General features: G+C 50.8%; 2 protein-coding genes and 1 non-coding gene across 6 annotated transcripts; 1 reads left to right on the plus strand and 2 right to left on the minus strand.

Annotated features, from left to right (window-relative positions):
• The first annotated feature begins 969 nt into the window (after positions 1 to 969).
• Positions 970 to 70,524, plus strand: SPTB (spectrin beta, erythrocytic). Its single transcript, XM_061158357.1, has 35 exons — positions 970 to 1,123; positions 19,641 to 19,792; positions 21,254 to 21,427; positions 22,326 to 22,417; positions 22,784 to 22,864; positions 23,185 to 23,300; positions 23,681 to 23,793; positions 24,784 to 24,971; positions 28,846 to 28,963; positions 30,042 to 30,200; positions 31,229 to 31,531; positions 32,584 to 32,734; positions 33,373 to 34,243; positions 35,238 to 35,375; positions 40,446 to 41,202; positions 41,819 to 42,021; positions 42,119 to 42,209; positions 43,437 to 43,583; positions 44,384 to 44,647; positions 45,005 to 45,211; positions 45,634 to 45,723; positions 48,637 to 48,915; positions 49,479 to 49,609; positions 50,546 to 50,750; positions 51,023 to 51,397; positions 52,950 to 53,194; positions 54,349 to 54,487; positions 54,948 to 55,032; positions 55,592 to 55,788; positions 56,097 to 56,146; positions 56,633 to 56,711; positions 66,848 to 67,110; positions 69,711 to 69,884; positions 70,139 to 70,181; positions 70,325 to 70,524. Exons 1-35 carry the CDS (start codon positions 976 to 978, stop codon positions 70,490 to 70,492), a joined length of 6,996 nt encoding a protein of 2,331 aa, XP_061014340.1. The 5' UTR covers positions 970 to 975; the 3' UTR covers positions 70,493 to 70,524.
• A 4,480-nt stretch (positions 70,525 to 75,004) lies between these two features.
• PLEKHG3 (pleckstrin homology and RhoGEF domain containing G3) lies at positions 75,005 to 118,387 on the minus strand. Of its 4 annotated transcripts, none has more exons than XM_061156878.1 (18): positions 118,197 to 118,387; positions 89,685 to 90,065; positions 88,450 to 88,547; positions 87,240 to 87,309; positions 86,922 to 86,968; positions 86,664 to 86,814; positions 86,450 to 86,581; positions 86,033 to 86,215; positions 85,720 to 85,812; positions 85,358 to 85,444; positions 85,116 to 85,149; positions 84,683 to 84,775; positions 81,826 to 81,864; positions 81,430 to 81,449; positions 80,897 to 80,998; positions 80,083 to 80,196; positions 76,777 to 78,160; positions 75,005 to 76,363 (listed from the first exon to the last, which is right to left on the minus strand). In XM_061156878.1, the coding sequence occupies exons 2-18, from the start codon at positions 90,024 to 90,026 to the stop codon at positions 75,633 to 75,635; spliced, it is 3,720 nt and encodes a 1,239-aa protein (XP_061012861.1). In that variant the 5' UTR covers positions 90,027 to 90,065; positions 118,197 to 118,387; the 3' UTR covers positions 75,005 to 75,632. The 4 variants fall into 4 exon arrangements, with proteins under 4 accessions (XP_061012861.1, XP_061012862.1, XP_061012863.1 ...); XM_061156879.1 differs by lacking the exon at positions 118,197 to 118,387 and adding an exon at positions 94,579 to 94,791; XM_061156880.1 differs by lacking the exon at positions 80,897 to 80,998.
• Positions 118,388 to 119,506: 1,119 nt separating this feature from the next.
• TRNAS-GCU (transfer RNA serine (anticodon GCU)) lies at positions 119,507 to 119,588 on the minus strand. Its single transcript has one exon. It is a non-coding gene; the product is annotated as a tRNA-Ser (tRNA).
• Positions 119,589 to 141,919: the final 22,331 nt, after the last annotated feature.

Consider the following 141,919-nt stretch of genomic DNA (forward strand, 5'->3'; position numbering starts at 1 on the left):
CTATGCCTGGCATATCACCCCCCACCTCGTAGGGACTTGGCGCATATGTGAATTAATCATGAATGAAAGCATAAACGTGATACATGACAGGTGAGTGAGGACCCAGGGCTCCTGCCGCCCATGTGCATAGCATGGATGAACACACACAGCTCTGTTGTCTGTGGGATCCCCTCGCCACCCCACCCCACCATCATGCTGACAGCCTTGAAGGGACAACAGGCTGGTCTGGCTCCATGGTCTGTCCCGAGATGCAACCAGAGAGCTTGTCCAAGCACCTGGGCACACTTCAGAGAAGGCAAAAGCAAGAGCCAGCTTTCTGACTATTGGTTGCAGGCCAAGAACTCGGAGGGCTCTTGGGAGCCTCTGGGAGGAGTTGACGTTCCCCAGTGCAGCTTCCAGGCTGGTGGCACCGGTGGCATCTCAAAGCTCATGCTTGCCTCTCTCCCTCCTGATTCACGTTTGAGTCAGACTCCACCAGCTCCCAGCTTCTCCCTCTCCTGCCCTGTCCCCACCTCCCCTCCAGGTTGGGTCCCCAGGTCACAGGGTAGCGCTGCTCTGCCCAGTTCGTCCCGGCCAGCCGCTGGCTCCCAGGAGAGCCCCCGCCTCTCTGGCTGTAGCAGCAGGTTTGGAGGAAGCAGGCTTGCTGTGTCCGACATCTCCACCTGCTGGCCGTCCTGACCCTTGCTGCCTGCAACCCTCTGTCCCTGCTGGCACCGTCCCGGTTACTGTTGCTGCTGCTGCAATATTTTCTGCCTGGTGACCTGGTGACCCCGGGTAGGAAGCATGGCCAGGCACAGGGCACCCTGTGCTGCTCCCACAAAGATCGGCTCCTATCGGCCGCTCCAAATAAGTTTCCCCTGAGACAAAGTCTAAGGGGCTGGGTGCTAACCCTCTGACTGTGTTACTGTCCCCCCCCACCCCCAGGGACCCTTCCATGAAGACTGAGGCAGGCGTAGCTGCGGACAGCCTGCTGACATGACATCAGCCACGGAGCTTGAAAACGTGGGCAACCAGCCACCATACAGCCGGATCAATGCCCGCTGGGACGGCCCAGATGATGAGCTGGATAATGACAACAGCTCAGCCAGGCTCTTTGAGAGGTCCCGGATCAAGGCCTTGGCAGGTACTCTTTGGGGCCATGGGGGTTAGGACAGCCGCTTTCCTAATCCCGAGGTTCACCGCCCTCCCGCCTGTGATGAATCCCCTGGGTGTGTTGGCGTGAGCCCTGGCAGGGAGGCGATGGAGACGTGGCCACGTGGTTCAGAGGCCAGGGCCCCTTGGGAGTGAGCACAGGGCAGGCGGCCCCTCCCCCCACGTGTCCTCCACTTTCTTCCAGGCAGGAAGTGGTGCCAGGTGGGCCCTGTCCTCTGCCCTGAATGACCTATGGCCGCAGTCAGAAGTAAAGAGGAGGTCTGGGCGAAAGAGCCTGTGAGGGGTGGGTCAGCTGGGCAGAGGGGCGTGGGCCTCATTCTGTATCTTGATCCCCTGCCTCGCCTTGGATAGGGGAATTCTCATCATCCCCTCTGTGGCCCCAAAAGGAAAAAGGGTGATTCGATAGGAAATGGAGAACAGATAAGATCTTCCCCACACTGCCTCAGAGAGGAGGATTTTCTGGACTAAACCTCTTATACTTAAACTGGAATTAGATTTTTACTTAGGTTCATAATAGATGTATGTCTGTGTGTAGGGGGCGGGGGGAGGAGGGAGGGAGAGGGAGAGGCAGAGAGAGATCTTCACATCTCTAGTAGAAATGGCTTCTCTTTCCCCTGCTGGCTGAGATCTGATTCTGAGATTTTTTTTTCCCCCACCGATCACTATGACTGTTTGCCTCCGTGGAGCCTGTCCCAGGGTAGCTGTGTTCTGACCCTAAGTCCTCAACCAATAAAGAAAGCTTCGGTCCTGTGGTGGTTGGTGGGGTGGGGGTGGGGGGGCGGTATGTGTGGCTTTATCCCAGGAAAGGGGTGGATTCCTTCACCTGCTCCATCAGTGACTGGCCCAGATCAGACTTGTTTCCCGGACATTGGTTGTTCGATCTTCCGCCTGGTACTAAGCGCACAGCCTTTCCTATAAGCACTCTCTGGGGGTGATTCTCCCTCTGCCAGTGCTCATGGCCCTCTCTGAGGTTCCTGGTGGTTCTCTTCCACCTTCCCTCCCCGCATTCTGCTCCCAGGTGTCCAGGTCTACAGCATATTGAGGCATGAGCAGGGCCCCTCTGAGACCATGATGACAGCTCACCTCAGCAGTGTCCAGGCTTCCCATCCCTGTGAAAGGGATGGTGTGTCTCACTCCTTGTGATGGTGGGGAATCTTTTCAGGTCTCAGCCATCACCCATTTGGTCCTTGCTCTTTGCAGGAAACTCCCTTTCTTCCCTCCTTTCCTCCTCACCACCCCTGACCCCACAAAATCCTTCCTTGGTTTTCCTTGGCAATGTGTAACAGCACCAGTCCCTTGCTTTTGCTTATGTAATTTTAACCTCTTTAAACAACCAAACTTAAAGCCCTTGCCTTTGCCCATCTGGTTTGACTTTCTTTGTGTCTTGTGCTGGCTAGGACTGGCTGCAGTGACCCTGAGATACAATTAGGGGGAGAGGGTACCATACTCCGTAAAGTTTGTCAAAGGGCAGTTTGAGGGGTGGGGCTGTCTTTTGTGTTTCACAGGTAGCCTGTTTTTGAAGAAACCGGGGTAAATTCCATTTTAACCATTATCAATCATATTCCTACTATGTGAAAAGCCAAACCCCTACCCAGACATGAACGTGGATGGGGGAGCATAGAATTGGATTCAACATAGTATCTGTCTCTGAGGAGTTTATGATCTATTAGGGAAATAAATGATGTTCATAATTAATTAGCAAGACTAGAATTAGAGAAGAACTATGGGAAAGACACATAATTAAATAGCCATGAGGGAACAAAGCGGGAGACACAGGGAGAATCAGGGACTTGTTTGTGGAAGAGCTGGTCCTTGGGCTGAGGACTTGAAGGGTGTGTGTGGCTCTCAGGACAATGGGCTTAGATCTGGTCCAGATGGCTGATAGGTATGGCAGCCTGGTCTGATTGATGCGCAGCCTGGGAAACTGGTGGAAGTAAGTTGAGCTGGTTGATTGGGAAAGAGCGTCCTTCAGCCTGTGTATTCCTCACTGAAAGTGTGCATCTCCTCTTCTCAGAGCATCTGAAAGCCCCCGAGGAGGAGCAGAACCACAGAGTATAGAGTTACAAGCCTGGATCTTAGCCATTTAGAACATCTGGCTAGCAAGTAAACACACAAGTTTAGGGTCTATGCAGGGTTTTTTTTAAAACAAATAAAACCCTAACAAGTTAACTGACTTTCCTTTCCTGAGAGTCTACTCTGAGTGATCTGTGGGAGAAACTAAAGCTTTGAGAAGGTCCGAGGTAGAGTGGCCGAAATGACCATTCTGGTGGGTGGGCGGAGCAGAAGCAGGGAGCAATAGCCTCCCACACCCAGATCCCCACCGGTTTTAACTTCTTGATGTTTTTCTCTTCAGCGCTGTCTTTGGCAGCACTGGCAGTCTAGGCAGCAGTTGGCCTCTCCAAAGAGGCTGAGGGAGCTGAATCTGCCTTTGGTCACCACCATTTCTGCATTCTCCATGGCCACTCCCCCACTCCTAGGTGTATTACTGCAAGGAAGGCATGCAGCCCTGTTTTTCTTTTAAGATGGTGGTGATCTGCTTCGTGGGTATACTTGATGGGGCTGGAGAGGTTGGCCTGGCCTTTTCCATCTGAAATTGAAGGTCTTGGAGTGAGGAGGAAAATGTCACAAGACCCAGATTCAGGTCCTGGTTCCACCGTTGAGGCTACCGCCATGGAGGACAGTTCACTCAGTCTCCTGTTTTACAAAATGAAGACCGTAGTATTTTCCCAAGGTTGTTGTGAAGATCAAGCAAGATAAGGTTTATGAAAGTTTTTTATTAATTAAATTCCTGGATGAATATTAGTATTTATAGGAAATCTACTTGGGAATGGTATTTTTTTTCCTAGCCCAGTGGCTTGTGGGGTCTTAGTTCCCTGACTAAGGATTGAACCCAGGCCCTCAGCAGTGAAGTGCAGAGTCCTAACCACTCGGCTGTCAGGGGACTCCCAGGAATATTAATAGTATCTTTCTGTCCCTTGTCTTCTCCCAACTTCAAATATTTGAGACCATCAGTCCAGACAATGTCCCAGTTACCTTGGCCTGTTCCAGGGCCATTTTCTTCCCTCTTAACCCCCACCCCACTTTGTCTTAGAAGGGTTGGGTCTGAAAAGGAGCCAGGAGCCAGTGAAATTAGGCTAATGCTTGTGCCTGGAGCTCTTGGCTTGGCCCCCAGGGACCCAGTGGCTATGGGGACGACGCCCCCTGCTGCGCAGCACTTTCTTCTCAGCACACCTGTATCCCAGGTGCGTCTCTGCCATTAGCTGGGTGATGGGAGGACCCAAGAAACCAAGGACCATGGGGCCTTGTTAGATGCCCTCTCTTAGTGTGGCGGCACCTCCTGGTCCCTCCCGACTTAGAGACCCGTGGTTAGAAGACTTGCATTTGGTTAAGTGGACTCTGTCTATTCTGCCTCCTAAGTCACCTTCCTCAAAGCGCCAGAGGAGACAGTCTCTCTCCTGCCTTTCAAATCATTCCCAGCTCTTCCTCCTGGAGTCAAAATAAACAAGCCATCTGGTTATTCTGCCTGGAAACCTCCACGTTGGTATACAGATACCTGACTTCTCTCCAGAATGAATTACTCTGCATTTGAAACTGGATCAGCCTGACTAAAGCAAAGGGGGAGGTGGGTAAGAAGAAGCTGCAGGAGGCTCCTGGATAGGGATAGATTTGACCTTGGCTATGCAAGGGGAGGTTTGGAAGCCCGGGAGGTCCCCAGGCAAATGCTGCTCTCAGTGTTGGCCTCTAAAGCTGGCAGCGCTTCTTGAGGTTCGGTGGTGGGTGAGTCCTGAGGCTTCTTCCCGAATAGGAGGCCGTCCTCTGCTTTGATGCCTGCGTCTGGCACCTGCCTACTTGTGGGACTTGCCTTGAAAGACTGGAGGCAGGGAGGCAGCCGGAGAGCCCGAGTTCGCATCCCTCCAAGAGGTTCCAGCCTTCGTGTCTCCCCGAGCCACCTCACTGTCACTCACTCCATTTCCTGTCCTTCACCCTGGGCGCCATTGGGTAAACACTTGCGGTCTGGAGGAGGGACTGCAGGCTGTGGGGAATTTCTGGCCCGAACGCCCGCCGTCTGTGCCCTCCCTCCTCATGCCAGAGGAGGCCTCTGCGCTGCACACACCCTTACACTTGATTGTGTAACCCTGAGATTTGGGTGAAGGCACTGCCTCGGGGCAGATGTGACCCAGCTAGGGGGCTGGGAGTGGAGGAAAGCAACAGAAAGGTGCCCTGAGAAGAGAAACCTGTGCCTTAACCTCCTCCCCACGTCCCCTGCCTGTCTTACACGCACACAGCTCAGCTTCCCCGCCTCTCAAGCGCCGCCTGCGGTGTAACTTCCAGCTCCTCGGTGCAGAGACATCTGGACGGCGGTGATGCAGAGAGCAGACTGGGGCCTCCTGGGAGGCTCTGGGGAGGGGAGGACCGACATGTCCTTCCTCCGCTTCTTTGGCTCATTGAACACTTACGACGGGGCAGACTACACAGAGCCTCCCTTTTAAGACCAAGTGCGTGAAACTGTGTAACCCACTCTGCTTTTGCCTCTAAATCGGAATGCAAGTGATGTTTCGAACTAGAGACGTGCCTCCTTCCCGCGTTCTCTCTTTGTCGCCTTCTTACTGGAAGTGAGGTGAGGCCGATGGTGAGGTTGGTCAAGGATGATTCAGAGAACACAACAGGGCAGCAGGTGCCCTGCAGGCTGTGTCCCCGTGCTCTGAAGCATACGGTTGCTCCACTTGGAAGCTGGAACATCTTTCAGACCCACTGAACCAGGCCCCAAGGTTAAGATCTGTGGCCAGCTCCATCAGAGCCTCAGGAGAGTGGGCCTCGGACACAGCGGTCGGTGCTGCTCCCCGCCCACTGGCCTTGACACCCCAGACACTCCCCGGGGAGGGTGCTGTGGATTCCTGCCTGATCTTGGTGGCAAAAAGTGATGCCTGGCCTCCTCCCACCTCCCCCTTTCCCCACCTGCCCCAGGATGATGCTGAGCCCAGGTGCCCTGGTTGCTTGAGAAGGGCTTTGTATCCAGAGGGTGAATGATTTCTTTCAGAAAGCAGGGTTTCACTACGGTTGTGCCAGGAGGGCTCAGCAACTTCTTGGCAGCCTGGTAAGATGACAATTTCAAAAGCAGCTGCTGGAGACCAAAAGGCATCCATCAGGTGTACACAGCCCAAATGTCTCTCTTAAGCTACCTGTGAGAACAAAGATGGTGTCATTAGTGAGAGCTTTTTAAGATGTTTTCTTCTCCGATTTCAAAACGTGGAATGGAGTTCTATTTAGAGACCACATATTGGGAAGATGTACTATTCACGGAAATATCTTTAATAATCAGCCATCATTTTAATGTACTGTCAGAAGGAAGAAAAAATGGTTCAGCAGCTTTCTCTTGGAGGTCAGCCGTTGTGAGTCCTCCTCCTTCCCCTGAGACAAGCCACTGTGCAGAGAAGCCTGCCGGTTACCTGTGCAGCCCAACCTACGAAAGAGGCCATCGTGCCGACTGCGCTGTGTGGTCGGGGCAGTTTTCTCCTGCCCAGGACATAACCCTTTCTCCCGTCATCTCCTCTCAATAAAAGCTGTTCTTCCTCTCTGAGAATGCTTTGCAGAACTGCAGCTCTTCCCCTTCTCTGGGTGACTGCTATCTATCATCATGAAGATGCTTTATCAAATATTAATACACTGAGGTTAATAATAAGACACTGTTCCCTCCCCGTGGCGTGCAGTCTGAGTGAGCCATGTTAATAGCTTCCTCCATCTTTAGGCCATTCCTGTGAGCTGTCAGCTTCGCTCGCAAAGGCAGGTCCTGACACCAGGCCTTGCCTGTGCTTCTGGCTCCTGGGAGCAGCTGACAATCCCGCCCCTCTACCCCCACGGGGCAGCCCCTGCCTGCTGCTTGGCTGAAGAGGTGCCAAGAGTGTCATTTTCAGAGCAACTGTAGCAATTGTTCATTGTCCCTTTATATCTTGTCACAGAGAAAGAATGACAGGGAGGCCGGTAGCTGAGTCTCTGGCAGCATTTTGTTTCCAAACCCTTTGGCCTTCAGACTCTGAAAACTGGATCAACCAGGGAGTCTCATTCTACAGTCTAGTGAGAAAGAAACTGATCAAATAGTCACACATGAGAGAGTAGCCTTGAAACATACACATTACCGTATGTAAAATAGATAGCTCAGTGGGAATTTTCTGTACGTCACAGGGAGCTCAACCCAGTGCTCTGTGACAGCCTGGAGGGGTGGAATGGGAGTGGGAGCTGGGAGGGAGGTTCAGGAGGGAGGGGACACATGTATTCCTATGGCTGATTCATGTTGGTGTATGGCAGAGACCAACACAACATTGTAAAGCAATTATCTCCCAATTAAAAATTTTAAATAACCACACATGTGTTTTTGTACACATAGACAGGTATGTCATGACAAATTAGGATAAATGCTATGAAGACTTACTAGAAATTGTGCATTTATAACATAACCCATAGCTTATAATTCGTCCAAGGAGGAGTGGGGGCTTGTTTGAATAAGAGTGTGGGATGAGTGAGTGGAGATAGGAGGGGCAGGTAAGAACCAAGTCACCAGGGACCTTTAAGGCCCTGGGTGTCTTCAGGGTCCTGGCAGGAAGCAGCAGGTAACTCATAGTGGTGATGTTTATGAGGGGATTGCTTGCAAAGGACTGGCAGAGTTGAAGGGTCAAAGGGTGGGAACTTTCAGCAGGAAGAGCTGTAGGCTTTCAGGACAAAGGCTGTGGCCTTCAGGAAAGGGCCTGACAGACAGATGGTGCTGCTCCCAACCCGTCAGCATGTATCCCAGCCCACCACAAAGAAGTGATGTGGTTACATTTAGCTTTGAAAGATCACTCTAGCCTCAAGGGGGAGAACAGGTTATGAAATGTCCAAGAAAGAGAAGGTGGCGGGGAGAGTCAGCTTGGTGGCCCCTGGAGGCAGGAAAGTGGTTCGTCCCCACCACATAATTCTTCTGTCCTGTTGCCCTCACAGACTTTCCCCAGTGTGGTGACCTCAGCCAATTTACTTTCGTGCTCCTCCAGGCTTCAGTTTCCTCACCTGTAATGTAAGGGGCTTGAACCAGACATCGCAGAAGGACTTTCCAGCTCGGAACCTGGGGAGAAGCTCCCTGAGGCAGGGCTGACCATGTGTCTTTACCTCGGAGCTTTGGCTCCTGGCTTGGGGGAGGGGAATCGACCCTTTTCAGTAAATCAGTGGGTTCTCCAGAAATTCTCTGTGTTCATTAACAGCTAGGCTGAGGCCGAATCCTGGACCGTCTCTGACTTCTGTGGCCTCATGTTCTCAGCAAGTATCCTCTCTCCACGCGGCCACCACCTGCGTGCATGACAGCAGGGCTTGATGTTTGTTCAGCTGCTTCGTGTTCTAGGTACTTTTTATCCAGATCTCACTGGCCCTTCAACCACTCTGAAGTTGGCAAGGTGTAACTATTACCCTCCCCTTTCTAGATTAGGGAAGTCCCACAGCAGGAAGGGCCAAGACAAGCCTAGAATCCCAGGCTATTACGATCAGCCCTCTGCTGTTGAGGCGACAGCACTTGAATGTCCTTCAGGTCTGCATTATCTCCTCCTCGGCACTCCATCTGAGACATCTCTTCCCATGTTTCCTTTCACCACCAGCCTCTTGAGCCTCTTTAATCAAAACCCTGAACTCATTTTTACTTCTGTCTTACAGCCTCCAAACGCTGTCACCTGCCAGGGCCAGCTGCCTCTTGTCCTGTGATGTTGTCCAGATCATCTCCTGTCATTTCATTCCCATAGTTCACATGTCAGTGAGGCCTCGGCACATCAGACAGACTTTTGCTGCTGCCTCTGAGCGAGTTTCCTGGGCTCCAGCCTCTCCCTTGTCCAATCCCATTTATGCAGGGTGGTTAGAATCTTTCTCCTGCAGCAAATTTTTAGTGAGGTATCACTTTATCTGGCTCTTCCTTTCCTGGAGGATAAGGTTCAGTTTCCATAGACTGTCCTTTGACTTCTTTGCTCTGGTAAACTCTTCTCACCCTCACCCCAAAAGCATGCACGCATATATCTTCATGTACATATGCACATACACATTTGGGTTTGCAAGGTTCCATCAGAGACTCCTCCTTCCTTCCCTGCCATTCTAGAAGTATTATCATCTTCAAGCCCTGGATCAAAACTAGCCTTCTTCACATGCTGTGCTGTGCTTAGTCACTCAGTCATGTCCAATTCTTTGCCACCCCATGGGCTGTAGCCTGCCAGGCTCCTCTGTCCCTGGGGATTCTCCAGGCAAGACTACTGGAGTGGGTTGCCATGCCCTCCTCCAGGGGATCTTCCCAACCCAGGGATCGAACCCAGGTCTCCCACATTGCAGGCAGATTCTTTACCACCGAAGCCACCAGGGAAGACTGGTGGCTTCATTTCTTCATTTGTTCACATGAAATATTTTAAATTTAAACTTTTCCTATAATATATAAAAACCTTTATTAAAAAATACATAAAAATCCTCTTTTAAAATTAGAGTGATTTATATCTTTAAACATTTCTATTACATAAGAATATATATTTAGAAAAGATTAGAAAAACTGATTAAAAAGAAAGTATAGACATTTGTGAATACCCCAAATAGATATTGTAATGTCTATGGATACATTTTTGTATTTATACATATACATAGACTGTGTATGTATATGTATAAATATAAACATCATCTATAATCTTAGACTGTTTTTCACTGAGAAATATATTATGAATATCTTTTCATGCCTGTAAATATGCAGATTATCATTTTCATGGCTTTATAGTCTTCCTTTGTGTTAATGTACCCAGATCTAGTTAACCAGCATCTTAGTGTTTAACTCTGCTCGCTTTTAGAGTCAGTCTTGTGTGCTTTATTCTTGCATTTAAAGGAATCTGTATATATTCAAATATGCATTGGCATGTGTAGTAAGCATCTTTAAGTTTTCTCTTAGGATCAGCCCTAGTTGGCTTTGAAATCCTTATGGGCGGAAGAACTGTACCCAAGCTGTTCACAATACCAGTATGATGAAAGTTGGTTGGCGGAAAGAACAATTCCTCCCCAAACTAAACAGGAAGAGTAGAATTTGTGCAAGCAGGATGGTTTATGACATATCCCTGAGAGTCTGCCCCATGCTAGGCTTTATAATAGATTGGTATCTATACCATTGGGGTTTGTCACAAGTTCAGATATCCCTGTCTCAGATTCTATAAGTTCTTGACTTCCTGGCATGAAATGGAGGGAAATCCCTTTGTAAACCTGCAAAAAAAGTAAATGCCTATTTCCAGGCCCAGGCTATTGATCCATGGCCTCCCTTGGTACCTTTTCTCCCACTTGCCTTTCTGACCACCTAGCTTTACCCATAGCTTAAAGCCATGCACTGGTGAAAATTCAGACTTCCTTAAGACGGATCCATTTTGACTTTTAATCAGTCATTTGTTCTTTGGGATTTGAGTTCTATGTCCCATTTTTCTTTATGACATCTGTTGTTTCTTATTATAAAAGTTATGTATGTACATTGCAGACATTTTAGTAAACATAGATAAGCAAAACAAAGTGTCACCCACAGTCTTAACACCCAGCTATAATATAGTATATCATTAGCTTTTTTCTATGAATCTATGTATATAGGTCTAAAATATTATATTGTAGTTTTATATTATGCAGGTAGTTTTATAAACTGAATTTTCCCTTAAAATATATTATAATATCTTTTCTTGCTATTGGAAGTTCTTCCACGTTATACATATATATAAATGTGCCAAAATTATTAAATAATCCCCCATTGGATATTTAGGCTACTATTCTCTACTTTTTAAATTTTTTTTATTTTCTACTTTTGGGAGCAGGTTTCTAACAGAGATTCGAGAGAGAGACATGAAACAGTCAAGGAATTTTATAGGAAGCCATAGCAGGAATAAATAGATGGACCACCTTACCCGCCTCCTAAGAAATCTGTATGCAGGTCAGAAAGCAACAGTTAGAACTGGACATGGAACAAAGACTGGTTCCAAATCGGGAAAGGAGTATGTCAAGACTGTATATTTTTACCCTGCTTATTTAACTTCTATGCAGAGTACATCATGTGAAATGCCAAGCTGGAAGAAGCACAAGCTGGAATCAAGATTGCCGGGAAAAATATCAATAATCTCAGATACGCAGATGACACCACCCTTATGGCAGAAAACAAAGAAGAACTAAAGAGCCTCTTGATCCAAGTGAAAGAGGAGAGTGAAAAAGTTGGCTTAAAACTCAACAGTCAGAAAACTAAGATCATGGTATCTGGTCCCATCACTTCATGGGAAATAAATGGGGAAACAATGGAAGCAGTGACACACATTTTTTGGGGGGGCAGATGGTGACTGCAGCCATGAAATTAAAAGACGCTTACTCCTTGGAAGAAAAGCTATGACCAACCTAGACAGCATATTAAAAAGCAGAGACATTACTTTGTCAACAAAGGTCAGTCTAGTCAAAGCTATGGTTTTTCCAGTAGTCATGTATGGATGTGAGAGTTGTACTATAAAGAAAGTGAAAGAAACTGAAAGTGAGGTCGCTCAGTCGTGTCCGACTCGTTGCGACCCCATGGACTGTAGCCCCCAGGCTCCTCTGTCCATGGGATTTTCCAGGCATGAATACTGGAGTGGGTTGCTATTTCCTTCTCCAGGGGAATCTTCCCGACTCAGGGATCGAACCCAGGTCTCCTGCAATGTAGGTAGACACTTTACTGTCTGAGCTACCAGGGAAGCGCATGAAGAAAGCTGAGTGCCAAAGAATTGATGCTTTTGAACTGTGGTGTTGGAGAAAACCCTTGAGAGTCCCTTGGACTGCAAGGGGATCCAACCAGTCCATCCTAAAGGAAATCAGTCCTGAATATTCATTGGAAGGACTGATGCTGAAGCTGAAACTCCAATCCTTTGGATGCAAAGAGCAGACTCATTTGAAAAGACCCTGATGCTGGGAAAGATTGAAGGCAGGAGGAGAAGGCAACAGAAGATGAGATGATTGGATGGCATCGTTCACACACTGGATGTGAATTTGAGCAAACTCTGGGAGACAGTGAAGGACAGGGAAGCCTGGTGTGCTGCAGTCCATGGGGTCACAAAAGGTCAGACACAACTGAACAACAACAATTCCCATCTCAGTTCTTCAGACTCAGTTATTTTCCCATAACCAGTGTTACCAGCTTTTCATGTATCTTTCCAGGAATGTTTTTTGCACATATTAGCAAATAGTCTATATTGTTTTTCTCAGATTTTCCCCACCCTATTTTGTACCTTATTGTCCTTTTCAATTACAATTGTACCTTTTCAAGATACACCCCACCCGGTGTATCTTGAAGATCATTTTATATTAGTACACAAATGGGCTTCTCATTCTTTTTGCAGATATTCCATGGTCTAGACATAATTTTAATTTAACCAGTCCTCTACTGGTAGACATGTAGGGTGTTTCCAATCTTCTGCTATTTCCAAAAGTGCAGTGAATAAACTGATATGTGTCATTTTGCAAATGTATGTCTTTCTGAAGGATAAATCCCTAGAAATGGAATTACTGGGTCCCAAAGTAAGTACAATTATAATTCTGATCCATCTTGCCAAATTGCCTTTTACACCCTCTCCAAAAACATATGACTGTTTTCTCCCCCACTTCCTTGCCAACATGGTATTTTATCACACTTTTGGATCTTTGTGAATCTGATAAGTAAAACATAGTGTCTTGATGTACTTTGATTTTACTTTTGTACTTTTAGTATGAACATTTTCAAACATGCAAAAAAGTAGAGATAAAAGTAAAATGAATTATCACCTAGATTTAAGAACTGTTAATACTTGGCCATATTTGCTTGTTCATGTTGGGGCTGAAATATTTTTAAAGTAAAGTGAAGATTATCATGACATTCTACTCTTATTTTATGATAATAGGTTAGCATGAATATCTGAATAACAAGAGCATTTCCCACTTAACTATAATACTGTCACTACACCTAATAAAATGAATAATTCCCTTATATAATCTAATACCCAATTAATATTCAAATTTTCCTCTTGTCTCAAAGATGTCTTTTATCATTAGTTTGTTTAAACTAATTAAGGACTGTGTATCAGGTTTATGTGTGTATGTGTGTTTTTAATTTGTATTTCTATTATGAGTAGCTTGGATAATTTTTTATACATCTGAGAGACTTTTATAATTTTTTTCTGTTAACTCTTTGTTCACATTCTTATTTCGTTATGCTATTGGATTATTGGTCTTTTTTCTCATTAGTTTATAGATGTTCTTTATCTACAAGGTAAGTTAGCCCTTTGTGATGTGAGTTACAAATACTTTGCCGCATTTGTTTGACTTTGCTTATGGTGTTTATCCCACACAAACATTTTTTAATGCACTTGAACTTTTAGTCTTTCATTTTATGGCTTTGGATTTTGTGTTGGAATTAGAAAACCCTTCCCTACACTAACATAAAAAACATTCTACTATAATTGATTTTGGTATTTTTATGGTTTTGTTTTTTACATTTCAATTTTTGACCCAAATGAAATTTGTCTTAGAGTATGAGATGTGAATTTAACTTAATTTTTCCTGGATGGTCACCTAGACTTATCAGTTCAGTTCAGTTCAGTCACTCAGTCGTGTCTGACTCTTTGCAACCCCATGGACCACAGCACACCAGGCCTCCCTGTCCATCACCAACTCCTGGAGTTTACCCAAACCCATGTTCATTGAGTCAGTGATGCCATCCAACCATCTCATCCTCTGTCATCCCCTTCTCCTCCTGCCTTCAATCTTTCCCAGCATCAGGGTCTTTTCAAATGAATTAGTTCTTTGCATCAGGTGGCCAAAGTATTGGAGTTTCAGCTTCAACATCAGTCCTTCCAATGAACACTCAGGACTGATCTCACTGGTTGGATCTCCTTGCAGCCCAAGGAACTCTCAAGAGCCTTCTCCAACACCACAGTTCAAAAGCATCAATTCTTCAGCGCTCAGCTTTCTTTATAGTCCAACTCTCAAATCCATACATGACTACCCATAGCCTTGACTAGATGGACCTTTGTTGACAAAGTAATGTCTCTGCTTTGCTCTGCTTTGCTTCCAAGGAGTCAGCATCTTTTAATTTTATGGCTGCAGTCACCATCTGCAGTGATTTTGGAGCTCCAAAAAATAAAGTCTGACACTGTTTCCACTGTTTCCCCATCTATCTGCCATGAAGTGATGGGACCAGATGCCATGATCTTGGTTTTCTGAATGTTGAGTTTTAAGCCAACTTTTTCACTCTCCTCTTTCACTTGGATCAAGAGGCTCTTTAGTTCTTTGTTTTCTGCCATAAGGGTATTATCTGCATATCTGAGGTTATTGATATGTTTCCCGACAGTCTTGATTCCAGCTTGTGCTTCATCCAGTCCAGTGTTTCTCATGATGTACTCTGCATAGAAGTTAAATATGCAGGGTGACAATATACAGCCTTGACATACTCCTTTTCCTATTTGGAACCAGTCTGTTGTTCCATGTCCAGTTCTAACTGTTGCTTCCTGACCTGCATATAGATTTCTCAAGAGGCAGGTCAGGTGGTCTGGTATTCCCATCTCTTTCAGAATTTTCCACAGTTTATTGTGATCCACACAGTCAAAGGCTTTGGCATAGTCGATGAAGCGGAAATACATGTTTTTCTGGAACTCTCTTGCTTTTTCGATGATCCAGCAGATGTTGGCAATTTGCTCTCTGGTTCCTCTGCCTTTTCTAAAACCAGCTTGAACATCTGGAAGTTCACGGTTCAGGTATTGCTGAAGCCTGGGTTGGAGAATTTTAAGCATTACTTTACTAGTGTGTGAGATGAGTGCAATTGTGCAGTAGTTTGAGCATTCTTTGGGATTGCCTTTCTTTGGGATTGGAATGAAAACTGACCTTTTCCAGTCCTGTGGCCGCTGTTGAGTTTTCCAAATTTGCTGGCATATTGAGTGCAGCATTTTCACAGCATCCTCTTTTAGGATTTGAAATAGCTCAACTGGAATTCCATCACCTCCACTAGCTTGTTAGTAGTGAAGATTCCCAAGACCCACTTGACTTCACATTCTAGGATGTCTGGTTCTAGCTGAGTGATCACACCATCATGATTATGTGGGTCATGAAGATCTTTTTTGTATAGTTCTTCTGTGTATTCTTGCCACCTCTTCTTAATATCTTCTGCTTCTGTTAGGTCCATACCATTTCTGTCTTTTATTGAGCCCATCTTTGCATGAAATGTTCCCTTGGTATCTCTAAGTTTCTTGAAGAGATCTTATCATCAGCACCCTATACCCAATAATCCATCTTTCCTCTTCATACTTGAAGTGCCACCTTTATCAGATGTTAAATGCCTATATATCCTTGGGACTATTTCTGTTCAATTAATTTGTTTATCCATATGATAGTATCACACAGTTTCATTATTATAACTTTATACTATAATATTTGTTAGAAAAAACACCTGGGAAGGTTGGTTACCTTTATTACTCTTCTGAAATTTTCTTAGCTATTTTTATCATGAGTTTTCTAGTTGTTTTTCTAGTTTCCCCTGAAACTTAAATTATATATATATTTTTAAATAATATTAAATATATAAATTTAGGATAAATTGACATCTTTATGATATTGAGTTTTCCTATTCAAGAATTTTGTGTGATTTTTCCATTTGTTCAAGTCTTTGGTGAGCCTTTGGAGACTTCTAGATTTATATAGAATTTGCCCAATTATTTTTAAATTTAAGCTGAAATGTTTTGTCATTTTATTATCATTGGGAGTTTTCCAAATTCCTTTTTCAGGAAATGATCTTGCCATCACTTCAGTGGGTCCTTTATCCTCTAGAATTAAATCTGAACTTCTTAGCTTTTCCTCCAAGGCTTTCCACATCCGATTTAAAACCTGTTTTCCACCTATTTTCTTGTTACCTGTAGCTAGTCAGCAACTCTTGAACAAGCACCACCCTTTTATGTATCCCATGTCACAGGTCCCCTCCTTCCTCCTCTGCCTGTGCAAAATGGTTTTCTTCATGAGCCCCTTCTTAAATGATCCAATTAGAAATGACCTCTCTCCTCTTTGATCCTTGACCATTTATTCTATGTGCCTTTTATCTGATAATAATCCAATATTACCTTGTGACAGCTTTTGTATTATTAAAATGAACTGCCCTTTATCTCTTAGGTGGCTATAAAACTATTAGTGGGTCTTTGTCTTGTTTCCTCAACTAGATTGCGAGGCCTTTGGGGAGACTGAGCCTGTCTCATGCTTCTTGCAGCTTCTGGGCCCTGCAGGCAGTGATGATAGTAGCATCAGTGATAACAATGATAGTTCACATTTACCGCAAACTTTCTGTGTGCCAGGTAGATTTTAAGCACTTTCCATGTATGAACTCATTAGCAGGTAAATACTTGAGTTGTGTTGGGTTCATTTGACCTCAAATTAAACCTTTGAAGGGGAATGTAAAAGAAAGATCAGCTGGTCACAATACCCAGACAGTGATTCTAGCTCGCTGGGCAGAGAGGAAGGGGAATTTTCTAGAGAAGAAGGACGATGGCCAGAGTCAAGGAAGGGAGGGGAGAGGAACAGGCAAGAATGCAGAGGCCATGAGCTTGATGGTTGTGGAGATGAGTATTTTCTGAGGTTCTGGTGGTTTCAAGTCAGGCCATGTGGTGGACCTGCCCCTTGCCTTATACTGGCAGAGTTAGGGCCCTGGAAATAAGGCCTGGCCCATGGCAGGGCCTTGCTGAGGCCTCTTTTCCACAGTGGTTCCCTGCAGGATGGCCCGGGTCCCCTGGGGACAGCAGTCCCAATGCTTGACTGTCTTCCTCGTCTGTCCACACCCCAGGGTTCCCAGCCCAGCTTGCTCTGCTCCTCTGTGCCCCTCTCCTGCACTCAGACAGCTTTGCTGAGCACCTGATGGGAGTGAGCTTGGAGCGTGTTGATGAGAAGCGGCCAGGGCTACAAGCTGACGGAAATCCTCCCCACCTCGGGGCCTGCCTCTCCTCAACAGTCATGAGCCTCTTGGAATATTTCCCCCGTCTCAACACTACAGACGGTTTCAGGGTGCCCGGTGTCCTAGGCAATTGCACCCCAGCCTTCAAGTAAAAGGCAGCCAGGAGGCTGCCTGCCTGAGCTCTAAACCTGCAGCTCCAGCATTTAGGGACCCCATACGCATTATTTGTTGAGAACTGGAGAGCTCTAAGGGTGGTTTACATCTGCCCTGACCCACATGCCAGGTAGGCAGCCTAGAATCAAATTCCATGTCCCAGCTAGAAGCTCTTCCTTACACTTTGCTGAGCACAAGTAAACAGGTCTCAGCACCCACATAATGAACTCTTTTGATTCTTAAAGACAAGAAAAGGTGAAGGAAAGAAAGGACTTTGACTTTTTGAGACAGTTACCTCTTAAGGGACAAAAAATTCCAGCCCCTTGGACAAACCCTCCACAATGACTGGAAGGGTTAGCCTCTTACGGAGCTGGTCTGATCTCTAGGGAATGCATCATGGCATGGGGCTGAGGCTGGCTCTGTTGAATCTAAACATGTCCCAACTTAAATTCAATTGCTTTCCTTCCAATATATCATCAAAAGTTTAGTTACATTTTGCTGAAGCAGACCTTGAAATCAGGGAAGGGTCCAGTAGAATAAGGGGATTTTCCCCCCTGGAACTTTGCCCAGAGGCCCAGAACGAATAAGCCACATTTGAACTTTATATTTATTATGGTGGATTTGTATAATCAGTTGTAGTGTTTTTCCTCTTCTTAGAAGTCTTATTTAGATGGCTTCCATAGAATTCTTTACACATGACTCCAGAGCTTATCATATTTATAATCAAGTTTGTCTGCGTCAAGGAGGGGACTCTTTCCTGTCCTTGAATGCCCCACCTCCACTCGGAGCCTGGCACCTAATGACTGTACAATGAGCAATTGCTGAATGAATGAATAAGCGAATAAAGGGTCTGAGTTGCTAACACCAAAATAGCCACGAAGTGGAAAGGAATTGGATGCTGTGAGCCTCAGGAACTGCCAGGGTTATCCCCTCGAGGCCATGCTGGCTGGGCTCCTCTTGTTGTTGTTAAGTCAGATATTTAATCATTGAAGAAGCCAGCCCTTCCACGGTTTGGGCTCAACTGAGCCGACATTTAGCCTGCTTTCACGGTGCTGACATTCCCTCCTGGCTGGACTGCTCGGAGTCTGCCCTGTCTGTGATCAACCTAAGCACACTCTCTCCGGGGACCCTCCATGACCCAGCCATACTGCCAGGTCAGCTCCCACCTGGAACCCTCAGCCACCATGCCCAGAAGCAGTTTGCCAAAGGCTGTTCACTAAACTGCTCTCCTTGTTTCTATCTTTTCTGCTCCTCTTCTCTCTCTCTTTTACCCTGTCCCCCATTCTTTTTGAAGTTCCAGTCCCTGTCTTCTCTCCAGCATCTCAATCAAGCTTCCCAGCCCTAACCAGACAGATCCCAACATTTATTTTATAGTAACTGTTTTAACGGAAGTACTAAGAGGTACCCACCTGAACTGGCAAAGCCTGGGCCAGCAGCCTGGTTTGGACTGAGGCTCATTCAGGCCGAGGGTGTCAGCTTCCCAGGTCTGAAGATGGAAAATCATGCCTGCTATTCTGGAGGCAAGAAAGAGAACTTAGTGCACAGCCTCCAGCGCAAGCCCCACATGGATCGCATTTTCCACCTGGTCTCATCGTCTCCATGTTCTTCCTTCTCCTCTGCATACCAGCAGCTCCTTGAGGGCAGGCAGTGTGTTTTGCTTTTATGTATCAGGAGCCCTGGCATAGGAGCTGGCTAAACCTCCACACAGCCAGCTACAGTACGGCTCTGGAGACCTACTGTGCCAGGCTCCCGGCTTTGGGGACATAGAGATGAGCAAGACAGACAAAGTTGCTGGACTCAAGGAGCCTGCAACCTTGCAGGAAAGACAGACTTTCAACTAATCCAAGTACGAGGAGAGAGAAATGAGCAATGCAGATGTAGGGTTCAGGGCACACCAGGTGAGACCCAACCTAGGGGTCACAAAAGCTTTCCGGAGAAGCACTGTTTCCGCTAACTCTTAAAGGATGACTAGGAGTTAGGTGCAATGGATGGGATGAGGTAGAGGGGCAGAGAGAAAGCCTTCTAGACAGAAGGAGTATTTGTTGGATGAGTGGACAGGTGAACCTGAGGTTGAAATCTGAGCTCGCTGACCCAGGGGTACAGAGCATTCTGATGGGCACAAGCAAGCAGGTGACTAGGTTCAGGGCACCTTGATACCATGGTGCTGGAAGTTACCTTCTCATTACCCTAGACATGGCACATGGACCTGTGTCACCAAAAGGCTGAGCTCTGGTCACCAGTGCTTCCCAGAGGGGGATAGAACAGATGGGATAGAATAAATATACCCACCTCCTCTGCCAGGGATGGGGCAATTCTGGGTTAAGGTGAAAAACCCTCTGGCCCCGTATCACATGGCAAATGGACTCTGCCAATCTCAGGCACCTCACCCAAGGCTCTTCTCCCAATCCAGATGAGCGGGAAGTTGTTCAGAAGAAGACCTTCACGAAATGGGTGAACTCACACCTGGCGCGCGTGTCCTGCCGCATCACCGACCTCTACAAGGACCTGCGGGACGGGCGGATGCTCATCAAGCTGCTGGAGGTGCTCTCCGGAGAGATGCTGGTAAAGCCCCTCCCCTGGGCCCTGTGGCTGGTCCTGGGTCCCCTCTGCAGCAAAGACACGGTCTGGGGCCTCTCCACTTCTCACAACCTGCAATAGTAATGATGCAATGTATCCATGTAACTGATTGGTTCTCTGAACTTATTCATCTAAAAATATGCTGTGCTTAGTCACTTAGTCATGTCCACCTCTTTGCAGCCCTAAAGACTGTAGCCCGCCAGGCTCCTCTGTCCGTGGAATTTCCCAGGCAAGAATACTGGAGTGGGTTGCCATTTCCTTCTCCAGGGAATCTTCCCAACCCAGGGATCAAACCCACATCTCTTGTGTCCCTTGGATTGGCAGGCAAATTCTTTACCACTAGCCTCACCTATATGTCCCAACATAAATGCAATGACTTTCCATCCAATATATCAATCAAAACTTTAGTTAATTTTGCTGAAGTGTCTCAGAATTTCTTGCTTTTTTCTGGCCACTCCCACCTCCTTCATATTCCTTCAGAAAAAGAGCCCTTGACTTTCTTCTCTTGGGATCTGGTTATCTTTGTCTGGCCTGCAGTGAGCTTACCTTCAGCCTCCTAGCAAAGGCTAAGACAGATGCCATTACCCAGCTGAAGAATTTGCATCCTTTGTGGAACCAGGAGGAAAGAATGGAAGAGATTTTCCTTTGTGTCCATCACTCTTACAAGTGGAGATTTATTTCGGGCCCTCTCAGTTGTAACTCACCCAGCAGCAATGTTGCCCCTGCAGGAGAACCAGGTCAGGGCTCATGTTTTGTTTAGTCACTTCCACTGTGACCTTGGACCTACCAGGCAGGACCTTCTTTGTCTCATTTCTCCCCTGTTTAAAATGATACCTGTGCCTGATGATGTAGGCTAAGATCCTTGGGGTTTGAGTGAAAGATTCCACGTTCTTCTGTTGCCTTTTCTACTCCAGGCTGAAGTTAAAGAATGCCTCTTACCCTTCATTGAAGGCCCACTAGAGAGAGTTACCACTAAGAACCCTTCAGATGATGCAATTACTCAGCAATGGTGGTCCCTTGAGCTTCAGTTGGGGCCATTCAAGGGTGAGGAGGGAGGAGGTCGGATGGCAGGATGAACCCATTATCAGTCACCAAACTGAAAGCCACTGTTATCACCAATCAGCAGTAAATAGTTCCTAGAAGTGTGCCTGGCACATAGTAAGTGCTCAGTTAACTCCCTGTTGTGTTATTCATCTGAATGTCATCTATTACCACTCACAAAGCTCTGTTTAGACTGAGGAACAGCACTGGTACAGCCCACTTGCAGAGCTCTGGGTGCTCAAAGAGGGAACCCCTGAACTTTGCTGAAAGGAGGAGGTTGAAACATTGTCAAGGGGTGAGCTAGGAGGTGGAGTTTGGCGTGGAGGGTGGATGCTGATGACAGGAGCTGGTCCAGGCGTGACCGTGAGGTTCTTCCCTGCCCGTGGGGGCAATGCTGTCCCTCAGCCAAAGCCCACGAAGGGGAAGATGCGCATCCACTGCCTGGAGAATGTGGACAAGGCCCTGCAGTTCCTGAGGGAGCAGCGCGTGCACCTGGAGAACATGGGCTCCCACGACATCGTGGACGGCAACCACCGCCTGGTCCTCGGCCTCATCTGGACCATCATCCTGCGCTTCCAGGTGGGCCCCCGGGACCTAAGAAGATGGTGAATGAGTGTGAGTGTTCATGCGTGTGTCCCCCGGGACAGTGCTTGTAGGACGGAGAGACCATCCTGAGCATCACCAGCTTGCTAAAACTGAGCGCGAGCAGCCCAGCCAGTGTCGTGGTCTTTTGAGAGAGACGCTAGAAACTGGGAGCTGGACTCAGATCTGGTTGCTTTCGCCAGATCTGCTTTTGCCCCCTTCCCCCTACAAGGGTAACTCTTTGGTTTTCTAAATAGTTTGATTCAAAAATTGCAAAGACAGTGCAGAAGATCTGCTACTGTGTTTTCCAGTCAGAAGCTTTTCTCTTCCCACCTTGAAAGTCCAGGTCTGTTATGTAAGGAAATTTAGGAAGTCCAAGGGAGGGAAAGCAGCGTCTTCTACCTGCTGGTTTGGGGCAGAAAGAACCTAGTTGGAGGAGGGAAGGCCCGGGAGGAGAAAAATAACACTCAACTCCCATCCTGAGGATCTCCTGCAAGTGGTCTCGGGTGTCCAGTCTCGCTAACTGCAGATGTGTATGATGAAATGGTAATAACAACAGAACCAGGGAGGATGAAAAGGCAAAAGGAGCCGCTAATCCAGATGCAACACCTTCCAACAGTCATGCCGTCCACGGCCCTCACAGCGTCGTGCCTCCTGGGGAGGAATGAGGCCATCGTGCATTTATTCTCAGCCTCCCCTTTGAGTTTCTGATTGGAGCCATCTCCTCTGACCTGGAGAGTACAGCAGGGTAGCAGGCCTCTGGGACCATAGGCCTCAGCCTGTGGTGTGGCTGCAGGGCTGGTAACCAGAGGAGGAAAGAGGGAGGGGGGTCTTCCAGAGAGCCCTGGGCCAGATGCAAATCTCAGTCTCCCTTCTCTTGTTCCCGTGCCCCCAGATTCAGGACATCGTTGTCCAAACTCAGGAAGGTCGTGAGACGCGCTCGGCCAAGGATGCGTTGCTCTTGTGGTGTCAGATGAAGACGGCAGGGTATGCCCTGGGGAACAGCTGCCACCATGTTCCCACCACCCTCTTCACCCCACACCCAAGTATTACCCAAAACTATAGCAGCTTGGACACATTCAATGCAAAGTCTATCCCGACCTGATTCTTAAAGGCCCGGAATATAGGATTCTATCCCAAAGTTGCCTGGGTCAGACCATGGGGTCTGGGGGTGGGGGGTGGTGGTGAGTGTCTCTTGGGCCCATCGGATGGGGGAGCCTCTCTGTGGGACTTAACAGCTGCTGCCTTGTTGAAGCCGTTCGAGAAGGGTCAGGTCCACCCCTCTCCTTCACACACTTGTAGGGACATCTAAAGAATCTGTTTCTTAGGTCTTAATGTTTCTCTTGGATGCAGCTACCCCCACGTCAATGTCACCAACTTCACCTCCAGCTGGAAGGATGGCCTGGCCTTTAACGCCCTGATCCACAAGCACCGGTAAGAAGGGGGAGTGGGCTGTGGGAGCCGGGGAACCCTTGGAAGGAGGGGGGTTTGGATGCTTTGCACTTAGCATGTAGGTTACTGTCCCAGCTCCACAGGAACGTTAAACCCGCTGTGCCTGCTCCTCTCACCCTCAGCATCCTGCCTCCCTTAAATCCTCCTTCCCCACATGGTGGTGCTCACAGATCCCTCCTCCAGCCCATGTCCTCTTCTCAGTCCTCTGGCTCAGCCACTTCCTTGCATCTGCCCAGGGTCTTTGCCCTGTTGGTGGGGGACACCATGCCCCCTGCCCTCTAACAGTCTGGCTTCATCCCCAGGCCCGACCTGATCGACTTCGATAAGCTGAAGGACTCCAATGCTCGGCACAACCTGGAACACGCCTTCGAAGTGGCTGAGCGTCAGCTGGGCATCATCCCGCTCCTCGACCCTGAAGGTGAGCTGGCACCCACCAGACGGGCAGGGCACCTGGAGGCGTGTGGTGGTGTTGGGCAAGCCGTGGGCACAAAGTGGGCCTGGGGGCCGGACCAGGGCTCTGTTCTGTCTGCTCTTCAGCTCCAGGCTGGCTCCGATGCCTCCCCTGCCTGCTGGGGAGCCATTGTAGTCTTGCCCACCTTGTCCCTTCTTCCTTGTTTTGTGGTCATAATGTGGATTTCATCCTGTGGCTTAAACCGCAGCCCCATTCCTCTTCCACTCTCACCTGTCACTCGGTACGTGTAGTTGAACTTCGTGCTGGAGACACAGGGAGATGAACCCCTTGAGCCTGACATTTCCAGCTTCTAACTGGTCCTGAGAGCCCACGCTTTCCCCTTGCAGATGTCTTCACAGAAAACCCTGATGAGAAATCCATCATTACCTACGTGGTGGCGTTTTACCACTACTTTTCCAAGATGAAGGTGCTGGCGGTGGAGGGCAAACGAGTCGGTAAGGTACGGAGCTTCTGTGAAACCAGGGCCCCCGGATTCATGCTCACCGTGCAAAGGCCTTGACAGACGCTCCCTTTCTCTCCTAAGAGTTTTATGTCTGGACCCCAGCCATAGGAAAGGGCTCACATTACTCCCACCAACCTTCTCTGAAGCCAAGCATTGCCACATTAATGGCTCCCAAGCTGAATTCCAGCGCAGGTTGATGATCTGTCCTCAATGAGGTCATAGCTCCGGATCTACCTTCCTCCTGCAGACCTATATCTCATGAACTTTCCCTCAGGAACAAAACAGGCTTTTACTTGTTAGTCTATTGTGGTGTCAGATCTCTCAGGCTCCCATAGCCTACCCGGGAGCCACCCCATTCTACAGACCCTCATGCTGGGTCCTCAGCTCCTCCAGGGTAGGGACCGTTTCTCATTCATCTTTGTGCACTGGTGTTGAGCAAAGGCAGTGCCTGGAAGCCTTCCACCCTTGTTGTTCAGTTACTCAGTCACACCCAACTCTGCGACCCCATGGACTGCAGCATGCCAGGCCTCCCCTGTCCCTCACCATCTCCCGGAGCTTGCTCAAACTCCTGTCCGTAGAGTCAGTGATGCCATCCAACCATCTCATCCTCTGTTGCCCCCTTCCCCTCATGCCCTCAATCTTTCCCAGCATCAGGGTCTTTTCCGATGACCCTGATCCTTAATACCCATTTTTAAACAAACAGGACTTTGGCTCCTCTGGTGACTGATGTCCTGGGACAGTGAGCTTTCCAGTCTTTTACAGGATGCGGGAGGGGGGAGCTGCTCCTGATCCCAAACACGGCCAGGTCCCTCCTGCACCTCCTGTCCATCCCTCTACTCAGCAGTGGTCTTGGGCTCTGGGGACAAAGCCGACATAAACACTCTAGGGATTGCGAGGAGGAGGACCACCTCGACTGTGGTCCCCGTTGGCATCCTCACTGACGTCCTCACCCTTCTCATGAGGATGACTCACAAGGTGATTCCCTAGGTAATTGACCATGCCATTGAGACCGAGAAGATGATTGAGAAGTACAGTGGGCTGGCCTCGGACCTGCTCACCTGGATTGAGCAGACCATCACTGTCCTGAATAGCCGCAAGTTCGCCAACTCCCTGGCCGGTGTCCAGCAGCAGCTGCAGGCCTTCAGCACCTACCGCACCATCGAGAAGCCACCCAAGTAAGGGCCCGGGCACCCGGGAGGGTGGGCATCAACTGCTGAGAAACGACCTCCCAAAGGTGGGAGGGCCTGGGGAAGGGATCCGGGAGGCATATCCTGGAGGTTAGAGAGCTGCCTGCCTGTCACCTGCTTCATCCCGTCTTGTCTCCCTGCTCCCAAGCTGTCAGCCTGCAGGAAATGGGCATTGAGTAACCCCTGACTCATAGCCAAGGGAAGTACTTTCTCTGATCCAGATCCCTGAATGGGGAGCAGGAGTGAAATCTCAGGCTTCAGAGTCTCTTCAAAGAGCCTGTGCTGGAGACTTCCCCTTCCCTGCGCAGCGAGCTGCGGGTTTGTTCTCTGGTAATGACCTCTGCATCTGCAGCCCCAGAGCTCGCCACGTGCAGCCTCCTTGATCATCAAACACATCCTTCTTCTTCTCTCCTGTCTGTCACTGCTCATCCATCAGCAGAGCACTTAGCCTGCCTCTCGGGACTTCTGCTCCACTGTGGTGTGTGCAGGGCCTGTGTGCACATATGCACATGCAAATACAGCCATGTGTGTGCACAAACATGCACACATACACACACGGCATTCTAGCTCGCCTGCCCTCAGCTTGTCCAGCTCCCCTGAAACGGATTTCTAGCTCATCGGTGGTACCGGTGCTTTGCTTCTCCCCTGCTCATTCATTCATGACTCGCTAACTGGGAAAGGCCAGACGCGGAGTCTAGAATGTACTATAAATAAATGTCTGATTTCTGGCCTGACACTAACCATGTTTAAAGTCCTAAATCCATCACCCTCAATGGTGAAAAATTGAAAGCATTTCCCCTGAAATCAGGAACAAGACAAGGATGCCCACTCTCACCACTACTATTCAACATAGTGTTGGAAGTTTTGGCCACAGCAATCAGAGCAGAAAAAGAAGTAAAAGGAATCCAGATAGGAAAAGAAGAAGTGAAACTCTCACTGTTTGCAGATGACATGATCCTCTACATAGAAAACCCTAAAGACTCTACCAGAAAATTACTAGAGCTAATCAATGAATATAGTAAAGTTGCAGGATATAAAATTAACACACAGAAATCCCTTGCATTCCTATATACTAACAATGAAAAAACAGAAAGAGAAATTAAGGAAACAATACCATTCACCATTGCAACAAAAAGAATAAAATACTTAGGACTATATCTACCTAAAGAAACAAAAGACCTACACATAGAAAACTATAAAACACTGATGAAAGAAATCAAAGAGGACACAAACAGATGGAGAAACATACCATGTTCATGGATTGGAAGAATCAATATTGTCAAAATGGCTATTCTACCCAAAGCAGTCTATAGATTCAATGCAATCCCTATCAAGCTACCAATGGTATTTTTCACAGAACTAGACCAAAGAATTTCACAATTTGTATGGAAATACAAAAAACCTCGAATAGCCAAAGTAATCTTGAGAAAGAAGAATGGAACTGGAGGAATCAACCTGCCTGACTTCAGACTCTACTACAAAGCCACAGTCATCAAGACAGTATGGTACTGGCACAAAGACAGAAATATAGATCAATGGAACAGAATAGAAAGCCCAGAGATAAATCCACGAACCTATGGACACCTTATCTTCGACAAAGGAGGCAAGGATATACAATGGAAAAAAGACAACCTCTTTAACAAGTGGTGCTGGGAAAACTGGTCAACCACTTGTAAAAGAATGAAACTAGAACACTTTCTAACACCATACACAAAAATAAACTCAAAATGGATTAAAGATCTAAATGTAAGACCAGAAACTATAAAACTCCTAGAGGAGAACACAGGCAAAACACTCTCCGACATAAATCACAGCAAGATCCTCTATGACCCACCTCCCAGAATATTGGAAATAAAAGCAAAACTAAACAAATAGGACCTAATGAAACTTAAAAGCTTTTGCACTACAAAGGAAACTATAAGTAAGGTGAAAAGACAGCCCTCAGATTGGGAGAAAATAATAGCAAATGAAGAAACAGACAAAGGATTAATCTCAAAAATATACAAGCAGCTCCTGCAGCTCAATTCCAGAAAAATAAATGACCCAATCAAAAAATGGGCCAAAGAACTAAACAGACATTTCTCCAAAGAAGACATACAGATGGCTAACAAACACATGAAAAGATGCTCAACATCACTCATTATCAGAGAAATGCAAATCAAAACCACAATGAGGTACCATTACACGCCAGTCAGGATGGCTGCTATCCAAAAGTCTACATGCAATAAATGCTGGAGAGGGTGTGGAGAAAAGGGAACCCTCTTACACTGTTGGTGGGAATGCAAACTAGTACAGCCGCTATGGAAAACAGTGTGGAGATTTCTTAAAAAACTGGAAATAGAACTGCCATATGACCCAGCAATCCCACTTCTGGGCATACACAGTGAGGAAAGCAGATCTGAAAGAGACACGTGCACCCGAATGTTCATCGCAGCACTGTTTATAATAGCCAGGACATGGAAGCACCCTAGATGCCCATCAGCAGATGAATGGATATGGAAGCTGTGGTACATATACACCATGGAATATTACTCAGCCATTAAAAAGAATTCATTTGAACCAGTCCTAATGAGATGGATGAAGCTGGAGCCCCTTATACAGAGTGAAGTAAGCCAGAAAGACAAAGAACATTACAGCATACTAACACATATATATGGAATTTAGAAAGATGGTAACAATAACCCTATATGCAAAACAGAAAAAGAGACACAGAAATACAGAACAGACTTTTGAACTCTGTGGGTGAAGGCGAGGGTGGGATGTTTCGAGAGGAATCGGGTGGAGAGGGAGGTGGGAGCGGGGATTGGGATGGGGAAGACGTTTAAATCCATGGCTGATTCATATCAATGTATGACAAAACCCACTGAAATGTTGTGAAGTAATTAGCCTCCAACTAATAAAAAAATTAAAATAAATAAATAAGTAAATAAAGTCCTAAATCCAATCCAAGTAATATCTCCCGTGAGTCTACCAGGCACTGCACACAGGGGTGGTATCTCTTGGCTGCGTAAGACAGTGCTCGAGGTCACAGACTCCTTGACGTGCCTATGAGCAGCAGGTATATGGGCTGGCCTCGGGCTGGCCTGGGGACCTTGCTTACCATCTGATCTGCAGCTGCCACAAGGAGGAGGGAAAAGTGGGTAGATACTTGGCCACTTGCAGAAATGGGAAAATACTCAGTTACCTGGAGCTCGTCTGGACACTGGGTTCCAGACATCCATCCTGCTGCCATCCTCCCCTCCCCCTGAGATCCTCCCAGAGCCCAGCCTTTCCTCCCCCGTCAGAAGCATCTGGACTTTTGGACAGTTGTCAGGACAGCCGACTCATTAGTACTCAGGTGAAAGTTGCTTTCTGTGCAATATGTTCTTACGTGGATAATGCAGCTTCAAAGGCTTATTGACTCACACCATAAAAAACTGAGTAAAGAGCTAGTCAGGAGCCTTTAGCATTTGTAGAACAGGGAAGAATTTCTTTGTATTGATTGGTAAAACTTGATGCCTACAGGAATTTCCAGAACACTTAGCCATTCCCCCATGGAAACAAATGATAAGCAAACACTGCAGTAGTTGTGTTTTCTTTGATTTATGTTGCAAAGACTCAGCCCCTATTAGGTCTCAGTTGGTGAGTATGATAGACTACTGTTGTAACAGGTAAAACATATAGATCCTCTATCTTTTTTTACTTTTTAAAAATTTTACTGAAGTATAGTTAATTTACAATGTTGTGTTTCCTTTTACTTTTTAAAGAGAAATATGCTTTGCTATCCAAGCTCCAAGATGCCAGGGTTCCATGTTTACTTAAAAAAGAAAAATTGGCTGTGGGAATCTCCACACTCATCACCCAACCTCTGTTTTTTCAACAGGTTTCAGGAGAAGGGGAATCTGGAAGTCCTACTTTTTACCATCCAGTCCCGGATGAGAGCCAACAATCAGAAAGTGTATACGCCCCATGATGGGAAGCTGGTGTCCGACATCAACCGGGTACAGCGGCGTTTTTCATTTTACGTTGCCAGGGGGTTGATTCAGCTCCTGAGAGCAGCACAGGGGATGGTCCCTGGAAAGGGTTCGGTCAAGCCACTCTCTGTGCTGTTGTCAGGGACACAGCTAGCTGTTGAGGGCGCTGTCTGAGCCTAGCCCTGAGGGGTCAGACTCTACCCACCATCCTTCCATTCAGGGGTGGGGAGAGGGGCAAGATAGGAGACAGGGATGGAGAGGTACAAACTACTACCTATCAAATAAGTAAGATACAAGGATTTAAGGTACAATATAAGGAATGTAGCCCCTATTTTATGATAACTTTATATGAACTGTAATCTATACAAATATTGAATCACTATGTGATACACCTGAAACTAATACAATACCGTGAGTCAACTATACTTCAAATTAAAAAAAGGAAAAAAGGAAAAGAGGCAGTTGCTACACAGTTCCAGCTCAAATGCCGTGAGAATGGGGATTCAGCAGGCTTGCCAGTGGGTTAACTGAGCTTCTCCTAATGAGGGCATAAGGAATGGTTCCTGGGCAGGGGTAAGCCAAGCCACTCTCTGTGCTGTTAGTAATGCCCAGCTGGCTGTTGAGGGTACTATCCAAGCCTGGCACTGAGAGGTCAGGCTCTATCCACTGTCCACCTGTGCAGTCCCCTCCTCAGATGCCCAGAGTCCAGTTTATGGCCTATTCTCTATAGAACCTGGAGGGATTTTAGGGAATATCGACTACTTTTAATGAAGGCGAATGCCTTGTGACACTTTGGAGATTTGGAGGCCTACCACCACCTGGAAATTCCAGTGGAATGGTGGTGGCCATTTACTCAACAGGAATTTACTGAGCACCCACAGAGGCAATAACACTATATGAGACCAAGATGGATTTACGGGAAGGCCAGTTTAGGGGAAGAGGAGACTGGGAGGTCATGATCAGTGCTCCCTGAATCTTCAGTTGGCTTAAACAGGAAAACCGGAAGGCTAGGTTCTGTCTAGATTCCTCAAATCATTCAGTCCTGGTGAAAGAGTTGGGATGGTACCCCCAAATCCCAAGAGCTCTCCTCTGCTACCCCGCGCAGGCCTGGGAAAGCCTGGAGGAAGCTGAGTACCAGCGGGAGCTGGCCCTGAGGGGTGAGCTCATCCGGCAGGAGAAGCTGGAGCAGCTGGCCCGGCGCTTTGACAGAAAAGCTGCCATGAGAGAGACGTGGCTCAACGAAAACCAGCGCCTCGTGGCCCAGGTAGTGGGGTGCGCTTGGGACTGCGACGGTGGGGTGGGCGGAGCGGGATAAGCCTCTCCACAGGCCTTGCATCCCTGCTCCCTGTGATTGGGTGGGTCAGGATTGACATCTGAAAAGGACCTCTTCCAGATCGATTAAGTCTCACTTTTTAATTATTTATTTTTGGCTGCGCTGGGTCTTCATTGCAGAGCACGGGCTTAGTTGCAGCATGTGGGATATTAGTTCCCCTCCAGGGATCGAACCTGGGCCCCCTGCATTAGAAGCATGGAGTCTTATCCACTGGACCTCCAGGGAATTCCCTATTAAGTCTCATTTTAGGAAAGAGCCACACAATCCAAAAATGGCCCCAAAGGTTATCCACCATGAACCAGGAGCATCACCCAGAGCCAGAGTTGAAGTCGACATTTCAGGGGTCCTCTGGGGATGTGATAGAAGCCATGCACCTTGTAGGTGTCAGACATGCCCCTTGGACTCTGGCCTTCAAGACTGTGTCACATTTCACTAGCTAAAACCTGACCCGAGGACCAATTCTCCATGAGAGCGTCTGTCCCTTCCCACTTGGATCTTGGCATCAAATCAGTTCCATCTGGAAGGGCGAAAGCAAGCATTCTGAAAGAACTGGAGAGTGTGCAGTTACCCCAGAGAGCATGGGGCAAGCCCTCTGGGTGCAGCTGCAGGGTTTCCAGTAGGAAGCCCCTTCCTGCCCAGAACGGGGCAGGTCCCTCCAGGCAGGGTGGCGAGTGCCAGCAGGTGGGAAAGAGCTCTGTCAGTGATAGTCACCCAGTGTTACACCCACACGGATGGGGCTGTGAGTAAAATCACGAGCTTCTTGCAAAGGTTCTTATGAGACATTTAGTCTTTGGAACTCATCGCTGATAAGATAGGCTGAAAAAGCTGGCAGAAGTAACCTTTTGGGGAAGGACTTTCTCCTACAGAAGTTGCTCCTAAAAGACCTGCCATTTCTCTGAGCTTGGGGACCAACCAAGAGGACCCTAACCGAGCTGCCTGTTTTCCTTCCTGGGGGACAGGATAACTTTGGGTACGACCTGGCAGCAGTGGAGGCCGCCAAGAAGAAGCACGAGGCCATCGAGACGGACACGGCTGCCTACGAGGAGCGGGTGCGGGCCCTGGAGGACTTGGCCCAGGAGCTGGAGCTGGAGAACTACCATGACCAGAAGCGCATCACGGCCCGCAAGGACAACATCCTGCGCCTGTGGGACTACCTACAGGAGCTGCTGGGGGCCCGGCGCCAGAGGCTGGAGAAGACGCTGGACCTGCAGAAGCTCTTCCAGGACATGCTGCATAGCATTGATTGGATGGACGGGATCAAGGTGGGCCCGGGCACCCCCGCCCCACCCCCACCCCGCCCCGTCCCCCTGGGGCTTCAGCAAGCTCTGCTTCCATAGGCACCTCCCAGCCCCATGGCCAAGTCAGAGCAGAGCATCTAAGGCAGCAGAGTGTCTGATGGCATCTGCCTCTCCACGGCTTGGCTCGCTCTGCTCCAGTCTGCTGTATCCCCAGTGATCAAGAAATCTGGGGTTCATAGTTACACAGGTGCCTGCCTGCAGGGCCTGGACGAGACAGACCTCCCTCAGGAGCCTGGAGAATCAAGCTCTGAGTAATCACGATCTGACTCTAGTTGGCTTCCAGACCTTGGCATCCAGGGCCCCTGAGAAGTCTGAGTCTCCTCTCTCGCTATCACAGTGGCTCTCAACTGAGGACACACATCAGACTGACCGGGGCTTGCTTTTTTTTTTTTTTTTTAAGATTTTCTGATATAGGCCATTGTTTAATATCTTTTTTTTTCTTTTTTATTTATTTTCATTGGAGGCTAATTACTTTACAGTATTGTGGTGGTTTTTGTCATACATTCACATGAATCAGCCATGGGTGTACATGTGTTCCCCATCCTGAAGATATAGGCCATTTTTAAAGTCTTTGTTGAATTTGTTGCAGTGTTGCTTATGTTTTATGTTCCGTTTTTTTGGCCCTGAGGCATGTAGGATCTTAGCTCCCCGAGCAGGGATCAAACCCATATCCCCTGTACTGGAAGGTGAAGTCTTAATCTCTGGACCATGAGGGAAGTCCCCCATGGAACTTTCTGAAAATATGTACACCCAGGTCCCACCCCTGGGGCACACACGGGCAGACTGAGTGTAGGACTTGAACACTTGAAAGGTGCTCCCTGGATGGTTCTGATGGGCACCCCCAGTGGGAGATCCTGCTCTGTAGCCTCTTTCCCATTGAGCAGCTGCATTTTCCAGCTGCATCTGACACCCTGGTCCCCAGTGCCCTGGACCCTCACTTAGGAAGGTTATTCTCCTAGCACGTGGGTCTCTCCACCTCTCCTGACTCCCTCTGCCCTGTCTGTCCTCTTCGCCAGGCTCACCTCTTGTCTGCTGAGTTTGGGAAGCACTTGTTGGAGGTCGAGGACTTGCTACAGAAACACAAGTTGATGGAGGCTGACATTGCCATCCAAGGGGACAAAGTGAAGGCCATCACCACAGCCACCCTGCAGTTCACTGAGGGGTCAGGTGAGGCTGTGGGTTGAGGTTTTTCTGTTGAGGCCTCTGGCCCAGCACTCCAGCACCCCAGGGTGGATAAATCTAGCTGTAGAATTCTGCCTCTTTCATCAACACGTGGTACAAGAAAGAAGTTTGAGGGAGAGCAAAATTGTTCAGAAAGCAGGCAACTGCTTCGGTCATCTATTATCAGAAAGGTGCGTAAGCACCAAGAAGGCATCCTTCGTCTTTCATTCTCTTGGCTAGTTCAAGTCATGGCGGAGACAAGCTAGGTTTATAGCTTCTGGTCTTAGATAGGTGACCCCTGCTGCCTCTCAGAAGAATCATCTAGAAATTAATGCCTGGGTCTTTTAAAAAATAATTTCACATTGTGCATTTCTACTGAGAGTTGATCCAACTTTTAACCTCTCTTATTCCTGGAGTTTTAGTGGGAACTAATCCCACTAATTCCTGAAGATTTAGTGGAAACTCATTATAAAGAACTAATTAAAAGCCTGTCCTCTGAGCAACTGAGACCTCCTGCATCCCAATCCCATCCCAATCCCCAGTGAGATGGCAGGTTCTAGCTGTGGTTCTAGTCTGATCTGAAGCTTGCCCAGGGATAATGAAGTCCTTACCCTCTTTGTCCTTCCTCTTCCCATGTCACCCAGGGTACCAGCCTTGTGACCCCCAGGTCATCCGGGATCGAGTCAGCCACCTGGAAAAGTGCTTCGAGGAGCTGAGCAACACGGCAGCTGGGCGCAAGGCCCAGCTGGAGCAGTCCAAGCAGCTCTGTAAGTTCTTCTGGGAGATGGATGAGGCCGAGAGCTGGATCAAGGAGAAGGAGCAGATTTACTCCTCCCTGGACTATGGCAAGGACCTGACCAGCGTGCTCATCCTGCAGCGTAAACACAAGGCCTTTGAGGATGAGCTGCGCGGGCTGGATGCCCACCTAGACCAGATCTTCCGGGAGGCTGAGGACATGGTGGCACGCAAGCAGTTTGGGCACGAGCGGATTGAGGTCCGGATCAAGAAGGTGTCTGACCAGTGGAATGAGCTGAAGGACCTGGCTGCCTTTTGCAAGAAAAACCTCCAGGACACTGAGAACTTCTTCCAGTTCCAGGGCGACGCGGATGATCTGAAGGCCTGGCTACAGGACGCCCACCGGCTGCTCTCGGGGGAAGACGTGGGGCAGGATGAAGGGGCCACACGGGCCCTGGGGAAAAAGCACAAGGACTTCCTGGAGGAGCTGGAGGAGAGCCGCGGAGTGATGCAGCACCTGGAACAGCAGGCTCGGGACTTTCCCCCAGGGTTCCAGGATTCCCCAGATGTGACCAACCGGCTGCAGGCCCTCCGGGATCTCTACCAGCAGGTGGTGGCCCAGGCGGACATGCGGCGGCAGAGGCTGCAGGATGCCCTGGACCTGTACACGGTGTTTGGGGAGACAGATGCCTGTTTGCTGTGGATGGGCGAGAAGGAGAAGTGGCTGGCCCAGATGGAGATCCCGGACACACTGGAGGATCTGGAGGTCGTGCAGCACAGGTCAGAGCTGGCCCTCCCCTCTCACCGCCCCCTACAGTCTGCGCTCCTAGTCCCCAGATCAGCAAGCCTCTCTCTGAGAGGCTGTAGGACGCCCTTTGTCGGAGAGGCCAGGCACCGAGAGTCACGAGTTCTCATCTGGCTTTGGGTACTTCACCCCCAGGGCCTCTCCCAAAGGGGCTCTTTCTAGTCCACGTGTTCAATGATTTTTCAGTGACAGCAGCCTTTGTTCAAATGAATTGTATATGGGACCCCTGATATGTAACACAGAGGAAAGCGGAGGGGACATGACTAAGGGGGAGGTGAGAGGCAAGACTCCATAAGCTCTTTCGGTGGCAGTCCCTAAACCACATGAACCCTCAGGGGCCTCGGAGACCAGTTTGTAAACTGTCAGTCCAAGGCCACTCTCATTTCCAGTATTTGAGTTCCATCAGCACTCCAGCATGGCAAGGCTTGCCCCCAGCATTCTGAGTACAGAATCCAAGGAGCTAAGAGCAAGAGGCTACTCCTTGAGCCTTCCCTGGTGGTCCCATGCTGATGCTGGAGGGACCTGGGCTCTTATCTCAGAGGGGTCAGCTTTCATAACCGGATGCCCACAGCCTCAGTAGTTCACCCTTCTCTTCCCCAGGACGGAGCACCTGACTGGGGAGGTATCCTTCAGGTGGAGGCAGTGGAATTAGGGTTCAGGAGCAGCAGCTGAGCCAGTGGAGGTGTGGCAGATGGTTTCTGTGGCCATCAACACCGCCCACACCTCATTTTTCCTCCATCTCTGTTGAGACATTGACCTGTATAAGTAACCAGGTCTCTCCTAGCCTCATCTAGGAAATGCTAAACCATGAAACTGGACCCATGAACCAGAAAAGAGGGCGTGTCAGCACACCTTTCTCCTTTCTCCCCTCTTACCTGGTGGAAGGAGGTGGAAGAAGAAAGCAAGAGCGGGGCAGAAAGCAAAAACCGCTGCTGCCTTAGCAATCCTCATTTTCTCTGTCCACATCAGGTTCGACATCCTGGACCAGGAGATGAAGACGTTGATGACTCAGATTGATGGCGTGAACCTTGCTGCCAACAGCCTGGTAGAGAGTAATCACCCACGCAGTGCGGAAGTGAAGAAGTGCCAGGATAACCTGAACACCAGGTGGGGTGTGGGGAGGGCTTGGAGATGGGGGCTTCTTTTCTGGCACATCTGTGGGGTGTGCCGCAGAAGTCAGGAGGCCTGCTGTGTGTGCTAAGTTTGTACCCTCAGAGTTCCTGCCTCCATCTGCCATGATCTCCTTCTGACCCTGGAGCTCTAGCCCCAGGGAGGAGGGACCTGGGTGGTGACCAGCCCAGGGAGAGAGATGTGTTCCCAGAGCTGCAGTGCTGTGCCTGGAATGGGTGTGTGCTGAGCAATGGAGGAAATGCCCTGAGTGCATCCACAGTTAGAATCAGGCCATGTGGTTCTCAGGCCACATTTCCCTGGACGTTCTTGGGCAGGGAAGATTGCTTTCTGAGAGCTCTTAAGTATTGTCCATAAAAGAAAGCTCCTGCTTGTGCCAAAATGCAGCATTGATAATGAGACTGGCTTGAATGAAGAGGAGAATTAGCAAGAAGCCTTGAGCACACGCCATGGCCAGAAGGAAAAACAGGCCCTAAGGAGCCGCTGGAGAGGGACTGCTTTCAGTACAGGATGTGATTGCCACGGGCTCCTTGGGAGTCTCTGAGGACGGTGCATGCACCTGTGTTCCGTTCGCTATCCTGGGCTCTACATGGGCAGCACCACGTTCACTGCCTCGCCACCGCCCCAGTCCATTACCCCACACCTGCCTGAGCCCTGCTCTGCCTGAGGCAACCTGGGAGGTGGGGTTAGGGAGGACTTGGAGCAGCACAGGGGGCTTAAGAGGAGGCAAGGGGTAACCCCCTGGTACTTGGGAGCCACCAGATTGTCTCAGCATCCGAAGACGGGGGCTGTAGTTCAGGAGGGTCCTCTGCCAGCTGAGGTTTGTGCCAAGGAGGAGGATGCCTCCAGTTCTTCTTTAGGCTTGGAGGTAACAGTGATACGTGTGTTTGTGCCCGTGCGTGTGTTTGTGAGACAGACAGGAAGAACTTGTCAGCCAGTAATCTGCTGCTTTGAGGAGCTGTAGTCAGAGAATGCTGTTATAGACCCCTAAGCCAAGCACTGTCCTAAATGGAATACACCAAGGTGCTTGCCATCCTTAGAGGAAACCCGAGGCCTGAAAAGGTAAGATGGCCTTCCATTACATCTGAGCCATGTATCCCAGACAGCCTGCATCCTGCACAGATGCTTCCTCCACGTGTAGCCCGCCCCACTTGGGGTCAGTCTCTTTTGTTAGAAAGTTGGATCTCATCGTGAGTGGAAATCTGCCTCCTTGAAATTTATATACATTGGTTCTGGACTCCGCCTGTTAGAGATACTGAAACTTACTCCAATTCTTCTTCCACGTGATAGCTCTTTGACTCTTTTTAAAGACAGTTGTCCCCCTTCACCTGCACCCACGGTCCTGCCTCCATGTGGGTGCCGTTCTCTCTACAGGGTCCATCCTCCTCCAACAATATGGTCTAAATTGTGCTTGTTTTTAGGCCAGTACAGATTTCTCTCCCTCCCAGTTGCCAGGATGAAAAAGTATCTTTCCTTGACTGATTTAGAGCTTCATACTCTACCTTTTATTATAATTACTTTAATCTTTTAAGAAATTTTCTACTAGACTGTAAGTGAATGAAGAGCAGAATCTTATAGTGTCCACAACATTTTATACACTGCCCACAGTATTTTCTCCAGTGTCCACAGTATCTCATAGTGTCCACAGTATCTCATAGTGTCCACAGTATTTTCTCCAGTGTCCACAGTATCTCATAGTGTCCACAGTATCTCACAGTGTCCACAGTATCTCATAGTGTCCACAGTATCTCACAGTGTCCACAGTATCTCACAGTGTCCACAGTATCTCATAGTGTCCACAGTATCTCATAGCGTCCACAGTATCTTATTTTATACAGTGTCCATGGCATATTCTATAGCGTCCACAGCTCTGAGCGCCAAGATTTTATTGTCTGAGGCTCCCTCTGTTGGGAATATTCTTTTCACAGGTATCCTCACTCCCACACATTACTCAGATCTCAGGTCATGTCCTCTTCTTGGTGCAGTTTACACTGACCAAGCCATTCACAGTATCACCTCCTCCTTCCCATCCAGCTCCTCTGCCTTAATACCTTTTTCTTGCTTCCTTTTAATTTTAAAGATTTTTAAAAAGTGTTTATTTATTTTTGGCTGCGCTGGGTCTTCATTGCTGCATTCAGGCTTTCTGTAGTTGCAAAAAGCGGAGTCTACTCTCTAGTTGCAGCGAGCAGGGGTTACTCTCTCGTTGCAGTGTGCGGGCTTCTCATTGCAGTGGCTTCTCTTGTTGTGGAGCCCAGGCTTTAGGCGTGTGGGCTTCAATAGTTGCCATCCACAGGCCTTAGAAGTTACAGAAAAAGGGCTTAGATGCCCCGCAGCATGTGGGATCTTCCTGGACCAGAAAGTGAACCCATGTCCCTTGCATTGGCAGGCAGATTCTCAATCACTAGACCACCAGAGAAGTCCCCCTTTTCTTCCCCTTTAAATTGGAATTTTTAAAACGGTTTATTTGGGGGTTTTTGGTCACACCACATAGCATCTGAGGTATTAGTCTCCCAACCTGGTATTGAAGCAGCGTCCCCTGCATTACAAGTGCAGAGTCTTAACCACTGGACCACCAGGGACTGGTGCTTAACTTTTCTCCTTTGTACTTGTCACCACTTGATGGAGTAAACACTTACTTGCCTCTGCCCATTTGAATGGGAGCACTTTACTTCATTTGTGGTTCTATCCCCGGAGCCTAGAACAGTGACTGGCACGAGACATGTACGTGATGGTTGTGTGATGTGAGTGACCGAGGACAGACCTGAAATGTGCCAGGCTCCGCACACCTGAGTCACTCAAGTACTTACCGAATGTGTGATTACCTCCCACCATACACATTCTGGTTGGCCAATATTATCTTATAATATCTTGGGCCCAGGACCACACCTGGACTCCTGACATGGTCTGGCCAGTACTGCCTAGAGCAGCTCTAACAACGTCCCCCCTTTTGGAGACGGTGCAGGGGAGGGGAAGGTGGGTTTGGGAGGCAGACTAGACCCAAATGTCACCCTGTCCCCTATGTGGCACTTGCCTGGTGTCTGCAGTGAGGCCATACCAAAAAAAGCCTGGAAAGTCACCATGGAACCTCCTTCCTCGGGGCACTGCCAGATGGTCTCCTGTGGCTTCTTGATGGAGCTGGGAGGCCTCCCAGCCCTGGGGCACCTCGCTTTCCTTTCACAATAGTTTCAGATCACCTTGGGGGGAACCTCCAGCCCTTTTCCCATAACATCCAGCCTCAGCAGCGTCCGTGTAACAGGCACAAAACTCCCCAGAGGTCGGGGGCCTTACCTCTGGACTCTTCTCCCCTCTTTCCTGGAATTTCCCATCTTTTCTCTGGGGTCGTCCTCCTCTCTCTCGGAATTCCCAATCCTTCCCAGCCCTCCTCCCACTGCTTTGCAGACCTGTCTTCCACCCCCAGACTGAGGTCGCCCTGGGAATGACCACAATGCGCTCTACCCAGTCCATCTGCCTCCTCCGTCCACTTCCATCCCCAGACTTCAGAGATGAGTGACTCAGGGCCCGCTCCTTAAATAGCTCACTGCTGGTGATGCGTTCACTGAAGCACAGCTCAGATGACCACCGTGAGACCTGCTCTTACCACCCCTCCTGCTCCTCACAGCTCCCTTAGTCCTCTCTGCCTGGTGTGTGCTGTGTACGTTGTACTTTATACTATGGTTGTTTGATGAGTTTATCCTACTTTCTTTCTAACTCATACACTCCGTGGGGCAAAGTCTGGCTATGACTGTATCTTCCCAAAGGCCCAAAGCCAGAGCAAAGTCTGGCTGTGACCGTATGTTCCCAAAGCTCTTCATAATGCTTATACATTGTGGATATTCAAGAGGGATGAGCTCAATTAGCGACTGCACGTTCAGTGTACTCCCGTGTGCTTCCAGTTCACAGTGATGCAGAGTGAGTAAACCCAGGTCCAGGGGAGGTGTCCCTGGTGGTGTGGGCCCAGGCTATCGAGCGGCTCTTTAGAAGAGGCTTACTGTGGGCTGCAGACCAGTCGCAGGACATCTGCCCGACTTTTGCACACTCCCCAGGTTCATTCCACACTGCACATGAAGGTTAAGATGATGTTTTAATTCCAATCCCAGTTTCTCCTTCCCTCTTCCTCTTCTTCCTTCTCTTCACTACAGCTCTTTTCTTTGACAGCCATGCTGGCTTTCCTTAGGCCCTGGGCACTTAGAACATGGTCTTAGACATTTGTGTGGTTCCTCTGTGGCAGCTGGGATCCTGTGTCATAAAGCTTTCTTATGATTGATAATGGGGCATTTTTAATTATTTTCAGTATAAGCATACCTCAGAAAAAATGTGGGTTCAGTTGCAGGCCACCCCAATAATCAAATATCAAAATAAAATGAGTCACACACAAATTTGGGGAGTTCCCAGTGCATATAAAAGTTGTTTACACAGTACTGTAGTCTACTAAGTGTGCAATATCATTATGCCTAGGAAAACAATGTACAAACATTAATTTAAAAATACTTTATTGCTAAAAAATGCTCATCCTCTGAGCCTTCAGTGAGTCATAACCTTTTTGCAATAGTAACATCAAGGATCACTGCCCACAGAGCACCATACAAGTATAATAATGAGAGAGTTTGAAATATTGCAGGAAGTGAGCAAATGTTGCAAAAATGGCACTAATAGATGTCTCAATACAGGATTGCTACAAATCCTTGATTCATAAAAGTAAACAAAAACGAAAAAGCCCCATAGTATCTGTGAAGCACAGTAAAGCAAAGCTGAATAAAACGAGATATGCTTGCATTTCAAAAAATCTGGGAAATTGTATGTTTGCCTGAATTTCAACTACATATAGAGCTTACATACAGAGCATCATGTTTCTTTATTGATGGTTGTAATAACATCACAGTTCACCTCCTGCTAATGGAAGCTCTGGCAGTTCTGTTGTCTTGGGTAAAATTGGATAAACTGACTCATCACAGTTTGCTGGAGAGATGACTCTTTTTTCAGAAATCTGGAAGGGACACCCTGGGGGAAGAGTTAAGGAAGAGGCTGTCTGACTCCCATCTCCTTCGGCAGGTGGCAGGACTTCCAGACCATGGTGTCTGAACGGCGGGAGGCAGTGGACTCGGCCCTCCGGGTGCACAACTACTGTGTGGACTGCGAGGAGACTGGCAAGTGGATTGTGGACAAGACGAAGGTGGTGGAGTCCACAAAGGACCTGGGCCGGGACCTGGCAGGGGTCATTGCCATCCAGCGCAAGTTGTCGGGGCTGGAGCGTGACGTGGCTGCCATCCAGACCCGTTTGGGCATGCTGGAGCGGGAGTCACATCGGTTGATGGATTCACACCCCGAGCTGAAGACGGACATTGAGCAGAGGCAGGCGTACCTGGAGGAGCTGTGGCAGGGCCTAAAGCAGGCCTTGAAGAGCCAGGAGGCCTCCCTGGGGGAAGCCAGCCAGCTGCAGGCCTTCCTGCAGGATCTGGATGCCTTCCAGGCCTGGCTCTCCACGACCCAGAAGGATGTGGCCTCCAAGGACATGCCCGAGTCCCTCCCGGAGGCCGAGCAGCTCCTGCAGCAGCATGCGGCCATCAAGGACGACATCGACAGGCACGAGGAGAGCTACCAGAAAGTCAGGGTGTCTGGGGAGAAGGTGACCCATGGCCAGACGGACCCAGAGTACCTGCTCCTGGGCCAGCGGCTAGACGGCCTAGAGAAGGGCTGGGACGCCTTGAGCCGGATGTGGGAGAGCCGCAGCCAGGCCCTCACCCAGTGCCTCGGCTTCCAGGAGTTCCAGAAAGATGCCAAGCAGGCTGAGGCCATCCTCAGCAACCAGGTAGGGAGAGGCACTAGAGGCTGGGGGCATCTCTCAGGGCAAGAGAGAATTTGTAGGTTACCAGCCTGCAGAAGTGCTACAGGGCTCAGGGATCAAACTGTGCTTTTCTTAGATTCTCTCTAGTTCAGGGGACAGTCCTCTGTGTTCCTTATCGTGTGCCCTTTCCAGTCCCGTGTCCCAAACTGTGTCTTATTCTTGGGCCATTTAGAGGCTTGTTGTTCAGTCGCTCAGTCATGTCTGACTCTTTGTGACCCCATGGACTGCAGTATACCAGGCTTCCCTGTCCTTCCCCATCTCCTGGAGTTGGCTCAAACTCATGTGAGTTAGCGGTGCCATCCAACCGTCTCGTCTTCTGTTATCCCCTTCTCCTCTTGCCTACAGAGAAGTGAATTTTTCCCCTGGGTGGCTCTCCTTCCAGGTGGCTTTTGGCACCCTGCTCATCAGGTGCCCTGAGCAGGGGCAGGGAACAGGACTCAGGGACCTTCCTCCTTGCGCAACTGCAGGGGCTGCCGTTCATGCTGTGACCTGCATGGCTGCTCACACAGCTCCTGCCTGGAAAGGGCCCTCTCCTCCACCTCCTCACCTCCATGCCTTGTCTGGAAACTTGCTTCGACAGGAATATACCCTGGCTCACTTGGAGCCCCCAGACTCCCTAGAAGCTGCAGAGGCCGGGATCCGGAAGTTTGAGGATTTCTTGGTGTCTATGGAGAACAACCGGGATAAGGTTTTGAGTCCTGTGGACTCTGGCAACAAGCTGGTAGCTGAGGGGAACCTCTACTCAGACAAGATCAAGGAGAAGGTGCAGCTGATTGAGGACAGGTACTCTCTGCCCCGAGGGTCAGGGGGCCGGAGCCAGGCAGGGTAATGGTGCAGTCCATAGCACCCTCGTGACTTGTGGTTCCGGCTTTCTTTGCAGGCACAGGAAGAACAACGAGAAGGCCCAAGAGGCCTCAGAGCTTCTGAAAGACAACCTAGAGCTCCAGAACTTCCTGCAGAACTGCCAGGAGGTAAGGCTGCAGCCAGGCTGGCCACTTTGCAGGAGATTCCCTCTAGGAGCATGGTGCCCTGGAGGTGGGACGTCCTTTCTCACTCAGGAGTCTGGATTCCACTAGCAGGGAGCTCTGGGCACATGACGTTATTAAGTCCTTCATCCTCTAGAATCTTTGGTTTCACAAATTTTTTTTCAAATCTGTAAAGATATCTTTTAATTTGTCAAGTCTGGGGCAAGATTTCTCAAAAAGTGCCCCGAGGACTATCTGTATTAGAATCACCTAGGGACCTGGTCAGGGTTGGCCTGAAAGTCCTATGACCTTTGCATCCATATGGGGCCCGGTGTGTACAGGGGCCTCATGTTTGGTTTATTACTCTGCTGTTGCCGTCTTGCAATTCTTAATGACTTTGAATATTCCCATTTTACACCAGGCCCTGCAAATTATGGAGCTGGTCCTGGCTCTAGTTGAATGCAGACTTCTGGGCCCCAGTTGGGCCCAGATGAATCAGAACTTAGGGGGTGAGATAGAGAGCAGCATTCTCAACAAGCTTTTCGGTTGGAGAACCACTGACTCAGAAGGTCCTCACTCAGCCTGGGGTGAGCTCTCCAGTAAGATCTTTGCCCTGTACTCCTAGGCCTCTCCATGAACAGTGCTTCCATGCGGAATGGGGCTTCCCCTGACATTTTTGTTGCTTCCATCCTCGTACCCCTTTCCTCTCAACTCAAATGACTTTGTCCTCACCCATCTCGGCCCTTGGTACAAACCAAGCTTGGTGTAATGCCAAGACATCTTGGAAACATGAGAGACTCAATAGTTCTTCCTTCACTGTTATTATAGGATCTGCTCTTGGCTTTGTCCTCAGATAACATTTTTTCACCCTACTGCCAAAGGGTGGGTTTAACCATCCATTCAGTAAACACATGTTGAGCTACTGCCAATAGGCCAGGCCCTGTCCTCAGTCCTGGAAATGTGGAGAGAAGTGTGAATATCCCTGGTGTTGTACTGCACATGCTCTAGAGGGGAAGACATGGTGGTGCCTGTGTTTCAGCCCTGAGACCTCATGGGTTAAGTTTCCTGTGCTGGGAGTTAGGGATCCCAAGTCAGAGGGGAGTACTCTGCTGTATTCATACTCCCTCCCCTTGGCCTTCTTCTTCAGCCAGAGGTTGGCAGCAGGTCCAGCCATGAGCCCCTGGCCAAAGAGGGACTCTCAGGGACCATGGATCCCATTCTTTCTGCCCACAGCTCACTCTCTGGATCAATGACAAGCTGCTAACATCTCAGGATGTCTCCTATGATGAAGCTCGAAACCTTCACAACAAATGGCTGAAGCACCAGGCGTTCGTGGCAGAGCTGGCTTCCCACCAGGGGTGGCTGGAGAACCTTGACGCGGTGAGCAGAGCAAGTGGTGGGGTCTCTGCTTAGGGATTCTTCCTTGAGTGGGGCTGCACGTGGGGCACGGACACTGGCCAGGAGCTTGCCGAGCAGTATAGGTCCTGGATGTGAAAAACTTCTCCAAGTAGTGGTTAAGCCTTGGAACTCCTGATAGTCCGATGTTAAGCCTGCACAGAATGGGTGCCTCCTGTGGGTCACTTGAGTCTCGGGACACTAAGAACACAGGGCCTGTGTGTCCAGTGCCAGGACAGCAGTAATCTCTTATCTGCCGTCCATCATCCTCACCAGGATGTCCTGCCCAGAGGCAGGAGGATCTCTGAGATGAGCAGAGTGGGCCAGGGACTACTGACCGTCATTGTTTGGATGGGCAGCACTACCAGGGAGTTGTCATTCGTAACAGAGGTCCCATCTGTAATAAGCTTGTCCAGGGGCCCAAGTCAAAAATATGGCTGGAGTCAGGCCTGGGAGAAGAGAAAGAGAGGAGAAAGAGGAGCCTCTCACTCCTGTGACTGTCCGTAAAAAGCAGGCCTGGGAGCCACACAAGTTTGTGTCCATCGTGGTTAAGCATGGGGCTCCAAGCCAGGCTGCCTGACTCCTTAACCTCCATGTGCCTCAATTTCTGCTGCAAATAACTCTGGAGGTGCAGAGTTTTTCGCTAAGCCTCACCCAAGTTCTAGGCAGATCCATTGCCTCACTGACCTCTCCTCAGTTAGCACTTGGCAACCACCTGGGGCAAGGGGGCTCTCCAAGGGTCCTCTCCAAGGTCGTAGGGTGAACACTTCTCCTTCCCCACACAGGAAGGAAAGCAGCTGATGGAGGAGAAGCCCCAGTTTGCAGCCCTGGTGTCACAGAAGCTGGAAGCCCTGCACCGGCTCTGGGACGAGCTTCAGGCCAACACACAAGAGACGGCTCAGCGCCTATCAGCTGCCAGGAGCTCCGACCTGCGCTCGCAGACCCAGGCTGACCTCAACAAGTGGATCCGGGCCATGGAGGACCAGCTGCAGTCGGACGACCTGGGCAAGGACCTGACCAGCGTCAACAGGATGCTGGCTAAGCTGAAGGCGAGTGAACGGGTTGCAGACTGGGGCCGTTGGCATGGAGGGAGTCTTAGCAGCAAATCTGCAACCTGAAAGGGAGTACCCTCCTGTCCCTTTAGCTAGGCTGGCTTTTATCACATCTCCCGGTTTGTAACCCAGCTCCTACCCTCTGCGGTGGGTAAGACAGGGTAATAAAAGCATGCATGAGAAGTATAGCATAGGTGCTCAGAGGGGCAAAAGATGAGGTGGGGGAAATCCAAGAAGACTCCCTGGGGAAGGCTGAGCGCAAGCCAGGTCTTGGAGAATCAGTGGGACGTGGAGGAGGAGGAGGGGCTGGCCAGGTGCAAGGGCTGGTGCCGACACCATCCTCTCATGTCCCAGCGCGTGGAGGACCAAGTGAATGTGCGCAAGGAGGAGCTGGAGGAGCTGTTCGCCCAGATGCCCTCGCTGGGAGAGGAGGCGGGGGATGAAGACCTGAGCATTGAGAAGCGGTTCCTGGATCTTCTGGAGCCCTTGGGCAGGAGGAAGAAGCAGCTGGAATCATCCAGAGCCAAGCTCCAGATCAGCCGGGACTTAGAGGATGAGACGGTGAGTGGGCGCAGCGGCCCCCCCTTCCCCAGCTGTCATCGGGGTGGCTGGCTGCTGCCCAGGGCAGTTCTTGGCAGGGGACGTCTGGTCATCTCACCACCTCATTTCATAGGGTGGTTGTAATGATTACATTAAATATAAAAGTAATCCAGTGCCCTTTGAAGTGTGGCTTGCTCATGGCTTACCAGACAGACTTGGGCTCAAGGTCCAGCTAAGTTGCCACCTGCCTTGAAGTGACCAGGAGCAAGTTACTTGGAAGCTCGGTTCAAAGTATCAGAATGCCCCTCCTTTTACAAAACACTGATGGGGTGTTGGGAGGAACCAGAGGGACACGGGAGGCAGAGCTGTGTGTGGCCCGTGGTGAGCGATGGAAGGGTAACCGTGGTTGTCATCCGCTGTCCCCTGCCCTCTGGTCTCCTCAGCTCTGGGTGGAAGAGAGGCTGCCTCTGGCCCAGTCGACCGACTATGGCACTAACCTGCAAACCGTGCAGCTGTTCATGAAGAAGAACCAGGTGAGTCCTGCCACCTGGTCAGTCCCTCCTGCCCCTGCCACTCCCCAGGAGCAGATTACAGACCACTATTTCTTGTTGACAGTCTCAGGGTTCCCAGTCTGTGTATTCTCATGCAGCTTTGGTGATAGCAGAGAGAATTCGAGGGGAACCATGGGAGGTGGTGAGTGGGAATGGGGGTCGAGGTGCTTTCGAATTTGGGGCCATTCGGGGCACAGGTGAGTGTAGGACCTGGAGGCCGTGGCCTGGGCTTTCATGTGCTTTGTAGCTTCTGTATTCCGTGGCCTCCCTGAGAGGAGGCTGATAGCTCCTTGTGTCTCTCCTGTCGCTGCTTTGTCCCTCTTTCAGGGCTAAACTTGACCTGTTAGGTCTCCTCAGGGCAAGTAGGCCTCTATTCTCTGAAACACATGAGGGTGCTTGTGGGGCTCTAACCCCCACTTCCTTTAGAGGAAGCCACTAAACTTGGACTCTGAGCCATAGGAGCAAACATCCATTGGCTGTTCTGCTGTTTTAGGCCTGATTGGGAACTTCTGTGTCCTTGGGCAGAAGCCTGGAAGCAAGCAAATGCTCTTCCTCTGTCAGGGCTGCAGGGAAGCCTGTGTCCTCTGGGAAGGCCGGTGGCATGGGTCTGTGGTCTGGCCAGGGGCTGATTGTACCCCTGCTCTTAGGCGGAGTCCGTCCTGGCCCAGGAAGTGGGGGCAGCTGCAGTCTCGATCAGGGAGAATCTGGGAACTTAGAGAAGAGCAGAGTGTCCCAGGGTGACAGTTGGTACTGCAGCAACTGGGGAAGGAAGGTCATGGCAGACAGTACTTCCTTCTTCCAAAAATGCCAGCAGCCAACATCTTCCCACAGAACCCAGCAACTGTGCAAGGGCCTGAATTAATTATACTAAAAGTGGTTTCTTGAAGGCTTCCTCTAACCCTTTGCTTCCAGTTGGCATGGTCATGGCACTGAGGCTCCAGTGGCAGCATGTAGGGACCCGAACTAGAAGGTGGTGGAGGTGGGGGTTCCACTAACACATCAAACTCCAGTTAAAGGGGGAAGGCTGGGAGAAGACAGTATCCTTGAGGCCTCAGTTTCCTCTACTATAAAATGAGCCAACTCTAGTCCTTTCAACATTCACTCCTTTAGCCTCAGAGTTACTGCCAAGTGATTTTCACCTCCCCGAGCTGAAGATGGCTATTTCGGGAGAAGGGCAAGAGTAATATGGATGGGGTTCCCCTTAACATGAAGGGAAAGACAGTCTCTTGGGTGAGCGTGGCTGCTCCAGTAAAGATGATTTTAGGCTAGCCTCACTAAAGCCGAAATCCCATTTTATCATCCCTTCTATTGCAGTGGTCCGTGTGCATCAGACTCACCCAGAGGGCTTGTTAGAACACACTTGACCGGGCTCCACCCTAGATCTTCTGCATCACACTCTGGGAGCAGAACCTGATAGCTCGTGTTTCTGTTAAGATCCTAGATGATGCTGATGCTGCTGGCCTGGAACCCCACTTTGAGAACCACTGCTCTAATGGCCATCACTGTGACTAGATCCCAACCTGCAAGGTGCCTCATGAAGGGTTCTCAACTCTAGCTGCACATTAGAATCACCCAAGGGAACCTTTAGACATGCGAATGCCTGGGTCCCATCTCAGATCAATTAATCAGGATCTCTGGGGATGGGGTAGCCCTATCTATGTCTAGTTTCCCCCAGTAATTCAATGTTCAACCACTGTCCAGCCTGGCCTGGCTCCCACCTCCCCCTGAATCTTCTGTCTTATCCCTTTCACCCTCCTTCACAGTATTCTAGTTTGCCTGGCCCTTTGGACCATCCAGGTTTCCTTCCAGGAACTTCCTTGACACTGGCTCTGTCCCCCTGCCATCAACACTCATCCTCCAAATCTCTCTGGGGTTTCTTTCTCTCATCAGCCACGTCTCACTCAGATGTTATCTATACAGAAAACGCTTCCTGGACCCCCAGCTAGAGTGGCCACTGCCACGCCTTGGAGAACAATCTTCATCTCTTTGCTTAAAAGGAGACAGAAATAGCTTTCTAGTATACCTGAAGAGTTCATAGATCTCAGGGAAAGTAAACAGGCGAGTGGAAGCTGACCCCCTGGGTTGTTGGAATACAATTGCAGAGACCACAGAAAGTTATCTGAGCTGAGCAGTGGGTTGTTTGAATACAATTTCAGAGACCACAGGAAATTGTCTGAATCGAGATTCCAAGTATCAGGTGTAAGGTACCTTTCAACAAGCTAGGCGACTTACAGGTATTGATAGTTCCATGTATTTTGAATGCTGACAGTCGCAACACTGGCCATGTATCCTGTTCTTGCCCATCACCAAAGTGGGAAGAAAATACCATGTTGGTAACCGAAGTCTCAAGCAGGAAATAATTCAAAGCTCGGAAAAGATTTGAGAAATAGAAACAGGAGAAAACAAAACAAAATCCTACCCTGAATAAGGAGCAACTGCTGACTATTGTTTTATACAGAGTAAAAGTTGCTAAAATCAGATCTCAGAAGGCCATTTTAAGAGTCATTTTCCTCTCCTCCACCACACACAGCTAAGAAATCGAGCTCTACTGAAACAGGAGGAGTAGGGAACCATCAAGAGCTCCGGCTCTGGGATCCAGGAGAGCCGTGTTCAAACCCCACCCGATCACTAGAAGCCCACAGTGACCTAACCGCTCTGTGTTGGCGTCCAGTGCTTATCTCAGAAGCTCACAGGAGGGTGAGGGGAGAGCAGGTGGACGCAGCACTGCGCTGGGCACATGGTCACAGGCCGTTTTTACGGCCACACCCGCTCTGCTCAAGCTTCCCTAAGTGGTTCCGGGCGAGAGGGGCCCGGGAGGGGCCCTGGGCTGCCCTGCACAGTGGGAAGGCCAGCCCCTGAGCCCTCAGCCCCTGAGCCCTTCCGCTCTGACCACAGACGCTGCAGAACGAGATCCAGGGCCACACGCCCCGGGTGGAGGACGTGCTGCACAGAGGCCAGCAGCTGGTGGCGGCGGCCGAGATCGACTGCCAGGACGTGGAGGAGCGCCTGGGGCAGCTGCAAGGCTCGTGGGACACGCTGCGGCAGGCAGCGGCCGGCCGGCTGCAGCGCCTGCGGGAGGCCAGCGAGGCCCAGCAGTACTACCTGGATGCGGGCGAGGCTGAGGCCTGGATCGGCGAGCAGGAGTTCTACGTCTTCTCCGACGAGAACCCCCAGGTTGGCTCGGGCAGGGTCCAGGGCTGGGAGCCAAAACCAGCCGAGAAGAAGAGCCAGAGGGGAGATGGGCTGTCGGGGGGGCACCTGGAATGCCATGTGTGAGGAGTGAGGGCAGGGGTCCGGGTGCCCTCAGGACGCCCCTCCTCTTGAGAACGTATGATGCACGTACTTCACCCAGGTGCCCTGTTTGCCAGTTAGATTTGCTCTAACCCAAGAGTTTTTCACGTTTTTTGTGTCAGGGGCTCTATGCAGGTGAACTGTGGTGGGAGAGAGTGAGAGGTGAGGTAAGGGGGTCTCTAAAAGCTGGGGTGATACAGGAAGTTTTCATGAGGGGAGAGGTTGGACCAGGGCCTGGGAGGGTGGACGTCAGATGAGAATTGAGGGTGTCGAGAAGAAGGTAGGACGCGGACATTGCCAGGCACCGGCAGTAGCAGGAAGAGACTGCGTGTGGTGCTCCTGGGGTGTCCTGCGAGCCTGGCCCTCCTGGATCTCGGGCACCTCCCGGAGCTGGGCAGTGACCCGGATGAGATGAGCTCGTACCCTGACAGTCCGCTTCCTCCCAGGATGAAGAGAGTGCCATCGTGATGCTGAAGCGGCACTTGCGGCAGCAGCGGGCGGTGGAGGAGTATGGGAGGAACATCAAGCAGCTGGCCGGCCGGGCGCAGGGCCTGCTATCCACAGGCCACCCCGAGGGGTGCGTGTGCCTCCGGGGGTGACCTGGCCAGGTCCTAGGCACACCCCACCCCCGCCAAGCAGGATCCCTTCAGGTCCAAGGGGAAAACAGGAATGGTTTTCCCCAAGACTACGGGTTTGAGAAGGCTGCCTTCTGGACTGCTGGTTGGCCCCAGGACCCTCTTGTGTCGTGGTTCAGTGTGACTTCAAACAGGGCTGACGGAAGGAGGTCTGGTTGGCAAAGAGATTTAGGAACAGACTAGCAAAACTACCTGCATGGTGAACTGAGAGCTCCGGTCTTTGGAGGAGTTAGTCTTCTGCATCTTTCAGCCTAGTCTAACTTTGCTTTTTGTGTGTGTGGTCCAGAAGGCAGGTCAGGATCTTGCAGTGTCTCGGCAAAATCATTATACGCCATCTAAACTGTTGAGTGGTGTGGGTGCAGCGTCAGTGGAGCCCACTGGGTCAGGCACCTCAGGCTGCCCCCAGGCCTGGCCCTGTCCTCCGGGCACCCACAGCAGCCACCTCAGCATCTCCTAAGGACCCCCAGGGACTGAAGAGCCCCTGGTACTGCACATCCCTCCCTAAGGAGCCAAGCAGGGCCTGCTGCTGGCAGACCCGGCCTCAGACTGCCCCCGCCCCCAGCCTCCTTGGAAGAATAGCGGAAGAGTTCTCCATCCAGACCAGTCTCTCTGAGCTTCCCAGAGTCAGGGGCAGGGACGAGAGGCAGCTCCTGGCAGGGGACACATTTCATCATCCCCTGAAGCATCATGGTCTAAGGGATGGTTCCTTTACTCCCAGCTCTTCCCCATGAAAAGTCACTGCCATCCATGTCTTCTAAGCTGTGCTGCCCCATGCATTCGGGCCTCAGGGCTGGGAAGGAGGAGGCAGGCTCCTCAAAGCTGGCTGTCCTGGGATCTCAGCCGCCCCCTCTGAGGACCTTCCTTGTTTTGAATCCCAGAGAACAGATCATCAGACTTCAGGGGCAGGTGGACAAGCAGTACGCAGGGCTGAAGGACATGGCGGAGGAGCGCAGGCGGAAGCTGGAGAACATGTACCACCTGTTCCAGCTCAAGAGGGAGGTGGATGACCTGGAGCAGTGGATTACAGAGAAGGACACAGTGGCCTCCTCCTCAGAAATGGGGCAAGACTTTGACCACGTGACTGTGAGTATCCATGGCCCCTGCTAGCTTTGTCTCCCTCTAATGCAGCAGACCCAGGAACTGTCTCTCCCCCTCCACACTCACACACACACACACCTGCCAGGTGCAATGTGCCGCAGAGATGAGGGCTCCCCCGTGTGAGCTCAGGCACCCTGGGGAAGGTGTCAGAGCCCAGCTCCAGGCAGTGGCAGGTGCCACTGGGAGTCTACGTGATGACATTACTGAACCCCGAGCCCTGATAACCGATAACCGCGTTTCCATCTACCCTTGTCCAGGTGCTCCGGGACAAGTTCCGGGACTTTGCCCGGGAGACCGGGGCGATTGGGCAGGAGCGGGTGGACAACGTGAATGCCGTCATTGAGCGGCTCATCGATGCGGGCCACTCAGAGGCAGCCACCATCGCCGAGTGGAAGGACGGGCTGAACGAGATGTGGGCGGACCTGCTAGAGCTCATCGACACGCGCATGCAGCTGCTGGCCGCCTCCTACGACCTGCAGCGCTACTTCTACACCGGTTCCGAGATCCTGGGCCTCATTGATGAGAAGCACCGTGAGCTGCCTGAGGATGTGGGGCTGGACGCCAGCACCGCAGAGTCCTTCCACCGTGTGCACACAGCTTTTGAGCGGGAGCTCCACCTGCTGGGGGAGCAGGTACCTCTGGCCCCCAGCTGTCCCTCCACCTTGCCCCTGACTAGCATCCCTGGGACCCTCTCCTGGCTTCTAGAGAGGAAATCTCTGCAACAGGCACCTCCTTAGAGAGGCAACAGCTCCAGGCAGGAAGACAGGGAGCAGAGGCTTTCAAATGTTCTTTAACTTTAGAGCTAGTTCCCTGGTGGTTCAGACGGTGAAGAGTCTGCCTGCAATGTGGGAGACCTGGGTTTGATCCCTGGGTCAGGAAGATCTCCTAGAGAAGGGAATGGCTACCCACTCCAGTATTCTTGCCTGGAGAATCCCATGGACAGAGAGCCTGGCGGGCTACAGTCCATGGGGTCGCAATGAATCGGACATGACTGAGCGGCTAACACTTTGACTTTAAACTGAGCCTTTCCCAAAACCCAATGCAAAGTACCTTAAAATGCAATTTATCTGGTTGTCAGAGTGTTACAGAATCATTAGTGAGTCCACATGTAGCACTTTTCTAGCACCAGGTTCTGTTCTAAGCAATACACTCAGCCACACTCTGAGGAAGGGAGTAATGTCTTCTGCCTTTTCTAGATGAGGAAAGCAGGGCATAGAAGGGTAATTAAGTTGCCTGGAAACATGCAGCTAAGCAGTGGAGCCAGGATTCAGATCCTGGCAGTCTGGCTGTAGACTCTGAACCCTTAGCCATGGGGCTGTTTAGCCTTTCCAAGTGGGAGCTGGAGGGGGGCCCAAGATCAGCCTAGACTCCCCCTTCCCATCACAGGGTGCCCTCTAAGGCACTTCTATAGGCCCATAAGGTTCTGCAAAGTCCAGGGTGATGAAAAGGTTGAGGGGGAGCTCAGTCTCTTTGGGGGTGCTCACCGGGCTTCCAGTGGAACAGGGAGAGCTGGGCTCACTTGCAGTCCTGCACTGATGCAGTGGGATTTCAGGAAAAAGCACCAAAGTATTGATAGGCGGGGCCCCTAGGGGACAGCCTAGGGATTTGTCATCCAGCTGGAGGTGCCTTGGGGATGCCAGAGCCCTTGAGGCACGTACAGCCCCACCAGGGTCTTGGGAGTGAGGCTTCACTGCCCTGGGGCCTGCCTCCAACAGTGGATGACATCACGAAGAAGGATCTGGAACAGGGAGTTGAGAGACACCTCCAGTCCCAGCTGTGCCCTCTCCGAGAGTGAGTGACCTTGGGCCAGTCATGAGCCTCCCTGCGGCCCAGTTTCCTTGTTTCAGAAACAGGGATAAGAGTGGTACCTCTTTGATGAGATTGTTATAAAGATTGAGAGAGTCATAAAATGTGCTTAGAGCAGTGCCCAGTATATAATTACTCTCATAATCACACATCAAAGGGCACAGAGCCCCTCTCACTCCCAAATCCTCATCAGAGCCCAAAGGGCAGTTTGGGTCAGCAGAGATGCCAGGGCAGGGAGCCTTCTCTCCAGCACCCAGAAGTGGGGAGCCTCTAGCACCGTCCTCGGAAGGGAGACCCAGAGGAAGCAGACACTCTCATCCATCCTAGGCCCAAGACATGTCAGCCCGGGGAACAACAGTCAGTTTTGCCCCATCACAGGTACAGCAGTTTCAGGACGTGGCCGCCCGTCTGCAAACGGCATATGCTGGGGAGAAGGCAGACATCATCCAGAACAAGGAGCAGGAAGTGTCTGCCGCGTGGCAGGCGCTGCTCGATGCCTGTGCCGGGCGCCGCACCCAGCTGGTGGACACGGCAGACAAATTCCGCTTCTTCAGCATGGTCCGAGACCTCCTCTCCTGGATGGACAGCATCATCCGGCAGATTGAGACCCAGGAGAAGCCCAGGTGAGAGTGGCATCCCCACCCCTGGACCAGTTTGTCCCAGAGGCTGGTGAACCGGGATGCTGCTCTGAGGGCCCGTCCTGGACAGACGTCCCGGACTGTGGGCACGCAGGAATCCCCAAGGGGCACCTGAGGCTGGGTCCAGGCAGAATCTTATTGGCTCAGCTGCTACTGGGAGGACTGACCATTGCAGAGTAAAGGGAATCCTGAGTGTGCTAAGAAACACATCTGTCATTCAGATTCTATCATGGGGCGCAGTGGCCACGGTTGTCAGTGAAAAGAAGTAGTTTATACATCAAAAGCTGGGCAGGTCCAGAAGTGGTCACTCTCCCGCTGGCATGGGCTTATGAGGACCATTTTCTTAAATTTCAGGAAAGGCGCTCATTGCCTGTGAGAGGTAGAGGCAGGTATGTGGGCAGTTGGCCGGGATCAGAACTCACTACACACTTTGTGCCTATCTCTGGCCCTCTGCCTCTAGGGTGCCTGTCCTGGTGGTCAGACTTTTATATTTAACATCTTGGTAGAGCTTATCATTCACATGCCATGCAATTCAGCCACTTAGACTGTGCCAGGCAGTGTTTGTTTTGCATAGTCATACTTGGACGACCATCACCCCAGTATGAGTTTAGGATATTTTCATCACCTCAAAAAGAAGCCCAGTACCCCTTAGCAGTCATCACCGCCACTCCTATCTCTTTGTAGCCCTTGGCAACCTCTAATCTGCTTTGTGTATCTAAATTTGCCTACTGTAGACTTTTCACATGAGTGGGATCATAGAATGTGTGGTCCTCTGGGACTGGCTTCTTTCACTGTCCACAGTCTTTCCAAGGTTTATCCACATAGCATGTATCAGTACTTCATTCCTCTCTATTGCCAAATGTAACATTCCTTTGTGCGTGCGTGTGTGTGTGTGTGTGTGTGTGTGTGTGTGTGTGTGTGTGGTTGCTGCACCCCTGCCCATGTCCTGACCACTGGCCGAGGGAGGACACTAGGGCCTCAGTGTTCCTGCTGGACCGGGCAGCTGGCAGGATGTCCCGGCTGTCCAGAGAGAGAGGAGGGAGTGGGGTCAGACTCCGAGGCAGATGGGACTTGGTGTCAGGTGGGCCAGAGTCACCCCGAGTCTCCCTTTTCACCAAACTCCCAACCCTGCCCCCCAGGGACGTCTCCTCAGTGGAACTCCTCATGAAGTATCACCAGGGCATCCAGGCGGAGATAGAGACCCGCAGCAAGAACTTCAGCACCTGCCTGGAGCTCGGCGAGTCCCTCCTGCAGAGGCAGCACCAGGCCTCGGACGAGGTGGGCTGGCAGGACGGACACGGGTTCTCTCCTGTTCTCGCCTCCACTCCTGCCGGGCCAGACAGCTTCCTGGGAGGGAGCCTGTGGGCCATGGAGGCTCATCTTTCTTTCGCCCCAGGAGCACTGGGGCTCTGTGTCGGCCCAGGGATTTACAGCCTCACCAAACCCATTCAAGGAGCTGGCCGCTTCAAAGGGAGAGTGGGCTCATGACCCTCCTAAACCCTCTCATGTGTGTGTGCTTTGGGCTTGGCGACCCCCACTTCCTGGGTGAGGCACATGTTAACCTCAGAGAGGTTAAATAATGTGGCCAAGGCTACACAGCTGGCAGGGCCAAGACTTGAAGCCAGGGCGGTGTGACCAAGGCCAGCCGGCTTTGCAGGGCCCTTCCGCACACCACCTCCAACGGTGGCAGGAAGGGTTACCTACCAAAGCCTGAGCCACCTTCCCTTCCTCCCCGCAGATCAGGGAGAAGCTGGAGCAGGTGGTATCCAGGAGGGAGGAGATGAAGGAGAAGTGGGAGGCCCGCTGGGAGCGGCTCCGCTTGTGTGAGTGAAGCCTGGGAGCCAGGCAGTCGGGGAGGGGTGGGTGCAGGGAGGGATGATGTCAAGGCGGTGGAGGAGAAGACCCCACCCCACCCCGCAGCACCACTCATCGGCAGAACTCAGGGCCGGGGGCCTCGGGGGGCCCACGGAGAAGACCCAGGAGACACGCTGCTGGAAGCCCACCTCTGACAGCCAGCACCCGCTTCCTGTCCACCCTCTGCCCCCGCCCCCGCCTCCTGCTGGACGGGCGTCCCCATAGAGCTGTGGCCTCGCCAGGGGTCGGGGTAAGGCCCTAGTGCATCCCAGGTGCTTGACCTGCAGCGTGTGCTGCACAGAAGTGGCTCTGTCCCCCGAGGCTGGAGCCCGGAGAGGCGGGGAGAGCCCACCACTCAGACTGAGGCTGCACAAGGACCTGGTTTCTCCCATGGCCGCTTGTGCACGTCTGTGAGGGAGGGAGACAGCCTGGGAAGACAGCCCGGCTCCACGTCTGTCTGTATGCAGACCTCCCCTAGGCTCCCTAGGTCCGGGGGCCGCTCACAGACCCCGGGCCTTGTCTCGGCAGTGCTGGAGGTGTGTCAGTTTTTCCGGGATGCCTCCGTGGCCGAAGCGTGGCTGATCGCCCAGGAGCCCTACCTGGCCAGCCGGGACTATGGACACACGGTGGACAGCGTGGAAAAGCTCATCAAGAGGCATGAGGCTTTTGAGAAATCCGCGGCCAGCTGGGAAGAGCGTTTCGCTGCCCTAGAAAAGCCCACCACGGTGAGCAGGGGGCAGGGGGGTTACCCAGAGCGGTGGACAGCCATACCTTGGGGGTCCCTCCAGTCAAGAGTTCTTAGGCGGTTTTGGGGGACCTGTGGGCAGTGTAAAGGCTGAGCAAGTGGGGAGAGTGGAAAGGAAACATGAGTAGGAGGAAGGATGGACTTTTGAAGGCAAGAGACAAGAGGGGCTGATTCTGGAAGGAATGAACATCAGATGTGTTGGGTACAGGGAGCCTCTTTCGAGGAAGGCTGTCTCCGAGCTGGTTCCCCTCATGGCTGCTCTGACTCCTTGGCCTTTTCTTTCCCTAGCTTGAGCTCAAAGAGCGACAGACCCCGGAGAGAACCGAGGAGGAGCCTGGGTGAGTGTGGGGAGGACTGACTGGAGCACTCTGCTGAGGGGAGGTGAGGGGGAGGGGGAGGATGATGCTTCCACTTGAAACAGGCCCCCTGACATTTTGACACACCATATGTGACCTCTCACACCTGGGCCACTGGTCAGAGAAATCCAGAGTATCTGGAGCTTAAAGGCAGAGAAGAGACTTCATTTCCCCCCAGTCTTGGGTGTCCTGCAGTCCTCACGGGAGAAGGATGAGGCGGGTGGGCCATGGCTGCTGCACCGTCGCCCCCCTGCTCTGGGAACCAGCTGAACACGTGTTCCGGAGGCCAGGCTGCCTGGAACCAGCCTTTTCTGAAGCATCTGCCCTCACTTTGCAGATTGTGGAGCGTCTGCCAGGCTGCAGACTTGGCTTGTGTTTTCTGGGGAGGAGGTGGAAAGCCAGGCCTTGGAGATGGGCTCCAGCCTCCGAGAGGTGCTCATTTCTGAAGCGGGACATTGTTTTCCATAGGCTTCAAGAGGAGGAAGGCGAGACAGCGGGGGAGGCTCCCCGAGGTCCCCACCGAGCCACCACTGAGAGAACATCCCCGGTCAGTTCCCTGTCCCGTTTGTCTAGTTCCTGGGAGTCATTGCTGCCAGACACCCATCGTCCCGACTAGGCTCTGTTGGGGCAGAAGGCCAGGATGGGCACACTTCCACCCCCCCAGAATCCTTCCACCACTCTTCCTTTTTTACTTAGCTTTTCTTAATTTCTAGAATAATTCTCCTCCTCCCCTCAATCAAGAAGAAACTGACATGCCAGCCCACTGACATGACTCTCTTAGTTTGGTTTTATCTGGTCTAATAAATTTTGTTATATAAACACATCCCCATCTCCATCAGGGGGAACAATTTATACAGCAGGGATGATCCCCTTTTATACACTGTCCTTTCCCCCTGACACCGTCCCTAACTCAGTACCCTGTGCACACGCACACATCCACATACACACATACTCACAAATGGACCGAGTGGTCTCCCTGCCCCAACCGTGGCATTTAGGGGAGTGAAGTGGGCACGTTCACCCTCGAGTAGACTCCTTCCACTGCAACAGAGGCCCCTCCCCACTTTGCACCTTCCTGGCCTGATGCCTGTGGGTCAGTGAGCTGGAGACAGAGATGATTCTGAGGCAAGAACAGACTTGAGGGGGCCCTTCAGGAGGAAAAGAGACCCCCAGGTATTCTGCCTCAGAGGTTTCCAACTTGTAGAAGGGAGGATGGGGAGGAGGGGGTACCCAAGGCCCAGATATCTTCAGGGCCTTGCCTGGCATAGATCCTTTAGCTGAAAGGACCCGGGAGATCTATGCAGGAAATCTGGGAGGCCGTGACCCCGGTTTTGGGGAAATGTCCTGGGAGCCGCTCACTGAGAAGAAGGCAAGAACCCAGCATGTGCCTTGCATGGCTTTGCTGCTGCATGTCCACCATCTGTGCAGGTACCCAGTTGAGCTTGCCTGAACCTTTAGGAGTTCTTGGTGGAAATTTCTGGTACGACATCAACCCCAGAAAAATGCATTTCCTGTGCAGAATCCCAGTCTGATCTAGATTTCAGCCCTTCCCACACTTCTGAGACACACACGCACATGACACAGACACACACACACACACCACAGACAAACACACACACACCCACCACAGACACGCACACACTCTGAGCTGCCTCCAGCCCCACCAGAGGCCTCCCTTTCTGAGCTGCACCAGCCCATCATGTCCAGCAGAGGGCACTCCTGGGCTCCCGCTGGAGGGTCTCTCCCAGGAGTTCCCTCTGAAGATCTCATTGTGGCAGTGTGGGGGTCTCCGGTGAACTTCGCCCTGCCCACCCCCTTTCCCAGAGACAGCCCCACTGGAAGGAGAGAGAACTCTGGTGGGGGCTGGCACGGACTGCAGACACTGGGGCTGTGACTTCCTGCCACCTGCGCTTCAGCTGTGCGTCCCCGTGTGTCTGCGTGCGGTGGTGTCCCAGGTCTGCGGGTTCCTTTGTGACCGCCTGAGTGATCCATCCATTGTCTGTGTCACGTACGTCTGTGCAAATGTAATTACATGTGCATCAGAGCCGTCTCCATCCCACACCTGAATGCCGCTGGATTTGGGGGGAATAAAACCTGCTTGGACCTGAGAGTCTCTCTGGAAGAAGGGAGTGAGCCCACACTTGAGACCCTTTCCAGAGAGCCAGCCACCCTGCCAGATGGGGCAAGTGGCCTGTGCACGCTACCAGGAAGAGACCAGATGGCGAATCAAATGAACACCAGGCCCAAGGCCTCAAGCAAACAGATTTCCTGCTGCTTCTCCTTTCCCAGCCCTTTGTTGAGTTTTCATGAGGATCCACGGAACTCCAGGGGGGAGAGTGGGATACCCCTTTGTTTTTTGACATGAGAAGAGTGGAGAAAAGAGTCCCATGCAGGTTGGAAAACCTTTCCAGAAGCCGCAGGCCCCTCCCAGGAAGGCCAGCTGAAGGAAGGTCCGCTGAGCCTTCTCGGGCTGGGCCTGGCTGTCACGCTGTCCTGTCTCTGTGGTCTGGTGTCGGGGCCCTGTGGGACAGATCCGTGCTGTGTGTGGTCTGGTGTCGGGGCCCTGTGGGACAGATCCGTGCTGTGTGTGCTCTGGTGTCGGGGCCCTGTGGGATACATGTGTGCACTGCGGCTTCCCGTGAAACCCATCACTAGTGCATGCCGGCTTCCTGCTTGGGGGAGCAGACCAGGCACCTAAACCCCTGTCTGAACCGCTGCACAGCCCACGGTGAGCACCCTGCCAGCCCTGCCTGCTCCTCACTTCCCTGGTGTGCACCCGGGTGTGTGCACACACACACACACACGGGCAGGGGCTGGAGCACTATTCCACACATTCGGTTTTTCCCTCAAGCATATCATCATCATACAATCCATTGCCTCCGTCACCTCCTAGCTTTCCATGTTAGAGCATGTTCTGATTTAAAGGGGGAAAAAAATTCATTCTACAGGTAAGTATGCGGGAGTGTGTGAGACCAAGAAGAAACAAGTTTTCACAAATGGCAAAATTCCTGGAGTGAAATTTTGGAAGTCTGGACATTGGGTTCTAGTCCTTCACTATATAGCAATGTCATGCAAGATTTTAGACAAACCCCCTAACCTTGCCCTTTATAGAGCTCTCTCTGCAGGGTTACAGAAAGTCCAGGATATTCCTGTATGTGAACCATGTACCTAAATAAAGGGAGGGTTGGGAGAGAAGGATTTCCCCACTTTCATGGTGTTCTCAGCTCTGAGGAACCTGGTTCAGTGGTCAGGTGCCAGCTGGTGTGAGGCTGGAGATGGGAAGAGATGGCAAAGGGCTAGGGTGTTTTCCTTGGTTACCTGGGGAAAAGAGGAAGGCAGGGTTGAACCTCTGCTCCTGCCAAGGCCAGGGCCCTGAAGGTGGTCCTGGGGTAGCAGAGGGGGACCTGGCAGCAGGCTGAGGCTCCCCCCACGACACCCTCCACTTTATATGTCTCCCCTTCACCCTGGGTGTGGCTCTGGGGAGGGCTTGGAGGTCCTGCTAAGCATCCTCATCTGCTTGGCTCTGGCTACCTTGGAATCCTCAGAGTAACATTTGTGGTGAGATGCTGAGGTTGATTTATGGAGAAGAAATGGTACTGCAGAGGATCTGAGCCAACCCAGGCTTGGGGGCCCCCAGCCCCCAGCCCCGGAGCCTATTCTGTGCCCTGTGCCTGTCTCCTGGCCTCGAGAGGGAAGCAAGGCCTGCTCTAGGAACTCTCCCAGTGGAGCTGCTGTAATGAGGAGCGAGAACCCTGAAAAGGGTTGGTGCTTCTAGAGGGCTGCCACAGCAAGAAAGAATCTGCCTTCGGGGTTCACTGTTTTGGGGCAAATCTGCCCTGTCTACTCTGAGCCTCCAGGCTGGATTCCTCTGTGGTGCAGGGACTCTGGGGCCAGGTCACTCCAGAAAGCAACTGCCTGGATGCGTTTCATTATCAGGCTTTCATCAGGTTGTCAGGGAAAACTCTTAGCCAAGCACAGCTCATAGACATCACTCTTCCCCATGACCTTCCAGGACTGCCTGCAGCTGGCTTCCCGGAGGGAAGACTCACCAACTCATCTGGGATGAATAGGAGGGTCCAGACCCCCAGGTCCCTTGTCTCTCCCTTCCAGAGCTTAGAGGTTGATGTGGCTTCAGGCAAGCTACTGGCACTTTCGAACATGAGGGGTAGTGTCCCGGGGCTGAGTGGGCACTGGATTGCAGCAGTTCACCTTTCCGCCAGTGCCTGGCGGCTCCAGCTGCTGTCACCACCTCGGCAGTACCCACCCCCCGCACCCCCCACCCCCAGCCCCCAGCACCAGCCTCCACGGCAGGCAGCCTAGAGCTTTAATCAGCTGCCAGAGGGCCAGACTCTGACGTCCTTAGAGGGAAGGGATGTGGGTGTGGACGCAGCAGCTGTGTTTCTTCTTGCCTGAGCAAGCTCCCTCCATCCTTTCTACCGGATCGTTTCTTCCCTCCCACTCTGAGGCCAAACTGAGCTGCTGGTTCAGGCATTTTTGCAGCGAAGGCAAATGGTGTGTTTGTCCGTAATGAGCAGACCCGGTCTGGAAAGAACGTCAGTTTTCCCACGAACCTGGGTGTGTCTGTCTCCCCAGAATGCCTGAATCAGCATGGCAGGGCTGTGTCTGCCTACAGCCTGGCACCACGCCCTGGCACTCCGGGGAAACTGGCTCTAGGCTCTTTCTGGACATCTGTCCGAGGCTGGGTGTGCCCCACTCTCTATGCTGAGGTTGGGCGTGATCTTCCCGTCCCTGCTGCTGCTCAAAGGCAGCCCCTAAGTTTGTCTGCCAGTCCATGTTTCAGAGCATCCCAGATCCTGATAGACCCAGCATGGGACTCAGTTAACACTGAAGGCATCTCAGAAATGGGGTTGGAAGTTGCCAACTTGACCGCTGGGTGTTAGATCCAGATGGGGGAGTCAATGTCTTCCTTTTGGTTGTAGGAATGGCAAGACAGCCCCTGAGGAAGCCTCGTTCTCTCCCCCAGGATGATCATGGGGGAGACCTTCCCTGTCCAAGGGAACCCTGCGCACTCCCCTCCGTCCCCCTGGCTTCACCTGGTGGCCTTCTGCTCTGCATCCCTCCCTTGTCTTCCCTGGTTTCCAGTGACTGGACTCTCACCGCAGTCCTTCATCTCTCAGTTCAGTCACTCAGTCGTGTCCGACTCTTTGCGACCCCATGGACTGCAGCACGCCAGGCCTCCCTGTCCATCACCAACTCCCGGAGTTTACTCAAACTCATGTCCATGGAGTCGGTGATGCCATCCAGCATCTCATTTCATCTCTTAAACATCCTCCAGAAGAATTCTAACAGTCGGCCCCCCGGGGCACAGGGCTGAGCCACTCCTCATGAGAGCTTCTCCCCTCGGCCCCCAACCTGGAGGACTCCCCACCTGGCCGGCCTCAGCTCTTCCCACGTGTTTCCCTCTGTTTAGAAACAACTCTGTTCCCTCTTCCGGCATTTGTCTCTGCTCACCCTCCATTCCCATCTCTCTGGCTGCTCTCAAGTCTTCTCTTGCAAACAAGTGTCTTTTGAACAGCCTTCCCAGCCTGTCTGCTGAGAGCCTTCTCACCCAGACAATGAAAGCCCAGACCACAGACATTTAGGGAAGGAAGAAGTTCTCGGCTGCTGAAGTGGCCAACTTCCCCTACCCCATCGCCTCACGGGGCTATCTGGTTGCCTAAGGCATTCAACCATAGGTTTTGTGTGGCTTCCAGCCCCTCTTCTGGCCCCTTTCTGCATGGCTGTGACACAGTCCCACTGCCTCGGCCCGTCAGCCATGCTTCTTCTGTGAGCCAGACTCCCCCTTTCAGACCGTGCACCCCGTTGGATAGACCCTCTTTCCTGAGCAGCAGTGCCTCCCCGTCTCTCGCAGCAGGATTTAGTGGGAAGAGCTCAGGGTTTGGGACCAGACCACTGCATCCTCATTTCACTCAGTAGTTGTGTGACTCTGGGCCTGTTACTCATTCCCCCTGACCCTCAGTTTCCCTCATCTATGAAACAGCCGTAGTGACACCCACCTCTCAGAAAGGGTGTGAGGATAGGAAGAGAGAATGTAGGGAGGACACCTGGTAGGTGACTGCCTTCATTTTCCCTTCATTCTTTTCTCCATCTCTCACCACAGTCCTTCATCTCTTAAACGTCCCCCATAAGAATTCTAACATTCGTTGCCAAAACCCTCCCAAACCAGCCTTCCTGCAGCGCCTCTCCCTGGAGACCTGCTACACACACTCGAAGCTCACTTCTTGCTGTGAGGTAGGTGGGTGAGACCTCTCACAGCTAAGGTCGAATAGTCTTTGGGATGCATCCTCATACCCCGTTTCTCACTTACCAGCATTTCCTTCAGAGAGAAGTTCACTTGCGTTTCCTTGCTTGTTCATGCATCTGGGATCACTGAGCATCTTGTAGAACACCTGCGACCCTGTGGTCACACCCCAGGTGGTTTTTCTCCCTGGCTGGAGACTAGTTGTCTGTGTGCTGGCCCCCTTATGCCACCTGCTGGCTGGGTCTGGAACTACACCTTCAACCAAGGGGTTGGACCCATCCTGTCCCCCATCCCTTTCACCTTCTTGAAAGTCCTCTGGCGGGGAGACATCTGCCTGCGTTCCCCCGCCCAAGTCAGTTTCCTAGCAAGACAGGACCCTAAAAAGTCAAGCGTCCAAGACTCTGCAAAGACACTGAGGTGGCCACACCCTGCCCGTCAGGAGCTCAGGCCTCTCCTTGTCTGATTACAGTCCTGTGAGGTCCTAAAATGTTCTCCTGTCCATGTCCTTTCCTTCCCTGATGGTCCCCCAGCAGCCAAGGCTGCCTGTCCCCTACCCCGCTCCGACGCTTTGATCCCAGCAGCAGCGCACACACCTAGCTCAGATGAGTCCTACCCACCCACCAGTCCCCTGGGCCCCCAAACCAGAGAACAGAAGCTCCAGGCTTATTCCAGGCGCCATCTCGGGCCCTTCTCTCTCCTGCTCTTACTCCCGCCCATGGTCTAAACTCTCCATCCATCCTGACCCAACACCCAGAGTTTCTCCCAAGTGGCTGAATCCTCCTTTTTTCAGAGTGCCCCGCCCCACCCAGCTCCTCTGGACAAGGGCTCTAGGCTGGGCTATCCCTCAGGTGGAATCTATGCAGCCTCCTGATGCCCGAAGGGCCGGAGCAGCACGCCTGCCTTCTGCCACCTATCACAGAAGATAGAAGGGAGTCAGATTGTCTCAACTATTCAGGCCCTTTTAATAGAACCTGCCTGTCCCTACAGCACACACGTAGCCAGCACCCCTTCCTGGTATCTGCTGTCCACTGATCCCTCTGCCTGCAGAACCTGTATCAGAGCGCAATATGGTTCCTGGGACATCAGAAGTGCCTCCCCTGCTCTCTTAGAAGATGGCACAAAACATATTTACCCCTGGAGACTATAAAAGGAGGATCCTTTTGCCCAAGCCATGCCCCTGTCTTTCTCCTGTGTCCCTTCCCCCAGCCCAGGAGGGAGAGAAGCCCTGGGTCTGAAAGGAGCAGCTCCCACCAGACCCCTCCACCTCCCACCCTCTTTCTTGGCTCTCTCCTCCTCTGGCCTTAGCCTTCAGGGTAGAGGGGCGAAGATGTATTTTAAATTGTCTCTATGTGAACAGTCAAGAGAACAGAAGAAATCTTTGCATACATCAGAAAACCCCTATTTCCCAAAGCCCACCCACAACCTGGCCGCTTTTGATCACCCTGGCCATGGCCTCTGACTGTCCCTGCCAGGGAATGTGGATCAAGCACCCATCAGGATGAAACAGAAGAAAGGTGAAATTAAGTCGGGAGGCAGTCCTGGAAATATGTGTGTTTTCAGAGGAGAGTTCCCAAAAGGAAAGGAGCATGGAAATGAAAGTATAGGAAGAAAATGTGGATACACAAGCCTGTAGTAAAACCAGTCCTGGAGGGTAAAGGCTGAGTGAGGGGGTGAACAAGGCCGAGAGGTTCTGCTGGGTTTTCCTCCCAGCATCTGCCAGGGCATCTTCCATGAGCCACAAGGGAGTGCCAGAGGGCCTGGCCTATTGCCAGGAGGGGCAGAGAGGCCAGCTGGAGAGAGAGGGTGAAAGGCTTCACTACCTCCCCGACCTCTCTGCCTGAGTCAGAGGGTTGGCCTGATTGGGTCCACAGAACCCAGGCTCCCAGGCTCAACCCCCCACTCCCTCCCTTCCTCCCTGCTGGAGGATGATCCAGGCAAGGCCTTAGGGCCTCCAGATCCTGTGGTCAATTCCGGCTCATTGCCAACACTCAAAACATATAAATCCTGCAAGATGCATAAAGATGGGTGTGGCCCAGCCACAACTCTCGAGAGGCTCTAAGACAAGGAAAAGATGAGAACCCTAAGGACGTGATAAAAAGTCAGGCTTGCCCAATTCTTCAATGCATGCTCTTAACTGGAAATGAAAGCTGTGTGACTCTGGGTAAGTCACTTAACGTCTGAGCTCAGATTGTCTCATGGATTGAAGGTGTTAGACTAGAGTAGTGATTTTCAACCTTTTCCAGCCTTATTATTCCTTTCTTTAAATGGGATCTTAGGGAACCCCAGATTAGTTTGTTGACTAGTCCTAATTTAGGGGATACAAACATGACCAGCTTTACCTTTCTTCCAACCACTGCCGTCAAACATCTCCACTGAACCTTCACTTCCCATTCCTTAGTGCCAGCTCTGGCAGACATTGATCATTTTTAACTGTTAAAAAGCCCAATCAATCTCTTTCAGTTTGAAGCTTTGATCTGATGTCCAAAATGGTACCCAACTCCTCTCATTCTCCATTTCTCTATTTTGGATTTGATCCAAGGTCTGAAGGACCCACAGTGGGGATCACAGGGTCTGCTCTTTCCTGGCTCCTCCCCAGCACTCTCCTGGGCCTCCATCTTCAGTTGGGACAGGGAGTAGAAAAGAGGGCAGTGTCTCCTTACTGCCTGAGGTGGCTCTGGCCCTCCTGGGCTGTCAATGGCCTTGGTCCTTCAGGTTGTCCATATACCGCCTGCTTGGGGGCTACAAGATCCTTCCCACCTGGTGTTGTAAGGTCTTCAGCAATCAGACCTTTGAGGCAGTTCTGGCCAGATGTCTCTAGCTAGGCTGCCTTCCTGGGCACTTATTTGGCACATAGAAGACCCACCCATTCCTGTCCCAGCTGGCATTCTTGTGCTGCACTCGAAAGCAGGCTGCCTCTTGCTCTCTCAGTCTGTCCTCTTCTCTCTCCTGATGCGGTGGCACAGAAGTGGATCAGCAAGGCTCTGCATAAGGAGCTACCCAGCCAGGGGACAAGTCTGCTCCCCCTTCTCATAGGCACCTGACATACAGCCCATGGCTGCACTAGAGGCCCCTCATTTGGCTTGGCTGAGGGCTGGGAGCATCCTGCCTTCCATTTAGTTCAGTTCAGTTCAGTTGCTCAGTCGTGTCTGACTCTCTGTGACCCCATGGACTACAGCACGCCAGGCCTCCCTATCCATCACCAACTCCCGGAGTTTACTCAAACTCATGTCCATTGAGTTGGTGATGCCATCCAACAATCTCATCCTCTCTCGTCCCCTTCTCCTCCTGCCTTCAATCTTTCCCAGCATCAGGGTCTTTTCCAAAGAGTCAGTTCTTTGCATCAGGTGGCCAAAGTATTGGAGTTTCAGCTTCAACATCAGTCCTTCCGATGAATATTCAGGACTGATTTCCTTTAGGATGGACTGGTTGGATCTCCTTGCTGTCCAAGGGACTCTCAAGAGTCTTCTCCAACACCACAATTCAAAGGCATCAATTCTTCAGCACTCAGCTTTCTTTATAGTCTAACTCTCACATCCATACATGACTACTAGAAAAATCATAGCTTTGACTAGATGGACCTTTGTTGACAAAGTAATGACTCTGCTCTTTAATATGCTGTCTAGGTTGGTCATAGCTTTTCTTCCAAGGAGCAAGCGTCTTTTAATTTCATGGCTGCAATCACTATCTGCAGTGATTTTGGAGCTCAAAAAAGTCTGTCACTGTTTCCCCATCTATTTGCCATGAAGGGATAGGACCAGATGCCCTGATCTTAGTTTTGTGCCTTCCATGGGGAGGTGCAAGGAGGCAAAAGCCATAGCCTTTCCCTGGGGCATTGACTCCTTAGGTGGTGATTCTCCATCAGCACACTTGAGCGCATGAAAAGCTTATTAAGAAATACCAATGTGCAGACCCCACTCCAAGCTAGTTAACTCAGCATCCTGGGGATGGGTCCTGCACATGTTTTGTTAAAGCCCTCAAGGTGATTGTTAAAGGCAGCCGGGGTTAGGAATCACTGCCTTCCTCCAGCAAATCCCCACCAAATGAAGGGGGTAGGACCAGTTATCCCTCCCATGAGCTGGGAGGGTCTGGATTTCCCTGGTGGCTCTGTGTAAAAGCCACTCACCTGCCTATGCAGGAGACACAGGTTCAAATCCTGTGGGCAAGCCGCTGGCCCCAGCCCCTTCAGCTCACTCTAAGGACCTTCTGCTCCTATTGAGGTTGGAGAGGGGGAGAGTTTGGGGAAGCAGGCCAGGTAGACACCCACAGCAGGTTGGGGGAGGGCCAGGCTGGGCTGGGGAGGGCACGAGAGAGAGGAACCAGACTCGAGTGAGGCCTGCTGACCTCCCCTGTTCTGCCGAGAAGTGTCCGTCCCGGGTCTGGGCCCTCAGCAAGATGCGCTCCTCCCATATGCCCTGGAGCAGGGGGAAGAAGACAGGCCGTGGCCCCAGGACCTGCAGCCGCCACCCCCTCCAGGGCCCCACGAGGACGGGCAGGAGGAGAAATCCAGCACAGACGAGAGGCCCGCCACAGAGCCCCTCTTCAAGGTCCTCGACACACCGCTGAGCGAGGGCGACGAGCCTACGACGCTGCCGGCCCAGCAGGACCGCGGGCACAGCGTGCAGATGGAGGGCTTCCTGGGCCGGAAGCACGACCTGGAGGGGCCCAACAAGAAGGCCTCCAACAGGTGTGTCCGGGAGGGGCCGCGGGGCCACAGGATGGGCAGAGCAATCCGGGCAGTCTGTGGGTGAGGAGGCCCTCCGCCTCAAGTCTGAGAGTTCCCGAGTGCCTTCTGGGCCAGCTCCGGGGAGCTCCTGGGCATGGTGGGAAAGCCTGTCTTCAGCCGTGGGCATGAGTTCAAATCCTATGACCGCATACTAGTTACTCAGCCTCTAACCTATAACATGGGGATGGTGCCATGCCTGGTGCAGAGCAGGACACTAGCTGGTACTATGCCAGGGCAGGGCAGCAGGTAGGGCTTGGTACTAACAAGACCTACCTGTCCTTGACCCAGTCCCGCTTTTGACCCAGTCTGAGCCTCAGTTTCCCCAGCCATAAAATAGGGAAGGAGAAAGAGCTGACCTAAATGCCATCTGGAGGGCCCTCCTAGGAATGATATGACCCTGAGGTATTCATTCAGAGGCAGTCGTGCCCTTGAGTGTGGTCTACCCAGGGGATGCCGTGACCCAAAGTCTGTAGGGTCCTCTGCCTTCAGGCAGCGGTCCAGGGTCTCAGAGAAACAGGACAGCATCAAGAGGTTGAAGCCAGCTCTATTCCCAGGGCCAGCTGGCAGCAATACAGAGGGCCTGGCCTGGAGGACACACCAAAGCTATTTCAAATTCCAAAAATGAATTTGGGGCCCGACCACCCTGAAGAGGTTTATTGCTTTATATGAAGGATCTGCAGGAGAGGGGAAACTAGCATTTATAAAGTACCTACTATGTGGCAGGCATTATATCAGGACTGACAAAGTTTTCACAACCACCCTGTGGTATTGAGGTTTCCATTTTCCAGATGGGGGAAACTGTCTCAGAGAGGTTGTCCTTTGTCCAAGGCAGGAATCTACTCCTCCTTAGCAACTGCCTGACTTGGGCTACCAGCTCAGAGAAGTTGGTGAGGGCCAGATCTGAGCAGAGGATCCCTGAGCTGGTGTCAGAAATCTAAATCTGGGCTTTATGGAATGGCTCTACAGCCAGCTTTGAACGGGTCAAGTTCTCTCTTTGACCTTCCAGTCCTTCCTCCCTATGTGTCCTGTTAGTTCTCCACCTTTCTGCCTTCAAAAAGGAGGGGGGGTGGGGTGGGGGGTGGGGTTGTGAGGAAGAGGAGGAAGAAGCGCTTAATGTTTCTCAGCACTCATTACTGTCGAAGGGCAACGTGCTCTGTATTTGTCAAAGAAGGAGCTCAGGTGAACCCCTTTATGAGCTCATATGTTGGTTGTTCTCACCAAACCTCCCATTTGAGTTGAGCCTTGATTTGCACAAATATGTTCCTTTAAAAAAGTGCTAGCACAGTATACCAGGCATTTATCATCAATAAAACAAAATACCCCTACCACCAAAACAAAACTCAGCTCTGTTTATGTTACAGTTCTGTAGTGAGACTCATGGGCTGTAGGGAGACTCAAACCCACTCCAGTGTTCTTGCCTGGAGAATCCCACAGACAGAGGAGCCTGGCGGGCTCTAGTCCATGGGGTCACAAGGAGTCGGACACAACTGAATGAACACAGGCACGAGTGAGACTCAGATATGCTGGTGGCTATGAAAGTGCTTTGAAAAGTTCTTTACACTGTTGGTCTTAGACTCAATAATTCTAGAACTATATCTCAAGGTAAGATCAGAGTTATAGACAAAGATTAAAGCATCAGGATGTTTTGTTGCTGTTGTTCTTTAAAGTTGTGTCCGACTCTTTTTGCGACCCCATAGACAGGTATTTCCCAGGCAAGAATACTGGAGTGGGTTGCCATTTCCTTCTCTAGAGGATCTTCCCAACTCAGGAATCGAACCTGCACCTCCTTCATTGGCAGGCAGATTCTTCACCCCTGAGCCATCAGGGAAGCTCCATAAGGATGTTTATCATAATACTATTTCAACTGTGGATAAATTTTCTAGTATTAAAAGGTCCACCAATAAAGGGATTACTTTTATTTGTGATAGGATACCACATAGCTATTAAAATTATTTTCAAGAAATATTTGAGAATTCAAATATTTGAGGATGGGGAAATACTCATGACATAGTGTTAAACTTAAAAGTACAAAATAAAATTGAATATACAGTATAATCCAATTTTAATTATATATGTGAATAGAAAAGAAACCAGAAGGAAATAAATAAAATGTTAACAATATTAGACCTTGGTAGTGGAATTACATGCAGATGATTGGGTTTTTTTGGCCATGCCACGTGGCATGTGGGATCTTAGTTCCCCTACCAGGGATTGAATGTGCGCCCCTTGCACTGGAAGTGCTGAGTTTTAACGACTGGGCTGCTAGGGAAATCCCACATACAGATTACTTTTAATTGCAATTTTTTTAGCCGTAAAATGTATTACTATTGATCACAGTAAAATTGGTGTAGTTAAGAAAAATGGTAAAGCTGTGGGAACTGATTATAGAGATGCTGTGTCAGGACTGTGGCAACCCTCTGCAGTATTCTTGCCTGGACAATCCTGTGGGCGGAGGAGCCTGGTGGGCTACCATCCATGTGATCAGAAAGAATCAGACACGACTGAGCAACTGAGCATGCAAGTGAGGACTGTAGGTGACCTGCCTGTGTGCACCTTCACAGGTCCTGGAACAACCTGTACTGTGTGCTCAGGAACAGTGAGCTGGCCTTCTATAAGGATGCCAAGAATCTGGCCCTGGGGGTGCCCTACCATGGGGAGGAGCCCCTGGCCCTGAGACATGCCATCTGTGAGATTGCTGCCAACTACAAGAAGAAGAAGCATGTCTTCAAGCTGAGGTGAGGCCCTGCCTGTCCACTGCTCTTTCGCTGGTGGCCCGATTTGGCCTAAGTGGCCAGTCAAGCTTCCACTGTGCCTGACCGGCTGCAGGCCTGAGGTGCCCCTTGGGGATTTTTTCCAATTAGAGAGGCTGGTGGCCCTGATTTCTGCCTCTCAAGGAGCTGCGCTGCCTGACAGGGTCCTGGTCATGGGAAAGCTCGGGGGGCTGGGGGTCAGATCCAGAGGTGGCCACGGGGGAAACCCTTTGCCCTAGGCTGAGCAACGGCAGCGAGTGGCTCTTCCACGGCAAGGATGAGGTAAGTGCAGGGCTGCCTGGCCCTGATCCGCCCCCCAACAAGGGGCAGGTGGGAGGGACCCGAGCCCCTTGGCCTCAGGCTCCCTCAGAAAGGGTCCTAGAGGCGCCCCGGCCTTTGCGGGTCCTGACCCTCCCGCCCTGCAGGAGGAGATGCTGTCCTGGCTGCAGGGCGTGAGCACGGCCATCAACGAGTCCCAGAGCATCCGCGTCAAGGCACAGAGCCTGCCCCTTCCCCCCATCACCGGCCCCGACGCCAGCCTCGGCAAGAAAGACAAGGAGAAGAGATTCAGCTTCTTCCCCAAAAAGAAGTAGCCTCTCGGGCGCCCGGCGGGTGAAGCCGGTGCGTCGTTGGGACGTGCAGGGACTAGCGCCTCCCTCCTCGGCAGGGCTTTCCTCCCGCCCACAGCCCGGCCGCCGCCGCTGCCTGCCGCCTGCCTGCTCTGAGCTGCCGGCCGGCCGGCCGGGCGCGGGCCCCGCTGCACTGCGATCGCTGCCTTCGCTCGCCCGCCCGGCCCGGCCCGGCCCACGCCTGCCTCCGCGCCCTCCGCCCCGCACACAGCGAGCGCGGGCTCCAGGGACGCGGCTCCCAGCTCCGCGGGCCCTCGGGGCCACCGGGTCTGGGGGCAGGAAACGGTTTTTGAGGCCCACACCCTCCTCTCCCCACCCTTCTTACGGGGCCGAGGGGCGCCAGCCCCCACCCCCCTATTCCCACAAAAGCTGGAAAAGAAGGCTTGATGGGGGTTCCTCAGATGCTGAGAAGTTAAAGTGAAGTCGCTCAGTCGTATCCGACTCTTTGCGACCCCATGGACCGAAGCCTTCTCCGTCCATGGGATTTTCCAGGCAAGGGTACCGGAGTGGGTTGCCATTTTTTCTCCAGGGGATCTTCCTGCCCCAGGGATCGAACACGGGTCTCCAGCATGACGGGCAGACGCATTACCCTCTGAGCCACCAGGGAAGATTCCTTCCATAAGACGCTGCCCACTCCGAAAGCAAGTGTTGCTTGGGGTCCTGTCCCACTCAGTCGCAGCCAGGGGAAGAGAAGAGGTCCTTGGGAAGGCCCGACCTGCCCCCAGGGGCCTGAGGAGGGAGTCTTCAGGTAGCTTTGGGCCAGGGGCCGCTGCCTCCCCACCTCAGGGGTCACCGCAGCCCCTCCTCCCACAAAAAGAGGGGGCACTGTCCAAAATCGATGGGTCCTAAGTGCAAGGGGCCTCCTGCCACCTCCAGCACCTCCTTGCTGCCACTGGGCCAGGCGGTGGTTGGACCGTAAGCTCTCAAGCCGGCCCTCTTTTTTAAAACTACAGCTAGAGTTTAGGGCTCAGGCCGGAAGGTGGCAGATGAGACTTCCACACTGCCCCAGGCGTCACCTCTCCACCCTGGGGTCTGCCGCACTCCCAGTAGCTGCCAGACCAGCAGTACCCCACTCAGACCCCAGGTCCCAGAGGGAGACAGTGCAGGTCCCCATACGAGATGGACACCGCAGCACCTGCATTAGAGCATCCTACAGCCAAATACTCCATGCGTTCTGTCTGCAGCTGGCACCACCGGAGGGTGCTGGCTGGACCGACAGCAAAGTTCACGACCTGTCACCCTGAGGTGGCAGATGCAGCCACACCTGGGTATTACAACCCACGTAACAACCCCTGGAGAGCTGGGACAAATGCTGGGGCCGGAGCCATTGAGGTGTGGCAAGTACCCTTGCACAGGTCCTCCTGAAGGGCCTGGCCTGAGTCAGGGGGCTACATGGGTATCTGCCCCCCAATCCTGGGTACAGCCAAAAGGGGTCCTGCAGCCTTTCTCCCCAGGGATAACTGTTCCCCGTGCTGCCAAAGTCAGACATCTGGAGGGAACAGACCACTGGTTCCACAGTATTCTTTCCACTACCCTCTGAAAGCAATACAGCTCCGGCCCAGCATCTTAACTTGGGTTAGGTCCAAAAGAGGGCTTGAGTTGCAGGCAGCAGACACTCCCCTGGGCAGAGTGGAAAGGACCCTGGGACCTACAGTTGCTGTTTCCATCACCTTCCCCATGGGAAGGAGCCTTAGACACACTGAGACGATCCCCCAGAAGTGGGTGAGGCTAAGGCAGAAACCACAGGCATAAGCATCTGGAGTTACTAGGCCTTCCCAGGAGCCACTAGTGCTCGAGATCAATATGTCAAGGGAAAGCAACTTCAGCAGACAAGAACCACAGGAGGGAAGTTCTCTGATGGGGCCTGACACGTGGTCCCATCTTGGGAGCCAGGGTCTTCATGTGTCCTCTATCCACCTATCCCTGTGGCCCTCTGTGCATCCACAGGGAACCTAATCTATACCACTCACCAACCTCTCTACACCTAGGGGAAACCAAGGCAGGAGGCAAAGAGGTAGTGACACTCACCTGGCAATAACAAAGGCCTCAGGTGCACCTGAAGGCATGTCCTGCTCCAGGAGAGATAGCATGTTCCTTGCTGAAGAGCAGGTGGTGGCAAGTCTCTCTCGGCTGTCCCTATGGGCCAATCTGTGGGAGCCAAGACACTAGGGGCCACACTCTCCCCTCCATGTGTGCTTCTGAAGTGAGGAATTTCAGCAAGCAACTCCACAGTCCTAAGAATGAAAGGGCCTCAAGGAAAAGCTAGGATTTCACCACCCCTGGGCCCCTGGACTGGGCAAGGACAGCAGCCAGCTGCATGAGACCTACCATCTACCGACAACTTCCCATTCCCATGCACCCCTCTCCCACGTCACACAGGCCCCAAGACCCTTGACCAACTGGAATGAAATTGCAGGCACCCAGCTTTGGAACTCTGAGCCACATGTCGGGAGGAGGGGGGTAAGCTCCTGGCGCCCTGGCAAGGTTTTTTTTCTTTTCCTCCTTATATTTTCTACTTTGCAGTCTTTTAACAGTATCCCCAAACAGCTCCAGTCCACACCAGCATATCAGGCTTCCTCCCCAGAGCAGTTTAGAGGAAGCTCCTTCTGGGCATGGTCAGGTGGTCCCCCTGCCCTCTCTTCTTCCCCTTTGTCCCCTGGCCTCAATGGACTGTGGCTGAGGGAGGTCAGGAGGGTCCTCGGGAGGCTTGGCTTCCCTGCCACCCCACCCCTCCTTCCTGCCTATCGGAGGGCACGTAGAGTCCCCAAGGGTGGCCCTGGATCTCCTTCCTCCCTTCAGTGGGAGGGGGCAGAGATCCAGAAGACCCCATGGCTCGGTCCCTTGGACAAGCAAGCTCAGGGAGGATGCAACGGAGGAGGCGGCGGCAGACGACTGTAGCCCTGTTGGGCACAGACCATGCAATCTGGGGCTGGCCCTGGGGCCGACCGGGTCTTGTCCTCCACCTGCTCAAATGTGCTTCCACGAAACCAGAGGAAACCCATTTACTAGTTTTTCTAATAAATCAATAATGCTCCATAATTCTATTTGGCCTGTTTCCCTTTGAACTGGACGAAGAGGGCTGGTTAAGTAAGCAAGGCGGGATCTGTGAACCCAGGACCACCATGGAGACAGAGGTACAGCCAGGCCGATGACTTGTCCCTGGAGTATCATAGAAACAACTCTGCCCAGGTGCTGTGCTTCACTTGTGACCCTGAGAAAACTCACTGATTCATGCATTCAGCTGTCTTGTGGGACTGCTACAGGGCTTTCCGCATGGAGAGCAGGACAGAGATCTGAATATCAGAATCCACACACCTGGGGTTCATTTCCGGAGTGGGTGCGCTTTAAGTCCCTTCAGCCGTGTCTGACTTTTTGCGACCCTAGGGACTGTAGCCTGCCAGAGTCCTTTATCCATGGGATTCTCCAGACAAGAATACTGGAGTGGGTTGCCATGTCCTCCTCCAGGTGATCTTCCCAACCCAGGGATCAAACTTGCATCTCTTCTGTCTCCTGTATTAGCAGGTGGGTTCTTTACCTCTTGTGCCACCTGGGAAGCCCATCATCTCTGGATAGGCAGTTTCAACTGGTCTGGGTGAATGAAACCTAGGTAGGAATCAGCACGCTCCTCGGCAACTGCGCAAGCGGCCACAGACCATTCCAGGCAGCTGGTAGAACGTGGGCCAGACAGGCTCAGTTTCTGCCCAGGGAAGGCCTCCTCTTGCCTCTGATACTTCCTTGACCTCATTAGACTCATCTTTAGGCTGAGTCTATCCTCCTAGGTCAGAAGACCTGCAAGACAGCTCTGCCACGGGGCCCTGCAGCCCCAGCTTTCCCAGGCTCCAGCCAGACAGGGTGAAACAAGGCTGGTCCACCAAAGGAAAGGGGCAGAACACCCAGTTAGAAATAGGGAGGCATTCCTACCCCTTGGGAATCAAAGACACTTTTGTGAATGAGATGAAGAATGAGGCTCCATCTCAGAAAACATGCACTTGTACCCCTCACCTGATACTGCAAGCCACCTAAAATATTCCTAGGCTCTAAGTTTAGAATTCTCACCCCCTAGGATGTTTCTTGGGAACCAAAGAGGGAGAGAATAAAAGGCACCAGTCACGGAAATATCTGCCTGTTAGAAAAACATCCCACCCTCCACCTTACCCCTTTCAATCCAACTTTGGCTCTTGGGAAAAAGAGCTAAAGGCTGGCATGGTACCCCCTGACCTTACCCTAGACAGGACACCAGGCTATGGGTAGACAGAAGCCCACAGGAGTAGAAATAACAGAGAACAAGTCCCCTCCTGCACATTCTGCTACCCCAGCCTCCCCCACCAGCACCTGGGTCTTGTGGTTTGTGAGCATGGCTCCATATAAGTGCGTGTGAAAGCAAAAAGCCGAAGTCCTGCCTTCCCCTAAGACAGCTCTAGGCACAATCGACCCTTCCCAACCCAGTCAGACCCCAGTAAGGAGACCACACACCGGTTGGTTGGTCAGCAGTGGTTATTACACCATTGGCAAATAATGAAATGTGTGTACATTAGCGACAACCACAGGGCCAGCAAGACAACACACAAAAGTACCTGAATAGAGTCCATGACATTTTTCCTGGGAGGGGAGAAGCCACACACATACACACACACACACGCATACACGCACGTGCGCACGAGGACACTAACATACCACAGGATGGAAAGCAATAAATTATGGGCCACGTGCCTGCCTGGATCCTAAGAAAAGGCACAGTTAAAGAGCAAAGCCTCCCCAGGCCAGCTTCCTATGTGTCCCCTGGGTGGGCCCTGGGTCTGGCAGTGGCCAGGCAACGCTGGAGGCCTGAGCTGGGCTTGCTCTCCCTGGGAAGAGATGAGTTTAAATATCTGGCTTCTTACCAGAACTATATACAAGGAAAGGGGCCACACAGGCCTCACAGGGGAAGGGGCTCGTATGGGCCTATGTCAAGTTGCCGGCAAGTCCCGGTCCACGGCAGGTGCTCTCCCAGGGGCGGCCTTTCTGAGGGCCGGGAAGGGGGTGAAGTGAGCAAGGTGAGCCCAGCTGTGGGCGCTGGTTCCTCCCTACCCCTCAGCCCGGCTGCTCCCTACCCCAGGACTCAGAGTCAGCCTATGGAGTTCAAGGCCTGGAATTTCTCCCTCAGGTTCCGCACTCTGCCCTGCTGGCTTTGGTCTGCCGGATCCCTGGGACCCTCTTCCTTAGGCCGATACTCTGCAGACTCCTGCAACTCCTGGTCCTTCCCCGTCTGGGCGGCTGCAGAGCTCGGTCCCTGCCCGCTGGCCGCCTCCAGCCCTGTGGCAGAGCCAGGCAGGGGCCCCTTCTCCATGATGATCATCCGCCGGTTGTCCTCCAGCGTGAGGTCTGCGGTGACATGCAGGGCCTCCCCTCTGTCAGGCTCACTTGGTGGAGACTCCGCCAGAGGCTGGGGCTGGGCCGCCTCTGGGCTCACCGGGGCCCTCCTGGCCTTGAGGCTGCTGCAGCGGCCCAACCTGCCAGAAGGAGCCAGCTGCGGCTCCCTCATGTTCTCCGGCAGCGAGCGGCTCCGGTTGACTGGCACTTTGCTGGGCCAGCCACCCTTGGTCTGGAGTGCCTCGTCCCGGGAGGCATACTTGGAGCAGAGCTCTCGGACATCGGGCCAGTTGAAGGTCTCAGTGTCGAAGGGGCTTCGGGGGCCATGCCAGGCCCCTGGTGGGGTGGTCCTTGGACTGGTGGCTGAGGAGCTGAAGGAGATATGCCGTGGCGACATCTCCATGGAAGAGCCAGGCCTGGGCGGGCTGTGCTCCTGGACTGCAGGCTGCTCGTGGTTGGAGAGAGGCGGCCCCGGTTTGCTCACACCTGTGGGGAGAGAGAGAATTGCCTGAATCCCGGAGCGAAAGGACGTGAGGGCTCTCTGAACTAGCTACGGCAGCTCCCCTTCTGGGCAAGGGTGGTTGCTGGGGTTTGGGGTGTGATGGGAGGCAAATCCCCTTTACCATCCGCAGCCCCCGTATCAAAGGGAAAATGGGAAGAAGGAAGAAAAGGTGGGGAACAGGAGTCAGGAATCAAAAGGAGACAAGAGCTTCTGCTCTCCTGGAAAAGAGAGGCCCATGGCCCCATGCCCTTGGGCTTTAGAACAGCTCCAGGGCTCACTTCAACCCTCTTTCTGGTAGAGGTTCTTTAGGGGGTCACTTCCCCAGAAGCCAACTGGCTCCTAAAAGGTCCTCCCGACTCAGGCTTGCAGGAAGGGCCCCCTCCCCACTCCGTCGTACCTGTGCCACCGGATGGTGCTCCAACCTCCTCCTGCACCAGGGGGATGGTGGAAGCCTCCTTCTCCCACTGCAGCGGAGGCCTGGCCATCACCGATCTGCTCTTGATCCGGAGGCTATACTGGCGAGCCAGCTGGTAGACCCTGTTCTTGACTCGTTCGCTCACGTGGCTATCCATCACGTGGGAGAGCTGCAGGATGTGGGGGTGCAGTGGGGTCACCAGCTTCCCCTGGGCGTCACTGCTCAGCTCCCTCACCAGCTCCTTCAGCTCCCGGGCCAGGTGGGTGGGGCTGCGGGGCTCGGTGGGGGAGGCGCTCTCTGGGGAGGCAGCCACCGACTCCTCGGTGATGGCCGCCAGTTCGTGCTCCTCCAGGATAAACAGGGGCTCGTGCAGGTCAAAGCCGTTGGCCTGGCCTTGGCCCGGCCCCTTCGGAGGGCTCCCCTTGGGAGACTCCATTCCCTCCCAGATCTTTACCATTTCCGAGGACGGGCGGAACTCAGCATCTGTGATAGGAGCTGGGTCCCCAGCGCCAGCCTGGCCTGATCCTGGGCAGTCAAAGAGGGCTGCCCGTGAGCCCACCTGTCTCTTAGGCCCCAGTGGAGCCTGCGGCTCTGGGTCTGGCTTGCGAAGGCTGTTGATTCTGGAGACCGAGTTTCTCACAAGCCCCTTGGGGATGAAGGAGAGGCTCTCCCGGCGCCGGACGCTAAAGCCTGCATCTTGGTGCTCTGCGTTTTCGTAGTACCTCTTGATTCTGTCCAGCAACTGCCGGTCTTGGGAGGAAAGTTTCGATTCCTTCGGGCAGGAAGACCTGTCTGGCTCCGCTGGGCAGCCTGGGCCCGGGGCCTCCATCCCATTGACAGAAGGTTCGCTCTCTGCGGCCACCCGCACACCGAGGTCCGCTTCTGGAAGGAGCTGAGAGCCCAGGGAGTCTGTGGTGCTGCCACGCGGGGCCGGGCCCTTCTCACCATCCTCTAGGCTGACCATACTGCTGCTCCGGCTGGTCAGCCTTGGGGTCCCGAAGCCACTGGACTTGCCATCCTCCAGGGCCAGGCTGCTCCGCCGAGAGACACTGCTGACGAACAGCTCGGCAATGACGCTGGCCTGATCCAGCACGGAGGGAGGCAGGAGGCTCTCAGGCTCGTGGGGAGCCCCCACCTCCTCTTCCTCGTCCTCGCTGCTCAGGGCCTTAGGGTCCTCGGTGCTCTCGGCCACCATGAATTCTGCCATGTCATCAGGGGGTTCCAGCCCCAGCAGCAGCTGGTGGGGGTCAAGTTGCATTTCGAGGACCTCGGGGGCCTCTGTGTCTGAGGGCATCTCTTCGGTGCTGGGACCTTCCACAGCAGCAAACACCTCCTGTTCGGTCCCAGACTCGGTGTCTGGCTCAACCTGGGACAGCACAAAGGGCTCGCATGAGACAAAAACCTCCCTCATGGGACCCGTGGAATGTGGGGACAGCGTGGCCTACTCAATCAGATTGAACAGCACTCAAAGTGAGGCAGCAAGGAGAAGATGGCCCTCAGTCACCCTGCAGCTGGGGTGCTGGGCCTATGTCCTCAAAGCCAAGGAGAATTCTAGGAATGCAGAGTGGCAGCACCTCTCAGCCTCCCTGAGTGGTGCAGGGTCAGGGTGAGAACATGCGATACGGGGTCAGAGCCACGGCCCCAGGACTCCCCTTCCTCAAGCCCTAGTAGCTCCCCACAGGGAGGCTGTTCTGGGTTGAAACTTAAGCCTGAATGACTCCCCTGAAGGGCCAGGGTCTCCTGTGTGGGTCAGGATCCAGAGGGCAATAGGATCATGTGCTGAAATTCTATCAGAGGGTAAAGATGGAGATACGGTTCCTACCAGGCAGCCTTCACCCTTGTGCCTGACTCTGGCTTTGCCCAGCAGATGGCAAAGGAGGAAGCAAGGTCAGCAACTCCCTTCTGACCACATCAAAGGTCATTTGAATCGTAAAATCAGCCAGTATAGGCGGCTTTCCAGAAGGGTCGTTAGGGAAAAGACAAGATAGCACTCTAAAATCTGAGGAACCAGAAGCTGATTCCAACCGTTCTAATCTAGCATCTGCACAGTGGGACCCAGGAGCTAGGCCCACACTGTCCAACACAATGACTGCCAGCCACTCGTGATTCCCGAGCATCTGAAATGTGGCTAGTGCACGCTGCAAAAACTTCACACCAAAAAGTACAAAATACCTCATTAGTAGCTTTGATACTGACTATGTATTGAAATGATAATAGTCTGGATATACTGGGTTAAATAATCCTTTACTGAGACTACTAGAATATTCAAAATTACACATGAGGCTCACATTCTATTATCATTGACCAGCACCACTCTCAACCCTTTTCCAATGTCACCCAGGCTATAAGTCTTGTCCTGGCTGTGAGGATCACCTTTGGAGGTCTAGATTTCTTGAAATTTTCATTGTATATCTGGGGAAGCAAAGGACTCCATTGCATATAACCCACAGATAGCATTGGGCTGATGGTGGGGGTGGGGAGGAAAGAGTTCAGGCTAGTGGGTCACAGACCCAAGTCTAACCTGAGCTCTGCCCCTTAGAAGCTGTGCAATGTCAGGCACGTCACCTAACCTCTCTGAGTCTCGATCTCCCTGGTAGAGCTGGTTCAAAAAACAGAAAGAAGAAAGAGAACACCAGGCATATAGAAGGTGTCCAGTAGATATCAACACCTTAGTCCGTTGCCAGCTGGGACAGGCATGATTTAAATATCTGGCATGCTGGCAGGGCAGGGCCTATGCTCTCTGCAAGGAGGCCTAGCCAAGGGGACCTAAACTCTGGTCACTTCCAATAACTGTGTCCCTTGAAGAGACTGCATCTGCCCAGAGAAAGGGGTGCTGCCGCCACTCAGCAGCTTTAGTCGTTTCCCACTCCACGACCCTATGGGCTGCAGCCCGCCAGGCTCCTCTGTCCACGGGATTCTCCAGGCAAGAACACTAGAGTAGGTTGCCATGCCTTTTCCTCCAGGGGATCTTCCTGATCCAGGAATCGAACCTGGATCTCCTGAATTGTAGGCAGGTTCTTTACCACAGAGCCACCAGGGAAGCCCCAGAGGGAGGGGTACTAATTCCTAATTCAGGGTTTTCTAATTCAGAGTAAGAAGCTGTCTGTCACCAAGCCACGTGCCCATAGGCCAGACAGGTTTCCTGAAGGCATGAGAGTCCTGGGGAGCAAGATTCCCTGTCCCCATGGGCCTAACAGGAGAGCCATGTCCGAAAGCACCGCCTACAAAGCTGGAGATCTGGGCTCAGGAGGGTATGCACAATCCCCATTCCACCTGCTGGCCGCTCACCTCCGGCAGGGAAGTGACAGACTCAAAGTTCAGGCACTTTTCCTCAGGAGTTGGAGACCGGCTCCTGGTCCTCCCGCAGCTCTTGGAGTCTTCAGACTCCCTGCGTTCCTTCCCCTGCAGCAAGCAGAGGGCAGTCATCAGCTTCCAGAACAACAGGGAGCTGGTCCCTTCTGCATCCCAACCCTGACAGCACCTCTTGAGGCCCAAGGGGGTTGGGCTACACCAAGATCCAGCCTTGGGCCTGCGCCATCCAGAGTCGGCCTGAACCGCCAAGTCTGGGAGACTCAGAAATCCCCACCAGGCATGCGCCCCTGGTGTGCTGACCTCCCCGCCACCCCCAGCCTGCCCCATTAGTCATGCCCATTGAGTAGCATGCTGGTTAGCTCCAGTACTGGGACAACACATGCCGGGGGCTCACCAGGGCGTGACAGCGAGCTGGGGTTAAGAAACACCATTGGCAGGAATGAAGGAACAAGGACGGCGGGGTGAGGACAGCAGGGAAGGGGACTCACGGATGGGCATGCACGTGCCAGGGAGCATGCAAGGAGGAGGGGAGATCAAAGAGACACCTCACCATAGCGCCCCGGGAGAAAAGTAAAGCGTTGGCCCGATAGTGCCAGCAGTGGAGGGCGGCCAGCAGGGAGCTGGCAAAGTCGGCTACCTGCTCCGCCACTGCCAGGCTCTCCTCCTCCTCCTCCTCCGAACCTGAGGGCTCTGGCCTGGCCCCCTTCTCGCTGCCTTTGTGCCCTGCCAGGTCCTCCAGAGAGACCTGGAAGGCCTGCTCCTCCTCCTCCTCCTCCTCCTCCTCCATCACCTCCTCCTGCTCCTCCTGGGCAGCCCCTTCGGCCTCCGACTGCAGGCCCCGAGCACAGGGGGGCTGTCCAAAGTCCAGGAGCGTGCCAACACTGCCCGCGTGCTGTGCAGAGCACAAGGTCCCCTCGTGACCAACCTCTGGGCAACCCCCCTCCTCCTGCAGCTGCTGGGGCTGGGGAGGCTTCACGTCTACAGACACCCAACCTCTGGGCTCCCGAGCGGCACAGGGGACTCTCGAGGTGGGAAGCTGGGCCTGGGGCCTGGGCAGGAACTCAGGACCCAGACAGGCCCTCCTGCCCCCAAGAGAGAGGGCAATATGAGAGGATCCAGGCTTGGGCCAGCCACTGGCAGGCTGCCACCCCAGGAAAAGGGTACGGAAGGGTGCCCTGGGCTTATTCATCTCCAGGACCCTCAAGACAGAGCCTGGTGCCCAGCAGATGCTTGACAGGTGTTTGCTGAGTAAGTGATGATGATGAGGGCTGAGCCAGGCAGTTCCCCCCAACCTGTCCACAGTCCCCTCACCCCTGGCCTTACCTTCACTCTTGCAGCTCTGGCTGTTCCACCACCGCCAGGTCCCGGCACATGGGCAAGGGGGGAGGGAGAGGGGAGATAGGTGAGAAGAAAGAGCCCCCTTACACAGGCCTGAGGCCCAGGATCCCCCAGGAAAGGCCTCATCAGGGGCCCCTGCTCCCAGAATCTTCACAGGACTTCCAAAGGAATGGCTGAGAGCTCAGGAGCCCGGGATGGGGGTCACTCGCTCCTGCTATCAACCAAGGACCGGGAGACAGGGTGCGAGGTGTGTAGGGGGGAGCCCGGACAGCAAGGGTGAGACACGGTCCACGTCGCCCCCACCCTGCCGATCGCCCGCTCCTCCCGCTCACCCTTGCCCTAGGGCTCAAGGGGAGAGCCGACCACCCCTCCCTCACTCACCTTTCTCACTGAGTTGCCTGAACAGATGTCTGGTCGGCTCTGAGGAGGAGAGCAACGGGCAGAGTCAGGGCAGGCCGCAAACCGCCTGGCCCCACACTCACAGCGCCACCAGTCCATCACCAGCTCAAAGTCCACTCCAGCCGGGCCCCCGTGGCCCCGGGGCCTGACAAAGGCTGCCCTCACACCCAGTCCACAGGGAGACAGGGCCAAAGGCCACTGCCCGCCCCGGCTCGGGGGGGCTCTGCTGCGACTGACAACCCCCCAGAACAAGGCCTGCCCACCAGAGCCTCTCTTGGGGGCCTTGGCCCCACCTCAAGCCCTACCTCCCTGCCCCGAGCACATCAGGGCCTTAGTGACACCCAAGCCCCTTCACAGCGCCCCCGCTGGAAAGCAGAGGTTGCATCCAACTTTCTATGGCCTTTAAGGCCTGGCACCACGAAGCCCCGCTACCCGCTGGGGAGTGTTGCCCAGCTGGACAAGGGCTGCCCAGGCCCTGAGGATAGAATACACCCATTAGGCCGATAGTTTCAGCACCTTTCTGGGGACAGACCTGAGACAGAGAGGCAAGGATGAGAGGACAGATCTAAGGAACCTCTCTACAGAGCCGTGCCCTTAGCCCCTACTGCCCCTGACCGCCTGGCATCAAGTGACAGGCCCACTCTAAACTGGGAGTCAGAAGGGAGCCCTCCTGAGGTGTGTCAGCTGTCCCTGGACAGGAGAGTGTACTGAAGAACTGTTTTCTCTAAATGTGCACAGGCACACACACCTACGCTCCACCTGCATCGAGGTAAGCAGACACCTCGTTGTTTTTAGAGAGAGAAATACAAAAGGCTCTACTCTTTCCATTTAAAGCGTGTAATCAAGAATATTTAACAAGAATATTTAAGATGATGACAACGGCACCTTATTTACCCAGACAGTGTACTTATCTGCCCATCCCAGCTCTCTGCAAGGATGAAGCAGAAATAGGCCTGGAGGCAGTCACAACAGATGACTGAGAACACGCACTAATGCTCTTCCACTGGCCTGAATCCTCCCTCTCACTGAGGTCCTGACTGCTTTCACACACATTTCTTACACATTCAGCCAATTAATTTGTAACAGAAGAGGGAAGAAGTTTAAGGGCTACTACAGAAAAGCATGCGGACTAATAAGAAGGAACACCATTCAGTGAAAAGACAGAAGTGCTTAATTGCTCTGTTGTGTCTGACTCTTTGTGACCTCAAGGACTGTAGCCCGCCAGGCTCCTCTGTCCATGAGTTTTTCCAGGCAAGAATACTGGAGCGGGTTGCCATTTCTTCCTCCAAGGGATCTTCCCAACCAAGGGATCGAACTCATGTCTCCTGCTGCGTCTCCTGCATTGGCAAGCGAATTCTTTCCCTGATGGCTTAGTGGAAAGGAACCTGTCTGCCAATTCAGGAGACTCGGGCTCAATCCCTGGGTTGGGAAGATCCCCTGGAGGAAGAAGTGGCAACCCACTTCAATATTCTTCCCTGGGAAATCCCACGGATAGCCTATGGGATCACAAAAGAGTCAGACATAACTTAGCAACTCAACAATGACAACAAAACTAAAACACAGAGACAAAACCCAACTGTTTCAGTGTTTACAGGCTAAAACCTCAGCCTGGGGAAACTTCAGCTCTGAAACGGCTCATTTGCCAAGTGCCTCGCTTGCTGCAGCTGATGTTATGACAGGCAGTACTATTATTACTGTCCGCACTGCTGCCACTTACTAAAGACCTCCACATATCAGAAGCTTCCAAGTCAAAGCTATGGCAAGTTAAAGAGGGAATGTTAGAGGGATGAAAGAATTACAGAAGAAAGGACAGAGAAGCAAGAGGGGCCAGAGACTTAGGAACTAACACTCCCAATTTGAGGCTTTTAACACATGGCACCAAAGACCTTTTGCAACCATGGCAAGTTTGCCTAAGGTTTGAGATCCACCAGGAACACCACCAAACAAAACACACAGAAGCTTTCCAGACACTGCTCGGCTTCATCCTCCAGAAAACCAAACGTTTTACGTCAATCCACACAGTTGTTCAGGGGACCTGTGGGTCTTGCCAATCAAACCCCACGCACTGTGGGGATCCCAGCCAGGACCCAGCTCCCATCACTACTTAGTCTTTCTCTTTAGGGGTCCCTGAGATGGTTCTCACCCCAATTCCCACCTCAGGTGGTTTGACAAGTGCCTGGCTGAAACCAGATCTATCCCTGGGCCTCATACTGAATGAAGAGGGTAAAAATTGACACAGAAAACACACACACTCATCACTACAAGGATGAATAAAAGCAAGGTTTTCTCTTTTCAATAAATAGTTCAATACTCCAAGTACACAGCAGCAAGCGCAGTCATGGAAGAAAACCCAGGAAAGGAGAACAGAACTCTTCCCTGAGACCCAAAGTAAATATTTCCTGTCTGGATCTGGTGCCACTGGAAATCCAACTCATTTTCCCCACGTCCTGCCTCTGCTCTGTTCCAGAACTGGGCTGTAGACCATCCATGACGTCTGAGCATTACTCTGGCGGACTCCCAGTATTCCAAGTGGCAAAGGAGGAAGGAGTCAATTGTGGGGGCGCTGAGAAGGGGTGCCTGGAACAAGCCTTCCTAGGGCCTTGTAAAAGGAGAGCTGTCCAGCCCTGGGTACACAGGAAGGGCCCAGAGGTGCCTGTGGAAGGCAGGAGGTTCCAGAAACACCCATCCACACCGCACTAACCACTCCCCCCGCCTCAGCCTTTCCTGGGCTTTCCAGAGAGGTGAGAGCTAGCCCCAAATGCTGCTGCAGAAGGTTCGTTCCCTGCTTGGTTAAAGGTCCTGAAAAGAAGCCTCTGTGCCCACAAAGTCCCTGCCTTACCAGACTGCCGGCGCCCCTGGTGCATGTGTGTGAACACGTCGTCCTGGGAGCCCTTCTTCAGGCGCTCAGGGCTGTGGCGGTACCGATTGGGATCTGCACCCAAGAGAGATAACCAGGCCTTTGGGATATCATCAGCCTTGGCGTGGACTCTGCCCACCCCCAACCACAACTCCGCTGCCCAGCCCAGCTCTAGGGCCACAAGCATGTCGAGTTCTTCCATCTTCCCCCTGCACCAGGAACGCGAGGCACATAGCATCCCACCTGTCATCAGCACCAAGCCCTGGTCTTGCAGTAGACCCCAGCCTTACAGAAGGAGCCTCCCCATCCTCCCTGCTCTGTAGACTCTAAGTATCCAGCAAAGCTCCCCCAGGATACAGTCCGACCAAGAGACGAGCACCGTTAGGGACAAAGCGGGCAGGAAGGGTGAACTTACAATAGGAATCCATTTCCAAGATGGCTTCTTTGGCCTGGAAGGGAAGGAAACCCACCTCGTGGCTCCCTTGCTATGAGCCATTTCTTCCTCGGCCCTGTCGCACCAGGGCCCCCCACAGGGCTGGTACAGAGGATCGCAGCACTGTGGTGGGCCAGTGTCCTGAAGGTGAGGCCCAGGGTTCCCCGGAGCTGGCTCTGAGGGACAGCCACTCCCGGCCCCCATCAGGAGCCCCAGGACCTCACCTTCTGGGGGATGGTGGTATGGTGGTTGTCCAGAATGAGCCTCTTGATGTGGTGAGTCCACTTCCGTTTCTCCTCCACCGTTTTGGCCTTGGAGGGCCCAAGAGAGAAGGAGGGGGTCACCATGACAGGCCCAAAGCCATCCGGCATGGGTCGGGCTTTGGCCAAGGGGGACAGAGGCAGAAAGAAGGCTGGGGGTGCTGTGAGCCTCCCTCAACTCCTCAGCACAAGCCCAAGAGATATCCCCAAGGACTTCTGCCTTCCAGGGGGAGACTCCGAGGCTCCCGCCACTGAGGGAGGGGCAGGTCTCGTCCCAGCCTGCACCCCACAGGCCCGCGGGGGTCGTGTCCTGGCCCGCCCCTCACCTGGATGTTGTACTGCTGTTTGCCATGCTTGTAATGCGTGACGGTGAAGCACAAGGACTCACGGGTGCTTTCGATCAGCATCAAGGAGGAACACTGCGGGGGCAGGGGGAGATGGAAGTCAAGCCCACAGCGGGGAGCCAACCGGGGACCCCACTCCTCAAGGCTGTCAGGGGAGGCAGGGAGAGTACTCTTCAAGGGTGGAGCTGCATCCACCCCAACCCGAGGCCCAGCCAAGTCTGGTGCAGAGTTGGAAAATGGAACCAACCCGTTGGGAAGGTGGGAAGCGGGGGAGGAGGAGGTGTGGCCTGGTTACCGGGATGTGGCCCTTGTAGACAAAGTGGCCACCCCGCTTCTTGGTGATGAGCAGCACTTTGTCGAAGAGGAAGAAGGTCTTCTCGTTGCGCACACGGTGCACGCGGAACGTGCCCTCCAGGACGAGCTCCCCGTAGGTGGTCAGGTCTGGCCCCGTCCAGTTGAGGAGCAGAGACTGAATCTCCTGCAACAGAGAAGCCCCAAGCCCCAGGGTTAGGCTGCAGGAGACCCTGCTGGGACCACACAGGGCCCCCTGGAGTCACCGCCTGGGTTTCACAGAGACATGCTGCACCAAGGGCTCCCCCCAGAGAAGCCCATCTTCAAGGACACCACCCCTCAGCTCACATTCCCTCTTCTAAGCCTCTTCCTGCCCGAGCACCCCTGCCCGCCTTCCCTCCAGCTCCCAGCTCCAGAGTACCTGGAGCCGGACCGCATGCTCATGCCTCCTCTTCATGTCATTGATGTACCAGGCCACACACGTCATGGTGTCAATGGCATCTTCCACCACCTCAAAGCCGTCCTCTTCCTCATCAAAATGCTTGGCGATCTCCTGTGTGGGGGACAGGAGCCGAGGCTCAAGGGCCCTGCCCCTCCCTCAGGCCCCCATGTTCTCGGGAGGAGCCCTGGGTTACCTGGAGCAGCAGGTGGTACTTGAGGATGCGCTGGACCGGCTTCAGGAGATAGGAGCCCAAGGGCAGCGAATGCTGCAGCAAGTCTTGCTGGTCCCGGAAGAACTTGGCCTGCTGCTTGTCCTGCATGCACTCGGTCAGGGCGGCCACCGAGCTGCCAGTGGGAAAGGGGCCGTCACCAGAGGGGGCTCTGGAGGGGGAGGTGGGGTGCTCTGGACTCGCCAGATGGCTCTGCCTCCCCTCTCCATCCTAATTACTCACTTGGGGTAGTTGTTGCAATACTGAGTGTAGATATCAAACTCTTGGCTCTAAAGAAAGACCAAAAACAGTGATTTCAGGGAAACTTGCATTTGCCTGTAAGCCTGGGTGTAGCAAAGGCATGCCCCTGGGCCCCGGAGCACACTCTCCCCAAGCATCTGCAGATTCATCTCTGTACCCATCCGTCTCAGACATGCCATCCACCCAGCAGCCCCAGCGCCACCCCAAATGCCCTTGATATTCAAGGCAAGGCACCCAGCACTTCCCCTGGAGAGAGGCCCCTAGCAAGGCAGGATGGGGCCAGGACCCAGCCGTTCTTACCCTTTCCACAAAGCAGCTGGCCACGGCCACGGGGTCACTGTTGCAGCTGTCCAGGTCTCTGAGTAGCTGGCTGGGTAAAGGGGAGGTGGTCATCAGACCGTGGACCACTCGCAGCCTCCATGGTCACCAACACACCCCCTCCCCAACCTCCTGGTGCCCAGACACACAACAGCCCTGGTGTCAGTGAGCTCCGCCCGGGGCAGCAACTATGGAAAGAAGCCAGCACCGCAGCAAAGATGGGGGCAAAACAGAGCCATGCGCTCCACCAGCAGGAGAGGGAGAAGGCACACCAGTACCCACCTCGGGAGGGGACACAGCTCCTCTGCAGGCAGAAGGAGTCAAACACACAGAAGCAAACATTAAAAGAGGAAGGAGAGAGGGAGAACTAGCAAAGGGACCAAGGCCCCCAGTTCAGAAGGATGCAGAAAAGGGTGAGTCCCAGCACTGCTTGTTCTGAGACGGGGGCATGAGAGGAACACCCGGCCTCCCCTCCTGAGCTCCTCCTTGCCCAAGCCCACACCCTCTGGTCCAAGTCTCTCCTCCATCAGGCCTCCCAGCTTGCCCAGTAGGAAGTCCCTCTGCCATCCTAAGGGGCCTGGGGCAAGGTTCCTCCTATCCCGTCAATGCTGCCCCCACAAGCTCTGCTCCTCCCGGCCAGGGCCCTCTCCCTGGAGAGTCTGGGGGCCCTGGCAGCCACTCATGTGTGGTCTTCGTGTAGCCCCTTCGGCCCTGAAGCAGCCCCTCGCCAGGCCTTGCTCAGCCTCCCTCTTCACTCCTTGCCGGGCTTCTATGTTCCCCTACCTAATGGATCAGATCACCTCTAGGGAGCCCCAGCTTCCCACAGAATCAGGGGGAAGGTGGAGAAGAATGAAGAGATCTGCACATGGGGGACCAAGATGAGAGGGATGGGGGAAGAGCTTCACATGCAAGGGTGCAGCAGTCCCCAGGGGGCGCTGGCCCAGCCTGGACCCAACATAAACACCGCCTCACACGAGCCCCTCTGCCCATCAGGTAGCACACAGGCCCAAAGGCCCTCTCTCCTGAAGGGAGCTACTGTACAGGGAGGGACCACCCTTCCCCACTTCAGCGATCAGACCCCGGCCCACGTTATCACAGCCCCCGAGTAAGACCAGGAACATTGGGGCTCCTCTCCAGGCCCTGAAATGGGGCTCACAGGAAGAACATGGGGTGTGTCAGGCTCACTCCATACCTGTTCAGTGCATAGATGCTTTCTATGTTCCCAAAGAGGGCGCTGACTTGCTCTGGGTTCAGCAGCCCAGGCGTATCAATGATCTTCAAGAGGTAGTCCTGCGGGAGAGAGGCGTCAGAGCCCAGCCCCTGGCCCCGGCACAATCCGGTCCAGTCCCATGGCCCCACTCCCCAACATGCCTCATTCCTGGGCTGCATTTTCCTGCTGTGACCATTTCACAGGCGTCACCTACTGCCCTGGGGCGGCTGGTTCCTCCTCACAAATAATAATACCCACTTGGAATCGCAGAATGTGACCTTCTTTGGAAATAGGGTCTTTGCAGATATAATGATTTAAGGATCTTCAGGTGCTACCATACTGGATGTAGGGTGGGCCCTGAATCAAGTGACCAGTGTCCTTGCAAGAGGGGAGGACACAGACAGACTCAGAAAGGGCCGTGTGAAGACAGAGGCAGATACTGGGGGAACACAGCTACAGGGCAAGGAACAGTGAGGGTTGCCAGCAGCAGCCAGGAGCTAGGGGAGAGCCCTGGAACACACTCTCCTTCAGAGTTTCCAGAAGAAACCAGCCCGGCCAGCATCTTGAGTTTTAACCTCTGGCCTCCTCAACCAGGACAGGATAAACGTAAGCATCTTCAGCTTGCCCTGTGTGTGGCTGCCTGTTAGGCAGGCCTAGGAAATGAGCACATGTCCCTCCAAAGGGCAGAGAGCTTCCTCAGCGGCAGCCACACAGTCACCTTCTCCCTTGCCCCTCCCAGTGTGAAATACCCGCGCCTGGGCCCTGCAAGGCCCTGCCTCTTCAATTTACAGAGGAGGAGTCTGAGGCTGGGGTTACAGGTGCCTAAGACCCCACAGGCAGGAAACAAGAGGAATCTGGGCGCTGTGCAGGGAGGGGCCCAGAGCCAGTTTCTTCATCGTGGCTCCCTCTTGGCTAAACACAGGAGTCCCCACTCCCCATGAAGGGTGCCTACACCCCAACCATCCACAGAAGTTCTGCTGGCCCAACTACTGACGGGACCCCCAAGTCAAGGCGGTGTGAGCGGCCAGCAGCATCCCGGGCGGGCGCCGTGAGGGAAGCAGATCCTGGAAGCAACATGTCAGGGAGAACTTTCTTCCACCCGTGGGTGGAAGTAGGGTTTTGCCCAAGAACTGGGCCACCGGAAGCCAGAGGCCAGCCCCAGCCCCGGAGAAGAGGGCTGTTCCTCCCGACCTCAGCCCCCCGCCCCGAAGCCTCACCTCCACGATGCTACGCAGGTCCCGCACGTACGTGCGCTCCGTTTCCACGATTTCCCGCACCACGCGGCCCAGGTAGCCGAACTTGTCCGCAGGCGCCACCGGCCGCGTGCGTTTGCTGAAGGGCGACAGGGACCCCCGCAGCCAGCCGCTGGAGTTGTTGCTGTTGGGGAGATGCTGGCCACTCGGGGAGCCCTCCCCGTTCTCAGCCAAAGCCTCGGAGCCGCTGGGCTCCTCCATGGCCCCACGGCTGTCGCGGGAGGAGCCCGACGAGGAGGTCGTGGAGGTCAGGCTCGCCGGCCGCTCCTGGCTGCCGTTCTGGTGGAGGGACGCAGAGACGGGCATCCTGGCATCGCTGCCTGGCGGGGGCGTTCCGGGGAGGTTCTGGGCGGGACAGACAAAGGGTCAAACCTCTGGAATCCTCGCAGAAACAGAAAGTAAAAGGGTGGCTGCCAGGGGCTGGGGGAGGAGGGAATGGGGAGTTACTGTTTAATGGATACAGAGTTTCAGTTGTGCAAGATAATGGAAGTTCTATGGATGGAAGATAGTGATGGATGCCCAACAATGTGAAGTACTCACTCAATGTCACTGAACATTTTAAAATGTGGATTTTATGTTACATGTATTTTACCACAACTTTTAAAGCAACGATTCTGCATCTCAAGGAGGTCCCTTCCTTCCGATTGTATGAGCATCTACGAGGATGCCCAAATGAATTCCTGCCTGTCTCCAACAGTGCCACCTCCATCCTTCCCAGAGTGGAAGAAAGGTGGACCACATCCCAGATCAGCCAAGGGCTCAGAAAGCTGAGGCCCCAGAACAGCTGGCAGCGGTCAGGGGTGCCTTCTAATGGAATCTGCAGCCCAGCCCCTCTGCTCCTGCACATCACCCAGCCTCCCAGAGCCTCTGCTCCCCACCACCTGCCCTGGGGCTGTCCCCCCACAGTACGCAGTGAGCTGCTGGGTGTTCAGCTTGGTGCCCAGCACAGAGCGACGGCTCCGTAAACCATCAAAACAGTGATAGTACTGGCAGGTGTCAAAAAGCACTCTCCAAGTGTCCACCATTCAAGGACCTGGCTCTTAACCTATATGTCAGAGAGTATGTGGGACTGCAAAATCTCTGGGGCACCAGTGGCTTAACCTGGAACCTGAAACCTTCTGGATAGTGATGGAGCAGGCAGAGGAGATGATGCAAAGGCTGAGCCCACATCACCTCCTTGCCCCAGTCCCCGGTACTTGCTTCTGACTCAGCCAGGCTCCAGGGACGCAGGAAATTCCCCAGGGCTGAGGCACGGGTAGGTCTCCCGAAGCGAAGCTCCCTTCAGCACAGCCGGGTCAGGGCAGCAGAGCAAGCAGGAAACTGCTCCCAGGTGAGGCAAACATAGCCTCAGGTGGACTTTATTCCCTAAACAGATGGTGTGGCTCACAGGTAGGCCAGCCTGAAGCAGCAAGCTGGGGAGGCAGGGTGGTGGCTCTGGCCTTTGGGAAAGTCAAGGACACTCCACCGCCACCCCAGAGCACCAAAGCCCATCAACATCACTTTCCAGAATGTTCATTTGACTGCTATTTCCACAGGGAAAATGTTCTAAAGCATCTCTGCCAGCCCTACTGTCCCAATGCCTTCCACCCCTAGCTCTAGGACTCAGAAGTCACTAGACCACAAGTTAGAGCTATGAGAAGGGTCGAGACGGTGCCATCACTCTGGCCATCTTGAATTTGCCCCCCTGGTTTTCTGTGCCTCTACCCCAACTTGGAACCAGTGCCCCCACCTGGGCTCTGGCTTTTGCAAGTGTTCCCGCTACTAGGCCATTACTTCCTCCCCAACACCCACACCATACCCCTAGCCTGTGTCACTTATACCAACCCTTGGGTCTCAGTGAGAAGCCACATATGCCCAGAAACCAAAACTGGGGGCCCCCTCTGTGTTCTCTTATAGCACCCCAGGGCATCCCTTTTGTAGCACTCATTGTGTAAGACTCCCAGCCCTAGGCAGTGATCTAAGGGCAGGGACCTTAGAAAGTGATCCGCAAATGGCAAACGGATAATGATGGTAGATGAACCGGTATGACTACCAAACTAAAGTCAGGAGCGTGGAGACCTGTTTGCCATGCACGCTAGCCCAGCGAGGACCCTCCCAAGCACAGCAATTTCCCACTGCATGTCGCAGCTAGGCGAGGGGATTCCCTCCACGTGAGCCTCTCGTCTTGCAGATGAGGACACTGTGGCAGCACTGGGGCCAGTCCTGACTGCTCCCTCCTTCCAGATGCAGTCAAAGGATTAATTAACAGGATCACCTTGGTGAAACCGAGCATCTCAGGAGAGCCCCTGGGAAACACAGCACTGCTGCTTTCTCCTTTCTCCTCAGAAGAGCCTTTAAGATGAACCAGCTAGTCGTTTCAGACAAAGAAAGAAAGAGACCCGAACTCCGCCCCAGCCCTTAACCCCAGGCCCGGTGGGACTTGCTGAATAGCCTCTGTGAAGTGATTGACCCTCTTGTGACTTAAAAATCTGTGTATCTCAGCAGTGATTATTCATCTGTCCATGCACCATTATATATGACACTGTTTTGTGTTTGATTTAATTCAGCAAACCTATATTGAATATAAGCGGTGCATCAGGAAATGTGTCCTTCAAAGCAAGTGCACCATCAGGCACCCCCCCACCCCCATCTCCCCCCTTCTCCGCCACCCCCATCTCCCCTCCAGCCCCTGAGGGCTGTCAATCCCAGCTGGAACAAAGGGGTAGGGACTTGTGGCCTAAGACCTTTCCCAGATGAAACCTGGGGTCAGTCAGCCCCTATGGGGATGCTAAGCGGAAAAGGCCCAAGTCTCTAATGGACTTAACAGCTGGCCAGGTCACGGCCTCAAAGTGAAGGATTAGTCACAGCCCCCCACCTCCACCCCACACACAGTCTCTCAAGAGATTTCTCTCTAAAAGGTATCTTCAAGGTCACTCATTAGGGACTCCATCACCATAGGGTCCCCATGCACATTGCAAAAGCCCAGGAACTAACACATCTTTTCTACTTGGGAGAAATTTTCTCTGACTGCACACAGCCATCTGCCTGCAAACCAAGCTCATATTTTCATAGCGCCCATGCCCAAATCCTCCTGGGGTTAAAAGAAAGCATAATGGCTAACAGCTAAAAATGGTCCAAGTGCTGTAAACATAATGACGCTTTTACCTCATAACAACTCTATGAGGTCAGTACTATTATTATCCCCATTTTACAGATGCAGAAACTGAGGCCACAGAAACAGCATGCGGTAGAGCCTGAATCTGGACTCAGGCACTCAGGCTTCAGTGTGAGTGCTCTTCTGCCCCTGCCCACTGCTGGCTGCCTCCCTGATGGATTTCACACCAGCTAGAACCCCAGCAAAGGATTAGTCACAGCCCTAGATGCCATGGCTTTGCCTCAGCATAAACCATGGGGGACATGTTAAGACATAAAGGTCATGGCTTTTAATATTTTACTTCCCTCACAAAGGCCAAAGGAGGTTAAAAAAAAAAAAAATTGAGAATTAAGATTCTTTAAGGCTATTTCTAGACCTCCTACTATGTGACCTTTGCCCATTTACCTTTTCCTTGGAACAACACAGAAAAATACATATTCCTGGTCAAAGGACTGCAGGTCCTAGAGAAGGGAAGCAGCAAGAGGGCAAGAGGATCAGATTGTAACTCCTCGGATGCTAAGAGGAGCCCTGCAGTGACCAGGAGACCCAGGTTCACAAGGCTCTCGTTCTCTCCCCTGGGCAAGAGGACTTAATGGAAAAGAATACAGAGACCCAGAAAGGAAGGGTAAAGAGCAAATGGAGATGTCAGGGCAGCCCAGGCAGAGTCCAGGTGGGACTGTTAGCAGACACCATCAGATAGTGAGGGAAAAGAGAGATCACACTCAGGGTGAGGGCCCTCTGCTTCTAAAAACCCAATCCCCACCCTTCTGTAGTGTTCCTGCCTGGAAAATTCCATGGACAGAGGAACCTGGCAGGCTACAGTCCACGAGATCGCAAAGTTGGACACGACTGAGCAAGTGAGCGCACACACACCTCTCTGTAGTGGCGTTCAGGCCCCCACAGAGACAGTGGAAGCACCTGCCTACGGAAGGGCTCCTGGGTAGAGACAACCTTTCCCTCCTCTCCATGGACCATCACATCACCCCATATGGTAAGATTCACCCCAAGGCCAAGATTGGAACTCGGGGGTCTTTAAACTCATCTTGGAAGACACTGTCTGCTGGGGCAGTGGGCGCCTAGAGAAGGTGACAGACAGCAGTCAAACCCCAAGCCACAGCCCACCGTATCACCCTGGTCTCCAGCTCCCTAAATATCCCTCCTCACTGACCTCTTCCATCTTTTAACAGGAATCAATCCAATCAATCATCAGTCAAAGAGTCAATCTTCTAGAAAACGCTGTATCTCCCACACCTGAGAAGCCCTCTGTGAAAGGGTCCCCGAGACCTTTCTGATCGGCCCCATAAGCTGCTCAGACATGCACCTTTAAGAGTTTGGGTGCAGGAGAGAAAGGGAGATCAGTTTCTTTTCTTTTCTTTTTTAACTTTCTCTAAATTTAAACCTAATCCACACCCTTCCTCCGCTCACACCTCCCAGGGACCTTCCCTGAACATCCCCAGGCAGGGAGGCAGGCATGCTGCAGCAGGCCTCTGAGTTTCCCAGGACGGCTGACTGGGGCCAGGTTCCACGTCCTTCTCCTCCCTGCGAGGCCTCAGCTCTGTGTCCCCGATCTGACCCGGTCTCCTGCCTCCAACAGAAAAAAATGACCAGCCAAACCCACCAGAGCCCCCATGTTCTGTCCTCAGGCCTCTTGTCAATAAGGCAGTAGGACCCTGCTCCCCAACTCCACCCCAGCTTCAGAAAGAAGGGTCCCATGGGGGCGCTCACCTGGATAGAATCTTCTGGAGAGCCTCTACTTCTCTAGTCCTGGTGACTCCCCAGGACTCAGTAACACTCCCTTTCAGCCCTCCCTCAGGGGCCAGTAGGCCGAGAAGTCTTGAGATGAGGAGGAAGCTGTGCCGGCCAGTGCTTGGAGACACTCCAGAAAAACATTTTGGTTCAGAGAGGCTGGGTCCAGGTGTGGAGGCGGTTGACGTCATCCTTTCACCTACTGCCCTTCGCCCCACATCCAGGAGACGGAAGACCGACATGCCACACCTGCTCTGGAGGCGATGGAGCGACTGAGGGGCTTCCCCAAAGGCAACTGCTCCAAAGTCCAGTGGCCCCGGGAGTGAAGGGGAGCGGTCACCTGGTACCTGCGTGTGGGCCGAGGCCCTCCCTCCCTGGGGACCGCAGGCGGCACGGCCCTCCTTCCCCACCTTCTCTCATCTCCCGACTCCCAACACCTGCTGGGTATTCCAGAGGTTCTTCAACCCGGGCAGCCACAGCCTGTGATCTTCCCCTCACTGCACTGTCAGGATCTGCTCATCCATAAGGTACCAGAGGGAGACACAGAGAAATGCTACAGCTCTTCCAGACAGACAGGGCGGAAGCAATGTGAACTTCCAGAGATCTCACCTTGAGACCCTGAGCCCAGGTGTGCTACACGTGCACAGATACACAGAGCTTAGTATCGGTCTATACATACACACACACACAGTGTGAACTTCCAGAGATCTCACCTTGAGATCCTGAGTCCATGCGTGCTATACACACACACACACACTCAGCTCAGTATCACGATGGTCTACACACACACAATGTGAACTTCCAGAAATCTCAGCTTGAGATCCTGAGTCCAGGTGTGCTACACACACACACACACACACACACACACACAAACAGCTTAGTATCACGATGGTCTACACGCACACACACACAGAATGTGAACTTCCAGAGATCTCAGCTCGAAATCCTGAGCCCAGGTGTGCCCCCCCCACACACACACACAAACAGCTCAGTATCACGAGGGTCTACACAGACGCACACATGAGAACTTCTAGAGATCGCACCTCGAGATCCTAAGCCCAGGTGTGCTCTTACACAAACACACCATACACAGAGCTCAGTATTACAAGGGTCTACACACACACACACACACACACAACACAATTTAACTTTCAGAGGAGCCCAGGTATACTACACACACACCCCAGCTCAGAACCACCCAGCCAGGCTGCTGCCCAGCACTGTCCCCAAAGAAGCCCAGCTCCTGAGGATCTATTCCTACGGTTATCCGGGCCAGCAGAGGGTGGGCAGAGGTGGGTGAGGTCACACCGGCAGACACCACCTCTCACCACACCCTTGAGGCTTTCCTGAGGACAAGGAGGATCCCTGAGAGAGGCTGGCTCTTTCCTCTCTCCCTCTGACCCTCCTGCCCCTCTCCGGGGACTCAGGGGCCCCAAGCACCCTCAGAGAGGACAAGGGAAGCTCTCCAGGGACTGTGTTCCCTGTGAGCAACGTGACTATCACAGAGGCTGTGCGAACAGTGTGACCAGGGTTTCTGGGCCACCCAAACCCAGGCCAGCTGGCTCAAATTCCTGTTCCCTCATGAATTCATTTTCCCTCGTGAATTCCTTTTCCCACCACCCCAGAATAGCAGGGGGCCACCAAGTGTGCCTGAGTCAGCTGCTAGGAAGGAAAGACTCTGGTTGCCAACGGAGCCCTCCCACCTGAATTCTGGGACAGAGTCTGGGGCTTCAGACTAAAGTTCAGAAAACTCCCTCGGCCTGGCCTTGGAAGGGAAGGAAAGCCCCTGGCATCTCATGTCAGTGGGAGTAATGCTCACCCACACCTCCCTGTCTCCACCACGCACAAGCCCAACATCTGCTCATGTTACTTCTCAAACCTGCAAAGTGTCCCAGACATTCTCTCCCTCCACAAATGTGGTCCAGTCATCATCCTCAGAAAGGCCTCCCCATCCATCACCAACCCATCCAACACACACAATGATGCAGGCCGAAAATGCTTCTCCCCCAGGAATATCTACATCTTAATCCCTGGATACAAGGAGCCTATCTATGTGGGTAACCTTATATGGCAAAAGAAATTTTGCGGGTATGATCAAGTTAAGGATCTTGAGATGGGGAAGATTGTTCTAGATTATGTGGGTAGGTTTGCGATAATCAGAGGGTTCTCACAAGAGGGAAGTAGCAGGAGTCGGAAGCTGACGTGACAGCAAAGGCAGAGGGACAGAGCGAGAAACTGGTCGCTGCTAGGCTGCTGGCTTCGTCGACGGAGGAAAGAGACCACAAGTCAAGGGATCTAAGCAGCTTCAGGAAGCTGGAAAGGATAAGAAAACAAAATTTTCCCTGGAGACTCCAGAAGGAAAATAGCCCTGTAAGCCCAGACTGACGTCCGACCTCCAGAACTATAAGATAATAAATGTCTGCTGTTTCATTTATTTTTCACTGTGCTGGGTCTCTGTCGCTGTGTGAGCTTTTCTCTAGTTGCAGCAAGCAGGGGCTACTTTCTAGTTGTGGTGTGGGCTTCTCATCGTGGAGGCCTCTCTTGCTGCAGGGCAGGGGCTCTAGGACGCACAGGCGTCAGTAGTTGTGTCTCCCAGGCTCTAGAGCACGCAGGCTCAGTAGCTGTGGCACAGGGTCTTAGTTGCTCCGTGGTATGTGCGTCATCCCGGACCAGGGATCGAACTCGTATCTCCTGCGTTGGCAGGTGGATTCTTTCCCACTGAGCCACGAGGGAAGTCTGCCCGGGTGCTGTTCAAAGGCACTAAGATGGCAGCGTGTGTTAACAGCAGGAACACTAACGCACAGGCACTTCTCTGAACTCAGCTGAGCCTGACTGTCGCATAAAGCACAGGTCCTTGGGGTTCTCATGGGCAAGCTCTCCTTCCAGACTAGATAGTAAAAACCTAGTGGGCTGGGCCTTCTTTCACCCCCAGCAGGCAATGCATGCACTAGGTGTTCAATAAATTTCAGCACCTCTCCACTCCCACAGTAGTCAGACAAAAGATAAACAGTGGCCACAGTCAAGACCTGAGACAGTTCCTCCTTGTCTAATGAGTTTCCAATTAGTCACCGCCAGCAAGTTTCCGATTCACCAAGAGGCATGCAAGACCGGTGACTGCCCCACACTCTAGGCCCCAAAAGAAGGACTGGAGCAGGGGCGTAGCTGCCCTGCCATGCCACATATTAATTGACCAGCCATAAAAACTGGAAGAAGAAAAAAAAAAACTGGAAGAAGAGTCCACTTTGGAGTTTGAAGAAGGGACTACAGCAAAATGGCCCTACAGCTATCCCAGGAAAAGCAGTGCACCAGGAGGTTTCATTGAAACTGAAGGCAAAGGAGAGCAATTACTGTGGATGGGAAATTGCTATTGCTCATAGCCAGGGTAGGTCACAACTTGTGACTAAGCAGGAAGATGACACAGACACAATGTCCCCAGAAGATGGAGGGGATGAAGACCATGCTAGAAATCACAGACACCTCCAGTGTTCTCAGAGGCCTCATCTCTCCCATCTCTAGAGGCTCACAGGACCACCCCTTCTTATCAGCAAAATTTAGAGACCCGGTCCCACAAATTAACAATCTAGTTGCTCCCCGTACACCCACTATAGGGGATGCTTGTTTTGAGGTCGCCAACCTTGAACCACACCTTCAAGAGCTGCAGCATTTACTATTGCATCAGATTCAAAGGCATTGGAGAATCTCAGTGGGAAGCAACTGGGAACAGAGGGGCCCACTGGGTCTGAGTTCTCAGATGAGAAGGAGAGAATGAGCAAGTACCTCAGTGCATGAGAGTCCAGACAGCAGAGATTAAATGCAGTAAACGGAGTCACAGGCTTTGGAGTCAGGCAGACGTGGTTTGAAACCCAGTTGCTCTGTTTTACTAGCTATGGGTGGCCTTGGGCAAGTCATTGGACCTAACCAAACTTCAAGTTCCTTACCCGTAAAAGGAGCGCAGCAATAGTACCAACTTCGCTGGTCTCCAAGAGCGAGAGGATACAAGTAGAGCAATGTGAACAAATGACACACATTATACCTTTCATAAATGGTGGCAATGAGAAGGATGGATGAGTTACTATTTGTCCATAAGCATCAGGATAAGAGATTTTTCTAATGTGTGCCTAAAAAAGTAGACCCATATCTCACGTCAATAATAAAGATACAAGTTTAATCATGTACCACCATGACCTAACCCTCCCCTCCCACTTCACCCCGATCCTGCCGATCATCCATCATCTATGATCCCAACACAGATTTGGACCATGATCTTTTAAGGGCAAATATAAAGCAATTCAGCTGGAAACGGAAACGAGTCTGATATCCAGGCCACACAGAAGGTCAAACCAGAAGACGAAGTTTGAATGAGTCAGTCCTACGCTGTAGCAGGCAGGGCGCATTCCTCCGGGTTCCGCAGGGAGAGAGTTGGAGAGGAACAACAGGCCTGGGCAGGAACAGAATTTAAGGTGACGTGAGGTAGGGAAGTGATCGTTGGAAACCATCCTTGACACTGGTCCTTGGATTTTAAAGAAAAAATGTAATCCAACTCCAAGGTAGACAGATGAGACAGCCAGGACATAGAGGGAAAAGCCCCAGTGTTTGCCCATTTCCTAAGTCACAGGGAATATCCAAGAGGGGAAGGCAGAAGAATAGACCTGGTACTCCAGCCAGCATGGCTCAAAACCAACATTAGTTCTACTCCTAACTTGCTGGACGGCAGGGAGCAGGGCAGTGAGCCATCTGTACCGCAAGGTCGACCCACTCATTTAGGGATAAGACTAACGGCCCTTCCCAAGTCATGAGCTTCAGAATTCACTGCTCAAGTATATTCAAGCACCCACTTTGCACAAAGACTGTGGCAGCCTTGTGGGTTGACACAAAGATGAATCACACACAGAACCCGCACTGGAGAACAAGCACTGTATCAGGAGAAATCAGACAAGCACATCAATGACAAAAGGAAGCGAGGACTTCCCTGGCAGTCCCGTGGTTAAAATTCGGTGCTTCCACTGCAGGAGGCACACGTTCGATCCCTGGTTGGGGAACTAAAATCCCACAAGTCACGCTGTGCGGCCAAAAAATAATAATAATAATACTAATAATAGTTTTTAAAAAATAGACATATCAACAGATTATCCACAAAGCAGTGCCTCAAGTGCTGACACAGAAGTGCACATAAACGCTGCTGATGGAAGAAGTAGAAAGTGCCACCTGGGGGACCCAGGCAGCTTTAAAAGAGTGAGATTTTTGCTGAGTCTTGAATGATGACAAAGCTTCTGCCAGGTAAGGAAGAGCCCTAAGGGCATCTGGTACAAGGGTGGCAGCATGGGACAGTGGAGTCCCCAGAGGACCTGGACCACGCAAGGACCTGGGGCGTCCGGCAGCAAGGGGATGGGCGCACCCGAGCCAGGCCTGGAAGACCCACCACGGAGACTCGGGGAGACAAGGTGAGACACTACCCTCAAAATATACAAACTGCGAGGTGGTGCTATGGCCGCAGGGGTCTACACAGCCAGAATGTTCATGAAGCATCCAGAAGCGAAAGAAGATGCTGGCTGTTTACAGAGAGCTTCAAGGAGAGAAAGAGATGGGGAGAATGTGCTAGGAAGAAGAATGACATCTATCCCAACCCCTGTGAAGTGGGAGGAAGCAAGGCCCCCAATAAATGTGGAGATATGAAACTACCCAGATACGAGATGTTTCTAAAAGCAGGGGGGCAAATGCCAAGTCTAGAAATTGAGATGCCAGGGCTTAACTAGAAGGGACTCTTCCCCTGGGATTCCAGAACAGCAGTTCCCAGCTGGGGGCATTGTGTGGGGGCGGGGGGATAGTCAGTGTTACCACCTGAGGGTTTTTCCCTTCCCCAAATTCCCTCCCCAAGCAAATCAGAATTAGGGAGGCTCCCCCAAACACAAGTTGGTCTTCAATTCCAAGCAACAGCAGCCCCCTGCCCCCCATTACGAACTGCTGCCATCAGTGACACACCCTGATCCTCCTGGCCCTCAGGCACAACAGCAGGAGCTCCAAGCAACACCCCCTCGTCGCCCTGGATGCCAACCCTGGGCCCGGCACCTGACCCAGACAACTTAGGAAAGTAGATTTCCCCAGGCCTGGCTTACAGACCCACACAACAAGGTCAATTCTCAAAGGAAGCCGTCCCTTCAGAGAGCAGGGCCTCCTGCATGACCCTGTCCCTCAGGGTTCCCTATCCCAGAGCCCGGGAGGCCCCTCTGCACCCCACAGCACCCGCCCCCACCCCACCCCAGATCCCTGCCTTCCCTTCTAAGGGGCCTCCACCAGGGAGGCCCGAGAAACTCATCCAACCAGTTTCCAGGTGGGAGGAGAGCAGCTTTCTCCCTCAGCTAAGCGGTTACACATGCAGAGGGGGCAGCTGTCACCAAACCCTAGGTTCTGGGGCAGGCGGGTCCACATGGGCATGGCCCAGGTAGCAGTCCTGTTCCTGGAAAAGCCAGGCCTTGATTCAGGACTGAAACTCAAGGCAGGGCAAGGCAGCAACCTGCCCCCGACCTCCTGGCTTCTGCAGCCCAGAGCTCTCGGAGTGGTGGACATGGCCCCAGCCTGGCGGTGTCCACCAGGGGAAGAGGCAGGGTCGGGGACAACATCCTTCCACCTGCCCAACCTGCCACCACCCCTAGATTTTATCTAACATAACCACTCTCTGTGGATTCTGGGAAAAGGAAACTTCCATAAAGAAGTGGGAGATTAACTCTGCTTTTCCCAGGGTGTGCTGGGTCCCTCGACAAACAGTCCCTTCCCTAATCGCCCAACTCCGAGTGTTCAGAGATCAGAAGACCCTCCGAAGCCCCTTGCAGAACCACGTGCAGTAACTCGAAGAGGAACACGGGATTCTCGCCCTCGCCCGGCCTCGATGGACACATCACCTGGAAGAAGCCTGGGCAGGATTTTGAAAAGGGACCAACTCAACCTGTCCTCAGTTTCTGAAGGCCCAAGGGAGAAATTTACCTTTCGCCCCAAAGCCAGTGGCCAGCCGGGTTTCACGGCAGAGTCTGGCAAGACTCGGAGGCCTTTGATAATTCTGCTCCTGCCCCATTCGCACCCCCTGGCCTGGCCAGCCGGGTACCTACCGCTTTCCTCAAAAGGGCTCCCATCTGAACACCAAGAGGGCCGCGTGGGGCCCAGGAGCCGCATTCGGCCCGGCAGCCGAGCAGTTAACAGGCTTGGGGCGAGCAGAGAGCTGCCACCAACAGCCTCGGGAATTAAAGCGCCCGCCGCCTCCTGCAAAACCTCTTCAATAAACGTCCTATTCAGAATCAGTTGCGCGTGTGGGTCATACTTTCTGCATTTCTTTCATTCCTGATGCCCGGGGGGCCCCTAACAGAGGAAACGGAGCTTCCCACCCCAACTCAGCAGGTCCCCACTGGGTGAAGACCCAGGTCACAGCCGGGCCAGGTGAGCGCCACCAACTGCTGAGGTCGCACAAGTGTCTCCAGCAATTCAAGTCTGGGGACACTAACTGCAGGAAGTCAAATAGTGAAGACACTTGAACAAAGCCGGAGCATTCACCAGCACAACAATAACCCATTTATGCGGCTCCTCCCCCACCTCAGGCCCTCAAAGCCTGAGGATATTAACCCTTACAACAGACAGAGGGGAGGGATGGCCAGCGGCGGTTGGGAATTATTTCCCTGTTTTACAGATCAGGACACTGAGGCGCAAGTGGCTCCCAAGATGCTGGGCTGGAATAACATCAATAGCAGGCAATGTGGTAATAAACACATTCTCTATGAACTCTCCCTACCACACCTGTGTGTGTGCTGAGTTGCTTCAGTCATGTCTGACTCTTTGCAACCCCATGGACTGTAGCCGGCCAGGTTCCTCTGTCCATGGGATTCTCCAGGCAAGAATACTGGAGTGGGTTGCCATCCCCTTCTCCAGGGGATCGAACCTGAGTCTCCTGCATTGCAGGTGGATTCTTTACCGCTAAGCCACTGGGGAAGCCGGTGAGGCAGAGCTATTTGCTCACCAAAAGCCGTGCAGCAGGAAAGCCAGGGTTTGCTGGAATTCCGGTGCTCACTATCCTCAACCCCAACATCAGTGGGGCCAAGAGATACAGCCAAAGACGGATGGAAAGGTGCCAACCCTGCCCACCTCGTGGGAATGCCTGCTGGCACTTTCTGCCCTTTTACAAGTAACACTATGCTCAGAACAAGTTCCTACAGCATGGAGCAAACCTCAGAAGGAGGCCAACATGGAGTCGGCTGGGAATTCGTAACCTGCCCATTGATGCCTCCAGAAACCACTTCTGTGTCAACATGTGACCCAGGGGCCAGCACACAGGTTGCCTTCTCTACTGCAAGCTGTGTGCTAATCCACACAGCTGACTCAGGGAACGGGCAAGTGTCCTAACTTGTTTTCTGTGTGTGCTGCCTTCTTTACTAAGTCACAGCCTCCTGAAGGTTAAGGACCAGATCTTCCCAGGGTTTTGTGCATTTTCTTCCCCCAGGGTTTCTGATGGTCCAGTCCCTACTACTGATTTTGGCAGCTGTAGCACTCATGCCGGAAGAAAGCTGAAGCACACAGGAAGGATGGTATTTTCTGGGCTCTTTAACGGGAGGATGAGACATCTCCAGTGGAGTCACAGAAAAAGGTTTAGGGATGGAGAGGCACTGTTCACCTCTTCTCTGCTGCCTGGTCAGGCTCAACCCAGCTGGAAGTTGCATCATCAAGGCTCAGACAACTTCCACCTAAAAACAGGACTACTCACTCATATTTGTTGACAGTATAAACCACACGCCAGGTGCTGGGGACACAGCAGTTGAGTAAGACAAATCCTTACTATTACGGAGCTTACACTCCAATATGGAAGACGGTCACAAAAGGTAGGCAAATATCTAATATATTCCTGGACACTGTTAAGTGTTATGAAAAAGATGAAGAAGATTTTGAAAAGACAGTATGGGGGTGGACAGTGTTAGTTAGGGAGGCCTGGGAAGGCTCTGTAAAGGTGACTCTTGGCAGAGACCTGTATGAGAGGAAGCAGCCAGACATACAAAGTTCCTCTACCAATCTTTTCCTCTGTCCCACCTCAGCCCCCCACCCACATATTTGGTATGTCCTAGACCTCATCATTATAGTAAAGTAAAAGTGAAAGTCACTCAGTCGTGTCCAACTCTTTGCAACCCCATGGACTATGGAATTCTCCAGTCCAGAATACTGGAATGGGCAGCCTTTCCCTTCTCCAGGGGATCTTCCCAACCCAGGGATCAATCCCAGGTCGCCCACATTGCAGGCGGATTCTTTACCAGCTGAGCCACAAGGGAAGCTCATCATCATAATAAGTGCAGACTTCTGATGCTTTTAAGCATTCCACTATTTCTCAGTATAAAAATTACTAACCGCACAATAAAACAAACCATGACAAGCAAGTCAGAAGATGAAAGAAATTGATACTCCAAAAACCAGGAATAAAAGAAAAAATCTGAACAAGACTTTGAAAAAGTACTAAATGGAAATAAAATAGTTGACCTTTGAACAATATGGGGCTTCGGGGCAGTAGAAAGCCATGTATGACTTTACACCCAGCCCTCTGTATCCATGATTTCTCATCTGCAGATTGAACAAGCTGCAGATGGCGTGGTACTGCTGTTACTGTTTAGTCGCTGTATCCGACTCTTTTGAGACTCCCTAAGCCCGCCAGGTTCCTCTGTCCATGGGATTTCCCAGACAAGAATACTAGAATAGATTGCTATTTTCTTCTCCAGGGGATCTTCCCAACCCAGGAATCAAATACGCACCTCCTGCATTGGCAGGCAGATTCTTTACTACTGAGCCCCGTGTAGTACTACAGTACATATTTATTGAAAAAAATCCACATATAACTGAACCCACACATTTCATATCCAGATTTTTCAAAGGTTAACTGTATACAATATTGACATGTTAAACCCAATGTAAGTTAAACAGAAAACTAAATACAGCTAAAGAAAGAATTAGTGAAATGGGAGAAAAAAAAAACTGAGGAAATTATCCTGAAGTAGATGCAAAGAGTAAGATAGAAAATATGAACATTAAGAGACAAGGTCCAGGGCTTCCCCAGTGGTCTAGGGGTTAAGAATCTGCCTGCCAATGCAGGGGACATGGGTTCGATCCTTGGTCTGGGAGGACCCCACATGCCACGGAGCAACTGAGCCCGCACTGTAGAGCCCATGAGCCCCAGCTACTGAAGCCCACACACCTAGAGCCCATGCTTCAAAACAAGAGAAGCCCCTACTCTCTGCATCTAGAGAAAGCCTGTGTGCAGCAATGAAGTCTCAGGACAACCAAAAATTTTAAAAAAGTAAATAAATAAATCTTTAAAAAATAAAAGAGAGAGAGACAAGATCCAAAGAGTTCCAGAGAAAGAAAAGGAAAAGAATTAAGGGAGAGGCAATTTTCAAAGACAGAATGTATATGAATTTTCCAGAACTGAACATATCGACATCTGTCCTCATATTGAAAGCACAACTAAGTTAAAATTTTTAAAAGTCCACATTAAAAAAAAAAAAAAGTCCACATTTAGACCCATCATACATAGCATAAATGCAGATTATCAAAGACAAAAAAGAACATCTTAAAGGATTATAAGGAAATACTATGAACAAATATATGCTAATGAATTAGATAACTTTGATGCCATTCCTAGACAAATTCCTAGAATTGAGGATTTGGGAAGGAACAGAAAATCTGAAGAGATCTGTTAACAAGCAAAGAGTCTGAATTAATAATTTTTAAACTTCCAATAAAGAAAAGCCCAGGACTCAATGGCTTCACTGATGAATTTACCAAACATTTAAAGAATTAACAGCAATTCTTCACAAACTCTTCCAAAAATCAGAAGAGGAAAGAACACTTCCTACTCATTCTATGAGACCTGATAAAAGACCAAACAAAATATCACAAGGGAAAAAAAAAGCTACAGGCCAGCATCCCTTATAAATGTGGCTATAAAAATCCTCAACAATATACTAACAAACTGAATCCAGCAACATATGAAAAGGAATATACACTATGACCATGTGAATTTATCCCAGAAATACAGGATTGGGTTAACATCCAAAACCAAAAATAAATTAATATAATTTTAGATATTAATAGAGTAAAATAAAATACAAAAATCATCTGGTCACCTTAATAGACCCAGAAAAAAACATTTGACAAAATCTGACACCCTTTCATGATAAAAACACCACACAAGCTAGGAATAGAAGGGAACATCCCCAGTCTTATAAAGAAGATACAAAAAACCCCACAGATACTTCATCTCAATGGAAAAAGAAGGAATGTTTCCCCCCTAAGATTAGGAATAAGACAAGAATTTCCCCTCATGACACTTCTATTCCACACTGTACTGGAGTTCTAGCCAGGAAAATTAGGCAAGAAAAAGATATAAAAGACATTCAGATTGAAAAGGAAGAAGTAAAAGTATTTCTAGTTGGCTTAAAACTCAACATTCAAAAAACTAAGATCATGGCATCCAGTCCCATCACTTCATGGCAAATAGATGGGGAAACAATGGCAACAGTGAGAGACTTTATTTTGGGGGGCTCCAAAATCACTGCAGATGGTGACTGCAGCCATGAAATTAAAAGAACTTGCTCCTTGGAAGAAACGTTATGACCTAGACAGAATGTTAAAAAGCAGAGACATTGAGACATTACTTTGCCAACAAAGACCCGTCTAGTCAAAGCTATGGTTTTTCCAGTAGTCATGTATGGATGGATATGACAGTTGGACTATAAAGAAAGCTGAGTGCTGAAGAATTGATGCTTTTGAACTGTGGTGCTGGAGAAGACTCTTGAGAGTCTCTTGGACTGAAAGGAGATCCAAACAGTCCCTCCTAAAGGAAATCAGTCCTGAATATTCATTGGAAGGACTGATGCTGAAGCTGAAACTCCAATACTCTGGTGACCTGATGCGAAAAACTGACTCACTGGAAAAGACCCTGATGCTGGGAAAGACTGAAGGCAGGAGGAAAAGGCAACAACAGAGGATGAGATGGTTGGATGGCATCACCGACTCTATGGACATGAGTTTGAGTAAACTCCAGGAGTTGGTGATGGACAGGGAGGCCTGGCGTGCTGTAGTCCATGGGGTTGCAAAGAGTTGGAGACGACTGAGCAAGTGAACTAAATTCATAGATGACATGATCTTATATATATAGAAAATCTTAAGAAATTCACAATGAAACAATTAGTGGACTCCACTAACGAAAGAGTCTAGTAAGATGGAAGGATACAAGAGCAATACACAAAAATCAATTGTATTCCTATATACTAGTAGCACACAATCCAAAATGCAATGAAGGGAAATGCCCTGGTGGTCCAGTGATTGGTACTCTATACTTTCACTGCCAAGGTAATGGGTTTAACCCCTGATGGGAGAACTAGGATTCTGCAAATTGAGTGGCTTACCCTCTCCCCCCAAGAAACAAAACAATCCCATTTATAACAGCTTCACAAAGCATTGAAAACTTTGGAATATATTTAACAAAAGGAATGTAAAAATTGTATATGGGAAGCTACAAAACACTTGAAAGGAACTAAAGACCTGAATAAATGGAAAGACATCCCATGTTCATGGATCAGAACACTTAACACTCTTAAAGTTAGTGATACTCAGTAAATTGATCTACAGACTCAATTCGATCTATTTCAAAATTCTAGCTGGCATTTTTGTAGAAATTGACAAGATGATCATAAAATTTGTATGGAAAAAAAAAAAAGAAAAAAAAAAAAAAATTTGTATGGAAAAGCAAGGGAGCCAGAATAGCTAAAACAATCTTGAAAAAGAACAAAGTTGGAAGACTTACAGTTCCCAACTTCAAAACTGATTACAAAGCTATAGTTATCAACACTGTACTGACATACAGATTAATGCGACAGAACTGAGAGTACAGAAATAAAACTTCACATTTATAGTCAATTGATTTTCATTAAGGGTACCAAAACTATTCAATAGGGAGAGAATAGTTTTTTCAACAATGTTAGCACAGCTATATTCACATGCATAAGAATGAATCTGAATATCTAGTTCATATCATGCACAAAAATTAGGTCAAAACGAATCACAGACCTAAATGTAAAAGCTAAAACTATAAAACTCCTAAAAGAAAATATAGAGGTAAATTTTTGTGAACTTGGGCAAGCAGTGGTTTCTTAGATACAATAGGAAAAGCACAAGCAACAAAACAAAAAAATAGATAAATTGGACTTCATCAAGATTTAAAACTTATGTTTCAAAGGCACTATAAAGAAAATGAAAAGAAAATAGACTAGATCATGTTACAATGTATACAAATATTGAATCATTAAGTTGTATGTCTGGAACTAAATAATATATCAATTACACATCATTTTTGAAAAATTTTTAAAAGAGAGACAGTGAAAAGATAAATCACAGAATGGGAGAAAATATTTGTAAACCTGATAATAGACTTGTATCCAGACTATATAAAGAACCCTTACAACAACAATAAAATAACCCAATTTTAAAATAGGCAACAATTTGAATAGATATTTCTCAAAAAAAATATACAAATGGCCAATAAGCACAAAAAAATGCTCAACATCATTAGTCATTAGGAAAATGCAAATCAAAATCACAATTAAATCCATTTCATACTCTCTCTAAGATGGCTAAAATCAAAGCCATATTCAATAACAAGTGTTGGTGAGGATAAACAGAAATTAGAACTCATATATTGCTGGTAAGAAATGGTGTACCCTACTTAGAAAACAATTTAACAATTCCTCAAAAAGTTAACTTATAAATAATCATCTCCCAGTAGGTCATATAGAAGCTAGGAGATCTATATGCTGCATACAAAAAGTTGTACACAACTGTTCATAGCAATATTATTTATAATACAAAACAAGTGGAAACAGCTCAAATGTCTATCAACTGATGAATGGATAAACAAAATGTAGTAAACCCATATAATGGAATGAAAAAGAATGAAAAACTGATAACCTGCCACAACATGGATGACTCTTGAAAATATTATGTTAAATGAAAAGGCTAGTCAACAGAACGATATATTGTATGAACTCATTTATGTAAAAGGTCCAGAACAGGCAAATCTAGAAAGATAAAAGTAGACTAGTGATTGCCTGGAGCTAGTGGATAGGGGAAATGATTGCAAAAAGTACAGTTTCTTTTAATAAACTGTGATAATAAAAATGGTTTAGATGGCTTCCCAGTTGGCACCAGTGGTAAAGAACCTGCCTGTCAATGCAAGAGACTTAAAAGACTTGATTTTGAACCCTGGGTCGGGAGGATCCCCTGGAGAAGGGCATGGCAACCCACTGCAGTATTCTTGCCTGGAAAATCCCATGGACAGAAGATCCTGGTAGGCTATAGTCCATAGCGTCTCAAAAGAGGTGGACATGACTGAGGCCATGGGTCGGGAAGATCCCCTGGAGAAGGGCATGGCAACCCACTGCAGTATTCTTGCCTGGAAAATTCCATGGACAGAAGATCCTAGTGGGCTACAGTCCACAGTGTCTCAAAAGAGGTGGACATGACTAAGGCCACTGGCACACATGATTAGACAGCAGAGGGAATCCCCTGGTGGTCCAGTGGTTAGGACTCTGCACCCTCACTGCCGAGGGCCTGCATTTGACCCCTGGTTGAGAACTAGGATCCCACAAGCTGAACGGCAGGGCCAAAAGAGAAAAAAAAAAAAAAGATTAGAGCAGGGATGGTAATACAATTCTGTGCATATATACTAAAAAATGGGTAGATTTTAAGATATGGGAAATATATCTCAATAAAGCTATCGAATCAACTCTTAAAAAGTAAAAAGTCAACAGGAAAAGTATAGACTGCTTAATAACTAGCACTGGGAAAATTGGCTATTTCTCTGGAAAAAATAAAATCAGTTCCATCTTACAAGGCTGAGTGGTTCTCAACCTTGGCTGAACACAAAAGTTACCTGGGCCATTTCATAACCATGCCTGGGCCCTACCCCAAGGTATTTTCATTTTATTGGGCTGATCTGAAATGAAGCTCAGACAATAGTACTATTTTAAAAAGCTCCTCATGAGGCTTTAATATGTAACCAGAGAGAGGAACCATTGTCACATACAGAAAATACACTCCAGATGAATTTAAAATGTTAAGAGTAGAAGCAAAATTAAAAAAAAAAAAAATATATATATATATATATATACACACTATATTTTCTATAAAATCAGAATAGGAAGGGGCTTCCCTGGTGGTCCAGTGGTTAAGAATCTACCTTCCAATTCAGGCCTTCGAGGGCTTTCCTGGTGGCTCAGTGGTAAAGAATCCTCCTGCCAGTGCAGGAGACAAGGGTTCAATCGCTGATCCAGGAAGATCCCGCATACCGAGGAGCAGCAAAGCCCGTGGGCGACGACTATTGAGCCTGTGCCCTAGAGCCCAGGAGCCACAATTGCTGAGTCCACATGCTTGCAACTACTGAAGCCTGTGTGCTCAAGAGATACCACATTGAGAAGCCTGCACACCGCAGCTACAGAGCAGCCGCTACTCACCACAACTAGAGAAAAGCCCGCGCAGCATGAAGACAGCAGGGCCAAAAACATATAAATAAAATTATATATTAAAAGAGTAACAAGACCTGGAGCTACAACAAAGAGCACACATACTACAACAAAGACTCTGCAGTTAAAAAAAAAAAAAAAACTAAATAAAAAAAGATTTTTTAAGAACCCATTTAATAAAAATCAGGGTAAGAAAAGATTTCTTGATATGAACAAAAGACTGGCAAATGTGACATTAAAATTTAAATTTCCCTATGAAAAATAATTTTAATAAAGTTAAAACAATCCAGAGCTATATGTAATGAATAAAACCCACAGAAGATTATGAATCTGCCTGCAATGCAGGAAATCCAGGTTCAATACCTGGGACGGAAAGATCCCCTAAAGGAGGAAAGGGAAACCCACTCCAGTATTCTTGACTGAAGAATCCCATGGACAGAGGAGACTGATGGGTTACAGTTCATAGGGCCCCAAAGAGTTGGATAAGACTGAGCAACTAACACTTTCACTTTGTTTCATTTAACACATACACATAGATTTTTTTTTTTAATTCCTAAAAATCAGCAAGAAAACGGCAACTAAAACTGCAAAAGTACCAAGAACCTGTAACTTGTCAAAGCGTGGGGAACTAGAAGCAAGGAAACAAAGGGTAGAGACTTTTCACCACACAACATTCTGGGGCTTGAATCACGTGGATGTATTACTTGGTTTAATTTTTTTTTTTTTAACGCAAAAGGCAAAACCTCACAGAATTATAAACATGGATAGGCAATAAACATGAAAAACGCTCATCCCTATCTTCAATCAAAAGTGCTAATTTTAAGGAACAGTTTATAAAATAATTTTAAAATTACATCTACTAGATTACAAGACACAATCCAAATGTTAGTGAAATAGGGCCTCTTGTGTTTCTGGTAAGAACGTATACTGATTCACAAATCATGCAGGGACATCATTTGGCAGTATCTTGAAAAGCACAATTTATAACCCCATACTCCTACCACTGACACACATGGTAGAAAAGACTGACACATGGATGATAAACACAGGATACTGGTGAGAAAAATGGAAATAATCTAAAAGTCTGTTCATAAGGAAGCTATAATATATGACAGATACCATGTAACAGTTCAGTGAATAAACTAGATTTAAATATTTCAACATGGATAAATCTAGACAACAATGTTGATTCAACATGATGCTATACATGTCAAAATCAAAACAACAGGAAACTGTAAATTACTTACAGACAACAGTAAAAAGTATGAAGACATGCATAGACGTGATAAACACTGTATTCAAGAGAATTACTTCTGAGGAGGGAGGAAAGAGAAAGCAATTAGGAGGAAAAAGACAGCATTGACTGCATCTGTTCAACATTCTATCTCTACAATAAATGACAGAAGTAAATCGCAGGAAATTAACCATTTGCCAGATCTGGATGGCGAGAAGACAGGAGTGGGAGCGCCCACGCAGGGGCGGGCCCCACCAGCCCGGAGACGACTGGAACAACCAGCATGGAGACTGCCCAGCACAGCACCCTTCAGCAGCATCCAGAGCCCAAACAAAGGAACAAAAGCTCCTGATGGAAAGAGGCTTGGGATTTTTGAAATTGCAGCTCCTCCCTAACATTTTCTGGCCTCGGAAATGTTGTGCAGCACTCAGGTAGAAGCTTAAAAAATGTTAATGTATTAAAGGCATTCTTGTTTCCACTGAGGCAAGCACCCTCTGGGATAACTGGCAGTCTGCTATGGGTGGAGCTGAATTAAGTTTGGGCCCATCCTGGCTCCACAGTAACACAGTAAAACCTTGACCAGCTGGAACCCTGGCAGAGAGAGCTATCCAAAAGGCACATTTTTAAAGAGTGTGCCCAGTTTCCAAAGAGTCTGCGGTAGGAGCTCAGAGCACGTGCTCCAGAGACATCTAGAAGTTCAGACCTCATCCCTGCTAAGTCTTAGGTGAGATCCCAGAAAAGTGACCTACCTTGTGTGGGTGGATTCAGTTTCCTCACCTGTAGCTGAGGGTACCACCACCTACTATGCCTTGTTGAGATCAGTGATATTACTTAAGAGTCAACACTTCAAAAATTGTAGTCAATCTGACCGGGACATCTTTCAAAAACACGTTACACACTTCCTTCCCTCCCTTCCTAAATAGTCAAGGAAACATCATTTAACCTCTGCTTGATGACTCAGGGTCACAATTACCAGCAAAGCAACAATTATCAAAATGATGATGCCCCCAAAGGCCAAGGTGTGCCAAGCCACTCCCCCTACATCAATAATGACCCCTGGCTCTTACACTCATGCCTGCTTTCCATAGTGTCTTTTTTTTTTTCCCCATAGTGTCTTGATCTCCATCCACTCCATCAATTGTCAATTGCACTGTGGTCGTTTTTCCTCTCTACATTGGTCTCTTTACACTCTTTCCTTTGCTGCTGCCTTTCAGTTGTGGGCTTGGAAATTGGATGACACAATTCCTTTTATGTAGGAATAAAAGTTAAACAGGGTCTGAGGGAGCTGGTGTGAAAGAAAATGCAGGAACTTGAGTCCTGGTGGACCTGGAGACCTTACTGGCTACTTGCAAATAAGCAAGGCCACTGGGTGGCCATGTTGTAAATACGCTAGAAGAGGGGTTACAGGACATATTATGGGATGAACTATTTTCAAGACTAAAAGCATACTCTACTTTGGACACAACATGCAAGGGGCAAACTCTCAGCAGGCCTGGGAGGACTGGTCCCAGTGACCCAAGGCACCCTTTCATGTGTCCAGGCTGGAGGAATACAGAGCTGCCTACCCCTGGGCCACAGGTGCTGACCACTTCAACTTCTTAGAATCTTCTACTCTACTAGGAAAGAGTAGAACATTTGTGCAGAGTGTGAAAATTTCTCTAATTCCTAAAGTTTCATCACACAGTAGGGTTTTATTTATTCAACAAATGTTTACTGGAATCCTACTATGCAGCAAGCACTAGAGATGCAGCAACGCACAGGACAGACAGAGGCTGCAAGAATACTGGTTCCCTTTTCCTTTCAATAAACACTTGCCATCTATTGCTCAAGAATCTCTGACTTATACACTTATGTGCACACATTCATATATATACATGTATGTGTATGTGTGTGTGTATATATGTATATGTGTATATATATATATATATATATATATATATATACACACACACAAACATACACACACCTAGTCTTGTGGCCTGGGGAGCAAAGTTTTTTAGAGCTTCCAGTACCTGTAGAACCCATCTTTCCTCCTGAGATCCCATTACCATAGTGAAACAGACTTCACTCCTCTAGCATCCCTCCCTCCATTCTCAGCCAAATTCCAGCAACAACTAGAGCAACCCTTAGAACCCTCAAATTCTGTTTCCCAAAAGGCAACATGTGCAGTCGCCACTGTGCCCACTGAAACCTCAAGTCCGTGGCCGGCCCCAGGGTCTGCTCAGCATGAAACAGAGTTTGAGAGTCCTTAAAAATCCATTCCTTGAGCTTAAGCCAGGGGGCTTCTCTCCCCAGAGGCCAGCCAGAGAACTGTAAAAAAAAGTCCCATTCTCTCTCGGGTGGCATTCCCAGGCGGCAACAGTCCACCCAGGGCTAGGCTTGACCCCCACTGCCTTCTTCCTTTAACTCCATGGAACAAAACTAGAGCAGATGAGATCGCGGAGCCCAGGCCGTTCTCAGGGTGGGACCCCAGCACAAGCTCATCATGCCCTGTGGATTACACTGTTCTCCATGCCGTATGGGGACAAAGACGGCTCCAGCAGAGCCCCTGCCTTCAGAGAACTGCTAATCAAAATAAGAACAGAGCAGAGACCCTGTTCACAAGGCCAGTCTTTATCCCAGACAGCCTACACCCAGAGGGGTGGCCAGTGACTCTGGATGTACCTCCTTCAGATCACAAATTAGTTGACCCTGCCCAGTTTTCATTCTCCTCTGACTTGAGGTCACCCAACATCACAAAATTGGTTGAGGCTGTTTAGGGCCCTCCCTGGGAACTTCCTCTGAAGCCAGATTACACCTAGTTTTACCCAGTCTCCAGGCACCCACTGGCAGGCCCGGAAAGCTCCTTCACCATAGGGCCTCCCTGGCTGTCCTGTGCCTGAAACTGGGCTCTCGGAGGGCGCGGTCTGGCTGATGACCACTTCCCCAGCCCCGCCCTCCACCGCCCTTGGCTGCTTCCTGAGCTGGGCTCGGCCCCCAGGAAACCGCTCCCCGCTGCTTTTGACAGCAACGGTCTTTGAGCTCAGGCACCTCTCTTTGAGGTCCTGATTCAGCTGAGAGGGGAAAAGACTCTTCAGATTGGCTGAGTGGAAGCAGAGCTTAGCGGAGTCCAGCCAGACTCGGCACTCACAGTGTCTGTCTGTCCATGTTACTCGAAATTCTGGTCCATGGTGGACCCTTTTTGAAACTTTTTCTGGGGCTGCCTGAGGCTCGGTGAGCACTCTGGAACCTCTGCAGGCTCTCCTCAAACGGCTCCACCCACGATCTGCCCGACCTTCCCTGCCCCTCCCTCTTTTCACCAGCCTTTTCTCTCCCTCTCCCAGGGGAATTTATCTACAGAAGTTGGGGGAGAGACAGCTAGCCTTTCCAGCTGTGAGGCAGGGTAGAGAGGCCAGGGATGAAGGTGTGATTCATCAGTGCTAGCTGGAAGCAAGGGAAATTCCAGAACAAGGGTGGGTCAGGGCTGCCCCCAGTTCACCCTAGAAGCAGCACACACACCTGGGAAACCCACATCCTCAACAATCCCCCAGCCTTGAATCTAGGAGAGGGTTGAAGAGTCTCACCAACTACAAAAGTCTGCACTAAGTAGGGTTTCCATTTTCACCTGCCTCCAATTCCCCACTTGCCTCAAGCTTTTCATTTAGCAATGGCAATAAAGAGCTTGGGCTACCCCTCCAGAATTGATTGGAGAAATAACAAAATAGAAGACTCTCACTTACTGAAGACCTCTATAGACTCTGCTAAGCATCGAACAGACGTTAGCTCATTGATCACTCACAAAACCGTACGTGGTAGGTATGATGACTAACTCCACTTCACAGATGAGAAACACAGGCTCAAAGGAGGTTAGCACCGCAGGGCTAGGAAGCTGCCAAGCCCCACAGTGAGTTCCTTGAACTGGGTTTCAAGAACAGGAAACCAGAGACAAAGAAAATTCCTCCTTCAGGCATTATCGAAGAGCCCTTCCTCGGGATGTCTCCCAGGCCACCCCATCTCGAACACCATCCCACCCACTCCATGACCCCACCCACTCCATGACAGTTCACATCCACCTTTCCTATCACAGTGCTCTGCTCATCATTAACTTGCTTTCCATTATTTATCTTGCTTGTTGTCGGCTTCCCCCACTAGAAGTCAGCTCCATGAGGTCAATGACTCTAATATATTTTGTACACTGCAGTGTCCCCTGCGTCCAGCATTCTATATAGCAGATGCCAAAAAACTCTTGAATGAATGAAAGAACCCTTTAAAATAGAACGAAGGGCTGTGAGTGTAGGAAGAAAAGGAGGATGATCCACCCATTCAAGGTGGATCTGGTGACAGAAATCTGGCCAGGGTGAGCTGAGGGCTCCAGATGGGACCTACACGAGGAAATGAAGGTCTGCCAGGTCTCCGGTGGGACTCCAGTAAAGCCTTCCTGCTGGCAGAAGTGACTTCCAGCTGCCAGGGCCCCAGCCTGATGGCTTCTGCTGGGGAGGGCCAGCTTGCAACTCTGAAACAAAGGCCTATGGACACGCAGCTGGCCAGGACTGAGCAGCCGCTGGCTCCAGAGGGGCAGCCTGGGGTGGGGAGGCGGGGGACAAATGAGGAGCTGGAGACAGCCCTCAGGGCAGCTGCAAAGGCAGCACCTCCCAGTGCCCAGAGTCCCCTCAACCTCCGAATACAACCGGGAAGAGCTAGATGGCTTCCCGATTAACCCTTCAAAGTCAGTGCTCAGCCTGGGCTTGAAGCAACCCCCAGGCTTGGAACCAGAGCCTTCATAAGTTTCTGAGAAGACGGTAGAGGTGAAGGGGCAAGCCGTACATCTGGAACACAATTGCTTTTCCCCTCCTGCCCTGGACAGCCCTCAGGCCACGGCCTTTGGCCGCCTCCAGCGTAAACACAGTGACCCTGGGATGGCTGTCGATTTGGTAGGGCAAATGTTTACCCTAGAGCTGAGCTATTACAGGCCGGGGGAGTGTCCACCGTTGGCTCCTGGTATCTGCCATCTCCTTGTGGCACACAGGGGACCTTTCCAATACACTGTAAAGCTCTCAGGGGCTCCTCCTAGCCACACTGAACCTTCATTTTGTATAGGAGTTTATGCAGCACTTTCCATATACCTGGCTTCCTCTGATCCTTACCAGGCCCCTCTAGGAGGAAAAGGATGCAAGCCTCCAACTCTACTCAAGAGGAAACTGAGTCAGAAAAAAGCTTTGTGACTTAGGTCATGTTGGGAAAAGCATGGGTTAGACCATGAGGAAACCTGAGTTCTGGTCCCTGTTTGCCCAGTAGCAGCCTGGCTCCAATCACCTCACATCTCTGGGCCCTGCTGCCTTCATGTGTAAATGGCACATCGGAGGTGCCTTCCAGTCCAGATGACTCAGTCTTTGATGCTACACAGTAGAGCCAGAGCTGGGCTCCCAGACCAGGGCTCTTCCCACTCTCCCCCTGTCCCACTTCCAATAAAAACCAGGAAAAACAAAACAAAAACAAAGCACAAGGCAGCTCTTCAGCAAATCACTCTCTGCTTCTAGGACTTGGTTTACCCCAAGCCTACTCCCTGCCCCACCCCCCAGAGCAAGGTATCCGGGGGAGGGGGGGCGGCAGAGAGAGAAGCCTATTAACAGCGGGGAGATGAGGCTTCCCAGGATCCCAGGAAGAGCATAACGGAGAGAATGGGTACAACTTTTCTGGGTTCTTACTCCCGAGTTTTTCGCTGAAAATGGTTGGGGTGAAGTCACTCCCAGCTAAGCCACTCAGCAGTCCATCCCCAGTCGAGCAAAGGAGAGGATGGAATGGCACTTGCCTGAAGGGAGGCAAGCAGCGGGCTCAGCGCGGAGCCCGGGAGGCTATCATTACTCTCCCTGCTTATTATTTCTTAAGCAAGGTCGGTGTGATGAGCAGCGCAGGGGTGGGGCTGAGGAGACTCTGGAAACCCAGTTAGGGTTCCCTGGAGGGTGATGCGGTCCGGATCGCCTCCCGGGGGCCCCACGAGAGGAGACAGGCAAGTGACTTCGAGGATGAATCTTACAGTGGGCACAATAACACCAGCCGCCCCCCCTCAGGCCACACCTCTCCCGCCTCCCACTATTACACTTCCCACTCCGTTCTTCCTTTTGTTTTTCAAAAGTAGCTCCAAAGAGTAAAAGTAGCGACCCGAAACATCTTGAAATTGGCACGCCTTCTCCTAGCTTTCCAAACCAAACGGCTGAGAACAGGGAGAAAATGAACCAAACCGATTTCGGGAGTGGGCGAGGTCGAGGGAGACAGTGGCAGGCAGTGGCTTCTGCGCTTTCGGCTCCCCGACACCCCATTTCTGGCACCCCCTCTAATCCCTCCAGGACGCGAGCTGAGATTCCCAGAGCGAGTACCGTGTGACACCAACCCGGAACAGGCTGCCGGCGCCCTCGGGCTCCCGGGGTCAGAGGCGCGGATCCTTCCTCCAAAGGGTCCACTCCGCCCGGGCCCACAGTCCGCGGCAAGGACCAGCCCTCCGGCAACCTAGCGCGCAGTGGGCGCGGGTGGGCGCAGCCTCGCGGGCTTCCCGGATTTCACACTGAGCCCCTTGGAGCCACCCGGCGCATTCGCTCCTCTCGTTTCCGGGGTGGGGGCTAAAGGACAGACAATGTCTCCTGGCACGAGCCTCCCGCGCTCCAGCCCTGGGCTAGGAAGGTCGCCCTGGAAGCAGCCCAGGCCCGGAGCCCCCTTCTGCCTCCCCCGAGTCCTCACCCCGCAGGGCGCTGGGGCGGGTGCCTGGGAGGGTGCGGGCTTCAACACCACCCCGGGCACTGCCGCTGGGCCGGCGGCGCTGGCGGAGGGCGCGGAGAGAACCGAGGAACACTCACCGAGCAGCGGCTGCCCCACCGGGGCCGGAACGCAAGGCGCGCGAAGCCACCCAGGTGCCGCCGCAACGCAGGCACAAGTTTGAAAGTCGCTCCGGGAAGGGGCCGAGACTGCCGGCCGCTCCCGCCCACCGCCAACCCCTTGGCGGCCGGGGCGCGGCCAGCTGCGAGCGCGGTCCCCGGGGACCCCAGCCCGCGCGCGCCTTCCCAGCGCCCAGCAGGAAGTCGGGGCCGAGCCGAGCTGGAGCAGCCACGGGAGGGGGCAGGGAGACCGGGAGGGCGGACCAGGAATTTTTCCAGTGGGTGGAGACTCGGGCCGGCGGCTGGAATCCCGCGATTGGCGGCTTGGCGGGGGCCGGGGGAAACCTCGCGGCACTGCGAGCTGGAGCCCGGGGTAAAGGCTGCGACTGCGGCGGCGGCGGCGGCGGTGGCGGGGCTCGCGCCCTGCTAATGATTAACGCCGCAGGTGGGGCTCGCGCGCGGCCCCGGCGGTGTGCGCCCGGCGGAACGCTAGCCGCCCCGGAGCCACCTAGACGCGCTAAGACACAAAGACGCACGTGGGGTGGGGGGCGAGGGGGTCCCCCTGGTGTCACAGACCTGATATCACCGCCTCCCAAGAGGGCACCGGACGGCCTAAACGGCCCCGATTTTACGAACAGGAAAGCTCCTTTAGTGGGGATCGGACTTGGGAGCCCTGACCCTTCCAAAGCCGGGCACCTCGGCTTGCCGAGTCAGAAAGGCACGTCTTGAATTCCTCACCGAAACTCGGTTCCCGTGACCCTTTACAGATGTAAGTCCAAACCTCTGAGAAACGAGCAAGAAAGAGATGAAGAAGCCGATAACTTAGAGTCCACGAAGATACTGTTAGATGGGAAAAGCAAGAGGCAGAAGAAACCCGTGTAATAAGAGACCCCTTTTGGTACAACGAAGAGAAACTGTCCCCTGTTCTGATGTCTGTATGTAATCACTTCGGCATGGAAAGGTGCACAGCTGGAAAAGTGAGGGGCTGAAGGCGGAACGGAGACATTCAATAAGGACCCGCTGGCGTTTGAGCAAGAGCATAAACTTTAAATAAACCGGAAATAATTCATCAATAAGTGAAGTCGCTCAGTCGTTTCCGACTCTGCGACCCCGTGGACTGTAGCCTGCTAGGCTCCTCCATCCATGGGATTCTCCAGGCAAGAATACTGGAGTGGGTTGCCATTTCCTTCTCCAGAGGATCTTCCCGACCCAGGGATCGAATCGAGGTCTCCTGCATTGCAGGCAGATGCTTTAACTCTCTGAGCCACCAGGGAAGCTCCAAAACGTACACCCGACGAGGATGGGATTCGAACCCACGCGTGCAGAGCACAATGGATTAGCAGTCCATCGCCTTAACCACTCGGCCACCTCGTCCCAAACTTTAACTAAACCGGAAATAATTCATCAACAAAGGTGCTGTTAAAAAAAAAAAAAAAAGATGCCGTCCCAGCACAAGACAGGGAGAGAAGCCAGGGATGGGAGGAGGAATAGCATCAGAACCTCTGGGTACATTTGACTTTAGTGTGTAGAGATTAAATGTGTCTAGTAAAGGACGAATATTCCTGTTTAAAAACAAAACAAGCCCAAAAGAAAAGAAAAATAAGCTACTCCCGGGAAATGCAAGCCCCAGGTGATTTACAGGGAGGGGAGGGGCGGGCGCGGAAGGAAATGGCTTTCAGGTGACTTTGAAACTGGATCCACGCCGGGGGTATGGTGAAGACAGCGGGGCTCCTGGCTACGCTTGGCGGGGGAAAGGGGTAGGCGCTCGGCCTGATCCGCGCGGGAAGCCGGGCGCACATTCCTCTGAGAGGGAGGGTCGCACATTCCTGCGGGAGGGAGCCTGCTCCAGCCTAGCAGAGCCCTGCCCGCGCCAAAGGGGAAGGTGAAAGAGATTGCGGAAGGTGGGGGCGGGGGCAGGATCGGAGGTAAACAGCCACCGCGGCTCAACCAGAAACGGCCGGCCAGGCTCCGGGCTCTGGGGGAAAAAGAGAAGCCCCAGACCTCTCCTGCGTTCCAGAGTGTAGTTCAGCCTCAGGCTTCTGCTTTTTCTTTGATCGTGCTTTCTTCTCTGATCACCCAAATCCTATCAGTCCTGCCCATCTCAGATTCCAGCTTCCAAAGAAGGCCGCTGGCTTAACTAAAGCCACAGGTGGTGCAGAGGCAAAGAATCCGCCTGCCATTGCAGGAGGTGCAAGAGACAGAGGGTTCCATTCCTGGGTAGGGAGGTTCCCCTGGGGGAGGAAGGACAACCCACTCAGTATTCTTGCCTGGAGAATTCCAAGGACCGAGGAGGCTGGTGGGCTAGAGTCCATAGCGTAGCAAAGAGTCCCGCTGGACTGAGTTACTGATACCTCATTGGTGAGAAGTACCCCTCACCCCCGGCCTGGACAGGTCAATGGAGGTCGTAGTGGTGGTTGTCCAGTCACTCAGTTGGGTCCGGCTCTTTGCCACCCCATGGACTGCAGCACGCAGTTACTGATGGTAATAGTAACTCATTTAGTGAATGCTTACCATTTGCAGGGTTCCTGCTATGCTGCAGTATTTACAAACGCTGTCTCCCTGCATCCTCACAGCCGCCTTATGAGCTAGTGTTGGAAATCAGGTTCCTCTGCTTGCTTCTGAAAAGCCAGTACTCGAAAGACTAGTGTTGGTTGGAAAGGAAACCTTGCTTTATTCGGGAGGCCAGCCACCTGGGGAGATGGCCGACTCCTAGCCAAAAGCCAACTCTGGAGTCTCTGCTCCCCATGGAAAAATTTTAAAAGGAGAATCATTTGGGGAACAGGTCAGTCTTTCTTACATTCTCCTGATTGGTTGGTGGTAAGGTAATAGGGCCCTATCCCAGGAATCTTGCCTGATCCTCCACCTTGATGGGGTGGGGGTGGGGTCGGGGACCTTAGTTTCTTCATGTCCGACTCTTTGCAACTCCATGGACTGTAGCCTGCCAGGCTCCTCCATCCATGAGATTTTCCAGGCAAGAATACTGGAGTGGGTTGCCATTTCCTTCTCCAGAGGATCTTCCCAACCCAGGGATCAGACCCAGGTCCCCCGCATTGTAGGCAGATGCTTTTACCGTCTGAGCCACTGGGGAAGTCCTTAGTTTCTGCAGAAGAACTCAAAGATGTTGTGTGTATTCCTTGATTTGGACCAACTCGCCTAGTGGCTCAGTGGTAAAGAACCCACCTGCACTGCAGGAGAGGTGGGTTTGATCACTGACCTCAGGAAGATCTCCTGGAGAAGGAAACGGCAACCCACTCCAGTATTCTTGCCTGGGAAATCCCATGGACAGAGGAGCCTGACAGGCTACAGTCCAAGGGGTTGCAGAAGAGTCAGACACAACTTAGCGACTAAACAATAAATGTCTTGGAACCCAGACCCTGCCCCATTTCTGCACCATCATTTCTTAACTTTTCCTCCTTTGTTTCTGCATAACCTACCTTCCCTGACTAGTAGCTGTTTGAATCTGCCCTTTAGAACTCTAGGAGGCTGAACGAAATCTGTTTTCTACAAACGAGAAATGGGGAATACGGAAAGGATTTGTACCTGGGAGGGTCCCACAGGGTCTTTTTCCATTTCACTAGTAATTATGCTTATCCCCATTTTACAGATGGGATAACAGGAGGTCCCAGGGATCTAGCCACTTGGTCAATATTACATAACCAGCAAAACCCAAGCCTGACAAGTACAGTATTTGAGGGCTTACTATGCGCCAGCCATTATTCCAAGTCCTTTATACCAAAAATTGCAGTCAGAGAAGAAGAACCTGAGGCAAAGTCAGCTAGTGTGTGGGAGACCTTAGGTTCATAATAAGGGAACACAGCACTTCAGCATGTCTGCTTTATTTTTGACACTTGCCATTCAGTTCACGCCTTGATTGTGTCTTGCGCTGCTTCTACTTGTTTTAATGTATAGCTTATTTCCTAAAAAGAGTGTAATCTTGCCTTGTGGCAGAAGTCATATGGGACATATTCAGTAGTATTTGTTCCTTAGTCGTGTCCGACTCTGTGACTCCATGGACTGTAGCCTGCCAGGTTCTCTGTCCATGGGATTCTCCAGGCAAGAGTACTGGAGTAGGTTGACATTCCCTTCTCCAGGGGATCTTCCCGACCAGGGATTGAACCTAGGTCTCCTGCATTGCAGGCAGACTCTTTACCATCATAGAGCAGTGTTGAACTCAGATGAAATAATCCAATCTCAAACTGGTTAGTCCTAAAGGAAATCAGCTCTGAATATTCATTGGAAGGACTGATGCTGAAGCTGAAGCTCCCAGAGTTTGGCCACCTGATGCAAAGAGCCAACTCATTGGAAAAGACCCTGATGCTGGGAAAGATTGAAGGCAGGAGGAGAAGGGGGCAATGGGATGAGATGGTTGGATGGCATCACTGATTCAATGGACATGAATCTGAGCAAAATCCAGGAGATAGTGAAGGACAGGGAAGCCTGGCATGCTGCAGTTCATGGAGTTGCAGAGAGTTGGACATGACTTAGCAACTGAACAATAATAATAATAAAGAATAAAGCTGTCTGGCCCAGCAGCTCTATACTGAAGCCACTCCGCAGCACAGAGCATCTCTCTCCTTCAGCCTTTTGCTTTAGCGACCTCACCCTTTCTGCTATTAAGTCATTTATTATTATAATAATACCTTGTGTCTCAGTAATGCCTTTAATCCAAGATCTCAAAGTATTCTAACGCATCTTCAAAGTACCCCCACTGAAATGGGGAGTTGGACTTATTTTTCCCCATTTTATGGGTGAGAAAACCAAGACAACACAGAATTGGAATGACTCACTATGGAAATCAATGGCAGGGTTTCTTCTCCTAGCCCTTCCCCTCCTCCTTCCCGACTCTTGGCTGCCAACATTTGCATCTAAATTTCAAATCCCAGAGACAAAGGCCATTGAGTTTTCACAATAAAGGACATTTCCAAACTGTCATCTCAGCTGCTCTATTGTGGTAGACCTCAGGAGAGGGAGGGGATGTAAACACAGTGAAGGTTCCCCGGGGCTCTATGCTTCCAGCCTGGAGAAGGAGCTAGGGCTGGTTGGCTGGGTGGGGGAGTGAAAGCCTAAACTGGGAGGAAATCTCTGTCGAAGGGAATCCCTGCAACCTATAAAGCACCACCAAACTTTGAGGCCTCAAAGCTTCGAATTTCAAGCTGCATTTTAGCCATGTTTCTCAAAATCTGAATCACAAGCCATTAACAACAACAGATACAATGGACCTCATCAACATATAAAACTTCTGTGCCTCAAAGGAAATCAAGAAAGTGAAAAAATGCAAAGAATGGGAGAAGGAATTTGCAATCATATATCTGATGAAAGACTGTATCTAGAATATGTAAAGAACTCCTTCAACTTTATAATGAAAAGGCAAAGAAACCAAATTGTAAAATGGGCTAAGGATCTAAATAAGACATTTCTCCAAAGAAGATGTGCAAATGGAAAATAAGCACATGAAAAGATACTCAGAGTCATTAGCCATCATGGAAATGCAAATTTAAAAAAAAAAAATGAAATATCACTTCATACTTTTTTTTTTTTGCCAGTGCTGGGTCTTAGTTGCAACACACAGGAACCTCATGGCAGCAAGCAGGCAGGATCTAGTACCCTGACCCCTGCATTGGGGGCCTGGAGTCTTAACCACTGGACTACCAGGGAAGTCCTCACCTTTTAGGAAAGCTAAAATCAAAAGTGCATAATAGGGGTGGGGAAAAAAGACACACAATAATAAGTGTTAAGGAAGAAATGGAAAAATTAGAACTCTCACTGTTAATGAATGCAAAATGGTGTAGCCACTTTGGAAAACAGTCTAGCAGTTCCTCAAAAGGTTAAATATGGAGTTACCATATGACCCAACAATTCTACTCCTAGGTATATACCCAAGAGGAATGAAAACATCTATCTGCACAAACCCTTGGACACAAATATTCATAGCAGCATTATTCATAATAACCAAAAGGTAGGAACAATCCAAATGCCCATCAACTGATGAATGGATAAACAAAATGTATGTCCGTATAATGGACTATTATATAGTCACAAAAAGGAATGAAGTACTGATTCATGCTACAACATGGAAGAACTTGAAAAGGTTATGCTCAGTGGAAGTAACTGGTCACTAGGACACACATATATGTAATACCATTTACATGAACTGTCCAGAATAGGCAAATATGCACAAAGTAGATTAATGGTTGCATAGAGCTGGAGTAGGGGTGAAGGGAGATTGGACGGGGGGAGGGTGATGTGACTGCTAACAGGATCGGAGTTTCTTTTAGTAGTGATAAAATACTAAAAATATTTAATATACTAAAAATCATTGAATTGTATATTGTAAATAAGCAAGTTGTGTGATATGTGAAATACATCTCAATAAATCTGTGTTTGTTTTTTTTTAAAGCATGCCATTGTGCTCCAGAGTTACTCAGGCTACCTATATTCAGAATCCTACCAGAATCTTCAGTGGTCAGGGACCCAACTCTTCATGTCCTCAGAGCACAAGGAATGAAATTCACTATGCCTTACAAGACAGTGATTCAAAGCCATGTAGCCCCCAGGCTTCCTGAAATGAGTAGAATGGAAGGTCTGTAACTAACTCTCCATTAGAAGAAAGGGCAGTGACCCGGGCAAGGGGCAGTGGGTGCAAGGGAGCTGCTGCTTCCTGAAGTTCTTTGTCAGTAACTTCTTTCCCTCAGTCTGGACTCCTTAGTGAAAGTCGCTCAGTCGTGTCCGACTCTTCGCAACCCCATGGACTATACAGTCCATGGAATTCTCCAGGCCAGAATACTGGAGTGAGTAGCCTTTCCCTTCTCCAGGGGATCTTCCCAACCCAGGGATCGAGCCCAGGTCACCCACATTGCAGGCGGATTCTTTACCAGCTGAGTCACAAGGGAAGCCCCTGGATTCCTTAAGTGTCAGAAAAATCTTACATCGGGAAGGGGAAGAAAGTGTGGGGTGAAAGAGAGGAAGACAGCTCTTCTTCTTACTATATTCAGGCTCATGGCTGCTGCTGTGGAGAGGTCTTGAAGGAAATGAGCTGTTTATTTGACTTTGTGTCTGCAACAGAAACATTTGCCAATCACTTGTGGTTTTTCAAGAACCTGGGAGCACATGTGAACCATTTCTGGAGATCACTTTTGTTCACCTTTGATATCAGTAGATAAAAGAGCTCTAAACCAGCATTTACAACTCCTGAGACCTGGGATTTGGCACTAAGACATCAGCCTTTGAGGATCTAGAGGTGATTTATACACGAACATGCTATTTCTTCTCTGACTTCTGACCTCCTCTAGCTGAGACTTTTCAGACCTGAGTGTTCATAAAAATTGCCTGGAAAGTTTCTGACTCCGGACAGAAACAGACCCCAGGAATCTGTGATTTTTTAATAAGGAAGTAAGTCAGAAAGACTTCTAGCCTTTGGGCCAGCAGTTTTTCTATTTGCATCACATCACTACCTGTCGATAAATGAAGTGTAAACATGGAATAGTCAAGCTTTACCCAGCCTAATGTTAAAGTGAAAAATTTTCTGAGGTGGGTTAAGAAACTATTAGCTGAGATGGTGTTTTGGGTTGTCTGTTGTACAGTTGCTCAATCATGTTCAACGCTTTGAGACCCTATAGACTGCAGCACTCCAGGCTTCCCTGTCCTTCAGTATCTCCTGAAGTTCGCTTAAACTCATATCCATTGAGTCGATGATGCCACCCAACGGTCTCATCCTCTGTTGCCCCCTTCTCCTCCTGCCCTCGATCTTTTCCAGCATCAGGGTCTTTTCCAATGAGTCAGTTCTTTGCATCAGGTGGCCAAAGAACTGAAGTTTCAGCTTCAGCATTAGTCCTTCCAATGAATGTTTAGGGTTGATTTCCTTTAGGATTGACTGGATTGAACTCCTTGCTGTCCAAGGGACTCTCGAGAATCTTCTCCAGCACCACAGTTAGAAAGCACCAATTCTTTAGTGCTCAGCCTTCTTTATGGTCTAGCTCTCACATCCATACATGACTACTGAAAAACCATAGCTTTGACTATATGGACCTTTGTTGGCAAAGTGATGTCTCTGCTTTTTAATATGCTGTCTAGGTTTGTCATAGCTTTTCTTCCAAGGATAAAACATCTTTTAATTTCATGGCTGCGGTCATGGACCACAGTGATTTTGTCTGAGTACTTCATATATCTATGCGATTGATATCCTAGAAGACTTGCCACTTCCACCTGAGAATTTTTCAGACCTGGGTGTTCATAAAAACTGCCTGGCAAGTTTCTGACTCAGCAACAGACCCCAGGAATCTGCATTTTTTAAATAAACAAGTGAGTCAGATGTAAGAGAGATCCATTAGACCACACTTTAAAAAACATGAGTCTGAATTCTGCTTTGTGTCTTTTCCCCTCCTGTGCTTCCTCTCCCTCCCCTGAAACACAGGACTCAAGATAAAACCCCCCAAAATCCCTCCCAGTGCTCCAAAGATAAAAGGGTATGGCTTTTAAGAGCTCAGATGTTGGAATTAATCAGGCTATTATATTTAATCAGATGAAAGAGTTCCACCTTGATTCCATGTGTAGTGCTTAATCAACACCTTAGAGAGAAGCAGGGTGGGGTGCACCGACCAAGTCCTATACTGTAACTTTCAGAAGGCAAGTTAATAAGAGCTTAATTAGGAGGTAATTGCCCAGTTACTTGCAGATGGAGGCAGTTCTTCCTGACTGTAATTTTGGTTGTTGATGTTTTCCTCTCAGACAGGGGCCTCTGGGTTCCCTGGCTTCTCTATCTCATCCAGAGAGGACGGAGCTGCTGTGCCAAGGCGACAACGGGGCCCAGACCTGCGTACCCCTTCCTTTGGTTTCTGTGCCAGACCACACAGGAAACATGGGCTGGTTACAACCAGATTACGGCAGCTGGGACCAGGTCCATCTCGTTTCCTAAACCACCGGCATCTTCTCCACGGAGAATGAAGCATCGACAGAAGGGTGGATGGAATGACTTTGTTTGTCCACCTGAACAGTGACCAGGCTCCCAGTCAGTCCCCAATTGGTCCTATCCTATTCTTGAAGGCACTCCCTTCAAAATCTCCAATCCCTTCAGAAGCAGGGCCTTGCCTGCTCTCTCTCTCCTGCTATATAACTGCCTTCCTATAGGCCTTAGAGGATTGCCAGGGTTTGTTCCAATCCTGAAAATCATGGATTCTACCATCTGAAGGAACCCCACACTGGATCTTTCAGCTACAACAAGCTCTTTCCCCTTCACCTCCAAGCTTGTCTAGGGAGAGAAGCCTGGCTTCTTAACTCCTGATTCTCTGATCCAAACACCCTTATCTCAGGCCTGTGGTTGTCCTCAGCTTGTGCTATGATGGGGGCAACACAGTACCAGGCTAGTCAACCATCCTTTGAGGATTGCCCAACAACCCTTGGAGACAGGTAGTATTCTCTCATGTTACAGATGAGAATATTGAGTCTCAGAGAGGTCAGGTACCAGGTCCCAGGTCCTGTGGTCCTTAATGGCAAACCCAGGACATGTTCCCAGGCGCCTCTGCAGCCTAAACTCATCAGGCTACCAAAATAACCGACCCCAGCTCCCAAGGAGCCACTAAGCCCAAGCAGAGAAGGTAGAGGCAACTTAAGCAAATTAAACCCAAGATAAGAAATGCCCCCACCCAGTTTAGCCCAACAAAACCAATTGAAAGTATAAACTGCCTTTCGATTCACCAGAAAGCCTCTAGGCTCACTAGAGAGATACAGCCTTGTTCCAGGGGCTGGAAAATTGAACCAAAGGGAAGAAAAGGAAGAATGTGTTCAGGGTCATAAAGCAGATGAAGGGGGGTGGGAAGCAAAAGTCTCTAAATACTTGGGACATGATGTCTCAAGCTAGCAGGCTATAAAAGGTGAGGCAAGGCCTTTGCCTGGCAACCATAGACTTTTAAGCCCTAATCATAGCTCTGCTGCCTGTTCCCAAGGAGTGGTCCCCTTGCTAGAACTCCAGAACATCCTGTCCTCTCTGCTCTGGGGAGATACAGAGGGAGCAAAGTCGGGGTTTGCCAAGTGCTGCTGAAGGGAGTGGAGAGTTAGTCTCCTTCCCGCTGAGCTCAGAGGCTCCTGTAGCATCAAGTCCAGAACCTTCCTCAGCCCCAGATGTCCTCCATGCCACTCCTCCTCACTCCTCACTAAACCTCACAGGTCCCACGACAAGGTTCTCCCTCCCCCATGTCGCCTGCCTCCTTGTGGCCCCAGGGAAAGGCACTTTCTCAGGCATCCAGGCCAGGGTGGAGAGCTTTATAGTCCCCCTGGAAGCAGGATGGTTAAGAGCACAGACTTGGGGGTCAACAGACCTGAATGCTAGCTCTGCTTCTTAGGCAAGCCATTTAATCTCTCTCTGCCTTGATTTCCTCATCTGGAGATGGAGTGAATAGTGGTAGTTCCTATCTAAGGAATAAGGGAGAAAATATCTGTGAGGTACTTAGCATAGTTCCTAGTCCACAGGAAGGAATAACTAATAATGTTATTTTTATTTCTGCTTCTAGGTGTTAAGTATCCAAGCCCCACACCTCAATATCTTAGTTTTCCTATTGCCATGTCAAGTTAAAGAGTCTTATAACTGGAAGAGGCCCTAGAAGTCACTTAATATAAAGAATCTATGGAATGCTCACATATATTTTTTTCTCTATGGAATGCTCATACATATATATCCCTAAGAATGAGATAATATCAGTAGAGTACTTAGCATGTGCCTGGGATATAATAAATGCTTGGTCAATGTTAGGGTTTGTGAGAGTTAATTTTATGTGTCAGCTTGACTGAATCACAGGATGTCCAGACATCTGGTTCAGTGTTGTTTTGGGTTGTCTGTGAGGATGTTTCCAGAAGAGATTAGCATTTAAACTGGTGGCCTGAGTAAAGTGTACCACCCTCCCCAACATGTGGCCTGCATAGAACAAAAAGGTGAAAGAACTTTGAATTCACTCTCCATTTGATGGCTGAGCTGGGACATAGATCTCCTCCTGTCCTCAGCACTCTTGGTTCTCAGGCCTTCAGACCTGGCCTGGAACCTACAGCATTGGTGCTCTGGTTCTCAGGCCTTCCAAACCACACCACCAGCTTTCCTGGGTCTCCAGCTTAGAGATGGTGGCTCATGGGACCTCTCAGTCTCTATAAGCACATGAGCCAACACCTTATAATAAAACTTTTCATGTATATATCCATCTCCATCCTATTGGTTCTGTTTCTGTGGAGAAACCTGACTCATACAGATTTTGTTGTTCATTTGTTTATGTAGGAAGGTAATATTTACTAAGTTACCCCCATCTATCCATCCATCCAGTTGAGTGTTCTGGTTGCTGGGAGATACACACTTTAGAATAAGATGTAGCATTGCCCCAGGAGGGAAATGTGTAATCAAATCAAAAAGGAGAAGAGTCAGAAAACAATTAGAGAACAGCTGAGGGCCTAATTGTGTAGTATTTTCTATGCTCTCAGATGTGACAATGATCACACCTGAAGAGAGGAAAGAGATTCCCTCCCTTTTTAGGAATGACTCAGAATGCATACACTCACATACCGTTAGCTTTCAAAGAATGCGGACATAAGGCTCATGTCAAAGATCTTCTCATCACTCAAAAGACCTTTAGGAACTTCCCTTGTGGTTCAGTAGTTAAGAATTGGCCTTCCAATGCCGGTAGTGTGGGTTCGATCCCTGGTCGAAGAAATAAGATTCCACATGGCCATGGGGCAACTAAGCCCACGCACCACAACTAGAGAGCCGGCATGCCACAACTAAGATAGAATCAAAAATAGATCCAGAAGGAGGAGTGACCGTGGACTGGGGACCCTAGTTTCTCCCACGTGGCTCCTGCCCCAGCTCTGGAGATGTTTCCAGAGAGGAGCCAATTCTGGCCTGTGCCTTTCCTCACCCTACGCCCAGCCCCCTGGCCTGCACCCCTCCCCGAGGGAGCTCAGAGGAGTCTGAGGCACATAGACATTTCTCTTCGCCACTATCCCAGGGGATCTAGGAGATGTTCCCTAGAAGTTCTCATCCATCAGCAAAGATCTCCTCTCTCACCTCTTCAGTCTCTTCCTCTGCTCCTCCTGCCCCTTTAGCCCTATTCCCTCTAGCTTGGCTAGAGGAATTGTCACCTCCCGTCACTGTGAACACTTAAGTGGAGTTCATTTCCCACTGAAGAGAGCTGCATACAGACTGGCCTCCTGTGGCTCTCACACTTGTAACCACAAGTTTCTAGTCCACAAATATTCACTGAGGTGCTATTATGTGCCAGGCCTTATGCTGGATCCTGTCAGAGACACAGAAGTGTCAGGCCCCATCTCTGACTTTGACCAAGTGAGAGAGAGTGACAAGTTGTGAACGTGTAACAGTAAAATCTTTAGAGTGCCATTCTAGACAATGAAAGCAGACGTTGGTAAAAGACAGTTCACAGTTCTTTGATGATTATAATTGATATTAGAGAGTAGAGGCTATTAGAAGCCAGAGGGTAGAGGCTGGGGTGGTCAGGGAAGGTTTCTTAAAAGAGGTGGGCTCTCTTTTTTTCTAATAATTAAAAAAATATATATTTATCTTATTTATTTACTTGTTTGGCTGTGCCAGGTCTTAGTTACTGCATGTGGGATCTAGTTCCCTGACCAGGGATTGAACCTGGGCTACCTGTATGGGGAGCACAGAGTCTTAGCCGCTGGACCACCAGGGAAGTCCCCAGTCTGACCATTCCTTGCTGGTATCTTAGCAAGGACCTGAACTTGATCTTTCAGTAGAGACTTCCTCCTACCAAATATCTCAGGCTAAAGGGAACAGCTACCCATTCCAGTATTCTGGCCTGAAGAATTTCATGGACTGTATAATCCATGGGGTCACAAAGAGTCGGGCATGACTGAGCAACTTTCACTTCAATGACTTTGTATTATTTTTTTGGTTGCAAGTGACAGAGATTCAACATAAGCTAACTCTAGTAGAAAATTATCTTTGATACTATCTTCAGCTTTAATTGCCTCTTATAACTGGAAAGTCCATGGAAGTCCAATAGTTTGCCAAGTATTGAGGTATGGCTATGGCTGGCTCTAATAATATTCCAGGGCTCTGTTTTCTCTCCTTTTTCCTCTCTACTGAGATCCACTTTCCAGGCTGACTCTCACTGAGAGGCAGGAAAGCTGGCTGCTAGCAGGCCTAGATTCATAATCTCTGAACTTATCCACCCCCCTGAGAAGAGACAAAGTATCCTTCCTAACTTCTTCTCAGCCTCTTGTCAGCTACCCTGACAAAGCAGGTGAAAGAGATTCACTGACAGCTTCTAGGTCCCTCCACATCTCCACAAAAGACCCAATTTCATTCCTTTTTATGGCCGAGAGTCTGTCATACAGAGTGAAGTCAGTCAGAAAGAGAAAAACAAATATTGCATATTAATGCATACATGTGGAATCTAGAAAAGTGGTACAGGTGAACGTATTTGCAGAGTGGGAATAGAGATGCAATGATGTAGAGAATCAACATGTGGCCCCAGGGTGGGGAAGGGGAGGGTGGACTAGACTGGGAGAGTAACACTGACATATACACACTACTGTGTGTAAATAGTGGGAACCTGCTGTGTGGTGCAGGGAGCTCAATTTGGTGCTCTGTGATGACCTAGAAGCGTGGGGTGGGGGGGAGGGAGGTCCAAGAGGGAGGGGACATATGTATGTGTGTGTGTACGCACTGTCATGTCTGACTCTTTGAGACCCCGTGGACTGTAGCCTGCCAGGCTCCTCTGTCCATGGGATTTCCCAGGCAAGAATACTGGATTGGTTTGCCATTTCCTTCTCTAGGGGATCTTCCTTACCCAGGGATCCAGCCTGCATCTCTTGCATCTCATGTATAGGCGTGTGGATTCTTTACCACTAGTGCCACCGATATTTGTATACACACAGCTGATTGACTTTGTTGTGCAGCAAAAACTAGCACAACATTGTAATGCAATTATACTCCAATAAAAAATATATTAACTTAAAAAAAAAAAGGTTCAATGATGGAGTCCCAAAGTTGGCTGTCATGTGGGGAATACGCGGTGCTGAGGGGTGGATCTAAAAGACAAAAAAGACAATCTTGGACAGGTATGGGGAAGAAGGCAAGGCTGTGTTGCATTATTCTGGAAAACCTCATCTCCTGTTACAGACATCCCAGACAGACACATGTCCCCACTTCCGTCCAAACTCTAATGACCAGTCTTTTCATAGGGAAGCAAATGGTTAATTGCCAGGAGCCATGGCCTACAGACAACAACAGTCTATCAGAGGAGGATTAGTGACTGGATGACCACTGAGGTGTGGGGTTTTAGGACAGGGATCTAGATGAGAAGACCAGGTTAGGTGGGAGCACCCTCACACCCTGCAACATTCATGAAATGGATTTTGTGGCAAGCAGAACCAAATCCCTGCTGCAAGCCAAAACTGACTTAAATAGTTTGCAGGTGTGCTCTGTCACTTCAGTCGTGTCTGACTCTCTGTGACCCCCCGAGCTGTAAGCCTGCCAGACTCTTCTGTTCATGAGGATTTTCCAGGCAAGAATACTGGAGTGGGTTGCCATTTCCTCCTCCAGGGGATCTTTTCGATGCAGGGATTGAAACTGCAGTTCCTGCAGCTCCTGCATTGGCAGGCAGATTCCTTACCACTTGAGCGACCTGGGAAGCTAGAGGGTGGTAGCTTCAAGTGGTGCCACCCTCAGGAAGAGCAAGATTTCAGAGCCCAAGGCTGTCCTGGACTCAGTCCTGAGTGGGGGACTGAGGGCATTTCCATGCTACTCATTCTCTGCTTTTAGATTCTCAATAGGCAGCACTCTGGATGCCCCCCAGCCTAAGGAAACAGCAGCTTGAGTCACTTCAGATCACAATCATAGAGAAGAAAAGACAGGAGGCTTTTAGCAGCCTGTCAACAGAGCTTTCTTTGATGATGGAAATGTTTTCTGTTCGCAATGTGCAGTGTCCATTATGGTAGCCACTGGCAATGTGGCTAAATGCAACCAAGAGGCTGAATTTTTTATCTTATTTAATTGAAGTGAATGTAAATCTCAATAGCCACATGTGGCTAAAGGCTATGTGTTAGACACAAAGCCTTGGAGAATATCCTTCCTTCACCCACCTCCAGGGCTTGGGAGAGAAAAGGCAGGATAAACTGGAACGGAACATCGCAATCAAGGATCTACGTCAGAAAAGGCAGATGGTGTGGAATGGGAAACGGGGAAGACCCCTGGTGTCAACTTCCTTCCTAGACACAGACATCAGCTGCCTGAACTCTGACAACTGTCACCCAGCCCCACCACCCAGAGCCATTGGCTCAGAGAAGGACCTCACAAAGGGTCATCTGAGGCTACCAGGTGGCCCCAACACCACAGTCCATTGAGGAAGGAAATCACTTCCACGCCTCCCAATAGCCCCGTGGGGAACTCAGGGCCCCCCACCCCAGGCTTCGGAATTCCTATACCCCACTGTCTTCCCCTGCTTTGGGATGTGTCTCATGCCCTGCCTGAGGACCCAGTTCACACGTCCATTAATGGCCAGGTCCCTGCAGGGTTTCAGCTCCACATGTGTTGACCGAGTGCCTCCCAGATCATCAGAGGAAAAGCTGAACTTAAATAATTTCCTTTCCAAGAACAATCTGTCACCTAACACTGGGAAACCGTCCAAGCTAGCCAGCACTGGTGACATGGCTCCACCCTCAGCCTCCAGCCCAGAAAGGGATCTGCTCTACCAGGATGGTCAGAGACTAGGTGAATGGGTCCTGACAACCCAGCTGAGCCCTCCACCAGCCTATAACTCAACACAGGGCACAGGTCTAAGCCTCAAAAGCAAAGAGTGAACTTGCGGGAAAGTGAGATGATTAATCAAATGCCTTTGCACTGAACTCAGATCACAGCCGCTCACAGGCACCAGAAGCCATAGTAAGGCACTGGGTAGGTATGGGCAGGGCTGGGAGAATGCCAACAATGGAAAGTACCATGAAGGTGGATGGATGGGAGGAGGACTGTGTGTCAGGCTGGTGTCAACTTGGCTTCTTTCCATGTACCTTCCATGTCATTCATGCTTCTTCCAGCTTCCAGACCATCTCAAGAAGTTGGGCTTTAACTAACTCTCTTGTTGTCAGGAGAATGAAGGCAGGAGTCCAAAAGTGCATGCCCTGAGCTTGCTTTGGTCTGAGAGAGACTTAAACAAGTTATAGGTCTTCTCTGACCGTAGTTTCTTTATCTGTTGGTGGTATCCTTTTTATTTTATTTATTTATTTGGTTGCATTGGGTCTCAGCTGCAGCACACAAGATCTTTTATGCCGCACACACTGTCTAGCTGTGGCACACGGGCTCCAGAGCACACAGGCTCAGTAGTTGTGGTACCCAGCATGTAGGATCTTAGTTTCCTGACCAGGGTTCAAACCCAAGTCCCCTGCATTGCAAGGCAATTCTTAACCACTGGAGCATCAGGAAAGTCTCTGGGGTATCTATTTTTAGAAATAAATCAACCTTACATACTATCCATGTTCATTGCAGCATTACTTGCAACAGCAAAAAAGGTGAAAGCAACTCAAGGGTCTATCCACAGACGATGAATAAAGAAAATGTGATACACACATACATACAATGGAATATTATTAAGCCCTAAAAATGAGAGAAACCCTGCCACATACTACAACCTGGATGAAACTTGAGGACATCATGCTAAGTGAAATAAGCCAAATATTGTATGATTTTATTTATACGAGATACTTAAAGTAGTCAAATTCACAAAGACAGAAAATAACATGGTGGTTGCCAGGGGCTGGAGGGAGGAGAAATGAGGAACTATTGTTCAATAGGTTTAGAGTTTCAGTTTCACAAGAGGAAAGTGTTCTAGAAGTCTCTTGCACAACAGTGAATACAATTAACACTATTGAGCTGTAGACTTAACTTCTTTGTCATGATTTTGTAATATGTTTTTACCACAATAGAAATTTACAATTAATTAATTAAGCTTTTCCTATATTCTCTTATCATTCATTGTCATCACCACACATGTCCATTACAGAAAATGTGGAAAATTGAAAAAGAATTTCTCGTAAGTTTCATGAAAGTAAAACCAGCCTATCATTTAAGTGTAGTATCATGGGGTTTATAGGGAATAACACTTCCCTGCCTTACTCTGTTATTCCTTTCCAGAGACAACTGGCTTTACAGGTCTCAGCCCTTAGATGGTCATCACCCTCCCACAAAGGAATTGGCTCCTCAACATTGGTTTATCAACCTCAGATGCCTCTGCCTCCTGCCTAAGAAAGATGAGAATTTAGCCCACTAACCAACTCTCACCCTTCTCCCTAATCCTCTTTATTTTTAGTCATGACAATTATCAGTTATTCTACTGGTTGTCTTTTTTCTAAAATATTTTTAAAACTTAAATTTATTTATTTTTAAATTGAAGGATAATTGCTTTACAGAATTTTGTTGCTTTCTGTCAAACCTCAACATGAATCAGCCATAGGTATACATATATCCCCTCCCTTTTGAACCTCCCTCCCACCTCCCTCCCCATCCCACCCCTAGGTTGACACAGAGGCCCTGTTTGAATTTCCTGAGCCACACAGCAAATTCCAGTTGGCTATCTATTTTACACATGGTAATGTAAGTTTCCATGTTACTCTTCTAATACATCTCACCCTCTCCCCTCTCCCCATGACCATAAGTCTGTTCTCTGTCTCTTTCTCCATTACTGCCCTGTAAATAAATTCTTCAGTACCATTTTTCTAGATTCCGTATATGTACGTTAGAATATGGTATTTATCTTTCTGTTTCTGACTTACTTCACTCTGTGTAATAGGTTCTAGGTTCATCCACTTCACTAGAACTGACTCAAATGCGTTTTCTTTTTTTTAATTTTTTTTAATTATATTTTTTATTTTTGGCTGAGCTGAGTCTTTGTTGCCGTGCGAGGGCTTTCTCTAGTTGCAGCCAATGGTGGCAACTCTCTAGTTGCAGTGCACAAGTTTCTTACTGCGGTGGCTTCTCTTGTTGCAGAACACAGCCTCTAGAGCGTGGGCTCAGTAGCTGTGGCTTAATTGCCCCTCAGCAAGTGAAATCTTCTAAGACCAGGGATCGAACCCATGTCCCCTGCATTGGCAGGTGGATTATTAACCACTGGACCACCAGGAAAGTCCCTTAATACTTATTTGTCTGTGCCGGGTTTAGTTACATCATGCAGGATCTTCAATCATCCTTCCAGCATGGGAAATCAGTTGCAGCCTGTGAAATCTGTTTCCTGACCAGGGATTAAACCTTGGCCCCCCTCATTGGGAGCTCGGAGTCTTAGCCACTGGACCACCAGGGAAGTCCCTCTATTGGTTATCTTGGTAACTGTAAGCAATGTACTTAAAACTCACTTGATTACTGGCTGGGTCAATTTCTGATAGTCTCCTAGCTCTGTAAAATGAGTTTACTAGGGCCTTTTACCTATCTTTCCATCAAGATGCCCCTTCCAGCCCCAACTTCTGTCAGTTGTATGCCTACATTTATATTGTTATGTTGATAATATTCATTCCATCTTTCTCTTTCACAATAGATGGTCTCTAGGAGCTAAACAGCAGCCCGCTGCGCTAACACCATTGAGACTTTGCCAGTGTATTTCCTCCATGTGGCAGTACTGTATTTACCATGCCGTGGGTCCACGGATGCAAGAGTTGACCTTTCAGGAGGCGAGTTTGGTGGACATGAGGGGCACCCGTTCATGAGCAAACGCCTTGTTTCTACAGACTCCTCACAGTTAAAAACAGCAATGCAATAGCACAGAGATTATGGAGGACACTGTCTTAACTGAAGTCAACTGTTGTTAAATGTAAGCCAGTCCCTTGTATGTCACCTAAAGAAAATCTTCCCAGGAGCCTAGATGGCCCCTAATTAGCAACTCACTCCTTTGCATTGTGTCATCAAATATGCAAATATTCCAGGGAGTGGCCGACACCAGGGTACAACCCAGTTTATCAGATGGCTGCCTTCCTGTGTGTCAGGAAGGGTGAGCTGGCCCTGATAAGCAAGTCTGACACCAGGAAGGGAAGTGGGTGGCAGACCAGCCCTTCTTACTTTCTAGCTCCAAAGCAGCTCTCCAAGGCTGCGGAGGTGGGTGGTGGGCAGCAGCAGGGGAGCTTTAGGTGCCACCACTGCTCCAGCTGTGCCCAGGGACAGCATCCACCTCTCCAAGGCAGTGTGTGGGCCCCCAGCTGCCCAGAGCCAGGGCGGGAAAGACAGTGAGGGGGTAGAAGGAACCAGGGAAGAAGGCTGAGCCTCTGGGCACACTCGAAGGAAAACCAGAAGGGGCTTCAGGAAAGAGAAGTTAAAGGGGCTTCAGAAAAGAAGAGTCAAGGGATGTCCCAGCCTGTCTCTAAATTCTGGTCTAAGCTGAAGACGGTTTTTTCTTGGCTGCACTGGGTCTTCATGCAGCACACAGGCTTTCTCTAGTTGAGGAGCACAGGTTCTAGAGCACATGGGCTCAGTAGTTGCAATTTTCTGTCTTCTTCAGTGCAACGTATGGGCTTAGTTCGGTACCAGGGATTGAACCCAAGTCCCCTACATTGGAAGGAGCTTCCCTGGTGGCTCAGGTGGTGACGAATCTGCCTGCAATCTAGGAGACTCAGATTTGATCCCTGGGTTGGGAAAATCCCTGGAAAAGGCAATGGCAACCCACTTCAGTATTCCATGGACAGAGGAGCCTAGAGGGCTACAGACCATGGGGATGCAAAGAGTTGGACATCACTGAGCGACTAACATGCCATGCCATGCCCCTGTATTGAAAGCTGGATTCTTAACCCCTGGACCACCAGGGAAGTTCTCGCTCTCTGCTTTTTTGCCACAGCTCATATTGTGAATTGCTTGCTTGGTGTTTGTCTCTACCATATGACTGCAGGCTCTATGAGGGTAGGGTCTGCCCTGTCTTTCCTCCACCCCTCCTCATCCCCAGAACAGTGCATGGCAGGTCCTACATGTCCGAGTTCTATCCGCTGACTGAATGCAGCAATAGGCAAATCCTTGAGCACTGGGCTCTTTGGTTTGCAAATGCTCTTCTCCTCAGCAGATCTATAACATAACTCGTCACTGTCCTTCTACATCCTGGCAGTGTTGGCTCCTTCCAGGTGGACTGAATCCTATTGAAATGCTAAGAATCAAAAGGTTAGGGTTGTCTCTTCAGCCAAAGCAAGGGTCTTGGGATTTGGTTTATGGTGCTGGGGAAATCCAGGACTAGAGTATTGCCCATCAGATTTCTCGGTTGTAGAGTGAATACCTGTGAAAGAAGTGGAGTGACCCAGGTGTCAGGGAAAGTGGCTTTGGGGGTCTTTATGGATATTTGACAATATTTGCTGTTATTACTGGATACACTCACACCTGTGCGAATTGATGTCCATACAAGATTCCTCACTTTAGCTTTGTTCAAAATAGCACAAGATTAGGAACAACCGAAATGTCTCATCCACTGAGAACTAGTTAAATAAATGATGGTACCTCCACATAATGGAATTCAATGGAACCATGAAACAATGAGGAAGACATTTATGTACTGATATGGAACATTCTTCAAGCTATATTTATTGTTAAGTGAGAAAAACAGGCACAGAACAATGATTCTGTGGTTTGGGGAAGGAGGCTAGGTGGTTTGGGGATAGGATGAGAAGGGGACTTCGCTTTATACCCATTCCTGCCTTTTGAATTTTGAATTATGTGACTTATCTTTTAAATATAAATACAATTGAATTTTGAAATAAATAACAACAAATGCTTCTTTTATGCCAGGCTATATCTTTCAAATTCATTTTTTAGTTCGAACACAGCTCTGTAAAATGGAGAACATTATTCCCATTTTCCAAATAAAAAGATGAGACTCAGAGAAACAAGGCAAGTGCCTCAGTCCACACAGCCACAGAGTAGGGTAGCTGGGATCCAACCCAGAAGTCAAGCAGACTTCTAGTTTTAATCTGAGGGCTGAACCTCTCTTTCTGCCTCAGTTTTCTTTCTCCCAGTAAGATCAGTGTGTGCCACATCCCCAGGAGACCAGTTTATAAGCAGCCACTAAGGAGCCAACTCAAGGAAGCCTGTGCCCAGGACACAGCAGAGCTCTTTAGCAGGGAGGTTCTGGGAGCGAGTCTTAAGGCGCGTGTGTATGTGAGCATATGAGTGTGTGAGAAAGTACAGCTGTGTGTGAGTGTCTGGGCAGACGGGAATGTGTGCACATGTGTGAGCGTGTGAACCTTGTGAGAGGGTGTGTGCAGGTGTGTGTTTCTGGGTGTATGTGAACATGTGTGGGTTTGTGAGGGTGGGTGTGAGCACGTGTAAGTCTGTAAAGTGTGTGTGAGTGTGTGCACTGCGGCCTGGCAGGCCTGAGAGGAGGAAACCCATCACGGAGATGAGTGAGGGACACAGGAGACAGAAAGTAGAGCAGGAACCTCCGTGGGGAGTGGGAGGAGGAGTGGGGAGTGGAGGCTGGGGCGGGCCCAGGTGGAGCTTGGGAGAAGGTTGGGGAGAAGGCCTGTGGGCTAGAAGAGCCCCTGGGTGCCTGGGGCCAGATGTCTGCAGGGCCCGTACGCCTCAGGTCAAGGTCCCAGGAAGCACCATTCCTACCCCAGGCTGGGGCCTCCCCAAGCCCCATCTACACCTGATGAGGGGGGCTGATCACCTGAGACCCAGCGGAAGTAATAATTAACCAGGTAAGGAAACGTGTTTCGCTGGAGGTACAGATGGAAGAATCCACATACAGCAGCTCACAAGCTGGAGGCTGCCTCCCTCTGCCCTCAGTGCCACCTAAATCACACTCCTGGGCCACACGCTGGAGCTGAGATGACACGCTGCCTCTGTCCCTCTGCTCCTGCAAGCCTGGAGGTGGCGGGAAGGGGGCCTGGGTCCGGAGGGTAGAGAGTGGGGGAGGGGATGTTTTCAGGGCAGCTCAGCTGGGCTCAGAGGGTCGAGCGTCTGCACTGCGGGCGGTCTCTTGTCCACACAGATGTGGCCCTGGCGCCCTCCACACCTCATCCTGGCTGGATGTGGCCCTCTCTCCACAGGGTCCAGGGGTTAGTGTGGTTAATGTGGCAGTCCAGCCTCTGTTCTGTCAACCGAAAAAAAAAGAAATGCAATTCTCAACTTCTAGGTTGTGCATTTTCTTTTCAGTCAACATGACTGAATTTCCATGTGTGTGTGTGTGTGTGTGTGTGTGTGTATACACCATGTGAGCCAGTGAAAGAGATCCTGGAATGAAGATTGTCTTGCCCTTAGATCGGAGGAAAGTATCACTTCCTGTTAAGAAAGCCTGCAGGTCTTCCCTGCTGGTCCAGTGGCTAAGACTCTGCGCTCCCAATACAGGGGGCCTAGGTTCAATCCCCGGTCAGGGAACTAGATCCCACAAAGTCAAACAAATAAATACATATCTTTTTATTTTATTTTTTTTAAAACATTTATTTATTTGGCTGTCTCCAGGTCTCTTGTTGTGGCACATAGGATTTAGTTCCCTAACCAGGGATAGAACCCAGGTCCCCTGCATTGGGAGCTGGGTATCTTACCCTCTGGACCACCAGGGAAGTCCCAATACATATCTTTTTTAAAAAGAGAGAAATAAATAAATAAATCAAGAGAGAGAGAAAGCCTGAGCCACCAGGATATTGAGCAGGGAAAGGCATTGTTATGGACTGAATTTGAAGTCCCAGTCCACAGTAACTGTGAATGCAACTTTATTTGCAAATAAGGTTTTTGCAGATACTCAAATAAAAATGAAGCCATCAGGGTGGGCTCTAGTCTAACACAACTGGTGACCTAACAATAAGAGAAAATGATGGACACGCACACAGAGAGGCCACCAGGTGAAGATAAAGGTAGACATTGGGGTGACGCATCCAGAGACCAGCAAGCACCAAAAATTGCCAGCAAGCCCCCAGGAACTGGGGGAGAGGCAGGAGCAGAGCCTCCTCACACCCCTCAGAAAGAACCAGCCCTATCAGGGCCCTGACCTTGGACTCCTAGGCTCCACACCTGTGAGACAATACGTGTCTGTTCTAGGCCACCTTGCTTTTGGAGCCCTGGGAGACGAATCCAGGCACTGTGACAATGGTCAACCGCTCGTGCTTGAAGTCAGAGCTGAGCTCCACGCCCAGGGGCACCACTTACTAGTTTTGCCGCCTCAGGCAAGTCACTCCAGGCCTCTGAGCATCCTCTTCTCATACTTCACATGGGACTAGAAAAGAGCACAGCCTTGGACTTCCCCCGTGGTTCAGTGGATAAGAATCCACCTACTCAACTTAATGGTAAAGAATCCTCTGCTACTGCAGGCGACCCACGTTCGATTCCTGAGTCAGGAAGATCCCCTGGAGGAGGAAATGGCAACCCGCTGTAGTATTCTTGCCTGGAAAATCCCAGTTCATGGGGTCCCAGAGTCAGACGCGACTTAACAACTGAGCATGCAAGTATGCCAATGCAGGACATGGGTTCGATCCCTGGTTCGGGAAGATTCCGCATGCCTCGGAGCAACTAAGCCTGTGCATGGCAACTACTGAAGCCCTTGCATCTAGAGCCTGTGCTCCTACTGAACAAGAGAAACCATTGCAATGAGAAACCCGAACATCAAAAACAAAGAGTAGCCCCTGCTGGCCACAACTAGAGAAAGCCTGGATGCAGCAACCCCGCTGCATGGGTTGAAGAAGACCCAGCACAGCCAAAAATAAATAAATAGAGCATAGTCTCCCAGGACTGTCCTGAGGATATGGAT

This window comes from Dama dama, chromosome 12, assembly GCF_033118175.1.
Source record: "Dama dama isolate Ldn47 chromosome 12, ASM3311817v1, whole genome shotgun sequence".
In the NCBI taxonomy this organism is placed as follows: Eukaryota; Metazoa; Chordata; class Mammalia; order Artiodactyla; family Cervidae; genus Dama; species Dama dama.

Excerpts from the sequence above, each read along its gene's own strand:
- SPTB (XM_061158357.1), top strand. The coding sequence starts at position 976 with ATGACATCAGCCACGGAGCTTGAAAACGTGGGCAACCAGCCACCATAC. Across the intron at positions 1,124-19,640 it reads CCGGATCAAGGCCTTGGCAG|ATGAGCGGGAAGTTGTTCAG; the intron begins GTACTCTTTGGG and ends CTCCCAATCCAG. Across the intron at positions 56,712-66,847 it reads CCACTGAGAGAACATCCCCG|GGGGAAGAAGACAGGCCGTG; the intron begins GTCAGTTCCCTG and ends GCCCTGGAGCAG.
- PLEKHG3 (XM_061156878.1), bottom strand. The coding sequence starts at position 90,026 with ATGCCCGTCTCTGCGTCCCTCCACCAGAACGGCAGCCAGGAGCGGCCG. Across the intron at positions 85,813-86,032 it reads TCTACAAGGGCCACATCCCG|TGTTCCTCCTTGATGCTGAT; the intron begins GTAACCAGGCCA and ends CTGCCCCCGCAG. Across the intron at positions 84,776-85,115 it reads CTTGGAAATGGATTCCTATT|ATCCCAATCGGTACCGCCAC; the intron begins GTAAGTTCACCC and ends TCTTGGGTGCAG.